General features: G+C 44.5%; 1 protein-coding gene across 4 annotated transcripts; it reads left to right on the forward strand.

The window, feature by feature from the left end:
• The first annotated feature begins 570 nt into the window (after nucleotides 1–570).
• Nucleotides 571–113472, forward strand: LOC148539009 (cytochrome P450 2K1-like). 4 transcript variants are annotated; one of them, XM_088451989.1, is made up of 11 exons: nucleotides 571–667; nucleotides 1831–2025; nucleotides 32874–33038; nucleotides 51409–51571; nucleotides 64707–64856; nucleotides 77087–77247; nucleotides 77886–78059; nucleotides 95036–95177; nucleotides 100305–100492; nucleotides 102096–102237; nucleotides 110951–113472. In XM_088451989.1, exons 2-11 carry the CDS (start codon nucleotides 1939–1941, stop codon nucleotides 111136–111138), a joined length of 1560 nt encoding a protein of 519 aa, XP_088308115.1. In that variant the 5' UTR covers nucleotides 571–667; nucleotides 1831–1938; the 3' UTR covers nucleotides 111139–113472. The 4 variants fall into 4 exon arrangements, with proteins under 4 accessions (XP_088308115.1, XP_088308118.1, XP_088308117.1 ...); XM_088451992.1 differs by lacking the exon at nucleotides 1831–2025 and adding an exon at nucleotides 30766–30896 and having other exon boundaries at nucleotides 573–667; XM_088451991.1 differs by lacking the exon at nucleotides 571–667 and adding an exon at nucleotides 30766–30896 and having other exon boundaries at nucleotides 1963–2025.
• The last annotated feature ends 30707 nt before the right edge of the window (nucleotides 113473–144179 follow it).

Genomic DNA, 144179 nt, shown 5'->3' on the forward strand with positions numbered 1-144179 from the left:
TGGTGTTATAGGGTTAACACAGCTATTTAGTTCTAGAAACCAAAGTGACTTGTTGGACATTTTTTTTTAGTTTAAACCCTAAACGTAAGTGATTTTTCTGCCATTTTTGTAGTTCAAACACTAACTGGAAGTGACTATTCGACCATTTTTGTAGTTCAAATACTAACCAGAAGTGCCTTATCGGCCATTTTTGTAGTTCAAACACTAACTGGAAGTTACTTTTCTGCCATTTCTGTAGTTCAAATACTAACTGGAAGTGACTATTCTCCCATTTTTGTAGTTCGATTACTAACTGGAAGTGACTATTATCCCATTTTTGTAGTTCGATTACTAACTGGAAGTGACTACTCTGCCATTTTTGTAGTTCGATTACTAACTGGAAGTGACTTTTCGGACATTTTTGTAGTCCAAACTGAATTAGCAATCCAATTAATTTTAGAAGCGATTTAAAGTTTATTTAACAACTGTTAGAAATGTGTAAGTAGGTCTTCTGACTCTCTAGCTTATGCACTCTATTTTTGTATAAGTTTGGACATTGTAACATGTTTCACATTTAGATAGCTCAGATCTGGGTGGAGTCTCCTACATATATAAGGAGTACCCATTTTGAGAATACTCGTTCTCTCTGCAGTTTAGCTGGAGTTCACATCACTCACCAGTGGTTTATGTAAGTAATTATCAGGATTCCTCATATTCACTTTAGTCTATTAACTTTTTTACCTGTGTATATTTGTATTAGACCTTATATTTATCTAGGATGAATTTTTGTGATTACATTATAGTTCTGCACTTTTACTATGTAAATCCTCATAGCAATGTATCATATTAAATGTTTGTTAAATTTCAGGCTAAGAATTTTGGTAATTGTATATGCTTCTCATATAAATCTCAAAGCCATATAACAGCATTGTCTTTTAGACGGGATGTAGTGCATATCGCGGCGGACAAGATGCCGGCCATCCATATACCGTCGCCGGCATCACGCCTCCGGGCAAAATGCTTATGCCGCTATCCCCTTACGGATCAGGATACCGGCGTTGGAATCCCAACAGCCGGCCTCCCGATCATAAGACACCGGAGCCAGGTAAGTTTTAGCCATGGGCGGGGGCAGGTTTTGGCACCCCCTGGGGGGACTTGGATTAGGCACCCCCAGGAAGGGTTAGGGTTAGGCTGCGGGTAGGGAGGGTTAGACACCACCGGGGAGGTTAGGACTAGGCACCCACCCGGGAGTGTTAAGTTAGGTTTAGGGTACGGGAATGGTTAGGCACCACCAAGAGAGGGTTAGGGGGGGAGAGGGGAGGGATTGGGTACTTACCAGCCTCCATCGGGATCTTCAGCTGTCGGGCTTCTGGGGTTGGGATTTTCATATTTCATATACAACCCCTTTTAGACAAGTATTGGTATTACATTTGTTAAGCAGTGTATAATAAAACTGCCATTAAGATAATTATATCTGACTAGAATTTATTTGTATAATTAAGGTACGATTCCCTGGCTGAACTACCAACTGAGTTATGATCGAAAGGAATTTTGTTCCATGTGCATTGCCTATTATGGCTTGCTATGTATATATTTGTTTTGAATATAACTACTGTATAAAAATTGGATTGTGCACTTGTAAGACACCCATTTGTATTTTAAAGCTATACCCCTAATGAAGTCCAATGGACGAGACGGGTAGAGTGATTTTATATGGAACCGCCATACTGGTCTTCCAACAGCCAAGAATCTTTACTCCAATAACAGGGCCAGATAAAGGAATATTGTTGCTGTTCTATTATTAATTGAAGTAAGCTTTTTATGTATATGTTTTGTCTGTTAATCTTACAGCAAAATAAATATGTAATACTTCACACAAAAAGCAGCTGTACTACTCTCTGGGTGATTCTGGTACAAGGATCTTATTATAGGACTTGACTGTATAAAGACTTATCATCTATGGTCACCTCCTCATTGGAGATACCTTCTTCTACGTTACACTACCCCAACAGGAGAACTCTAAAGTGTGGGAAACATACAAAAAAGGTATCGGTATTGGACTCTTTAAGGATTAAATATTCTGTATTATACATTGGTGGTGTCTTCCAGACATTTTTTGTGAACATCTTTACTTGGGTTCTTCCTAATGAAAGAAAGTAAATATGTTCTAAAAGGTTGAAAGCACCTTGGGGTCTTGTGTGATATTTCATCGTCGCCAGAGTGCCGCCTTCACTGGAAAGTATATAGTGATACTAATCCATTTTAGGACATGGTAATCAAGGAGGGCACCAGCTCAAGGTATACTTTAAAGAGCATGGGAGTGCTGGCTGCAATAAAGAGTGTATATGTGTGTGTGTGTATATATATATGCTTGTGTATATATATACACAAGAATATATATATATATATATTCCAATATAGCCTGGCACTCTGGACAACGTGGGCATCAGCAGGTGTGCCTTCCTACATAAAGATACACTGTCCATAGTTACCATTAAAAAGAACAAGGCGGCACTCCAAATGGTAATATGACAAACAGCGTATTCAGATCATCAGTGTGACATCAAAAACATCAATGTTTCAAAGTCCTAAGACTTTTTCTTCAGCATGAGTCCAAACACAATAGTGCAAGAGTCTTACTTTATATGCAATAAACGTCATGTCTCCACTCCATGCAGCGCTGCCTCCGGAGGGGTAGGCGGGACCTCCGTGTACCCGGTAACTGGAAGGGACACTGGTGATGACACACGAGGTTGCTAGGCAACCCATAATGCCCTGTTTCCATCCTCTCGGCAAGGCAGCGCAGCGCTAAGGGAGAAACAGCACAGTGACAATAACAACATTATCAAAAGACCATGTAAAATCTACATGGAACAAATGTGAACCACATGTACAAAAATGCTTTATGTGAAAAATCTAAAAGCTTTAAGCACTTAACTGATGTTTTTTTTTTCTAAAAACCGCTCCAAAATTGTCGTTTTTTTGGGGGGTTTTATTAGTGAATTCGGTGAGGAACATCTATTTTAACTTATTTAAAATGGTTTCATCAAAAAAAAAATTATTTTTTTTTTTAAAGATTTGTTTTAAAAAAATTGTTTTTTCAAATACTGGAACATCGAAACCTCCATCGGAACATCACAACCATCGCGACGTTCAATTTGAGACCGTATCCAGGCACCAGGTACGGGGTGTAAGGGGGGAAGTTTACTTACTTTTCCAAAGTGGCTGTTCGGTTCTGCAGGCGCTGGGTAGGGGGTCCTGCTTTGCTGACTGGTCAGCAGGGATCGGTGCACAGCAGACAGAGGGGGAAAGGGTGCTGACAGGCAGAGGGACCGGAAGGTCCCTCTGAGAGCAGCAGCTGCGGGAAGATTCTCTTCCTGCAGCCGCCCTCGTGTTTATCTGTCTCGACGAAACTTTACGTCCAGTACAGATAAAGAACTGCCTGGTGTGGACAGAAGCTTATGTCCATGCCAGGCAAGTGGTTAAAAAGACGGGGATAAATACAATACAAAATGTTTCAATATATCGTATATGTTAAAAAATAAGTACTTTACATACAAAACACTCTGGGGCAGATGTATGTAAGCTCTGGGAAGTGATAAAGTGGAGAGTGATAAACGACCAGCCACTCAGCTCCCAACTGTCATGTTACAGGCTGTGTTTAAAAAATGACAGTTGGGAGCTGATTGGTTGGTCTTTTATCACTCTCCACTTATTATTAAATTATATATACTTTGATACAATTTTCGGCAAAAAAACATGCATATTTAAAACAAGAAATACCACAATGATATTTTGATTACTCTAACACTGAAAATGACATTATATATATATATATATACATCCAAATCGGGTGAATGGTGTAGGAATTACAACAGTTTCAATATGTGCCTCCCACTTTTTAAGGGACCAAAAGTAATGGGACTATCAACTCAAAAGCTATTTCATCGACAGGTATGAGCTATTCCCTCATTATTTCATTATCAATTAAGCAGGTAAAAGGTCTGGAGTTGATTCTAGGTGTGACATTTGCATTTGGAATCAGTTGCTATCAACTCTCAATATGAGATCCAAAGAGCTGTCACTATCAGTGAAGCAAGCCATCATTAGGCTGAAAAATCAAAACAAACCCATCAGAGAGATAGCAAAAACATTAGGTGTGGCCAAATCAACTGTTTGGAACATTCTTAAAAAGAAAGAACGCACCGGAGAGCTCAGCAACACCAAAAGACCTGGAAGACAACGGAAAACAACTGTGGTGGATGACAAAAGAATTATTTCGCTGGTGAAGAAAAACCCCTTCACAACAGTTGGCCAAATCAAGAACACTCTCCAGGAGGTAGATGTATATGTGTCAAAGTCAACAATCAAGAGAAGACTTCACAAGAGTGAATATAGAGGGTTCACCACAAGATGCAAACCATTGGTGAGCCACAAAAACAGGAAGACCAGATTAGAGTTTGCCAAACAACATCTAAAAAAGCCATTACAGTTCTGGAACAACATCCTATGGACAGATGAGACAAAGATCAACTTGTACCAGAGTGATGAGAAGAGAAGGAAAGGAACTGCTCATGATCCATAACATACCACCTCATCAGTGAAGCCTGGTGGTGGTAGTGAAATGGCGTGGGCATGTATGGCTGCCGATGGAACTGGTTCCCTTGTATTTATTGATGATGTGACTGCTGACAAAAACAGCAGAATGAATTCTGAAGTGTTTCGGGCAATATATGCTCATATTCAGTCAAATGCTTCAGAACTCTTTGGACGGCGCTTCACAGTGCAGATGGACAATGACCCGAAGCATACTGCAAAAGCAACCAAAGAGTTTTTTAAGGCTAAAAAGTGGAATGTTATGCAATGGCCAAGTCAATCCCCTGACCTGAATCCGATTGAGCATGCATTTCACTTGATGAAGACAAAACTGAAGGGAAAATGCCCCAAGAACAAGCAGGAACTGAAGACATTTGCAGTAGAGGCCTGGCAGAGCATCACCCGGTCATTAATCCGGTCATTAATTAATGACCAGCTTTTTTTATCATTAAGAGGGTTTTATTCCTTATCAATTCAGTAGTTATAGCTGGGTGTGCACCACAGGAAAAGTACTTGTATGTGGGGTGTTGGATCATATAGAGATGATTCAAACAAAAGGTAAAGAATTTTCCTCTTTGGGTGCACTCATTACATGTAACAATATTGTAGAAAAATTAGCTTTTAATTATATCTTTAAAAACAAATTATTAAAAATTAAATATAGATACAAGACATATCTGCTAGCAATTGAAACATATATACTGCAGCAGTATTCATTCTCCTTAATTGGAGAATAAAGGTTGGTACTTAACAAAATTATGGCTCAATTAGTATATGAAGTCTGTTAATTTAGCAACATGCTTATCTCTATTTAACTGTAATTAGTCATTGTACATCTCATGTTGCCAAATTATACAGATCAATCTTTGAACAAAAAGGTGAAATACAACATTTGAACCACTTCAAATTAACAGTCCTATCTTAGATTCTCTAAATCACAATCAATATAGAGGGCTCTATTTACTACAATCCGCATATTGAATGCGGATTGTAGTGTGATATTACCGAGTGAATTCGCATTGCGAATTCAGGCAATATCACAGGGATTTACTATAAATCCCTTGCAGGGACAGAGCTTGCGATAAAGCTCTGTCCCTGCGGATCCCATCCGCACTCTAGTCACTGTATTTTCGGAAAAAATACCGCGACTAAGAGCCCGCGCATGCGCCGACCCACTGTCGCTGCTACCCCCCACTGACGCTAAGCCCCGCCCCCCGGCGCTAAGCCCCACCCCCGCAACCGCGGACCCCCCCCCGCGACCCCCCCCTCCCTTCATTACACTTACCTGTATCCTCCTGGCCTCTGGTGATCTTCTCCGGGCTTCCCGATCAGGTGATCTCCCATACTGCACTGGGGCCCGATCACCTGATGACCGGGCCCCAGTGCACTGTGGGAGACCAGCTGACCGGAGAGGAGCCATCACCGAAGGCCCGATCACCGGTCCCTGGAGTCAGGTAAGTAATAAAAAAAAATGTTTCATTTTTTTTTTCTTTTTTTTACAGCAATCAGCTTGCGGCCTGCTTAGACCACATAGCTGATTACTGGTACCGGCTCCCGGCTCCGCTCTCCCCGTGAATAATATCTTTTTGTGCTTTGGAATCACAATCCAAGTCTGGAAAGCAATTATTTCTTGTGTGACCTATAACGCTAAATAGCGACATTTAGAGTGTATAAGAACAGCAATACAACAAACCACCTGCGCATCAGGACTGCAGCTCCGTACACACCCAGGAGCACCAGATCCCCAAATGTTACAAACAAAAAATATGGCGGTCCGAGGGTAGCGCTGTCCTCGATAATGATACGTGTAACTCCCTTCCGTCAGAAGTAATATCCTCAACAGGGAAAGAGAAATGAACATACAATGGAGAGTATTATGTGCACCAGGATTATGGGAAATGTTCTCAAAATGGATGATCACGAAGTGTAACCAACTCACCCCAAAGTAGTGAGATGCATTCACAAAAAGGTATCTTTCATAAAGCTTCTTTTTGCAGTCATATACCCCTCATCGCCCCCTGCTGGGTCTGAACTCACCTGTAAACAGATGTAGACATTCCCCAAAAGGTTTCTTTTTGCGTAGGGTGGTGTCCGGGCTATGGATAAAATATCCAACACCAATATCTTGGGGTAGCCAAAACACCAGAGAGGATGATTTTCCGAAGAATATTTATTCCAAACAAGATAAAAAATACAATAAAACAGTATAGTGCTGGGAAACCCTCCAAGTGACCTGGATATGTGGATATATCAAAAATGTCAACCTCACCCAGACTCTGATAGACTAGGTACAGCCACCAGATGTGAGTAGATGGAAAAAACGAAGGTAAGTCCACAGTGGTCAGGGTCCCCAAAAAAACATCAACGCGTTTCAGACTTGAGCAGTCCTTCCTCAGGATGTATACTAACACTCTTTTAGACTCGGTTTATATACCCCTCATCCCCTCAAGTGGGAGGGGTTCATCATGGAGGTATACAAAACATGGAAATATACAAACATAAAACAATCGTTATACAAATCCCTAAAGTACAACCATGCAGTTATCCCCCTTATAAAAAACACTGGTATACTTCCGTGCTGAACGTGTGTAATCACTCCACTTTATAAATCAATAGAACCAGAGTGTAAGACATGAGGGAATAAACAAAAGTCCATGGAAAAACCTCTTATTAATGTAATCCAGTCCACTTTTTCATTCAACCAAGAAATGATTCATCAGGTGTTTCCATGTTTCTTTGCACTCACGTCCCGGAAGTACTGTGCGCGTCTGCATCCGGCTCATCGCTATTGTGGCTTTTAGTAGCTGTTTATTATGGATAGCGCAACGCCGGAAGTGATGATCATGGACTTCCGTCCTATGAGCCGCAAACCACGAAGCTGACATCACGTGGTCCTATGTGCTCTAGTGTTGCATGGGACGCCATTTTGCGGGTTTTTTCGTAAGAACACAATGATTGTAGAAATGGCCAGAATTGTAATCCAATGATCCCACATAATTTAAAAAGAAAAACAACATGTTACTGATGCAGAACAGTCAGACATCCCAAAAAACACTAATAAGATTAAAAAATAATGACATTAGAATTTATAAAGACTCATAGGAACCATTTCATTTCGAAATCAGCGTTTAGGCCTCTAGGGACTAAACATTTCAATAGGTGTATCATTCTCATTTCTTCTCGTGCCAATCTCTGGTCCCTATCATTAATTCTCCAGTTAGGCTTCACAATTTTTATACCACAAAATGATATTAGGTGTTTAATCTCACATGCATGTACTTGTTTAAAATGTGACGAAACATGGTGCGTATCCAAACCTTTTTTAATGTTTCGCACATGCTTTGCCAATCTTTCTTTCAAAAGGCGGGTGGTTTTCCCCACATATTGGCTCCCGCATGTGCATTCTAATAAGTAGACACAATATTTGCTATTGCATGTTATAAAATCATTTATTGAGAACAATTTCCCCGTTTGTGTAGATTTAAAATGCGTAATTTTGGTAATCTCAAATCTACAAATTTTACACATGCTGCAAGTACCGCACCAAAAAAACCCCTTAGATCTAATGTTACCCCCTAATATGGGGGGGGGTTCTGCAGCGGTTCATTAGACGCTTAACATTAAAAATATTTTTTGCTGAAATCCCAGCGAATGCTAATTATCCTGAAAATGATACCTCTTATTATGTTTTTTAAAAAAAGTCCACCTTCTACCCAGCACATAAAAAAGGCTGCTTTATTGAATCTTTTGAACGTTTAGTTAGGGATGATCTAGAGAGGATTACCTTTAAACCCATTAGACATACCAATTTATCTAAAGAAGAAAGGTTGGCTATAAAAACACTTAAGGAGAATAAACAAATTGTGATTAAGCCAGCCGACAAAGGTGGCAGTGTGGTGGTATTAGACGTTGGAGATTACAATGAGGAGATCATTAGACAGCTGTCCGATGTTACAACCTATAAAATATTGAGAGGTAATCCCACGATGATGATTACAAATAAACTTGAGACTTTTTTAATGTTATATGTTTCAAAGGGTATTATCACGGAAACTGTACAAAAATATATGAAAATAGATGTACCTGCTATACCAGTTATCTATGTTTTACCTAAAATGCATAAAAACAAAGAAAAGCCCCCTGGTCGGCCAATTGTGGCAGGGACCAATTTGGTTCTGTCTAACTTATCCCATTATTTGGACCACCAACTTCAGCCCTTAGTACAGGAAACAAGATCTTACTTAAAAGATACCATATCAGTGATCAAAATGGTCTCAAATATAAAGTGGCAAACGGATTATTGGATGATAACAGCTGATGTTACATCCTTGTACACCATCATTAGACACCAATTAGGTATTGATGCGGTTAAGTATTTTTTGGATAAAAAAGAAACATCAGATGATTATAAAAATTTTGTATTAGAGGGTATAAACATGATATTACAAAATAATTTTTTCTGGTTTGAAAATACTTTTTTTCTCCAGCTCACGGGTACCGCCATGGGCACCAGACTGGCACCGAGCTACGCCAACCTTTTCATGGCGTGGTGGGAGGATCACTCGATTTGGAGTGGCCACCACTTCAGGTCCAGTCTGGTGACATGGCGGCGTTACATAGACGATATTTTATTTATTTGGAGTGGAGATCATACCAGTTTGGATTTGTTCTGTCAATACCTTAATAGTAATACTTCCAATATTACATTAACCTTTAATATTAACCCCAATACGGTTGATTTTTTGAATTTAACCTTATATGTTGAGGGTGACCAAATTAAAACAAGGAATTTTGTAAAACAAACGGATTGCAACTCATTTATAAATTATGATAGCAATCATCACCAAAATTGGCTAAGTAGTATTCCCTGTAGCCAATTTCAGCGCATTAGACGCAATTGTACGGATATATCGACCTATGATGTGCATGCGGAAATTCTAGAGGAACAATTCATTACTAAAGGCTATGCAGCTGATATAGTAAGGAAAGCTAGAGTAAGGGGGGCAAATCTTGACAGAATAGAAGCAATATCTACCACCAAACAAAAAAGAATTAGTGACAGAAAACCGTTAGTCCCTTTCATTACACGGTTTAATAACCAGTATAAACAATTGGAAAGTGTCATAGCCAAACACTGGGGAATATTGAGGAATGATCCCTTATTAAAAACACATATAGAGACCAAACCCACCTTTGTGTATAGAAGAGCTCACAATATTAAAGATAATTTAGTGAGAAGTGTAATAACCCCCCCCATATTAGGGGGTAACATTAGATCTAAGGGTTTTTTCGGTGCGGTACTTGCAGCATGTGTAAAATTTGTAGATCTGAGATTACCAAAATTACGCATTTTAAATCTACACAAACGGGGAAATTGTTCTCAATAAATGATTTTATAACATGCAATAGCAAATATTGTGTCTACTTATTAGAATGCACATGCGGGAGCCAATATGTGGGGAAAACCACCCGCCTTTTGAAAGAAAGATTGGCAGAGCATGTGCGAAACATTAAAAAAGGTTTGGATACGCACCATGTCTCGTCACATTTTAAACAAGTACATGCATGTGAGATTAAACACCTAATATCATTTTGTGGTATAAAAATTGTGAAGCCTAACTGGAGAATTAATGATAGGGACCAGAGATTGGCATGAGAAGAAATGAGAATGATACACCTATTGAAATGTTTAGTCCCTAGAAGCCTAAACGCTGATTTCGAAATGAAATGGTTCCTATGAGTCTTTATAAATTCTAATGTCATTATTTTTTAATCTTATAAGTGTTTTTTGGGATGTCTGACTGTTCTGCATCAGTAACATGTTGTTTTTCTTTTTAAATTCTGTGGGATCATTGGATTACAATTCTGGCCATTTCTACAATCATTGTGTTCTTACGAAAAAACCCGCAAAATGGCGTCCCATGCAACACTAGAGCACATAGGACCACGATGTCAGCTTCGTGGTTTGCGGCTCATAGGATGGAAGTCCATCACTTCCGGCGTTGCGCTATCCATAATAAACAGCTACTAAAAGCCACAATAGCGATGAGCCGGATGCAGACGCGCACAGTACTTCCGGGACGTGAGTGCAGAGAAACATGGAAACACCTGATGAATCATTTCTTGGTTGAATGAAAAAGTGGACTGGATTACATTAATAAGAGGTTTTTCCATGGACTTTTGTTTATTCCCTCATGTCTTACACTCTGGTTCTATTGATTTATAAAGTGGAGTGATTACACACGTTCAGCACGGAAGTATACCAGTGTTTTTTATAAGGGGGATAACTGCATGGTTGTACTTTAGGGATTTGTATAACGATTGTTTTATGTTTGTATATTTCCATGTTTTGTATACCTCCATGATGAACCCCTCCCACTTGAGGGGATGAGGGGTATATAAACCAAGTCTAAAAGAGTGTTAGTATACATCCTGAGGAAGGACTGCTCAAGTCTGAAACGCGTTGATGTTTTTTTGGGGACCCTGACCACTGTGGACTTACCTTCGTTTTTTCCATCTACTCACATCTGGTGGCTGTACCTAGTCTATCAGAGTCTGGGTGAGGTTGACATTTTTGATATATCCACATATCCAGGTCACTTGGTGGGTTTCCCAGCACTATACTGTTTTATTGTATTTTTTATTGTATTTTTATCTTGTTTGGAATAAATATTCTTCGGAAAATCATCCTCTCTGGTGTTTTGGCTACCCCAAGATATTGGTGTTGGATATTTTATCCATAGCCCGGACACCACCCTACGCAAAAAGAAACCTTTTGGGGAATGTCTACATCTGTTTACAGGTGAGTTCAGACCCAGCAGGGGGCGATGAGGGGTATATGACTGCAAAAAGAAGCTTTATGAAAGATACCTTTTTGTGAATGCATCTCACTACTTTGGGGTGAGTTGGTTACACTTCGTGATCATCCATTTTGAGAACATTTCCCATAATCCTGGTGCACATAATACTCTCCATTGTATGTTCATTCCTCTTTCCCTGTTGAGAATATTACTTCTGACGGAAGGGAGTTACACATATCATTATCGAGGACAGCGCTACCCTCGGACCGCCATATTTTTTGTTTGTAACATTTAGAGTGTATAGATAAGTAGGAATTCACAGTTGGGGGCTCGTAGAGTGAGTTCGCGCTGCCAATTTGCATGGTAACGCATTGTGCCTTCGAATACCTGCTACCATTTGATGCTGAGAGACCGCTATCCGTTATTGTGTGAGTTCAAGGTGCGCTGATTAGAATCCAGGGACAAGGAAGGAAAAAGTTTGTTTTCCTTCGTTGATAAAGGTTTGGGTTAAAAAGGGGAAGTCGCACAATAACGTACGCATATTTCCTGTATTGCTGCCACGTGTTCAAATGGTCATTGTGTTCATAGAGTGATTGCTTGTTAATCCTCTGAATTACACTACTATATTTAAGGTAAGGGTATATTCTTCTGTACAGAAAAGGTGTATGAAACTGAAACGTGTGATTGAAAGTGGAGGCTACTGTCTGTTAAACCTGCAGGTTACTGTCTGTTAAACCTCGGTGAAACTTGGTAGCTGCCCGACGGGGCAGCGCAAACTACTGGGCCAGTGTACAAAGCAGGTACATTGTGGTTTAGGTTATCGAGAAACAAGGGTTTTTCTCGGTCCGAACACCCATTAATCGCAAAGTCCATTGATCAGTTAGGTTCCTTGGGCAGCGCGATCAGACCGCACAATTATTTAAATTGTGAAGTAGGTGTCGTGGGAGTGAAACTGCTGGCAAGGTTAGTTGTAGTAACTTCTAAATGCTACCAGTTGGGAGTAAACTCGAAGCAGGAAGCCAGTAAAGCTTGAGTCGATTGCCACGGGAAAAGTAAGTCACTAAGCGATTATTTTACTCCTCGTGAAGAACACGGTCCCTAAGGGTGGGAAATTGGTGCAAGACGGGAAGGAGTGCGTGAACGTTTCGCGCTAGGGAAAAAAAATCGTTCACCAGTCGAAAATCACTAGAGATTGCTAATCGTTTTCCCAGATGGGTGCAAAGCCATCTCTAGTAATGGTTGATGATGCACTGCAGATGGAAGGGCCGTTAGGATTGGCCAGGTATGTTATGTTTAAAAAGTATGGTGCGTACGCTACAGTGTACTGCGATATATGGGTCAAAATGACCAAGAAATGTAGAACACCTTTTCCTAAGATTGGTAGATCAGAGGCTCTGAACAATCTCAGAGACAGTATATGTTTAGTGAAGTCTCTGAAGAAAAGAGTAAAGTTTAATGATTGCTTGAAGTTGTGGCAGCACGAGGGGGATATGTGGCGTAGCGGTGTGCATGCGACGCAAACTAGCGTCTCGTGCACGACGCAAGGGAGCACGCACACAAATAGCGTTGCATGCGCACTTCAAAGTAGTACGCACACACAGCAAGGTAGCGTTGCGGAAGGTAATGTCAGTAGTTCATGCATACCACCACTGCCCTATGCAGATAGGGGTGAAGGTACACTCGATTTAAAAATTCATAAAAATGTAACAAGTAATTTGTACCCTCTTCTAAGTAACCATAAGGAACATGTTTATGATGTAGATGATGAACCTGTTGTGATGTCTGCTCTCTCCCATGTTGCACAAATGTTAAATGTACCACCAAAGCAAGCACAGGTAGCTGCCCCGCTAGTACCAGAAATGGATGTAGCCCCACCCCTACAGGAAGTACTAACCCCCACTTTAATAGTAGCAGAGATTACTAATACCATACGTAGTAGCAGTAGGCTGAACCCTCAATTAGGTAATCAGGCCAAGGTAGCATTATGGCAGGCATCCATCCCATCTGGGCAATAACTGTTCCCAACGGGAATCCGGACGCGCATGGTGTAGTAGCCACAAGGGATGTAGCGATGCATTGTCCATGGACAAGAGCAGAACTACGTTCCATAATGACAGATTTCCCTGACCCTAGGAAAGAACTAGCTAAGTGTCAGAGATTTGTAAAGGATTTAGGTAATGCTCATGAGCCAACCAATAAAGATTGGCGAGTGGTATTACGGGCATGTCTTACACACAATATTGATGTGAACAAGTTTATCATGGCCTGTGTATTGGATGGAGATAGTCCCATAACTGATGCAAGTAATCAGGACAATATAACCCACATTATTACCGAATTGGCTGTATTTTTCCCATTGTTAACTGGAGTAAAATCTTCCCGATTAAACAGAAGGAGAGTGAGTCTGCAGCAGATTATTTTAACAGCGCTGCAGACTATTACCCAATACACAGGTATAATGGACATAAAAGATAACACCCATCACAGGGAAATGACAATCACAGTGCTTATGGATGGTCTTAAGGACACTCTAAAAGCCAGGGTTCAGACCTCACTTCCTGGGTGTAGGGGAGTTACAGTGGACACATTCAGGGAATTACAATTGAACTTGATAAAAACATCTTGAGGAAGAGAGAAATGCAGAGCGAGAAACTAATGTCTGTTAGTATCCAAGCTCTGGAAGGAATGCAAATAACACCGCAGCTTTTTTACCACACTCAGCCACAATAGACTCATCCCATACAACCTCCAAACCCTTATCCCTGTACACAACCACGATCTTTCCTCATTCCCCAACCTACACAACAACAACCTTTCACAATACGTCAACTACGGAGGTGTTATGGGTGTAACCAGGAGGGCCATATAAGTAAGTTCTGTAAGGCTAAGAAATGGGAAACGCCAAACCAGGTAACACCGACATACAACCAACAGAAAGGACAATTCCAGCCGACACCTGCTCACGTCGCAGCAGTGAATGCTTTGCTGGAAGAAGATAGTCAGCTCTAGGGATCAGGTCACACCTGTAGTCTACAGTCAGGTTAACTAGGGATGTTAAAGAAGAACCTGTAATGTTAATTGATGTAGCTGGTACTAAACATTCTTTTCTTGTAGACACAGGGGTGACCAGATCAGTGATAAAATCTCCCATCTAATTTACAGGTGACCAGCGAAACAGTACCAGCAATGAGTGTAACGGGTAAAGTGAAACATCCTTTAACCAAATCTGCAGAGGTTACTATCGGACCATTGCATACCAGGCACGCCTTTCTCCTGGCAGCAGCGGCCCCTACTAACTTACTGGGAAGGGATTTGTTATGTAAAATGGGATGTGTCATTTATTGTACCCCTGATGGTATATTTTTAGATATCCCAGAGAGAGTTGCGCACAAGGTGAGGGATATATTGGACACTCCCCAAAGGTTAATGTTTCACTCTACTGTTTCAGATAAAAATCCATCTCAAGTAGAACAAATGTTATCTCAGATACCGGGGTCCCTCTGGACCAAAGATGGACAGGACACTGGTTTGATGGCAAATGTAGCTCCCGTAATGGTAAATTTAAAAAGCGGTAGGCAAGCTCCAAAAATTCCCCAGTACCTGTTAAAACAGGAGGTAGAGATAGGGGTTTATCCCATAATTGAGCGATTATTACAACAGGGAATTTTAGTCCGTACAGCGAGTGTAGCCAACAGTCCCGTCTTTCCTGTGAAAAAGTGGTGGGAGGGGTTATAGGACCTTAGAGGGGTTAATAAGGTAGTAGCGAGCCAATTTCCTGTAGTGCCGAATCCAGCTGTCATTCTCATGCAGATCCCATCAAATGCAACCCATTTTACTGTCATTGACCTCTGTTCTGCTTTCTTCTCTGTCCCTATCCATCCTGACTGTCAGTACCTATTTGCCTTTACATACAGGGGTGTACAATACACATGGACACGATTTCCCCAGGGCTTCATAGACAGCTCCAGTATCTTCTCCCAGGTCTTACATGACTGTTTACAATCTTTTCAACCTGCCAATGGATCTGTTCTAATACAATATGTGGACGATTCATTGTTGTGTTCTGATTCATTTATGTCATGTTTAAATGATACTAAACTTTTATTGCTTCGTCTCTCGCAAACAGGACACAAGGTTGGTAAGGACAAACTACAGCCATGCCAGTCCAGGGTTAACTACTTGGGACATTGCCTAACCCAGTGGTTACGACATCTGACCACTGATAGAATCCAAGCCATACAGACCATGACACTGCCGCAGAACCAACAGCAAATCCATACCTTCTTGGGAATGTGTGGATTCTGCAGAATGTGGATCCCAGGTTTTTCTATTTTGGCCTTGCCATTACAGGATTTAGGGTTTCATTCAGACCCGCAACCGGGTCGATGTTAAGGCCCTGCACATGCGCAGCGGCTGCACTGCGCAAGCCCCGGAGTGAGAGAGAAATTCTCTCGCTCCGGAGTTCACTACAAAAGGGGCGGCTGTCGATGTTGATCGACAGCTTGCCCCGTTTTGTAGGCGGGGCTGTGGCTACACAAACAGAGGCGTTCCTAACAGAGCGCCTGCTGTTTTGTGGGCGGCCGCACTGACATCAGCAGTGATGTCAGTGGGAAGCTTCCTGCTCTCAACCTTAGGGTCTCGTCGCAAGCCCCGATGGTCGCGATGGTCTTGACCATCGTGACTATCACCCTGGTCAGTCGCAGAAGCTGTGGGTGGTAACCCACAGCTTAGCTAGCGACCAGTAGGCCGCACTAAAAAGAAAAATGCGGCCGCCCTCAATCTCAACAGCAGAAACTGAAATTGTTGTCACATGATATGCCTGAAACAAACTGTCATGATGTTGAACCTGGAGAATTTGTTATGATCAGAAATTTCTTGCATTCGGGTTGTTTGACAGATTGGTGGGAAGGTCCGTATCAGGTGTTGCTGACGAGTACAACTTCATTGAAGGTGGCAGAGAGAGATACCTGGGTCCATTCCACTCACTGTAAGAAGGTCAACCAACCGGTGGAGAGACAAGTCAGAATCATGGCAGATAACATAGACCTGTCAATTGCGAGTCTCTTCCAGAAAGGTTACAGTGAGATACCTGAGCTAAAGAAATTTGTAGATCATTGTTTCAGCAATTGAGTTGTCTGCTGTGGTTATCTATTATCCTGGGTTGTTTCGGGATCTCTGGTTTCTGTGACGGAGGACAGAGGACGGAGAGGGGAGCTGATGGTGATATCAATGGAGTGGAGTTGGGAGAAGGAGCAATACAGTGACAAGGGCGGTATCTGACCAAACCCAGTACAGTAATTGTTAAAAGATCTGCTATGTTGGAAACTCGGAGACAGTGCGAAGATCTATCGCCTGAGGATTATTGCATTTGTGAGTTTTATGGGTCCTTAGTTGATGAGATGTGCATCCAGCAGTGCCAACCTAAGTATAACCAGTATTGGGGTGGGTATCCTTTAGAGGATTATCATACTATGGTGGGCAAAGTTTTAAACCAGACTGACTTTTGGGTGTGTTCTCATGTGCCTCGGGGACAGCCTAATGTAGGGTTAGTGCCATTTCCATTAAATGTTTCTGAGGTTTTAGAATTACAACAAGGGAAGATGCTGGATGGAAAATTTCTAAACACCAAACCACCTCATTTTAAGCTCCACCAGTACCAAGTAGATAAATCACTTTTATGTTTGAACATCACCAACTCCAATAAACCAGGAAGTTGGGAGGTGACTGGGAATAACCAGACGATGACCTTCTCACTAAGAGCTGATAATGAGCCTATAAATTTTGAACTGTTACGCACAATTAGGTTAAATGGGAGACACTTTCGTTATCGGTACACACTAAGTAACATCAAAGAAATGGTTGGCAGAGTACCTGAAGGATACTTACCAGGGTTATACAACCAGAAACGTGTATTAGCCAGATGGGAGAACCTGAGATAGGATCATTTGTTAGGGAAATGTGTTGGATGATCATGATGCATTCTATTCCTTATGTTCTCCCCGATGATGTATATTTTATATGTGATAGGTAAGCGTATAAGTGGCTCTCTCCGATTTCCGAAGGTTTGTGTTATCTGGGAAGAGTACTCCCAGAGGTTATGACCCTTACACATGGTGAAATGCTTGGTATTCATAAAAAACACACCATCACCATATCTTCACACACAGTGTTAACATAGATACAAAAGAAATATGATACCTGGTGATGTACATAAAGCCACACAGTTAATTAGTGAAACAACTGGCTTTCACGTTTTAGTCGCATTTGATCCCACCAGGATCGCTCGGGGTACACTACATTTCAGATATATTCAAGATCTTGCAAAATTAATAGATAATATCACCGAGATGTTTGAAAAAATAACTATGAAGTATGGTGCGCAAAACCTGCTGCCCCCGGCCTGACACAAAAATGGAGGCTCACTCACCCTCAATAAATACAACGTGGCAAAAAAAGGTATTGTGCTGCTGGGTGGCGCTGGATTTACAAATATAGAGATACAAATCAAATGATATAGATATAATACTTAATCCTTTTCATAAATAGGAGATTCTGACGTACGTCACTTTATATGTAGAGTTATCAGGATCTCCAAAGGTTATCCATATGGTGCATGTAAAAAAATAAATGCAGGAAAGAGACTGTCTTACAGATCTGATATAATGTTCCTGGTAATGTCTATATAATAAAGTTGAAGAGAAATGATGTAATTCTGTCAGTTGATCAGGTATAATGAATGCGTACCCCAACTCACATTCAAATGAGTGGTTATATTCCCAGAAAGGTTTCTTTAGCCCTACAGCCCACTCAGTATTCCAAATTGATCTCTTTATAGACACACGCTAATCACGAGGAGGGTAAAATAATGCGTACCCTACTCACGTGATGTGGATGCTGTGATCTGCATACAAAGGTTTCTTTCAATCGTCCCCTGGAATGTTCTTGTAATTTACCTCCATATGATAGATCCTCAAAAAAGAGAGGAGAAGTGGTGTGTATGGCTAGATACTTTTTAATAATATAAAATACATACACAAACAGAACAAAAACATACAGTCCAAGTAATATAGGAGGTGATGACCTGATAATTAGAAGGTAGTACCAGATCCACCATCTCATAGAAGAAGCAGCAAGATGTAATCAATCACAGAATGACTTTCAACCGGATTTCCTCCGGAAGTGACGAATCTCGTTCCCCATATAATGGCTTCCGCCCTCCCTGCTCCAGCCACCCACATGTGCATCACCTGCGTCACCTCCTTGGCGGCACGTGACGTTCGCACACGTCCTCCGGCAAACTGTGTAGGACGGACCCCATCGGGTCTAATGCAAAGCCGGAAGATACGTCACCGAACCATGACGTACTTCTGGTAGCGGGCGAAGCTGAATGGGACATATAGGGGAAATATCGTCTCCTAATTCCGGAGCATCCATGTTGTAGCCCAAACATTGTAAACACCAATATTAATACATAGATATCTTATCATGTATAACAGCAACACTTAAATAAATTATGCGTATTGACTATGTAAAAATGCAAAGGGTGTGTATATCTACTCCTCCCATATGCATACATAGACAAAATGTGATGTGGTTTATGTTTAGGATGTACGAACATAAAAAAACCTGGAAAGGAAAAAAAAATTATAACTGTTAACATAAATGGACGAACGTCACCTGCCACCAAAGAGGTGATGCGGGCGACGCACACGTGGGTGGCTGGAGCAGGGAGGGCGGAAGCCAGTGTATGGGGATTGAGATTCGTCACTTCCAGAGGAAATCTGGTTGAAAGTCATTCTGTGATTGATTACATCTGGATATACCCCACCAGGGAACATGGATTGTAATATTTTTTGGATTTAGATTCTTATATGTATGCTTATTTAATACATCAGTTAAGTCCCTATTTTGATTAATTGGTTGCACAGGGTATTTAAGGTACCAAAGTGTGCATTATTCCTCATACCTTGAAAAAGACCTGCGGTGACAGGTCAAAACGCGCTGGTTTTAGGAATTGTTTTATTGCTGGACGTTACCGATTGTTGCTTCTTCTATGAGACGGTGGATCTGGACGGTGGATCTGTATGTTTTTGTTCTATGTTTGTGTATGTATTTTATATTATTGAAAAGTATCTAGCCATACACACCACTCCTCCTCTCTTTTTTCAGGCTCTATCATTTGGAGATAAATTACAAGAACATTCCGGGGGGACGATTGAAAGAAACCTTTGTATGCAGCTCACAGCATTCACATCACGTGAGTAGGGTACGCATTATTTTACCTTCCTCGTGATTAGCGTGTATCTATAAAGAGATCAATTTGGAATACTGAGTGGGCTGGAGGGATAAAGAAACCTTTCTGGGAATATAACCACTCATTTGAATGTGAGTTGGGGTACGCATTCGTTATACCTGGTCAACTGATAGAATTACATCATTTCTCTTCAACTTTATTATATAGACATTACCAGGAACATTGTATCAGATCTGTAAGATAGTCTCTTTCCTGCATTTATTTTTTTACATGTACCATATGGATAACCTGTGGAGATCCTGAGAACTCTACATATAAAGTGCCGTATGTCCCAGAATCTCCTATTTATGAAAAGGATTATATCTATATCATTTGATTTGTATCTCTATATTTGTATATCCAGCGCCACCCAGCAGCACAATACCTTTTTTTGCCACAATATCACCGAGATGTATGATGACACATTTAGGTATACAGGTAAGGAGTTACAGGCCTACAAGAAAGAACTGGTGCAACACAGATTAGTGTTAAATTATTTAACAGCTGTCACTGGAGGGTACTGTGTGACCTTAGCCACCCAATTTGGTGTAAAGTGTTGCACATACATCACAAACGATACTAGTGACCCAAAGGAGGTAATAGACCGGAAGATGGATGAAATTCTGCAGTTAAAATGGGAATTTCGGAAGAACCATAATGCTTCAGTGGCTGAAGTAAAGGAGAAGGTAGAGGAATGGGTTTTTTGGTTGAACCCAGTGAAATGGTTCTCTGGTCTAGGAGAGTGGGTCCAGGAAATGGTTGCTAGCATAGGTAAACTCCTGATCCTCATATTGGTTGTCATCATAGTAATTGGCTCATGTGTCAAATGTGTTCCTGTATTGAAATGTGGAAAATTTAAAGATAAGGTAAATCAAAGGAATGTGATTATGATGGTGGTTAGTAGTAACAATATGAATACTGAGGTATATGTAGGACTGCATTACAACCCTGAACTAGAATGTACCATCAGATGATGTATAGATTTAGACATGCATGAAATGTATTATGAAATGTTATTTTTAAACATCTTAAATAATATAAGTCCCTATCCCCTCCAAGACTTCCTTTATAGGATAGGTGCATCCCCACATCTTTCCCATGATCTCCCAAGATCCGCGGTGTGCGTATAAGGGTAGTTTTATGTCCCTCCTAGAGACCCATTATTGATGGTTTAAGAACCACCTTGTGCCATCCCATAATATAACATTAAATAATATGTCATAGTGTAAGCCTAAATGAAATGTTTAAAATCAGAGTGTGATAGCATGTTGTTTGCTATCAAAGGGTGGACTGTCGAAGCCAGATAATTGGCTGAGACAGAATCTGTTACAATTAAAATCTGCACGCCATTTTGTGAATGGCAACAAGACGCCATTTTACGAATGGCCGCCCGACGCCATTTTAGCGAATCTCACACAATATCAGTACATATGGCGATGCTATTATTTAGCGTCGTGCGATTCCCACGCAATAGAACAATGTTAAAAGTCCTCATTATATAAATACATACATTTACTAAAACATTTAATATGAATAACCCTGCAAAACACGTACCACGGTGTACTTCACAAACACTTAGACGCACAACGCTAACTAGCGTTTTTTCTTAAATATCCTTACACTTACACACTGCACACTTACATAAAAAGGTTCCCTAGCATTAAGGTTAATATTCAAGGTTTTATTTATTATTAAGTATGTAATAAAGCGACTGTATTTAAGATCTCAGGTTTAGTACATGATAAACGAGTAATGGGTCCCTTGCGCACTGGATAACTGACACTAGTTGTTGCGGGGTGTGCTGCGAGTAGAACAGAGGTGCCTCGTCCTCTTAGGTTTGCAAATAGAAGGGAGTGGTTACCGCGCTCAAACCCAGGATGGTGTATTTGATGCTTGTGTGTCTATAGATCAAACTGGTATGTGGGTTATAATGTAATTTATTAATACAATACGATATGGACTTTTATGTGTCAAAGAATAAAGTCACAGTGTTACACACAAATATACAAACATACAAGTGAATACATTCTGAATGGTACAGTTGCAGTAGGTCAGAATAAAGTATTGACACAAGAATATAAATGCCTGACCGGCAGTAGACGGCAGAGTGCGGCGTTCCGCAGTGCTTTTATAGTTAGTTGGCATGCGTATAGAATAATGAAGTCAGTGGTTAGTGGTAAAAAACAAGGGATATGCACGATCCAATAAGGTGCACAGATCGGATATAGAAAAAAATTGTTAAAAGGTTGAAGAAACGTGGCCAGGAATAGTTACTGTAGATGATGGTAGTGGCTGTTAATGCACAATAATTTGGAGAGTGAGGTAGAAACAGAACGGGGGAGGACAGAGTGTGAATCAGTCTCGGCAGAAGTGGATCAAGTACCTTTGCAGATAGCCTCAGTTCCGATATGCCTTATTCGGATGGGGCGCTGGATGGTTGTCAGCTGGGGTGGTATGCCGGCTTCCCTGCAGTGTGGGTTGCAAACGACGTGCCTGATGCAGCCCGGATCGTTGGGCACACTGGGCTGCCTGGATGTCGGCTGGTTCAGTCTGGCCACGGCTTTCCTTCTGTGGGTTAGTTGCGGGGGGACCGTTCCTTCCTCCTAGCTGGTGGTGCTGGGGACCGCTGGCCTGCGTTCCTCCTTCGCTTCCAGGTAGGCATCCGGAAATCCCGGTCACGTGACGCCGGGAGCTGGGGCTGCTGGATGGTACTAGTCGTATCCTGCTCATATGATCAGAGATTGTGGGTGTGTCCCAATGCGTTTCGGCCAGGTTGGCCTTCCCTCCAGTGGAAGGTACTTGATCCACTCTTGCCGAGACTGATTCACACTCTGTCCTCCCCCCCCGTTTTGTTTCTACCTCACTCTCCAAGCTATCCAAATTATTGTGCATTAACAGCCACTACCATCATCTACAGTAACTATTCCTGGCCACGTTTCTTCAACCTTTTAACAATTTTTTTCTATATCCGATCTGTGCACCTTATTGGATCGTGCATATCCCTTGTTTTTTACCACTAACCACTGACTTCATTATTTTATACGCATGCCAACTAACTATAACAGCACTGCGGGACGCCGCACTCTGCCGTCTACTGCCGGTCAGGCATTTATATTCTTGTGTTAATACTTTATTCTGACCTACTGCAACTGTACCATTCAGAATGTATTCACTTGTATGTTTGTATATTTGTGTGTAACACTGTGACTTTATTCTTTGACACATAAAAGTCCATATCGTATTGTATTAATAAATTACATTATAACCCACATACCAGTTTGATCTATAGACACACAAGCATCAAATACACCATCCAGGGGTTGAGCGTGGTAACCACTCCCTTCTCTTAGTACATGATAAGCAGACCGTGTTTGGTGCTATTCTGAGCCACTGGTTATTTGCAGATCTCCGGTTCCATTGGCAGGGAGATCGCAACATGTGTCTACAAGTTATGGATCATAGAGAGTTAGGCATTGAAATGTACTCTGATGTTATGTTTATTAGCCAGTTTAGACTTGTTCTTCAGCGGAAAAATGGACACAAAGAGCTGTTGGAGGCTGGACTGTGACAATACAAATTGACCTATGAACTGTATCGTAACAGAAGAACCAGGAAGAAGAACCAATGGGATTATGCAAACTTGTTTTATTGTATTGCCTATCTCTGCAAAGGTATATATGCAAGCACCCTGAATCTAGTGGTTAGTCATCTATCTTTTCTATTGACGGAGGTTTCATAGTTGATGCCGGGGATCTGGATCCAGAGCGCATGCGTATCTATTCGACTGTACCTTGTGATGTATAATTGGTTTGCGCTAATTGTATTTAGATCACAGCGTGTAACTATCTGCTTTTTGGTGCATAATATATTTTTGTGCTTTGGAACCACAATCCAAGTCTGGAAAACAATTATTTCTTGTGCGACCTATAACGCTTAATAGCGACATTTAGGGTGTATAGATAGGTAGGAATTCACAGTATGATATAGTATTAGGAGAGAAAGAGAAAACCCTGCCCTAATGAAGGAAGACCTCTCACAAGGGTTACATTTTGAGATTGGATATCAGCACCTGAACAGACTTGTACAATGTATGTGAGGAATTTTTTCCTCCTATTGACAAGGAATATTTAAGGAAATGTGATTTGTGTTGCAGTACTTTAAAACCACTTCTCTATATATTGATTGTGATTTAGAGAATCCGAGATAGGACTGTTAATTTGAAGTGGTTCAAAGGTTGTATTTCACCTTTTTGTTCAAAGATTGATCCGTATAATTTGGCAACATGAGATGTACAATGACTAATTACAGTTAAATAGAGATAAGCATGTTGCTAAATTAACAGATTTCATATACTAATTGAGCCATCATTTTGTTAAGTACCAACCTTTATTCTCCAATTAAGGAGAATGAATACTGCAGCAGTATATATGTTTCAATTGCTAGCAGATATGTCTTGTATCTATATTTAATTTTTAATATTTTTTTTTAAAGATATAATTAAAAGCTAATTTTTCTACAATATTGTTACATGTAATGAGTGCACCCAAAGAGGAAAATTCTTTACCTTTTGTTTGAATCATCTCTATATGATCCAACACCCCACATACAAGTACTTTTCCTGTGGTGCACACCCAGCTATAACTACTGAATTGATAAGGAATAAAACCCTCTTAATGATAAAAAAAGCTGGTCATTAATTAATGACCGGATTAATGACCGGGTGATGCTCTGCCAGGCCTCTACTGCAAATGTCTTCAGTTCCTGCTTGTTCTTGGGGCATTTTCCCTTTTTTACCTTTTGTTTGAATCATCTCTTTATGATCCAACACCCCACATACAAGAATCCATAGGGTACCTGAAAAAAACAAAACCTCCTATGCGTGGATCGATCCTCTTTGGTGCAAAGTAGGCAAACTTCGGGCTTGGCAAAAAAAAAAAAAAATGAATAGCGTGGAGCCACGAACATTAGTACTGTCCTACAAGGGCAGTACTAAGCGTATGAGAGCTTAGTGGTGGGATTTCACTATGGAAATCCTGCCGCCAAGCGCTCATTGGCTGAGAGAGGTGAGCCTTCCGCCTCTCAGCCAATGAAATGAGCGGTTCTCACCATTGACTTCAATGGTGAGAACATCGATGCCCATTTCAAAAACGGCGCCTTAACGCCATTTTGGAAATTTAAAGATGGCCACCGCGAGCCAATCACAGCTCACGACATCATCGCCCCGCCCCCTCGGCTGGCTTATATAAGCCAGTGCGAGCACACGACATGACAGTCCATCGGTGGAGGGACAGCATAGTAGACCTGCAGAAGAAAGAAGACACCGTGGAAGTCCTGGATAGGCAGCGGCCATGAAAAAGAGCTTAAAGGCTGCCGCCCTCCAGGTGGATGTGCAGAAAAATAAAATATTAAAACAAACGTCTTTTATTTTAATATTTATTTTACAGGGGTACTATAGGTACCAGCGTGCCCTTAACACCCGATTGCTGGTACTTGTGGTTCGCAAAGTACCAGTATGTGGTCGAGGCCTGCTGGGACCTGTAGTTCTACTGAAAAAGACAATATTTACACTTTCATATGCACCACACTACACTATCAACCCGGCGCCCACTGAATGCATGTGTATATTCCAATGAGCACACAATTCTGCGATTTAGCAGCTCCACCATTTTGTGAGAGACAGCAATCTCACTCTGTGAGAGTGCTGAATCTGCAGTTAACCACATGGTGTCATGGCATAACATATCTGTATTAGGCAAGGCACACGTCCATTAAGGCGTCAGCCATAATGATCGTAATTTCATTGCTTTTTGAAGTTTGAGTGTGAGAAATTCAATAGGTTTTGTGAAATTTCAGTTCATGTCTAAGAAGCCTTAATGGGACATATGAAACCATAAGGTTTTTTGTCTATGGAATTATAATTAGGTCATTATTAAATATTTGCCCTTTTGATATGCTGAGTGGTTCACATTTCCATGTAGATTTGACATGGTCTTTTGATAATGTTGTTTGTGTCACTGTGCTGTCTCTCCCGCTGCGCTGCCTTGCCGAGAGGATCGGAACAGGGCATCACTGGTTGCCTAGCAACCTCGTGTGTCATCACCCACGTCACTTCCCGTTTCCAGGTACACGGAGATCCCGCCTCCCCCTCCGGTGGCAGCGCTGCGTGGAGTGGAGAAATGGCGTTTATTGCATATAAGGTAAGACACTTGCACCATTTTGTTTGAGTGTTTGGTTACACTTGTACACGTATCCTGAAGAAAAAGTCTTAGGAATTTGAAACGTTGATGTTTTTGATGTCACGCTGATGGTTTGAATACACTTTTTGTCATATTACCATTTGGAGTGCCGCCTTGCTCTTTTTTATGGGAACTATGGACAGTGTATGTGTGTATATATATACAGTCAGGTCCATAAATATTGGGACATTGACAGAATTTTCAGATTTTGGCCTCTATTCACCACCACAATGGTTTTGAAATGAAACAAACAAGATGTGCTTTAACTGCAGACTTTCAGATTTAATTTGAGGGTAATTACATCCAAATCGGGTGAACGGTGTAGGAATTACAACGGTTTCAATATGTGCCTCCCTCTTTTTAAGGGGCCAAAAGTAATGGGACTATCAACTCAAAAGCTATTTCATGGACAGGTGTGGGCTATTCCCTCGTTATTTCATTATCAATTAAGCAGGTAAAAGGTCTGGAGTTGATTCTAGGTGTGAAATTTGCATTTGGAATCAGTTGCTGTCGACTCTCAATATGAGATCCAAAGAGCTGTCACTATAAGTGAAGCAAGCCATCATTAGGCTGAAAAATCAAAACAAACCCATCAGAGAGATAGCAAAAACATTAGGTGTGGCCAAATCAACTGTTTGGAACATTCTTAAAAAGAAAGAATGCACCGGAGAGCTCAGCAGCACCAAAAGACCGGAAGACCACGGAAAACAACTGTGGTGGATGACAAAATAATTATTTCCCTGGTGAAGAAAGACCCCTTCACAACAGTTGGCCAAATCAAGAACACTCTCCAGGAGGTAGATGTATATGTGTCAACAATCAAGAGAAGACTTCACAAGAGTGAATATAGAGGGTTCACCACAAGATGCAAACCATTGGTGTGTATAAAAAGGAAATAGATGGAGCAATTGCACTTGGTCTCTCCAACAGATGAATTGATGAGCCTACTGCACAATTCTTGACGCAGTCTCATCCAAAAGTTCCTTTCATCTATGTGTTACCTAAGGTACACAAGATGAGACCGCCCGGTATGCCCATCATTTCCTCTAGTGGCTCTTTGTGTCAGCCCCTTGCTCAATTCATAGATTTTTGGCTCCAACCCATAGTCCAGAATACGCAATATTATTTGAAAGACACAACTGATTTTTTGTGTAAACTTGGTAAATTGGGTACTCTACCGTCGGGCAGCTTACGGGTCACGTTGGACATAACCAGCTTATACACTAATATTAATCATGAGAACGGTGTTGAATCTGTGAGGAGTTTGGCTTCCGGCAGTCCACACTACAAGGGTCCGAGTATTGAATTTTTGTTACTTTTGTTGGATATAGTTTTGGAGAAAAATTATTTTTTGTTTGAAAATTCGTTTTATTTGCAGCTTAGGGGGACTGCGATGGGGTCCTGTATGGTCCCATCATATGCTAACCTTGTCATGCATATGTACGAAAATCAACACATGTCACATCCATTTTTCTCCACTTTTATTTTCTTTTATGTTCGCTACATTGATGACGTTTTTGTGGTGTGGATGGGGGAGCCGAACTCACACAGTTAATTGATGCTCTCAATCGTTTGGACACCAATATTAGATTCACGTGTCATATAGTAGTGTCATTATTAATTTTCTTGATGTTAGTGTGGTTAATAATACCGGCACACTGTCTACTAAGATCTATCGCAAAGAAACGGATAAAAACACCCTACTCTCGGCTGACAGTTTCCATCCAGATCCACTGATGCGAGGGCTTCCTTTTTCGCACCTCTTACGGGTGGTGTGTATTACATCTAACTTGGAGGAATTACCTCAGGCTTTACATGAGATGGGCCAGAGATTCATTGACAGGGGCTACCCTAGGCATGAAATTGAGGAAGCCATTAACAAATGTATGCACATCAACCGTGATGATATTTTAGATGTGGCTAGGATGGTTTTCACGTCCACTGTCTTCATTGCCTCTAAACACATTCGGCAAGCCGTATTACAACATTGCCATATATTGCAGTCTGATGAGAACATTGGGCACTTTTGCAAAGAAAGACCTCTTTTCTGCTGTAAGAGTAGTAGCAATATTAAAGACTTAATCTCAAAATTTAGGTCCGATCAAGAACAAGAGCTGGCTACAATCCAGGAATGGTGTTTTTAAATGCCATGGGTGTCAATTGTAATTTTTTACTACTTGGAGATCATTTTGTGGACCCCAAGACCGATACCAGATATGCCATAAGACATCATTTGGAGTGTAACAGCCGGTTTGTCGTTTATTTGATAAAATGTCCCTGCAATTTATTTTATGAAGGCAAGACCATCCATGCCTTAAAAGAGAGAATTGCCCTTCACCATTAAAAAAGCCCTTTCCTTGGTTGAAGTGAACACACCACCAGTAGCAAGACACTTTGCAGCTGCTAAACATCTTATAAAGGACTTTAAATGTATGCCGATAGATCATATCTTACCACTGAGACGCAGTGGGGACAGGAATAAACTTTTACTACAGAAAGAAAGCTTTTGGATTGACCGGCTAAACACTGTTGTGCCCAACGGGCTTAATGAGGGACAATTTTTTGTGATATGGTTCCCCGTCTTGCTTTAGATTAATTTTATAGTTTTTCTACACCAGTGCTTCATTAGATCTATTTTATATGTTATCTAGGTATGTTTTGTTATTTATGTTTTATTTTCTATGTTATCTAGGTATTTGTTGTTATTTTTTTTGGTGTATTGTGGTTCTATAGCACTTTGTCTTTTATGTGTATATATATATGCTGTGCAATGCATCAGCACCATTTGTACCCATGCAGGCAGAACAATGTGCATCACCTAGTGATTTAATGCCTTTTTTCTAGGTATGCTTTTTAAACGGCATGATTCCCACATTTCTGTGGGTTTATTTACTTTGAGTGCCGTTGTTGTCACTGTTACCTAGACTACCATTTCCGGCTCGAGGGCAGTTTTTCAGTTTGTTTGTTGTCCCTGTTGGCGTGACTACAGATACGTCACTTCCGGTTTCTCACAGGGAACGTCACTCTGCCGATGCGCTCTGCTACTTCCGGTTTCGCCGTGGCTGGCGTCCGGTCCTGGAGTCTGCCCAGGTGAGTTGCATTGTGTTTGTCTGTTGGGTATAAATGTGTGCTCGTTGCTTCAGTCATTGTGTCCATGAGGAAGGCGTAAGACATGCCGAAACAGCTGTCGGACCTCAGATTGTATGTGTGCACGGGGATGACAGATTGGCTTCTGCTATGACCACCCTGGCATTTGCTAAGTATCTCCTCTATGTGTTCTGTCATGCCTCCTGTCAAAGACATGGTGCACGCATTTCCTATTTGCACTGCGTAATGTTGCGGTTATAAAATTGTTTTTTGCATTTATCTTTGGATGTGCTGGTTCCTTTTTTGCATTACATTATTCTTTATGTACCTGGCTCTCCCACAAGTGTGCTACTGGGACCTGGACTTATATTTTTTTATATATATATATATATATATATATATGTATGTATGTACAGGGGAATATATATAATATAGCAAACGGACGGCACTCACGGTGCTATTAAATGCAAGATAGATTTAAATTGATCCCAAAGTTTCAAGACTTTTTATTATGTCCTTTCCTCAGGGCAGATCAGGATTTAACCCATAGGGAGACGGTGCTTGGAACGCTCCCCAATATCTACAGTGCCACCTATAAAGTGAGTGTTGGTTCTCCAGTATCACCGCTGGGTTGGGTACAGGGTGCCGACGCTGAGGATTTTAACGGTCAAAATCCCAATGCTGGCATCCGGACAGAGTTAGGATACAGACACTTGTCGGTCAGTACCCTAACCCTCCCCCCTAGTGCCTAAACCTAACCTCCCCGTACCCTAAACCTAACATTCCCCCTTTAGTGCCTAACCTTTCCTCTTGTCCTTAACCCTCCCCCTAACCCCTGTACTTACCTTTAGGAAGCCATCGCAGAGATTCTGCACCGGCATCCCCTGCATCGGGATACTGAACGTATCCCGTAACCGCTAGTGGCATCTTAGATATCTGTGGTTGGCACCCAAATGGTATGATTTCTGTTTAGAAGATTTGATAAACTACACCTTTATTTTAACGAGTGGATAAGTGGTGAAAATAATAGGTAGAAGCTGATTGGTTGCTATTTATTTATTGCCAGCTGTGGGCTATTTCTCCACTCTTTAGAAGGTTCAATACATTTCCATCATTAACTCAGTCCCCAAACACCAGACTTGTGTAAGAGCATTGGAGACCTGGAGTAATAATACTTAGGTATTAGCAATGTTTGAGTGATCCTGTGCATGGATATCATTGTATCATCAATGGAGAGATTTGATAGTTTGATTCTCCTTGTGTACTGGATATTTTCTTCCAAATTCTTCCCCTAAAACAGAAACCTGGTGCAAGACTACAGATGGCTCAAAATTCCGCCCAGACAAATTAAATAAATGATGCACAATTAAGGGTAAAATCCACTTTGTTCTGAACATTTATATACTGTAAATGCAGAAAGTTAACCTGCAGCATATAAGCTGTTCTAGCTAATAAGGGGCATTCCCCTTTCTGCCGATGTCTAGGTTGGGTCATCAGTATAATCCATCATGTTGGAAATACTCGATTTGACAATTCCGACCCAAAAATGATCAGAATCGGCGAGTCGGAGATTTTTAACATACTGTATATTGCCAATCCTCCAACAAATTGATTATCATCAAAGTCTGCCGATCGGCATTGGGGATTTGCCGGGTAGATGTATGGCCTGCATTACTCATAGGTGCTTTGTTTGATATGGAAATCTGGCATCTTCCCAGCCTATTCAATTCATGGTCTACTGTAACATCCTCATCTGTCATTAACTTAATTTCAGGTATATTATTTAGTGTGTGAGGAGGGTCACACTGTCAGCGCTTCGAGACTTTGAAAGGGGCAAGAAAACAGTTGAAGTGAAAACTCAAGATTAATTAATCCCTCTCATAGAAAACATCAAATCTCACAATGGTAAGATTGTTTTACAACCCGACACTTTGTAAATAACAAACCATTAGACTGGCTTGCTTTTATCCCTACCACTTTCCAAGCCTACAGCCAATATTTGGGCAGTATAATACTTGAGGGGGGGGGAGTTTAATTAGCAGTGGTAAATAACTGCAACTAATTGATCCCCTAGGGGTTATTCGATTGTCAATGATAGCCGGCACTACAGGATTTCTTTTGACCCTGAAACACCCCCCCCCATTATATTATTGTAACATGGTACTGTTTCCCATGGGACTACATTAACCAGCCACACTTTTGGCTTGGAGCTGAACAGTAACGGCTGCACATAGCAGAGGAATCCCTTATTCAGGAATAAGGAATGCTAACTACCTCTCTTGTAACTAAGCTGGATGATAACTAACCAGTGTGACTTGTAGTTTTCAACATACAAAGGGGTTGATTAGATTACCTGTGATGGGAGTGAGTTGTCATTGCACTGGCATAGAAATGTTGTCAACAGCAGCTGAACTTGCCCCCCTCGCGGCCTGATCTCGCCCCAGACACATGAACTTTTGTATGCAGTGGCAGTGAGGATCGCTTCTACAAGTAGTTAATAAATATGTATAATAACTATTTGCTTCCTGAAATGTGCTAGTATCCAGCGAGTGATGTTATTTCCCATGAGAGAACTAATGACCCTTCTAATATGGGTTGTAGAGTGGGATAACTATGGCACTATATACAACGGTTCTAGCTATTCAGATAATTGTATGCGTGATAACTCTCGCAACCTAGTTATACTATGCATATACTCTTTGATAGGATAGGTATTTTACAGATATTCACACTATTGCTGTGCGGATTAAGTGTGAGTAGGCATAATGGGCAGGTTATACACTGGAAGATACTTTCCAACCAGGTGTAAATGAATTGCCTATTATAATATCCAATGTATTGTTAATGTAAATATGTTCACACAGGCATGCTACACGTCTATATTCAGGGGAATCGTGCGTGACTGTTAGTAATCAGGACAGGATGTCCCAACCTGTTAGCTCCATACAACCCCTTGCTTTATTTATCAAAAGGAAATCAAGAACAGCTGAAACTCCAGAGACATTTAAAATGAGGAGGTTCTGTTCATCTAGGAAAGGGAACCCCCTTTGTTATCATGATGACTGAGCCATTGTTTTAGGAGTTCTTCATCAGGCTGTTGGCCACAAAATTAGTAGCGGGGAAGAGCACAAACTCAGTAAATGTACTCTAACAGCCCCTTTTTCTGGTGGAATCTCTGCAGCAGGTGGCTGGCATATTTTATCCCGGGGCAAGTACTGTACAAAGCACTCACCCATGAGTAGCAGTTTATGCTTCAAGAGTGGTTTAAGGTATAGAACATGGAGGCCTGTCATTTAAGGATGGGTTAGTATGGGGGGTTTGGGATGGGGGGGTTTGGAACAGGGGGGAGGGGGGTTAGCACAAGGGTGTTACCTTTAACAGGACTATCAGGAAAAGGAAACAGTTTTGCATTTATGCTGTAAAATAGAGAAGTTATCTGTGTGCAAATGTCCAGTTATATCAGAATAGGCATCCTAGTATAGCCAAACATTGATTATTTTACTGTATAATCACACAACATTATGTGTGAATTGGAAATAATGACAGAAGACTATTATCCACGTTAGCTGATAATATCATATAATTGTCTCTCCAGCACACTTTTTTTCTTATTTGCATTGGCACATGGTGCGTTACATTACATAACATTGGGCAATGCAGTATATGAAAGCAGCTTTGTGCAAACACAAGTAAGTTCATCTGGGCATGTTGAGTTGCAACAAGCCAACCAGGTATTAGGTGTGTCCTAGTAAAGATTAACATGTTTTAGAAGAAGTCCATGTGTACAGTATAAATGTTAGTACATGTCCTGACAATAGCACACTCAGCACAGCTTTATAACCGAGCTACGGGATGACTTTTATAACGTACTTTGTGTCTAAGGTTGACGTGCTACTGTGCCTTACTGCTTGCCTTGCATTCCTCATCTACTGGATCAATGGATCTAAGAAGAACACGAAAAATATGCCTCCTGGACCTACCCCTCTCCCCCTCATTGGTAACTTCCACCAGCTGGACCTTAAAAAACCTTACAAGTCGTTGATGGAGGTAGGACACTGATCATGTGAATATATACAGCATTATCTATCTATCTATCTATCTATCTATCTATCTATCTATCTATCTATCTATCTATCCATCCGTCTCCTTATTTATATATTGATATGCTGCTGTGGTCTATATGCTGAATTAAACAGGGCTGAAAGTGTATCTTTGATGCTCTGTATATATCACAGGTTTTTATTGGGGTGATGCTGTATATTACCTGGGATGATTTTCAGTCACTGATATTTTCATCTGATTACAAACATGTTGGTAATAACAATATATGTTTCTGCGCTTCCTGCATGTAATAATCTTCTGCTATCCCATAACCTCATCTGACTTATATCTATGTAATTATTACCAGACATGCTCTGTGTCAGCAGCTTTTCAGCAATTATTATTACAGTACTTGCGGTAAACTCTTGATTAGTGATGTAACTTCTAGGATGCCATACTACCCAGATTGTTGCAAAGTCTGACTGGGTGACAGACTGACTGGGTGCGACGCAATGCAAGTGCCAATATGCCACCGGAGTGGGTGTGGCTATCACTTTAGACACCCTCCAATTCCTACACTTCAAACACACTGTCGGTGCCCTACACACCACTGTTAAATGCACGCATCTGCCCCCTATTACGTACAAAGCAACATGAAGTGGAACATATGTCCCAACAACATACTGCACTTTCTATTAATATGGGGACTGCCTCACCAGAAACAGGACAATTGGCAGACAGTCTCTCTCATAGCTGTCCTAATGTGAATATTCTAGACCTTTCCTCCCAACCAGTCATTATGGTAAATTCACATATAGCAAATAGGCACTATTACCCTCAACCAGATCTACATTAAATTAAGAGCAATTGCAGGAAGTTATTGGAGGTCACTTATGTTAAATTCATTGAACCTGAACACAGGGCTCTATTGTCCAACCTGTTTACTGCCGTCTACTAGCATTAAAACCCCTAGTAATGCATTTTAGTGGGTATTAAGGTCTAAGGGCCTAATTCAGAGCTGTACACTAATGCAAGCGCATTTGCGCATTTTGCCACTTAGCAATAGCTAAAATATGCTAATGCATCAGCCAGGGAAATTTGTATTGAGACACCCACCGGAGCCCTCGCAGATGCCCGCAACTGTGTACACATACGCAGCATCGGACGCAGATCCTGAAAACATCGACTCCTCAAGTGAGTCTATGGTCACTCAAAATCGCAGCGGTAACTGAGACGCTAGAGGTTTGCTCTCTGTTTATGCGATTGCAGATGCTGGCTAGTACAAGCCCAGGAAACTGCTCCAACGCGCCTGACTTTTGGCCGGAACTCCCCATAACCACCCACAAAATGATCTCTTTCTGTCAATCAATTGCAAATGAATCCTCACAGTGAGTGCAATCGTAAATCATTCGCCGCGCACGCGCAATGCGACTGACGCATGCGCAGACCACCAATAATCGTTTAACTGCATGAAAATCAGCATAGCAAGCAACTTTTAATCAGGCCCTAAATTAAGACAGTCCATTATCATTCTGCCCTGGAGGAGCAGCAATTTACTGTATGCTGTAAAGTTTGATCACCCGTTACACGATTAGTGAAAATCATGCAGAATAAAGGGTGAATAGGGAACAAAACAAGAATGCTACTCAGCTGTATTTTCATTTTTACTAAAATTGTTTGAACTCTACAAAAGAAAGTTCTAGACAAGTTTTAGAGAATATGCTGAACAATGTCTAATTTGCTTGTTATAAATCTTATTATATTTGAATAAAATGTTTTTGTAAAGCTTTTCTTTCATGCAAACATTACATTTTTCATACAAGAATTCCCCTCTTCTTGTAATAGCTAGTCACTAGTTTATTTTGCTCCACAAGCATCATTCCTGTGATTTTCAGTAGCATACTGTTTATATTTTCATTGTGCTCATATATATGTTACATTTATGTTAAATACTGTACATAATATTGGATACATCTCAGTTAAAGTGAAGTAATATTGGTGCCAGACTAGAATGAAAAGCAACATGAAACAAGCAGAAACAATCCAGTTTAAAGACCTAAAACATAAAAAAACACTGCATTTAGGGGGCGGCCAGCTGCTGTTTGTCAGGGGCTAGAATATGAACAGAATGAAGAAATAGAAGAGGTGCCCGATAGCGTAATATACTGTATTAACATAAGGGGGTCAATCCTATTCCATGCAAAGGGTGCGATGTGCCGTTGCAACGGCGTTAAAACGCCAGCAACAGACCGGCACATCGCACCCTTCACAGTCCGACTCGACCCTGAATTCGCCAAACTTTGCTTGCTGCCCTATGGGGCTGCGAGCAAAATTTGGCGAATCCGGGCTGCCGTAAAGTGCGGCCACAGCACGGAATAGGATTGACCACAGAGTGTACTGTATGTAGTGCACTAAAAAACGGACAAATATAAACAACCATATATAGTACATCAGTATACAGATGCTTTTGTAAGCATTTAGTTTTTAATAAGGAATGAACAAATACACATAAGTAAATTATCAATCAGTTTATCTGGATGACATAGTCCAAAGGTTCTGTCCTTGATTAAAAGCCAAAGGTCCTCAAGTTCCTGTTATTTGTTTGGGAATTTCATGAAGTAAATTGTATCCTAAAGTCAGATAAGTGTTCACGGGCTTCTGAGAATCAGGTATAGTGTCCTAGTAGATGGTCTCTATGCATTTAATTCATTTTTGGGATTGCTTAATTATTCATATGTGTACTAACGATACTGGATCAGAACCTCTATACACACCTTCCTATACCTTCTAATGACCTTCCTATACCTTCTAATGTCCTGCCTATACCTTCTAAGGATGACGCTAATTTGCGTACGCAGTCATACCGTAAATAAAGACTTAGACGTGGAATCTGTGGTTCCAAAGCACAAGTGTTATGCAATTAAAAGTTCAGACAGTTACACGCAATTGATCAAGACACAATTTAGGCGCAAAAGGAAATTATACAGACCCAAGTACAGTATACATACGCAGCGCTTCCGGACCTGGAGATAGGCATCAGCAAGAGACCCCTAGTCATACAGCGTTCAGCACGAAGACTAAGAATCAGCGTTCGAGCACACATATTTATACCCCCCCAGAATAAACAGGACAATAGGGAAGTTTGTTGCTGATGTCATTGGTTCCCAGGGGAGAAGCATCTGTTACAGCACATTTAACAGGCTGGTTCAAATAGACTCTCCCTTCCTCTAACAGCTGGGGATCTTTCTCTTCACCCCCCCTGCAACATCGTAACAGTTGTTCATAAAATATACATTTTGTTGCTTGTAGGCTCTGCGATTCATAACTTGAGTTTGCATGATGCGACCTCCCCACCGATAACACCAGAATACTGTAAAAAGAATACGCATCAGTACAAATCCAAACACGACTTGTTTAGCATGTATAATACCTTAGTTATCAAATATCTTTATTTCTCAGCATTTAAACTAACTGAACCAACTTAAAAGCTTATTGAACCTTATGTGTGAATAAGTAATGTGTGGGTATTCAGGGTTTGATATAAGGACGCTAGTTAACTTGGGGCAGATGCGTGCGCATAAAGCTAATAAAACAGCGGTTTCATACAAAGTCCTATGCATTCGCTAATTTGCGACTAGTTAACAGCGCAATTGTGCGTATCAATGTGTGTATGAGAAATGGTGAAAAATACTATTAGCACCATGTGATTGCATCATCGCCACATGTACTAAAATGTGAGTTTATCTAAAATGGCGCTTAGGCGGCCATTCGCAAAATGGCGTCTTGCGATCTCATTTTCAAGATGGTGTCTTGCGGCCAGTCGCAAGATGGCGTCGCCGCGATTAAATTTGAAACTGAACTTGTCTCAGCCAATTATTCAGCTTCGACAGTCCACCCTTTGATAGCAAACAACATGCTATCACAATCTGCTTATTAGAATTTAATTTAGGCTTACATTTACATATTATTTGGTGTTATTATGGGATGGCACAAGGTGGTTCTTAATCCATCAATAATGTGTCCCTGGGTGGGGACATAAAACTACTATTATATGCACACCGCGGATCTTGGAAGATCATGTGAAAGGTGTAGGAATGCACCAGTCTTATAATAGCAGTCTTGAAGGGGAATTGAGACTTTACATTATCTGAGGTGTTCTATGAATAACATTTCAATAATACATTCTATGCATGTCTAAATATAATACATCAAACGATTGTGTTTCCTAGTTCAGGGTTGTAATGCAGTTCTATATTTACCTCGGTATACATATTGTCATTACTGACCACCATCATAGTTTCATTCTTTCGTTTCACTCTGTTTTTACATTTTCCACACTTCAACACAATAGGAACACACCGGACGCATATGCCAATTATTATGATGACAATCAGTATAAGGATTAGGAATTTGCCTATGCTGGTGATCACTTCCTGGACCCATTCCCCTAGGCCTGCGAACCATTTCACTGGGTTCAGCCATGACACCCATCCTTCTATCTTCTCCCCTACTTCAGCCACTGAAGCGTTATGGTTCTTGCGAAATTCCCACTTTAGCTGCAGAATTTCATCTATCTTCCGGTCTATCACTTCCTTAGGGTCGCTGGTATCATTGGTGACATAGGTGCAACATTTTGCTCCAAATTGGGTGGCCAATGTTACGCAATACCCTCCAGTAACAGCAGTTAAATAATTCAACACTAGCCTGTGTTGCACCAGTTCTTTCTTGTACGCTTGCAATTCTCTCCCTGTATACCTGAATGTGTCATCGTACATCTCGGTGATATTATCTATTAATTTAGCAAGTTCCTGGATATATCTAAAATTTAATGTACCCCGAGCGATCCTGGTGGGGTGCAATGCGACTAGAACTTGAAAGCCAGTTGTCTCACTGATTAACTGAGTGGCTTTATGTACATCACCAGGTACCATATTTCTTTTGCCTCTGTGTTCATATTGTGTGTGAAGAGAGGGTGATGGTGTGTTTTTATGTATACCCAGCATTTCAACATGTGTAAGGGTCATAACTTCTGGGACTACTCTTCCCAGGTAACACAAACCTTCGGAACTCGGGGAGATCCATTTATACGCTTTTCTTCCACAGATGAAATATACATTATCAGGGAGAACATAAGGAATGGTATGCATCATTATCATTAAGCACATTTCCCTTGCAAACAATCCTATTTCTGCTTCTTACATCTGGTACATGCAAGTTTCTGGCTGTATTATTTTAGCACAATAACCATTTGGCACCTTACCAATAATTTCTTTGGTGGAACTCAATGTATACCGATACCTAAAATGTTTCCCACCAGACTTAATGGAGCGCAGCAGATCATGGTTTATGGACTCATTATCAGCTCTTTGTGAGAAGGTCATCGTCTGATTATTCCCTGTCACTTCCCAACTCCTGGGTTTATTGGGGTTGGTTATGTTTAAACACAAAAGTGATCTATCTACTTGGAATTGATAGAGTTTGAAATTAGGTGGTTTGGATGAGAGGAATTTTCCATCCAATGTTTTCCCTTTTTGCAATTCTAAAATTTCCGTGATATTCAGCGGAAATGGCACCAACCCTACGTTATGCTGTCCCTGTGGCACATGTGAACACACCCAGCAATCAGTTTGATTTAACACTTTGCCTACCATGCTATGATAATCCTCTAGAGGATACCCACCCCAGTACGGATTATATTTAGGTTGGCACCGTTGGATACAGTTCTCATCAACTAGGGACCCACAAAGCTCACAAATACAGGAATCTTCAGACGATAAACCTCCACACCTTCCCAGAGTATCCGGAATGACAGCTCTCTTAACAATAACAGTACTAAGATTGGTCAGACACTCCCCTGAATGGCATTGCACTCCTCCTGATTACACTCCATCAGCACTGCCATCAGCTCCCGTTTCCTCAGTCGGTCCCCCATCACAGACACTGGATATCCCCGGACTGACCAGGATGGTGAACACTCTAAAAGAGAATATGAAAATGAACACAGCAGGCCATTGTCACAACAAGACCTGCAAATTTCTCTCAGTTCAGGTATATTACTACGACCTTTTCAATCCTCCCGGAACAAGCTCTCGAGCGACAGGTCCACGCTATCAGCTTTGTCTCCGACTTGTTTCTCCACTGGTTGATTGACCTTTTTGCAGTGAGTGGAGTGGACCCAGGTATCTCTCTCGGCCACCTTCAAAGATGTAGTACTTGTCAGTAGCACCTGGTACGGACCTTCCCACCGATCAGTCAAACAACATGAACGCAAGAAATTTCTGATCATTACATATTCTCCTGGTTCAACATCATGACAGTTCGTTTCAGGCACATCATTAGACAACAATTTCAGTTTCTGCTGCTTTTGCTTTAACTGCTTACTCATTGATATAAGATACTTCACAGTTACCTCGTTGTTACCCTTTAGATCTTCCTGTGGACTTATAATGAAATGAGGTTGTCTACCGAACAATATTTCAAATGGGGACAGATTCAGAGGAGGTCTAGGAGTGGTCCTTATGCTATGTAGGACCAAAGGTAACGCTTCTGGCCATCCTAGTCCAGTCTCTGTCATGATTTTACTTAGCTTATTTTTAATAGTCCCGTTCATCCTCTCTACCTTGGCACTGGCTTGCGGTCTGTAGGGGGTGTGAAGTCGGCCATTAATACCCATCAGCTTACACATATTTTGAAAAACGTCACCTGTGAAATGGGTACCCCTATCACTCTCGATGATTTTAGGTATCGTACCTGCATACAAATTCCTGAACTATTTTCTTGGCAGTAAATGCAGCAGTATTAGTGGCCGCTGGGTAGGCCTCAACCCAGTTAGAAAATACATCTGTGCAGGGTGGTAATTGGATGAAATCAATTTGTATCACCTGGAAAGGTCCATCAGTCGGTGGAATGTGGGATGGTTCGGTAGGGATCGCTTTCCCTATGTTCTTTCTCAAGCAGGTCAGACAGGACATTGCTATCTTCTCTGCTTGTGAAGAAAAACCTGGTGCGCACCAGTATGCCCTCTTCAACTTGCACATACCCTGTTTACCCAGATGAGTCAGACCGTGTGCTGCCTCAGCCAGGCTGGGGTAATATGCCTTGGGGGCTACTGGTTTACCATGTCTGTCCCTCCACAGCCCAGAGGACTCTTGCCCACATCCCTTGGACTTCCAAATGGATTTTTCCTGAATTGAACACAAATTTTGCATCTCAATTAATTTCAGCATATCAATAGTTTGAAATGACATAATTGTTTCAGTTGGAGAAAACATTTTTAACCCTGCTGCCCATTTTGCAGCTTCATCAGCTCTGTTGTTGCCCAGTGACACCGGGTCATCCTCACATGTGTGGGCTTTGCATTTAATTACTGCCACTGCTTTGGGCAGTTGGATTGCTTCTAAAAGATGTTTTATGTGTCGGGAATGTGCAACTGGTGTGCCTGCTGCTGTCATAAAATTTCTCAGACGCCATAGAGCCCCAAAATCATGCACCACCCTGAACGTGTACCTCGAGTCAGTGTAAATGTTAGCAGATTTGCCTGCTGCCAGTTCACATGCTCTAGTCAGTGCTACTAACTCTGCCACCTGGGCTGAGTGAGGAGGACCGAGAGGTTTAGCTTCTATGATGTCTGTGTCATTTACAACAGCATAACCTGTACATAATTCACCTGTGTCTGTTTGTCTATGACAACTCCCATCCGTATAAAAAGTTACATCTACATTCTCTAAAGGGGTGTTATGTATGTCAGGTCTAGCAGTAAAGGTCTGATTCAGATGTCATACAATCGTGCGTATCATTATGTCTGCCGAACTCAACTCCCGCCAGCAACTCCTCTCCTTCCACCCTTTGTACATCATGTTGTACATATGGTAGGTATGTTGCTGGATTCAGCGTACTGCAACGTTTAACAGTAATATTTGCAGGAGCGATTAGAGCTAGTTCCCATTTGGTGAACCTAGCCGAGGAGACGTGTCTGGTTTGAGCTGAGTTCAACAGAGCAGATACAGCATGGGGAGTGTAGACAATCATATCATGGCCCAATACTACGTCCTCACTTTTACTCACCAATAGAGCGGTAGCTGCTACACTTCCCAAACAGGTGGGGAGTGATCTTGCTACTTTGTCCAATTGGGCACTGTAGTATGCTACGGGCCTACTGGCATCACCATGTTTTTGTGTAAGGACACCTGCAGCACAACCATCGGCTTCCGTACAATACAAATCAAAAGGTTTTTCATAATCGTGTATTCCCAATGCAGGAGCTCTTGTCAGACTATCCTTAAGATTAAGGAAAGCCTGTTCTGATTCCTCTGTGTGTATGACACAATCGGGCTTTGAGGAAGAGACTAATTCCTGTAAAGGTAAGGCCAAAATAGAAAAACCTGGTAGCCACATTCTACAGTATCCACACATTCCCAAGAAGGTACGAATTTGCTGTTGATTCTGCGGCAGTGTCATGTTTTGTATGGCCTGGATTCTATCTGTTGTAAGGTGTCGTAACCCCTGGGTTAGGCAGTGTCCCAAATATTTTACTCTGGATTGGCACGGCTGTAGTTTGTCCTTAGCCACCTTGTGTCCTGTTTGTGAGAGATGAAGTAACAAAAGTTTAGTATCATTCAAACATGACATAAATGAGTCAGAACATAGCAATAAATCGTCCACATATTGAATTAGAACAGATCCATTGGCAGATTGAAAAGATTGTAAACAGTCGTGCAATGCCTGGGAGAAGATACTGGGGCTGTCTATGAAACCCTGGGGTAATCGTGTCCATGTATATTGTAAACCTCTGTATGTAAAGGCGAATAGATACTGACAGTCAGGATGGAGAGGCACAGAGAAGAAAGCTGAACAGAGGTCAATGACAGTGAAATGGGTTGCATTTGGTGGGATTTGCATCAAAATGACAGCTGGATTCGGCACTACAGGGAATTAGCTCTCTACTACCTTATTAACACCTCTAAGGTCTTGTACCAGCCTATAACCCCTCCCACCACTCTTCTTCACTGGAAAGATGGGACTGTTGGCTACACTAGCTGTACGAACTAAAATTCCCTGTTGCAATAATCGCTCAATTATTGGAAAAACCCCTAATTCTACCTCCTGCTTTAGTGGGTACTGGGGAATTTTTGGAGCTTGCCTTCCACTTTTTAAATTTACCATTACTGGGCTTATGTTTGCCATTAATCCAGTGTCCTGTCCATCTTCAGTCCAAAGGGAATCTGGAATTCGGGACAACATTTTATCTACCTGTGATGGAGTTTCATTTAAAACGGTAGAGTGATACATTATCCTTTGAGGAGTGTCTAGCATATCCCGCACCTCGTATACCATTCTCTCTGGGATATCTAAAAATACACCATCAGGGGTGCAATATATAACACAACCCATCTTACATAACAAGTCTCTGCCCAGTAGGTTAGTAGGAGCCGCAGCAGCCAGGAGATATTTTCTATTTTATTATGCCAATATATCTCATTATTGACAATTTTTAATAACTTTCTGAACTTATCGATATTATTAAATCATAATTTTTTTACTGTACTGTGATTAGTTTCAACTCATTCTTCATATGTTGCGCTATTAAATAGACACTAACTTTCTTATTACATACCTATACACCGGTGATTAAGGGAAAAACCACCTGTGTCTATAGCTGCAACATCACCCTTATCCCACTCCCCTTACCATCCTAGTCCCAAGTAGCGCACTACACCATCCACAACACCCACAGGAGAAAAGAATGCCTGGTATGCAACGGCCCAATAGTAACCTCTGTGGAATTTGTTAAAGGATAATGGGGGTCATTCAGACCCGCTCGTGAGCGCCAGGACGCTCGCACGCGGGTCGATGTTCCCCACTGCGCATGCGCACGACGGAGGGAGCTCCGTCGTGCGCATGCGCGAGACCCGTGGAGCGACGGGCTTTCCATCGCTCCGGGTCTCGCACCAAAGGGGGCGTGCTGTCGATATTGATTGAGCGCACGCCCCCTTTGGTGGGTCTCGCACCAAAGGGGGCGTGCTATCGATGTTGATTGACCGCACGCCCCCAGATGGTAGGGTTCCCATGGGAACGCCTACCGTCTGAAGCCGGCCCCACTGACATCACTAGTGATGTCAGTGGGAGTGATTTTGGCTCTGATAAGAGCCAAAATCACTCCAGGGCTTGTGGCAGGGAGACCCTACCGCAGGGTCTCCGTCGCAAGTCCGATGGTCAAGACCATCGCGACCATCTTTTTGGCCGCTCGAACATGCTGTGGGTGGTCACCCACAGCTATACGAGCGGCCAGGAGGCCGCTCCATTTTCATGGAGGAGGGCCCTGATTCAGAGCGAGCGCTCTGGTCAGAGCGTTCAGCTCTGAATCAGGCCCAATGTTCCACTTTACCTGTTACACCCATTGTTGGTACTGTCTCGTTGGTCACCTGCAAATTAATGGGAGATTTTATCACCGACCTGGTCGCCCCTGTTTCTACAAGAAAAGGATATTCAGTACCAGCTACATCAACCATCATGACCGGTTCTTCCCTAGTACTTCCCGTTAACCTGACTATCTGTAGACTACAGGTATGACCTGACTCCTAGCGTTGGCTACCATTCTCCAATAAAGCATTTACGGCTACAATTGGAGCTGGTGCCTGCTGAACATTTGCAGGCCTCTGTGCATATCCCTTATGGGGATATCTAGGTCTTCCCTGATGTGGGATCCCTACTCCTTTTACTGTACAGTTTCTACTTAAGTGTCCTGTTTGCTTACAGTTAAAACATGTTCGTGTTTCGGGTGAAGACATGTGGTGTTGTGAGGTTTGCGCAGAGGGTAAAGGTGGTGGATATGGGTAAGGATAGGGAGGGTAAGGGTATTGTGGGGGATAAGAAGTTGGTGGATAGCCTGGGACCTGTGGTTGCATCGGGTTAGTGGGATAGAGTTGTTTGTTGTTGAGTGGGGTTAGTGAGAGCACATACTTGTTCAGACGTGAGTGTGTGTGCAAATGCAAGTGTGTCTGTTGGCTGTGATGTTACCGTCATTCCCTCCAGAGCTTGTATACTGACAGTGGCGTCACAAGGGGGGTGCGGTGGGTGCGGGCCGCACCGGGTGTCACCCTCCAAGGGGGTGACACCAAAATCCGACTCATCCCCACCCCCCCGCTCAGCAGGTCCTGCACTGCAGGGAGACGCCAGGCTGGAAAGGCGCTCTCCCTGCATCAGCTGCTGAGACAGTTTTTGCTTCTGCCGGCTGCCGCTGCGCCTGTCACAGTGAGACAGCCAGCGGCAGCCTTCTATACAGTAAGTGCGGCTGAGCTCCTCATGCAGTCCCCTCCATGTGGGGCGGGTGTGCAAGCGCTAGAGGACAGGGGGCTGATTACTGATCAGCCTGGCTGAAGCCGCTGGGGTGGATGGATGGCAGCTGAGCTTCTGCTCCTCGCTGCTGCCTGATAGATCGTCACGCTGGGAACAAGCAGGGACAGTCTACAAAACATTTTTCCAGTGTTCAAGTGTATTCAGACACTGTTGATTACACTTGAATACTGACAAGTAGTTTGTACACGATCCCTGCTTCTTCCCAGCGTGACCCTCTGACTTCTCAGTCAGCGAGGATGAGAAGGAGCTGGGAGACAGCAGCAGCCAGCACAGCGTATACAGTAGGTGTAATGGGATGTAAATAATTCAATGAGGGAGGAGGGGGGGCATTACCTGTCAGTGTGTGTGTGTGTTTGTTATGTTAGACCTGTGCCTGCAGGGGCTGTGTTGTCCCTGTCCTTTATTTCCTACGCCATACCCCTAACCATAACCCCTAACCCTCCCTCCCCAATGCCTAAACCTAACCTCCCCCTCCCCGCACCCTAAACCTCCCCCCTAGTGCCTATCCCAAACCCCCCCAGTGCCTAACCCTCCCCCTCTCCATACCCCTAACCATAACCCCTAACCCTCCCTCCCCAGTGCCTAAACCTAACCTCCTCCTCCCTGCACCCTAACCCTCCCCTCCTAGTGCCTAACCCTCCCCTCCTTGTGCCTAACACTAACCTCGCCCTCCCCGCACCCCCTAACACTCTCTCCTAGCGCCTAACCCTCTCACCTCTAGTGCATAACCCTAACCCTCCCCTCCTAGTGTCTAACCCTAACCTCCCCCTCCCCACACCTTAATACTCTCCCCTAGTGCCTATCCCTAATCCTCTCCCCTAGTGCCTAACCCTCTCGTCTAGTGCCTAACCCTTTCACCTCTAGTGCCTAACCCTCCCCCCTGGTGCCTAAACCTAACCTCCCCTCCCTAAACCTAATGCCAGGTACACACTAGAAGATATGTACATATCAGGCATATCGGCCAGTGTGTACCCGCTATGTCACTGACGAGGGTTGCTCCCACGTTTCGTCAGCGACATTGCCCATCAGACCTAGGGGGATGATATACTTATTCAATGGGGGAGGGTGTATTTGTTTTTAACTTGGGGAGGTAATACGGTCTATGCTGGGGATGGTGATTAATGTATGTGCGTGGGTATAATTATTGTGTTTCTGTGTGTATAAGGGGTGTATTCATATTATGTGTTATATGTGGGTCAATGATGGTCTCTGCATTATCTGGCATTCACTGTGACTCTCTACATTATTTGGCGGTTACTACGACGCTCTCTGTATTATCTGGCGGTCACTGCAATCTACGGGGCACCACTATTGGGGGCATTGTGTAAGTGTGATTGCTGGACTGGTATTTGGGGAGAGTTCGTGGAGCTGCATATCAATTTTTTTTTTTTGGAGGGGGGGTGTCACCATGAGTTATAGCACCGGGTGACACCAGCCCTAGTGACGCCTCTGTATACTGACAGCCATTAGTTTTTCGCTCTGGGCTTCTCTCTTTTTGGAGATGTTTTTATCATGTTCAATGGCGGTTTCTATGAGGGTATCTATTGTGAGTCCCCGCCAGCCAGGCTGTGAGGTCTGAACCCGAGTTTTTAAATTCTCTTTCAGACCGTCCACAAGTACCGTAACTATCATTCCCCTGTGGTGAGTGCTATCTTTTATATCTTCTATCCCAGTGTACTGGGTGATAGCCTGCAGAGCCCGATCGCAATAATCTTCTGCAGTTTCACTCTCTTTCTGTTTAATGGGGAAAATTTTGTTCCAGTTAACTACTACTGGAAAATATATACCCAATTGAGTTACAATGCGGGAAATGTTACTTTGGTTTACTTGGTCTGTTAAGGGAACGTCACTATCCAATACACAATCTGTGATAAATTTTGTCACATCGGTATTGCGTGGCAGACAGGCCCTTAACACCACACGCCAATCTTTATTAGTGGGTTCATGTGAACTACCCAAATTTCTCAAAACTCTTTGACATTTGGCTAATTCCTTTTTGGGATCAGGGAAATCATTTATGATGGAATTTAGTTCTGGTCTTGTCCAAGGACAATGCATTACTACTTCCCTCGTGGGCACTATACCGTTTGCGTCTCCATTTGGAACAGTTATTGTCCGAATGGGATGCAGACCGGTAGCGCTGCTACCTTTGACCTGGTTACCTGGCTGGGGGTTTAGTCTGCTGCTGCTGCGTATGGTATGAACAACTTCCTCTACGGGTGCAGAGGACACTAACACTTCCCTTGCTGTTACCGATGGAGATGGCGGCACCACTCGTGATTGTGGTGATGCAGCATCTATCATCTGCACAGCATGGGAAATGGCAGACATTACAATAGGCTCATCATCCGCATCATGAACATTTTCTTTATAGTTGCTTAAGAGAGGGTACAAGTTGCTTGTTAAATTTTTATGGGTATTTTTGGTAACTGTACTTGCACCTCCATCCACATAAGGTGGGGGAGGTGAGCGTGAACTGCTGGCAATACTCTCCCCGACGCTACCCTGCCGCACGTGCGCGCCATTTTGAGGCTGGCCCGTATTGTAATTCAGCGTCACGGATGTATTTTCTGGCAATGTGCTCACAATGCTAGTTTGCGTAGTTTGCACATTGTTAAGCCACGCATCGCCTTCATGCTGCCACAGTTTCAAAATATTTAACCTTTTTCTCTCGGGAGCGCATCAAACTGATGTGATCCCGGACATTGTCTAACACATTTTTATCAAAACTATTAATTCTGGGAAACGGTCTAACACTCTTCCTCGTCATATTAAACCATAAATCACAATACCTTATTGCATAAGTACCGCACTTGGTATGCATGATACGACGGGCCGATCCGATCAGCGCATCCATTAGCATCACATCATTGCCTAACATCTCTACTGTTTGCGTGGCTCCCATTCTGAGACAACTCCTACGCTTTTCAATAAAGATTTAAACCGGTGAAAGACAATCAAGACACTTTCACTTACCTGTGGACGCTAATTTGCGTATGCAGTCATACCGTAAATAAAGACTTAGACGTGGAATCTGTGGTTCCAAAGCACAAGTGTTATGCAATTAAAAGTTCAGACAGTTACACGCAATTGATCAAGACACAATTTAGGCGCAAAAGGAAATTATACAGACCCAAGTACAGTATACATACGCAGCGCTTCCGGACCTGGAGATAGGCATCAGCAAGAGACCCCTAGTCATACAGCGTTCAGCACGAAGACTAAGAATCAGCGTTCGAGCACACATATTTATACCCCCCCAGAATAAACAGGACAATAGGGAAGTTTGTTGCTGATGTCATTGGTTCCCAGGGGAGAAGCATCTGTTACAGCACATTTAACAGGCTGTTTCAAATAGACTCTCCCTGCCTCTAACAGCTGGGAATCTTTCTCTTCACGCCCCCTGCAACATCCTAACAGTTGTTCATAAATATACATTTTGTTGCGTGTAGGCTCTGCGATCCATAACTTGAGTTTGCATGATGCGACCTCCCCACCGATAACACCAGAATACTGTAAAAGAATACGCATCAGTACAAATCCAAACACGACTTGTTTAGCATGTATAATACCTTAGTTATCAAATATCTTTATTTCTCAGCATTTAAACTAACTGAACCAACTTAAATCATACACTTTAAAGCTTATTGAACCTTATGTGTGAATATGTAATGTGTGGGTATTCAGGGTTTGATATAAGGACGCTAGTTAACTTGGGGCAGATGCGTGCGCATAAAGCTAATAAAACAGCGGTTTCATACAAAGTCCTATGCATTCGCTAATTTGCGACTAGTTAACAGTGCAATTGTGCGTATCAATGTGTGTATGAGAAATAGTGAAAAATGCAATCGCAGGGTGCTAATAGTATCATCGCCACATGTACTAAAATGTGAGTTTATCTAAAATGGCGCTTAGGCGGCCATTCGCAAAATGGCGTCTTGCGATCTCATTTTCAAGATGGCGTCTTGCGGCCAGTCGCAAGATGGCGTCGCCGTGATTACATTTTAAACTGAACTTGTCTCAGCCAATTATTCAGCTTCGACAGTACCAAGGGTCTGATTCAGCAAAGATCGCTATTCTGCTAGAACGCACGCACAGCAGTTGCTAATATTAGCGGTGAGATGCAAATGTTTGCATTGCGATCACAGCCTAACATAAGGACGCCCACTTCCCCTTGCACACGTCTGTATACTTGGGCAACATAGCAAAATAATCAGTAACATCGAGTAACATCAGACCCATACGCACATGTAAGGCAGATCAGACCTCACTCAGGAACTGCTAACTTCAGCGCACGCTATGAGCCCTCAGGCTGCGTATGGTATCACAGTGGATAATTTATGCATGCCCCTGCAACGCCGTCCCAACGCACTGGCACGCCTGCGTTCACCCAACCACCCCTCCATCACCACCCACAAACGGCACTTCCTGTCAATCAATGTGCTCTTGGTCTGCGTAGCCTCTGCAAACGCATTTCCCATCGCAATTGCTAGTTCGCACACAGCGATGCATACACATGCGTAATGCGAATTAATCGACTGATTACGTGCGTCTTTGCTACTGCGTTCCTTGCTGAATTATGCCACAAGTCCATAGAAAGGTAGAATAATAATATTGCATGCAAGTCATCTGACCCTCTTATTATTTATATGGTGACACCGGGCTAGTTTAACTGCTACATGGGCTTGGAGCTAAAATATTAGCAAGGGCCTATTGTTAGAAAAGTGGTGGGTCTGGCTAGTGCTTTGTGGGCATTAACAGTGCCATGTATAATCAATTCCGCAGACCATCAGCTTTCCAGGCCACCATTGGTCACAGCACAGAACTGCAAGTGTGACTTATCTCTGCACACTGCATATCCCACAATGCACAGCAACTCCAGTTCCTCCATCTCTATACCTAGTAACACCTCAGTTCTTAGCAAAATGTAGGGAATTGCCAGTGGTGACCAGAGACGTCTAAAACTGCACTGCAGAAATAAACAGACAGGCAAGTTACTACAGCGGCCGGCTGTCTGGAGGACCATGCAACTGGTTATTACCATTCTGATGCACAGAGGCGTCGCATGGTGTCATGGAGCCTAACAGAAAATGCATGTTATGGACCTACCCCTTCCGCTTCAGTAATGAAGTGTGACTGGGGTAGGTTGTGTACGTTATGTCGACACTATGGGCCTGATTCACTATGGAACGCAACTGCGAATGCAATAGCGATTATGCACGCAGTTCAACTGCGATAGTATGCTAATTCATTGTGATCGCAATGCCATCTCTGCACTACATAAGTACGCCCACTTTACCTTACACACATCCGTAATGTTTGGCAGGACTGTGAAAACGTCGGTACAAGACATGACATTACTCAGAAATTGCTAACTTCCATGCACGCTATCAGGCCTCAGGCTGCGTAGGCCATTGCAGTGGCTAATTTATGCTCACCCCTGCAACGGTGTTCAAACACTCTAGCACGCCTGTGTTCGGCTGACCACTGCCCCCCGTTAACACCCACAAATGGCACTTACTGTTAATCAATCTGCGATGGGTCTGCGCAGTAACTGCGATCGCTGTCCCGATTGTAATGGCTAGTTCGAGCACACTCATTGCGATGCATACACATGCGCAGTGCACAACAGTCGGCCAATTGATTGCATATTAGCAACTGCGTTCCTTGCTGAATCAGGCCCTATGTTCATAGTAAACATCTCAACGTGACAATGCCAGCACCGAGAACCCGCCACAGGTGTAATGGGTAAGCTGCATGTTTCAAGTTGTAAGACTATCACAGATAAAATGAGCATCACATCTCTGTCAGAATCCCGGCTCTGGAATTGTCATGTCGACATTCTCACAGTGGACATAGTGACTGTCGATATGGCGAGCGCATCCCCCTGGGGCAAGACCAGCATGTAGGCTCAAGCTGAAGTGAAAAAAAAGAAAAACAAGTGCATTGGGAAGTTTGCATGGAAGCCCCACTGGGAATATGGCAGGGGTTAGTTCTTACCTGCCTCCTATGGAGGGGCTACCCAGGCTGCAGCAGCTGCCACAGTCCGGCCCCTATCCTTTGCTAGGGGCTGCAACAGTTGCATCTGCCCCTAAAACATAAAAAGCAGCTTACTGCATGAGGCTCATTCTATGGGAACTCACGTTACAAAGTGACATAGCAAACAATCAGCAACTCCTGTATACAGTCTTCCACAGCATGACCCGTCTCATTACTTTGTCAGTACACAAAACCAACCTCACACAAACTCCTTTTGCTGTTGACAACCATGCACACACTCGCCACGTCACCCTGTAACGTGAGTTACCATGGAATGACCCAAGAGCGTATGGGCTCAGACCTTTATAATACATTTTCTGTAAAGCAATAATATTATCTGGCTGTGATTTTGTTGCATGTGGGCACAATTTATGGAGCACATATGGACAGACTGACAGACCGGCCAAAATGTCTGTATCTTAATAGTCAAGTTAAAACATACTTCGAAAACTGATTTGCTCTCTAGGGGGCCTATTTATCATTAAATATTTGCTGCAAATTCCCCCAAAACACCCATTCCCCAGGTATATTATTGAGGGTTCCTCTATTTCCGACAGCAGCTGCAACCACCAAAGCGTTCCGGAGTTTGGCTGCGCAGTTTGCGCCATCTAAAGACTGTGTTGTGCTGCTGTAGCCTATGGGCTACACTTAGTAAAATTCACAATGGCCAGCACACATGTAGGGTGTGTCGACCGCGCCTGTGCAGGAATCCCGAGCACAACGCAGGGGCGGGCTCCTTTCGGAGAACGTGTCCCTGTGGGTGCTGCTTGATAAATTCAGGTGGCATTATTGCATACTACAATGCGATTATGGGAGCTAATATCATGCCCAGATCACATTGAGTATGTGATTCGTGATAGATGGACCCCTAGGGAGGAAATAGGAGTTTCTCCAGAACAAAAGTTTTGAACTGCTATGATGTGTAAGAATGTGTTTGGCAAACTTAATTTGATTTAGTTGAAAATGATACAATGTGTTTCAGCTTTCTGAAAAATATGGAGAAGTCTTTACTGTACAGTTTGGACCCAAGAAGGTGGTGATCATTGCTGGATACAGAGCTGTGAAGGACGCTCTCATGACCCAAGCTGATGATTTTGGATATAGGGCGGAACTACCAGTCTTCAAGCTAGTCACAGAAGAAATGGGTAATTAGAGCACAATTATAAGGTGCATGCTACTCATGTTTAATTCATCTATGGAGATGGCCATGTAATGCCTGAGACCGTTGTGTAAAATAGTTTAGTGTAAATCTGTCTTGTAGATATTCTGTTGATAATGACTGTCTACTTTTCTTAAATTAATGACGCAACCTCCTATCTTCTACTGTCCAATATAATGTATTACTACGGCTGACATAGTAACAGCAACTCACAGTTATACAACGTGTTTCTCTCTACTAAGGCAACAACTCTCATTTACAGATACACTGCAATGTAAAGTGCATCAACATCTGTCCACTAATACTAAATAAAAAAAGATTAGGACTCCGTGGCACAAGAGGGTGTTGTGAGAAATCACAGTTAATTAAATAAAAACGCAGATCATTCAAATCAAAACACTGTAAATAGAAAGAAAGAGACTTGCGCTAGGCAAAATCACATTTCTAAATATGAATATTAGATAGTCAGGTGACGTAATAACCTATAGCATTTTATAATACAACCACATATATGTATACATACACATACAGTCAGGTGCATAAATATTGGGACATTGACAGAATTTTCATATTTTGGCCTCTATTCACCACCACAATGGCTTTGAAATTAAACAAACAAGATGTGCTTTAACTGCAGACTTTCAGATTTAATTTGAGGGTAATTACATCCAAATCAGGTGAACGGTGTAGGAATTACAACGGTTTCTATATGTGCCTCCCACTTTTTAAGGGGCCAAAAGTAATGGGACTATCAACTCAAAAGCTATTTCATGGACAGGTGTGGGTTATTCCCTCGTTATTTCATTATCAATTAAGTAGGTAAAAGGTCTGGAGTTGATTCTAGGTGTGACATTTGCATTTGGAATCAGTTGCTGTCGACTCTCAATATGAAATCCAAAGAGCTGTCACTATCAGTGAAGCAAGCCATCATTAGGCTGAAAAATCATAACAAACTCATCAGAGAGATAGCAAAAACATTAGGTGTGGCCAAATCAACTGTTTGGGACATTCTTAAAAAGAAAGAACGCACCGGAGAGCTCAGCAACACCAAAAGACCCGGAAGACCACGGAAAACAACTGTGGTGGCTGACAGAAGAATTATTTCCCTGGTGAAGAAAAACCCCTTCACAACAGTTGGCCAAATCAAGAACACTCTCCAGGAGGTAGGTGTATATGTGTCAAAGTCAACAATCAAGAGAAGACTTCACAAGAGTGAATATAGAGGGTTCACCACAAGATGTAAACCATTGGTGAGCCACAAAAACAGGAAGACCAGATTAGAGTTTGCCAAACAACATCTAAAAAAGCCATTACAGTTCTGGAACAACATCCCATGGACAGATGAGACAAAGATCAATTTGTACCAGAGTGATGGGAAGAGAAGAGTATGGAGAAGGAAAGGAACTGCTCATGATCCAAAACATACCACCTCATCAGTGAAGCATGGTGGTGGTAGTGTCATGGCGTGGGCATGTATGGCTGCCAATGGAACTGGTTCCCTTGTATTTATTGATGATGTGACTGCTGACAAAAGCAGCAGAATGAATTCTGAAGTGTTTCGTGCAATATTATATGCTCATATTCAGTCAAATGCTTCAGAACTCATTGGACGGCGCATCGCAGTGCAGATGGACAATGACCCGAAGCATACTGCAAAAGCAACCAAAGAGTTTTTTTAAGGCTAAAAAGTGGAATGTTATGCAATGGCCAAGTCAATCCCCTGACCTGAATCCGATTGAGCATGCATTTCACTTGATGAAGACAAAACTGAAGGGAAAATGCCCCAAGAACAAGCAGGAACTGAAGACATTTGCAGTAGAGGCCTGGCAGAGCATCACCAGGGATGAAACCCAGCGTCTAAACATGTCTATGCGTTCCAGACTTCAGGCTGTCATTGCCTGCAAAGGATTTGCAACAAAGTATTCAAAAGTGAAAGTTAGATTTAGGATTGTTTAGTTTGTCCCATTACTTTTGGCCGCTTAAAAAGTGGGAGGCACATATAGAAACCGTTGTAATTCCTACACCTTTCACCTGATTTGGATGTAATTACCCTCAAATTAAATCTGTAAGTCTGCAGTTAAAGCACATCTTGTTTGTTTCATTCCTAAGCCATTGTGGTGGTGAATAGAGGCCAAAATATGAAAATTCTGTCAATGTCCCAATATTTATGCACCTGACTGTATACAAAGTATTAGTAACGTTAATACAGCAAGTATAGAAAACACATAAAAACAGCACAGACGGTGTAATGGTTAGCGTTACTGCCTCACAGCAATAAGGTCATTGGTTCAATTCCCACCATGGCCCTAAACTGTGTGGAGTTTGTATATTCTCCCTGTGCTTGCGTGGGTTTCCTCCGGGTACTCCGGTTTCCTCCCACACACCAAAAATATACTGGTAGGTTAATTGGTTCCCAACAAAATTTAACCCTAGTTTGTATGTGTGAGAGTATGTCATAGGGAATATAGATTGTAAGCTCCACTGGGGCAGGGACTGTGAATGGGCAAATATTCTCTCTGTAAAGCGCTGCGGAATATGTGTGCGCTATATAAATAACTGGTAATAATAATAATAATAAAAACGTATGAAGATATCACAGCATAAGAATCAAGTTACTAATCTCAACAATTAAATCTAATACAAATTTAGAAACTAAATTAATTGAAACAGACGATAGAGAGATTCTCATTAATTCCAAATGGTCGTACTGAATTCAGGGTATGTATCCAGTGTGCTTCACACCTCAATAAGGTCTTTGCCCTATTGCCTCCTCTAAGGCTGTCATGCACAAAATCAATCATGTTATATTGCAGCGCTGAAAGAGAGTGTCTGTGCTCCTTTAAATGTCTTGCCACAGGTTGTCCATTATCTTTACCCCCAAGGGCCTGTCTTCTGGACGACTTGTGGAGAGCCATCCGTTCCCTGAGTTAATTCATAATATGAAATAAGGGTACTTTGTGGCATGTGTACTGGGCTAGCAGCAGGAGAAAGTGGCAGCGAGTCCGAAGGGAGACAGAGATGGGTCACATGGGTGGTGGGGGGGAGGGAGGCATTTGTAGGAAAAGGTACCAGGAAAGAGGACATTGAGGAAAAGCATCAAAATTAACCCTTTCATTATTATGGTCTGCAGTGATTATGCACTCCCAACCACTGTCACCATTTAATGATGATATTTTCTTGGCATCATTTTAGATATTGTTGCTTTTTTTTTTTTTAGTCATATATAATTCACATATACAAAGATGGGTATATGAGAGACAAAAGAAAAATAACAATATTAGCAGAAGTGCAGCAACAATGGGATCAAAAGAAAATAAAAATGTAACAAATTCAGCAATAAAGAGACAGAATTATACAGGAGAGTATAACGAGCTACGTATCTCATATTACAATGTGATAGGAGGGCCTTAAGAATAGACACGTGTTTCCTTTCAGAGGGTTGAGTGGAAGCAACGCCAAATATGTATTTTTTTTAATGGGAATTGGCTGTATATCTATGAAGTGGGTGTGGTATATTAAGTTGATATTCACAATGTCACCACCAATTTTAACATGGTCAGAATGCTGGAATGTACAGAATGTCAACAATCTCAGTGTCGACAATGATATAATGTCGACAGTCGGTATGTCTAAAAAGCGATTATACATTCACATTGGATGTAAACGTAATCATTACCTTAACCACAGCCTAACCCTAACCGTAAACCTAAAACTAATATGGGATGTCAACATGCTCACTGTCGACATGTTGAAAATGTCGACATGGGCAATGTCGACATTCTCCATATCAGACCATGTTGACATTTTGCTGTTGACACTGTGAATGTCGACATTCTGACTGCATACCCTAGAATGCATTAATCACTCATTTTTTTGTATACCCCTGAGGTCTCCCTTTGCAGCAATGCTAGCCATAATCATAGGCAGCCAGGGCAATCCTCCATTTTTACACTTGAACTGGGCCATGGTGGGATGATATTTGCCTAATTACACGTGTCGCGCATACCTGGAAGACTGTTTTCAGTATGCCTGTTGTTTCTCATATACATAGGCATTTCAAAGGTTATCTCCACTACCTGTACATACAAACTATTTCACACTTAGGGCCTGATTCAGACCCACTCGAGAGCGGCTGTCCGCTCGCAAGTGGGTCGATGTTATGCACTGAGCATGCGCACGACGGAGGGAGCTCCGTCGTGCGCATGTGCCAGGCGCGACGAGCGAAGGAAAGTCCTTCGCTCGTTGTGTCTGATCAAAGGGGGCGTGCTGTCGATGTTGATTGACAGCACGCCCCCTTTGGTGGGCGTGCCGGGGGTGTGCCTCCCTGACGGGGGTGTTCCCACGGGAACGCCTCCCGTCAGAAGCCGGCCCACTGACATCACTAGTGATGTCAGTGGGAGTGATTTTGGCTCTGATAGAGCCAAAATCACTCCGGAGCTTGCAGTTGAAAACCTCAACCGCAGGCTCCGGCTCGCAGTTTCGATGGTCGCGATGGTCACGACCATCGCGGCCATCAAAATGCACGCTCGTATAGGCTGTGGGTGGGGACCCACAGCTATACGAGCGTCCAGGAGGACGCTCCATTTTCATGGAGGGCGGCCCTCATTCAGAGCGTGCGCTCTGCTCAGAGCGTACAGCTCTGAATGAGGGCCTTATTTCATACTTGGTTTATCAACTTAGCAGTTTATTTATTGTTGTATCTCTAATGGGTGCAGAGTGTGCTCATATTATATTATACTTACTGTCTGGAGTCTCGGGTCAGCCAGTGCTGCAGATAGAAATCACCGGGAAAATGGCGCAGCAGCCATTTTCTCAAAGATTTGCGTATGTGCAATTGGGAATCCTCCAGGTACAGAGAGCGGATGCCATGTTCCCGGAGACCAGAATCTGGCACAAAACCACTACTGCGCTGACAGAGAGGAGGGGGTCTGCACGGAAGCCGCACAAGGGCCTCGTAGTCTCTTACAGCACCCTGAGTTAATGTTAGGAATTGATATTGCTACAGTTTGATAGACTAGTTCTGCATATACTGTAGGTGTGCCCACAGAGTTGCATGTATGTTTACTGTATAGTCTGACATTTGCCTGGACTGGTAAGACTGTTTTCAACTAACCTACCTGTAGGGCCTGATTTTAGATGTGAACGCAATACCGATATTTACACAGATCGAGCGATTGCCATTGCACATGCATGTAAGCCGTACTGCTCATGCGCAGCGATTGAATTGCAATTACTCACAAAGTGGGCGACAGGTAGTCAGCATTTGGGAGATGTAACAGGGTGCTGGTTAAAAAAATGCTAGCAGTAGGAAAGCCCTCTCCGTGTCTGGATACGCACTGTGTCAGCGGCAGCTTACACTTAATCAGAAGGCTGATGGCTGCCTGACATACGTTGGATGTTTTCGATGTTTCCGTTTTTTCTGCGTGAGCATTGGATGTGAGATGCTGTCTGTGGGCGTCTGTAAGCACTGGACGGTGTGTGTCCATTAGCATATTATGCAACTGCGAATTTGTAAGAGATCGGAGCTGCGATAGCATTTGCATCAGGCACCTAGTTTCTATAACTTTAATTTTAAAGTTCTCTGCTCTCATTTATCTGACAGTGTGCATTTTTAATCTGGAATCCTGACACTTACTGTATATTATAATTATTTGTCTAAACAAGGCTGGTTTTAAATGTATACTTAATTTGGCCCTGGGAAAACATCAAGGTGGTGTCACCTATAAAGTACATGCAGGTCTTCCAGTGTCACTGTAGTGTTGTAGACATTGTAGGCTGGCAGCCAAATGCTCTAAGTCACCCATAGTTTTATTATTTTCACCATACTTAACTTAAACTTAACATCTAAAATAACGACACTGACAACTGAATAGATTTGCAATAAAGAGGTCGCAGCCAAATGTATTTAATTGGATTGTAATTGATCTGTAATAGCATCGAGCATGGTGGCGAAAAAGCAGTGCTAACTCGGCTACAGCCCATAAGCGGAATGTATTACTAATATGGGGGTGGAGATTCCACCCCCAAGTGCGAGCTATCTCGAGTAGTACCATCTCCCCTTAATCTAGCAAAGTGCTGATCCCTCCATAAGATGGAGACCTGGTCCTCCCCTAAGGCAGTGACTGACTCGCCTCCTCAAAGGGGGGATGCTAGCCAAGTTCAGCTGCACTAAATTGAGCCGCCGAGGAGCACTGCTTTCCGCCAGCTGCGCCTCACCTGTTGGAAGAAAACAAAGAATAACACTCCAACGAATAACATCGGCCCAAGCCGATTTAAATTGCAGGGTGGGTGGGTGGGATCACAACTGGAAAAGAGGAAGCTGACTCCTCCCAGTGCACTGATAACTCTAAACAGAGCCCGCCTAAACAGGTCCCTGATAGGCTGTCAAACTCTGATTGACTCAATACAAATACCAATAACATGACTGCGACCAAAAACCCAGTTCTAACCAGTACTGCTACAATAAAAAACAGGGTGCTTATCTCCTCTCATGCTTATGCTAGCATTCGCGTGCTTTAAGTCACCCATAGTTTTATTATTTTCACCATACTTAACTTAAACTTAACATCTAAAATAACGACACTGACAACTGAATAGATTTGCAATAAAGAGGTCGCAGCCAAATTTATTTAATTGGATTGTAATTGATCTGTAATAGCATCGAGCATGGTGGCGAAAAAGCAGTGCTAACTCGGCTACAGCCCATAAGCGGAATGTATTACTAAGATGGGGGTGGAGATTCCACCCCCAAGTGCGAGCTATCTCGAGTAGTACCATCTCCCCTTAATCTAGCAAAGTGCTGATCCCTCCATAAGATGGAGACCTGGTCCTCCCCTAAGGCAGTGACCGACTCGCCTCCTCAAAGGGGGGATGCTAGCCAAGTTCAGTTGCACTAAATTGAGCCGCCGAGGAGCACTGCTTTCCGCCAAATACGGGGTCCACTGACGACGTACCGCCACCAGCTAACTAGGACCGCTAAATGCTTCCAATACCAGACAAAAGAACTGATACAAACCAGATCAAACCTTTCCCAACCAAATGCACTCCATTTGATCTATAGAAGTCAACCTCTTCATAGCGGAGACGGGGGTGTTTGATAGCACGCCCCGAGACTCTCCACGGAACAAGACACCGCAGCATTCAGTTGTCTCCTCACTCTCTCTCAAGCTGAAGCTCCTTGCTCTCCTCTCCAAAATCTACGGGGAATGACTTCAGACCAAACCAACTGAACCTGTGACCAATGCTGAGCAATTATTTGCAAGTCTCTCTTATAGCAATGATGAACTCTACACCTTTACACGTGCCCAAATCATTGCCTCCCAGATGGATGACCAAGCAGTCTGGGGCACCCCATTTTTTCTCTGAATCCCAGAGAAGAGTCAAAAAGCCATTCCATCTGACACCGCGCACCCCAATCCAGCGGACATTACAGGGGGTCTCTCGAGCAAGGAGTGCCTGCCAGCCCAATACACATATGAATGACACACAATCCACACCCTATCAAGTACCCTGCCACGACCTGTAAGGAAAAAGTTTTTAAAGGAACAGTATTGCTCATACACCATAGCATTTTCACCACCAACCAGGGAGGGAAAACTGTGTTGTTTGAGTGACCCAGATGGAGGTGAACAACACCAAAACCTCATTGAGGGCAAAAGGTGAAAAGAGCTCCAATCCCCCCTAGTGGCGGGTAGCTTAAGGCACTGGGTTTCCCAAAAAACAAACTCGCATTGAAGCGCTATCTAATTAGGCAGCTTGTCACCTCAGCATAACCTTTATAAGCGGAAGACTTCCACCGACCCAATCGCTTGATTGCCTTGCTGGAAGAACCCGCTGCTGCTGCACAAGTGGCCGCACCAAATCTGAATGAGTGTGCGCCATAATGCCCACCGGCAAATCAAGGGCTATCAAATAACGCTTAAAATTCGCTGTGAACTAAAAAACGCGAGAGTGGTGAAAGGTCCCCATGCTCTAGCCATTGCAACCCCCTTCGCAGACGCCGCTGGTTGTAAAGCTTAGCTATGGCCACGGGGCATATGCTCGGGTCCGGATGCTCAGTAATTGACTACCAATGTCCCCCACCTAATTGGTCGGTCTTTGATCTCAGAATTTTCAGCAAAATCGAGTCCGATATCATAACCACATTCTCCAACAAAGTTCCTGTGCGCACTGACTTCTTACTAGCAGTTGCCAGTTCACCTACACGCAGCGCCCCGAAAAATGCCAAAACAAATGCCAAACTGACAACATCGCCTCATAATCTCTAAAGGCCGCACATGCCGCTGCCAGGCTGCTATTCCTTAACAAACTGGTACCTACTGGCCTACGAGAATCATCTCAATGCGCCTGGTCTTACGCCCAACCCTTCAGAGCTTTGAAAAGAATAAATTACTAGTTGGGTCTACCAAGACACGCAATTGTGAAAAATATGAAGTGCCTGCCAAAGCACCGGACATTGCTGCTTTTGACCGTCCTTGTTCATGCCAAAACCAAATGAACTGCAACATGTTACCTTCAACACTCTTACCCTGATCTATTTTGTTAATGAAAGCCAGCGAAGGGTTCCACGCTTCCGTATAGGACCTTAGGGTACCCGTCGCCAACGCTTTCAGAGCGAGTCTGCCGATGCCGACCTGATGCTCTGCCAGACATGAGCATGGCAGGGTAAACCATGATCGCTAGCTGTGGGCGCCAATGCTCTAAACCTTGACCATTGGACACGAGATAAAGCATCCGCTAACTCGTTTTCAACTTCCGGAACGCGTTAATGGCCTGAACCACCCCCAGGTTGTCGCACCAGAAAATTATGCTACGATTACTAAGCTGCGCCATCTAGAACTCTATGGCCACTACAATTGGGAACCAATAGAGGAGGAGCATATTGCTTGTAAAACCGGCAGCTCGCCAATCCTGTGGCCAAGCTTCTGCGCAATACTGACCCTCGAAAAAGGCCCCAAAATCCAAAGCCCACTGGCTTGGGCAACCAAAAACCGAACCCCGTTAAAATCCTGCAAAAAGCGCCCCATAAGCGCATGTCGACCTTGAGTTCACTATTCAAACTAGTTCACTATTTTTATTTTTTTAATTGTTTACGCCTGCTGTGGCCCTCTCTACCAATAAGAATTCATCTAAATAATGGGCTATACTTGACTGCCCTGAACCTGGCTGAATGCACCACTGTAGGAAAGAGCTGAAACACTCGAAAAAGGAGCATGAAATGGAGAATACCATTGGCAAACACTTATCCACGCAATATGACACATCAATTTTGAAACCCAAATATCTGAAAGAATCAGCCTGAAAAACGGACTCTGTCACTCTTCGCCAATGGGGCTCCCTAACCGAATTTGTGCACCCACCGTAGAGGCATCCTCAAAAGATTGATAAATGACGCTGCACTCGCCTGGATCTAGAGCGTCGTGAACGGACTCTCCCTCTGGATAGAACAGGTGTTGGATCAACCGGAATTTACCGGCCTCCTTTTTAGGAACAACACCCAAAGGGGAAACGCCAATAGACTAAGGGAGGAGATGGGAAACAGGCCTGCATCCACTTTCGCCGCTATTTTTTCCCCACAACAACTGGGTAATCCCTAGCTGACTTAAAGTTCCTTTGGCTTTCACCGCTATTTTACAAAAAATTGGCCGAACAACGGGCAAACGAAACCCTTTTTCTTTTTTTTTCTTTTTTTTTTTATCTCTTAACAAACCTATCTAACCCCCGCAAAAACGCAGTATTAGAGCAATGAACTGCATCGCCTGATGCATCCGGAACCGAGCTGCCTGCATAACTGCGGAATCTATTTGTGCTCTTACGCTTCCCTTTTTTCTTCTAAAAGAAAAAAATAACGCGTGAGCCTGTGCGGTTTTTCGCTTGAGCCAGATGAATCGTATGAGACTTCAGAGTGTGATGACGTGGCAGTGTTATGTGGCGAAGTGATCTCACCTGCTCCAGACGTCGATGGGGTAGCGGCCCCGACCGTGGAAACTGATTCCTGTCCCGCGCTGTGAGATGTGCCCACCACGACTTGAATCGATAAAGCCGGAACATCCTCCATGACATTGGCAGCAGGAGCCAAAGACGCTGGTGACACGTTGCTCTGCGAACTGGGGACATCAACATTAGTAATGTACAAAGTTGAAGCTGAAAAAGCAACAGGGATGGGAGTTCCGGCTCGGGCAGACAGAGGGGGATGTGGATGAATTTGGGTGGGGTACGGAGGGGTGGGAGACCTGACAGGTGGCGGGACCAGAGGCAAGGGGGGTTATAGGGTGGGATTCGGCTGTAAAAATGTCCCTGGGCACCTGCTAGATAAATTACGGGTAAGGGTTATGTACGGTCGAAGTGGAAAGAAACTGCTGATCACACGAAGGGTGTAGCACCTGGGGTACATAATGGCCCAGAGCATGGGGCAATTGAGGGTTAATAAATTGCTGGGAAAAGACAGGAAGGGCAGCCGGAAGTGTCCGCTGGCTAAAACCCTGACCAAAATATGCAGCGGGCGGCGCAATACCTATTGAAAATTCATGGTGGGCCAAACCGCTGATGGGAACGCTGGTAACAGGTGGTAAAGGGGCTAAACCTGGGTATGAGAACTGCTGAATTAATGGGGTATTGCGGTTTGAATCACCATGATGGCTGTCCACGGCAATGTGGCTCATTGGTGAATAGTTCAACCCAGCTGTGCTGGCAAGTAGCTGACCCCTGGAAAGGGGGTGCCCATTGGCAGGTGTCAGAAGCAAAAACCCTCCCCGCTCCTGGAGCAGTGGAGGGTGACATTTGAGTGCTATGGGGGCTCAGGCAATCTAAAATGGCGCCCGCTACTTGTGGGGGCGGGGCTTAGCGCAGTGTCTGAGGACACCGCGCTGCCCGGCCTCATGGAAGCGGCTGGTGAGCGGGGGGGGGGCCCAATGCAGCACGCGCTCGCCCCAGCCATGCCTGCAGGCTGGATGGGGAAGGAGCGGGTGCACTAACCAACGCTCCGGGCGCGGCGGGTGTCACCGGCCCGGAGGCAACGCGTGGGTGCGGTGCACGCGCCCCGCGGAGACATTTGTGGCTATGGGGGCTCAGGGCACCTAAAATGGCACCCGCTACTTGTGGGGGTGGAGCTTAGCACAGTGTCTGAGGACACCGCGCTGCCCGGCCTCATTGAAGCGGTTGGTGAGCGGGGGGGGGGTCCCGATGCAGCACCCGCTCGCACCAGCCATGCCTGCCGGCTGGATGGGGGAGGAGCGGGTGCACTAACAAACACTCCGGGCGTGGCGGGTGCCGCCGGGCCGGAGGACACATGCGGGTGCAGTGCACGCGCCCCGCGCGTGTGAGGAGAGATGGCCGCCAAAGCTAGAGGCCAGGCCGCCTACAGCAATCGACGGGGAGGGGGGCATCTCAGCGGAGATGGGGCATGGCAGCAGTATGAATGTGCCCAGTGGGGAGAAGCAGGATGGAGGGGGGGTTGAATAAAATGGGGCTGCACACAAAAAAGGACAGTGGGAAGAGAGGAGGGGGGACTGTAAAAGAGCAGGGGGGGAATGTAAAATAGAGAAAGGAGAGGAGGGGGAAAATTAATAAAGATATGAGGATGGGATGAAAAGACAGAGTAAAAGGGATATACTGCTGAATAAGCAAGGAAATATGATAGGAAGACAAAATATATGGCTTCAGTGACACTGAAGTACTTATCCAGACGATCACAACTGGAAAAGAGGAAGCTGACTCCTCCCAGCGCACTGATAACTCTAAACAGAGCCCACCTAAACAGGTCCCTGATAGGCTGTCAAACTCTGATTGACTCAATACAAATACCAATAACATGACTGCGACCAAAAACCCAGTTCTAACCAGTACTGCTACAATAAAAAACAGGGTGCTTATCTCCTCTCATGCTTATGCTAGCATTCGCGTGCTTTAATCTTGCCTGTGCACCAGACCCCTCTTGCCCAGGTGGCCCTGCTGCACAGGAATTGTCTGGGCAAATGAAGTATTGATACTCAAGCATTAGCAGTGTTTGGCTCATCCCATGCTGATATTTAATTTTAAAATAAGTGAGAAGACTAGTTACTTTTATTCTTGCATATTTCTCAAAACGGCATTAGTGAGGTTTTATTATCCATAAAATTAATGGTATAATATCCCCTAAAGATAATGAAGACTTTTTATGTATGTTTTTTAATTTTATGAGGTGTGGCTATTAAATAATGAGACTGTAGTTGTAAAAAATAAACTGTGCTGCGTGAATTAATAGGGGGTGGGGGGAACATTAACCTTGGACTATCCCAAACCGTCCAATTTAGTTAATTTGCTGTCACACAGCAGTGGAAGAAGTTGCGATTTTCCCGTGCATCCTAAAAATTCTTAGTTCAAAAGTAATACAACGTGCTAAATATTTAGTTCAATTAAACAAGACTCCCACCGAATATTTCCGTATGCTAACCGAGGCTTACGGGGCAGATTGTATGTCACGTGCTCCTATGCTTGAGTATTAACCTGTGGCGAATGAAATTAGCCCGCGAGGGTACAAATTTCTACTATTGGTGGCCAGTTACTACAGCTGACACAAAATAACAGCTCTGTCAGGGCATGGAAACGCACTTCTGCCCTCACTTAATATCATGTCTGGGTCCTATAAATGAAGTTCTGAGGTAAAGAAGAAAATGGTGGAGCTGCAGAGACAACTGACAGATAATAAGTTGGCTTTGACCAAGAGAAAATAAGAATGCAGTGGTGTGTGGATACAGAAGGGGAGTACATAGAAGGGGAACAGAGTTAGAATGTACTTAATATAATTAAACATAAATTATAGCATCAGTCTCGTTATTTAATAGCCACACCTCGTATAACTGGAATTTTTGACAAGGTGATTTGTCAAAGGAGAAAATAACTTATTCTGTTGGCAAAATAGGATATTTGCCTCCCAGGTCTTATTCTACTGGGACATGAATTTGGAGCAAGACTACAGCATACTCCGCTCTCATTCCAGTAAATTAAACAAATGATGACAACTCAAGAATAACTTTTACCCATAGGTGCTTTGTTTGACATTCATACCTGACTTCTTCCCAGCTTATGCAATGTATGGCCTACTGTATCTATAGCCACCTCACTTGCCATTAACTGTATTTCAGGAATAGTAGGTAGTCATGGAGAGTTATGGAAGTCGATGAGGAGGTTCGCGCTGTCAACGCTTCGAGACTTTGGAATGGGGAAAAAAACAGTTCAAGAGAAAATTCAAGAAGAATTATTCCCTCTCATAGAAAACATCAAATCTCATAATGGTAAGATAACTTGTCATATGCAGAGATATGATTATACCCAATTCTATTCTACTTTCTATTTCCTACCCCTGTAGCCTCATTATAGTTAGTGATCCACATTATGCACTGTACAACCCATCCACCCATTGGACCAGTGATGTGATCTAAGCAAAGGAAAACACCAGTTACACCTTACACAAATAATAGTGAAAGCTGCACGTCTAGATCAGACCACATAGGGATACCCCTAAATTTATTATAGTGCGAGTTATTAGAAGTGGAGATGTTGCCCATAGCAACCAATCAGATTCTACTTAATATTTATTTAACACCTACTAGAAGATAATAGATAGAATCTGAGTGGTTGCTATGGGCAAGATATCCACTTCTAAAAACCAGCACTAGAGTAAATATACCCCTTAGTGTTGATATGCGATGTTCAAGTATAAAAAGTGACTGTGACGAAGGAGCTTATAAAGGTGACATCTCATAAGTGAACATGAGAAGTGATGTGGGATGAGTGAGCACAATGACTTGTTACCATTTTCTCATGCGTTCTTTTTGGAACAAATCCCAATATGAGTAAATACTTCAGGCATAACACTAAGAAATCATACATTTGTAATTTTTCTTGGCATTTTGCTTTGCTTGGGAAGAGTAGACCTGTGCACCTGTGCAGGTTCATGAAGCAAGTAAACCTGTGCCTGCAGTATCTCTGAGCCCCTTTCTCATACCGTGTTCCAATCAGAAATCAAAGTGACACACGGGCCCAGAGAGCCAACCTGGGTACTGGGGGGCATGGTCAAATCACTAGGGAGGCATGGTCACATGGGGGGGAGGTCCCTCTTAGCAGCTGGCCCTGAACCTGGCCCTGTGTAATTAGTGCCCGTTCTGCCCCCTCTCAGCACCCCTGGTAACAATATACCCACAAAGGGGCTCACGCTGAGTTGGATTTGCATCTACTCTACTGTAACTCCCAAATGCAAAATGCATTTAAAAAAAAGGCGCATCTTGCTAGGTTTGCTGAGCAGGTCATTAACACAAAATGTGGCCAGTTTGGTAAACCTAGCATAGCCACCTCCTTTACTCCTGCATACAACATAAGCTAATGGGCGAAGGCATGGTACAAGGTGCTTCACAGTAATAGTAACATAAAGGAAAAAAACGCAAAACAAATCAGTACACAGTTCATATACATTACTCTACATGGCCAGACAGTGTAACTAATAAAATTGCAGGGAGCAGGTATAATGAAATGTGTACAAAATGCAAGCCTAATATGTAAGGTTCTTTAAGGACACATTAATAAACATATAAGTCGCCTTTCCCATTAAAAGCTGACTCGGAAATAAGTTTTATTACTCTGGGCGGATCGCTCATTTTTCTGTAGTCCTGCAAATACAGTGTTTAGCTGCAGTAATATTATTCTGATATTAACATAAATGCATACTTCCCTATTCTCCAGGGACATCTGGGGGACTCCCAAATTTTCTGGGAAGTCCCGTAGACACCCTGAAGAGTCAGTCACCCTCCGGCATCCCGCCTACTTCCCAATGAAATGGGCAGTACCTGTGGTGAGATGACACGATTCACAGAGAATAGCGCCATCTTGGCTCCATTTCCCCTTCACAGACCTTCAGTTCACAGCACTATGCCGTGAGCGGGCAGTGCCTAATGACCAGAAGCTCTGGACCTCACCCCCACAATCACTCATCTGTGTCTCTCCTCCAGGATCTGTCCCAGAGGGGAAATGTATAGCAATAAAACTATATCACCAATTCAGTCCTGCAGCCCTGAAAGGGTTTCACAAATAGCTTGATGTTCCTTCCAAATCGACGCAAACAAGATTCTTGATCTAATGTGGGCTCAGACAGGCGAGAACATTTTCATAGTGTAATTCAGTGATTCACATATATCAGCTTTTCTGATCTTCTTTCGTGCCTTTTTCTTACCACCCCTTTCACTATTACCCCTCTTTTTAAAGGTCAATTCCGGGGAAGGTTTCTCCCCCTTCTGTCTAAAAAAGGGGAGGGAAGATCACTTTGTCCAAGTATAGAGAAGCGATTTTGTTTTCTATCTGGGGACTGTCTCGGTTCCCAGAATCTACATCTCCCAAATTTTCGACCTTCCTCCAGTCATGTGTAAAGGATTCCTTCCCTGGGGAAATGGTCCTTCTCTCATATTGAGCTCTATAATAAGATCTCTCATCGTTGCCCCTAAATTCCTCTATTGAGCGGTCCTCTCTCATTTAGCCTTTCTTAGGTAAGTGTCTCCTGTTTGGAGGTTTATTATAGATAGTCCTTTTATGATGGTAAAAAATTATATCTTGATTGTTTTGTTCCACTTGACTTCTATGGGTATCAATAACTAAATTTCTGGGGTCCTCATAACCTCTCCTGTCCTGATTAAACTAACTGGTTTTCTTACTTATCAGATCCCTTTCTAACCTCTCTATTTTCCTTTCTATCACTTCTTCGTACTCCTTAAAGTCAGTTAAATCTGAAAAGGGAGTAACGAGGCACTTATACTCATTGATCTCCCAATCTAAATTAATTAAATCTCTTTTACTTTTCTTCTCTAATCATCTGCCATCTCTCTTTTTTTTATTGAAACACCATGAAATCAACACGTACATAATGTAACTGATACAATAACATCTGATCATTGAATAAAATGAACAGTTACAGCAATTTACATTTTGTGTTTGTGTATATTTATACAATTTGCGTATAATAGAAGAGAAAAAACGAATAGATAAATACACACAGATTTTCCAGTAGTACAAATGTCTCCATTTAGACCAGAAATTTACCAGATATAAAGCAACAATACCTGTTGTACTCTTATCTATCGGTCTAAGGATACATATAACAATGCAACCATCTATGCTTGAGAGGAAAGCGGCTGCGGGGACAAGACGCCAAGGATGGAAGGACAAGGGGAGATAGGGAAAGGGGAGGCTTAAGTGAACAAAGCATAATTCCCTAAAATTCGAACCTGATTGGAGGATCCCCAGATATTATTCGTTGACAATGATTCATAAATTCTATGTCTCTGTGTTGAGGTGAGAATTTCTATAAACTCTCCCAAGTTAAGAAAAATTTTCCCACTTGAGCCTCCTTTTCTACTAATGTCTCAATCCAGTCCATGTTAAATACATGGAAGAGCTTTTCTTTAAAAAGACTCAGTGTAGGTGGAGAAGTTTCAATCCATGTCTGGAGTATTGTCTTACGCGCCACTGCACTAACAATGAGCAGAAGTCTCTTACAACCCTTTGCCACTCGCTGACCTTCCAGAAGTATCCTAAACAGGGCCCACACATCAGTGAATGGTACATAATTCACCAGGTGCTCAAGGGCATATTTCTTTACTTGAAGCCAAAAAGTTCTCAAAAGAGGACAAGACCAAAAATAATGATACAAGTTGGCTATGGTGGACTGACAGCGAGGACAAGAGGCCGAAGAGGTTATACCCGTCAAATATTGTCTATGTGAGGAGAAGTATGCTTTGTGAAAAATATTCAGGAACAATTCCTGATATTGAATAGCTGGGAGTAAATTACGTGATAAGAATTTCGCATGATACTGAGGGAATCACCTGCACCCACCTACTCATCCCAGTACGCGCCACCTCATGTTGTATGGGTTGTCTTAAAAAGAAATAGTGTATTGATAATGCCTTTTTTGTGGCCAGTTCCGAGTGAAGCATAGTATTAAATGTGTTTTCCCAATCCGAATCCGAGAAACATTTAATGAATCCACATAATGCTTAGCCTGCATAAAAGCAAGGAGATGGATATGAAATGAGGGAAACCTTTCTGACGCCTCTCCATAATTAAGTGAGCGTTTCAATGGTATGTTAAGAAAAATACCTATATTAGTCAGCCCTTCTTTATGAAGTTTAGTGAAAGGAAATGCTGCCCTACCCCCCTGGAATTCTGGATTCCCTATAAAAGGCAAAAATATAGATTTGTAAGGATTTAACTGGCCACGATGACGAATGATATGCCACACTTTTCGAGTGGACCATAAGAGGGGGTTCTCTCGTATATGTTGGAATTTCTGCATCATGCATGGGCAGGAAGCTCACCAAATTACAGTCTTCTAAAAATTGACCCTCAATCGAGGAGTTTGCCTAAAGGTCTTGATCATGGATCCAAACACAGAGATATCTTAATATTGCGGAGTGGTTATAATTTAGGATATGAGGAAAATTAATACCCCAGTTTGCTTTTGTTTGCTGTAACTTAATCAGCCCAATTCTTGGGCGTTTAGATTTCCAGATAAAATTTCTAAAAAGAGAATTCAATAAGCGTAAGTCTTTTTGCGCTAGAAGATGGGGAAGCGCCTGAAACAAATATAACAGCCTCGGGAACGTTACCATCTTAATAAAATTGGCCCTACCCATGTAGGACAAACAAAGGTGTTTCCAACCCTCTAATTCTTTAGTTATTTGTATAATTGCTTTGAGAAATTAAGTCTATACAGCTCAGCTGGGAATTTGGGAAGTTGAATTCCCAAGTAATCAATACTAGTTTTGGCCCAACGCAATGGTAATTGAGAACCCCAACGAGGAACTTGTATGTTGAGATGGAGATAGAGGCCCACCGACCAATATTTTTCCAAAGTCAGAGAGTTTAGACAATATTTTCCCCAGAGAGTATACAGGATCATTTATGTAAAGTAATAGGTCGTCCGCAAAAGAAGATAGTTTAATCTCTGTTGCCCCCACTTTGATTCCTCGGAACTCCGACCAATTTTGGAGCATTCGAAACAAAGGGTCAATACATAAATTGAACAATAACGGGGAGAGGGGACACCCCTGACGTGTTCCTCTGTGCATTATAATCGGATCCCCTCGAACCCCGTTAACTAGCAAGGTTGTAGTAGGATGAGAATAAAAGGTTCGTATTAATCCAACAAACAAAGAATCAAAGCCTTTTCTTTCTAGTGTTGCAAATAAATGCGGCCAAGCTACCAAATCAAAGTGAGTGTTAAGACTGAGTAACATGCCCCCTGGCCGCTCCCGACTCTTATTTGCCAGAACCGCCGCCAATGTCATACGGATAGCCCTAACCGAATGTCTGCCTTGGACAAATCCTGTTTGATGTGGGGTTAGCAAGTCAGGCATCATAGTTTGCAGCCTGTTGGCCATTATCTTGGCCAGCAGTTTGAAATCCGAATTTAAAAGCGAAGTCGGGCGATATGATTCCGCTAGTAGTGGGTCGTTGCCCGGTTTTGGGAGGAGTATCGTATAGGCCTCCGTGAATGAAGAAAAGGCCGGCTTGTCATGCAATATTTCATTAAATAATTCTACCAAAGTGGGTACTAAGCTGTCTTTTAAGAGCTTATAATAAGAACCTGAAAAACCATCCGGTCCAGGCGATTTATGTGGGAGTAAACCAGTTATAACGCTGCCTAATTCTACCTCCAAAATATCCTTTGATAACATATCCCGTTGGTCCTGAGTTAATACAGGTAATCGAGCTTCTGAAAGAAGTTGTTCTTATAAATCTCCCTCCTCCTCGATTGGTTGATAAAGATTTGAAAAATATGAGTGGAAATGAGATAGATGGCCTCATTCAGAGGCGGTCGGAGGATGCAAGCGGTCGCTCAGAAACTGGGCGGCCGCTTGCATCCTGACCGCCCGCCTCTGTTGCGGTCATTAGGCTGTGGGTTAACACCCACAGCTCTAACGACCGCTCCTGTGATGGTCGTGATGGTCAGAGACCATCGCGACCGTCGAGGCTTACGACGAGACCCTAGGGTAGGGTCTCCCTTGTCGTAAGCCCCAGAGAGCTTCTGGCTCTGTCTGAGGCGGTAGCTCTCCACTGACATCACTAGTGATGTCAGTGGGACCTCCCCCAAATGGTAGGCGTTCCCATGGGAAAGCCTCCGTTTGGGCTGCCACCCCACCGGCCCGCCTTCCAAACAGGGCGAGCTGTCAATCAACATCGGATCGAGACCCACTACGACCGGCACTGTCGGTCGTAGCGGGTCTCATGCATGCGCACGACGGCGCCGGCGCAGTCGTGCGCATGCTCTGTGGGGGGCCATCGACCCGGTCCGAGCGCATCGGCGCTAACGACCGGGTCTGAATGACCCCCAGAATCTCTTTGGTGTTCAAATGTGTATTATTAGATAAAGGGTCTTTGATTGCTGTAATAAAAGATTTTTTTGTCTGTGATTTAGACATAAGTGCTAGTAGTTTGCCGGGTTTGTTACCCCATTTATAGTACATTTGTTTAGAGTACTCTAAGCGGGTTCTAGCCTGAGCAGATAGGAAAGACTTCAACAGTTTTTTATTTTTAAGATATTCTTCCAAGTTATGGCCAGACTGATTGGCCTGATACTGTCTAAATGTTAACGCCACTGCAGCATGTAAATCAAAGTATTGTTTTTTCGATTCTCTTCTAAGTTTAGATACATATTGTAAAACATGACCTCGCATCACTGCTTTAGAAGCGCTCCAAAACAAGACAATATCCTGCCAATGATCTATATTATCATCTTGGTAGTTAGACCAAGAAGTAGTTAAAAATTGTTTCAATTGTTCCGATTTAACGAAATAATCTGGAAAGCGCTATAGGCCATTGGCAGAGGTCAATGAAGCGCGCCATAAATCCAACGACACTGGGGCGTGGTCCAAAATTAAAATCTCGTGAATCTCCGATGTACGTACCTGGGACATTAAAGAATTTGAAATTAAGAAAAAATCAATCCTAGATAAAGATTGATGAGCCAGAGAAAGATGTGTGTAGGTACGTTCCGAACCATGTATAAGTCTCCATGGATCAGACAGCTGGTGGAGTGTCTTCAGAGATTGAATATAGTACCATGAGGGTGTATTAGACCTATTTACTAAGGGGGACCTATCGATGCTGGGATCATCCACTGAATTATAATCACCTGCTAAAATAAATTCATATACTGTTCTGTGTGCTAATATCCGAGAGATTTTAGCCAAAAATTGATGTGGGGATATATTTGGAGCGTAGATATTAACTATAGTATACTGACGTCCTTCAATGGACAAATCTACCAACAAAAAGCGACCCTCTGGGTCTATCATCTTATCCAAAATAGAATATTTAAAATTTCTATTCTGCCGTCTCTCTTTAAAATGTTCAGTGGCTGTGGTGAAACTTGCCGTCTTATGTATCTTAAGACCTTTTGGGATCATATCATTTGCAACATATTTTTCTAATGTCGCCACCTCCCACCAAATTTTATTTTCTCGCATTAAGGCATTTAGGCATTAAGGCAACTTGTACATGAGATTTTCCAAATTTTCATCCACCACATTAATGGGAATGGGATTGAAATATCGGCGGCTCAAGAGCCGCTGGTTCAAAACCCGACAGTGACAGACCGACAGGTGAAGATCCCGACGCCCATTGGCAAGTATGCTACCCCTCCCCTCTCTCCCCCCAACTCTCCCGGGGGAGTGCCTACCTCTAACCTCCCCCCCTAGTGCCTAACACTAACCCCCCCTTCCCCTAGCCTAACCCTAGCCTTCCCCTGCAGGGGGCTTAAACCTAGGTCCCCCCGGGGGTCCCTAAACCTAACCCCCCCATCCCTGGGCTCAGTGTATACTTAACCGGCAGAGAGGACGAATGGTCGATAGGCATCGGTGTTTCAACGCCTATGCTAAATCCCTTGCCGGGATTACGCTGTTGGAATTGAGACCGTCGGCCGCATAACTACATCCCCTACTGTGTTTTAATGTGAACTACAATGTTCACATTAGAGTCAAATAAATCACTTAACGTTTTAGCTCTTTCTTCCCTTAATCTAAACATAAGAGCAGCAACTATCAAATCCACCAGGTGGAGTACTTTTCCTTATTTGCTCTATTTGATTACTTTTTCATCCGGTAGACAATTCTATTCGGTGAGAGGCAATCTTTTTCTCTTTCTTTTTGTTAACATTGTTCTGTTCTGTGTGGAATGTGATTTATATTAATAAATGCAGTATTATGTAATGGGAGCTACTCTCTGAATTTATCTTCTATATATACTGGATGGATGAAGGAATGGAGGAGTAAAAGAGAAAATATTAACGTATCATGATATTATACTCTCCCATATGTACTCACTTGTCTACAGTACATATAGGTTAGACAGTATATATATTCTGAAAGCTGATATATGTGAACAGTGGCGGGCTGGGCCGGGGGGCAGGGTGCCATGTGCCCCCCGGGCCGCAGCGTCATGCAGGCCGCGGGCCGGTGCAGTCTGTGTCACTGTGACACAGACTGCACCGCGTGTAGCGCTGACCGGACGGAGTTCGGTCAGCGCTACACTGACAAACACACAGCCGCCGGCTCCGGCAGCTGTGTGTTTGTTGTAAGCAGCAGCCAATGAGAGTCTTCAGACTCTCATTAGCTGCTGCTGCTGCGCCACTGCGGGAGCCGCTCCATCTTCCGGCTCCCGCAGTGGGTAATGGGAGAGACGTCATGATGTCATATGACGTCTCTCCCATAATGCAGAGCGGCCCGGCCCGGGAGGACAGACAGAGGAGCAGATGGCGGCGGCGTGAGCGGGGATTCGGGTAAGTGTGTTTTTTTTTTTTTTTAATATTACGTGTGTCTATTGGGGGGGGGGGTGTCTGGCACTACTGGGGGCACTACAAAGGGGGGGACTACTACTACTGGGGGCATTACAAGGGGGGTGGGGGACTACAACTACTGGGGGCACTACAAGGGGGGGACTACGACTACTGGGGGCACTATAAGGGGTCTACTACTGGGGGCACTACAAGGGGGGTGGGGGACTACTACTACTGGGGACACTACAAGGGGGGGACTACTACTACTGGGGACACTACAGGGAGGGACTGCTACTACTGGGGGCACAAGGGGGGACTACTACTAATGGGGGTACTACAAAGGGGGGGACTACTACTATGGGGGCACTGCAAATGGGGGGACTACTACTACTACTGGGGCACTACAAAGGGGGGGGACTACTACTACTGGGGGCACTACAAAGGGGGGGACTACTACTACTGGGGGCACTGCAAATGGGGGGACTACTACTACTACTGGGGGGACTACTACTGGGGGCACTACTGGAGGCCTGCATAAGGTGTGTTCTCTCCTGTGGCACACGGGGGCACTGCATATGGGCACTACGACGGGGCTGCCCTAATCTTTATTTTTACCTTACATTAATCCCATATGGACCCGCCTCCCTGGAACACTGGAGGGGGGGGCGCCGTAGCACGCATATTCTTCGGACACACACGCTACTCCTCTGCCAGGGCCGTCTGCATGCATTTGCCCCCCAGGCTAAAAGTTGCCAGCCTGCCCCTGTATGTGAATCACTGAATTACACTATGAAAATGTACTCGCTTGTCTGAGCCCACATTAGATCAGGAATCTTGTTTGGGTCAATTTGGAAGTAACGTCAAGCTATTTGTGAAACCCTGTCAGCGCCGCAGGACTGAAGTGGTGATATTGTTTTATTGTTTTACTTATTTTGGTGTGTAAGGTAGCACTACTGCACCAAGGGGTCCTATTGGCAGCATATGAAGAGAGCACACGTCAGATTCACATGTTGCTATTTTGGGAATAAGTTGGCAAGTGTGCATAAATGGGACAGACTGCATTCAGTTAAACAGACGCCGCTGCCGGTCGTCATCCTCATCAGTTCACATTTTGCATTACGGGTTGAGCAGCAACATGTGATCCACTTCCAAATAGGTGCATACGCAGTTGTTTAGTGGTCAGGATGGAATGCATATTGCATGACCATGCCTTTACAGTACCTTGGCCGCATCGCCTCACCTCCTCCCATCTCAAATTTAGAGATAAGTGATGTATTTTGCTCTAGTTTGGAGGATAACCCTGTTTGGAAGTATTATATTGAATTTGGTAAAACACAGGCAGACAATTTAAGGACAGACAGAGGGCCCGATTCAGACCCGCTCGCGAGCGCATAGTGCTCGCAAGCGGTTCTATGGCCTGCAGTGCGCACGCGCGAGCCCCGTAGCGAGTTAATTTTCACTCGCTGAGGGACTCACTACAAAACGGGGCGGCTGTCGATTGTGATTGACAGCTCGCCCCATTTTGTAGGCATGCAGAGGGGTGGCTGGACAATCAAAGGCATTCCTGACGGAACGCCTGCGGTTTGTGGGCGGCCCTACTGACATCACCAGTGATGTCAGTAGTGAACTTCCTGGTCTATTAGAGCAAGAAGTTCACTGGGGCTTGCGGTTGACGAGACCCTACCACAAGGATCTCGTCGCAAGCCCGATGGTTGCGATAATCGCACAGCTGGAGGCCGGAGAAAAGAAAACCCATTCCGCCCTGATTCAGAGCGAGCGCTCGCATATAGCGAGTGCCTCTGAATCAGGGCCAGAGTCCACTACATTGTATCCAATGATGTAACCGCAAGGTTCACCTCAAGTAACCTTCCGGTTACATCATTGGATACAATGCAGCGGTTCCCACCATAGACTTCAATAGAGATTTCACACCATTGAAGTCTATGGAGGAGACAGGCTGACCGCGCATAGCCAATCAGGGGCCAGCTCCGATGGAGACGCCCGCTGATTGGCTAGCGGCTCCTGCAATGACTGGGCACACGTGGGCCCCAGTCATTCACGCAGAGGAAAGGTATGTGTTTTTTTGTTTTAACCCCTTGGATGCCTACAGAGGCCGAAGAGGGCAGGATAATCGCGTAGGAGAGGTGAGTATGTTTTTTTTTTTATTACAGGTACCCTATGGATTCCTACTGGAGAAGGGGACATGATGGCTTCAGGAATACTAGGTGAGTATGTGTTTCAGTGAGTGTGCATGTGTGTTTAAATAAAATTGTACTTTCACGGTGTGTCTTGTCTTTATTTTAATATTTCTTTTGCAGTGGAACTACAGGTACCAGCGGGCCCGTAATCCCGTGCATGCTGGCACTTATGGTTCGCCAAGTAGCAGCATGGGGAGGCTTGCTGGGACCTGTAGTTCCACAGCAAAAGACAATACTTACACTTTTATTTTACACAACACATTTACACTATAAACCCGGCACCCACCGGCGAGGGGTGCCGGGGATAGCCCCGGACTATCAGCCCAGGCCTGGGGTGCCGTGAAGAGTGGGACCCCTTTATTGGGGGGTCTCCACCTCCCCAGGGATTGCTGTCCTGGGCTGACTAGATATCAGGGGTAATGCTTCGGCTGGGGAACCCGGTGTAAGGGTTTCCCTGGCTGTGGCATTACTCCCCCGCTAGAAAGAGTCCACAGTGATGGTTATGAAAATTACAGGGGACCCCTACTCATTTTGTCCCGTGTTTTTCACAACAAGGACCAGATCAGAAAAGCCCTGTAAAGTACAGTGCCCCCCTACACATTTTGGCCCCTGTATTTTAAAAACCAGCACAGGCTGTACAGAGCCCGGTGCTGGTTATGTTTCTGGGGAGGGGGTGCACGTCATTATTTTTATATAAAAAAAGTATTTTCATATGTACACACAGAAACATGCATGTATCTCATAGATATGTGCTTGTTTCTGTGTTACTGTGACCTGTTCAGAATAAACTCGCTATCCTGAAGCTGGTCTGTTGTTTTTGCGAGTTCTCAGGCAGTAATATGTACGAGTGAAGCACTCGCTCTCTATTACATTGCCCGAGTTCTATCTAGAGAATAGGAAAATTATTACATTGCCTGAGTTCTATCTAAAGAATAGGAAAGCATCTGAATGCGAGATGTTTTTTGCAAGCTATAGTAAAGGCCGAAAAATGCGAGTTTTACTATATACGCACCCTATTACATTTGCGAATTAGTAAAAAATGCGAGTTTTACTATATACGCACCCTATTACATTTGCGAATTAGTAAAAAATGCGAGTTTTACTATATACGCACCCTATTACATTTGCGAATGAGTAAAAAATGCGAGTTCAGTGGGAAGGAAATGAGCAGGTCGCTGGCTCAGGAAGAGCCTTCCACTACATGTCGGATCTTATCAACCTTGTCTTTGAAGTAGGATGCAAGATCTTGGGGTACTGTTAGTAGCCGATGGGTTTGGTGTGGGAGGTTGTGAGAAGAGATTTGAATGTATAAAAAAGGCGCTTGGAGTTAGAAGCTCGAGCAGAGATGAGAGATTGGAAATATGTTTGTTTGGCATTGTCCTAAACCCTTGGATAGGAGTGGTAAATACTGTATCTCTTGTTCTAATGCACTAATAGATTATATTATACTTACTAATTTCCCCGCAGTAAATGGCTCCCCTTTCTGTCTGTTTGCTTGTTGCAGGTAAACCATTTGATAGCCACATTATACTGAACAGTGCAGTGTCCAATGTAATCTGCTCTATTATTTTTGGGAAAAGATTTGAGTATGATGACACAAAATTTAAAAAACTAAGCAGTGTGATGGAAGAAAACACTCGCCTGATTGTCGCACCAAAATTGATGGTAAGGACTATTTTTATAAATTCACTGTTATACTGTACTGTATGGAGGATTTCTAGAATTCATAAATTAGTCCAGATTTACTGTATGATTATTTGATCATTAATACATAATTTATTTAATGTAGTAGCATTTCCATTTAACAATGAATATATTAGAGCTTTTAAAATATTAAGTATAATATTGTAATATATACTTAATGGTACTCCCAATATATTAGAGCTGAAAATTTGCTTTTATTTGCTATTAACAGTTAAACATATGGGGTCCCAAACAATTAATAAATACATTTACAGTATGGGGCCTAAATGTTTAATTTATCATTGAGGTTAAGTAATAATAATAGAAAAATTTTACATTTTAATTATGTGGACAATATATTATCTAGTAACATTATGCGGTCAATATTATTTTTAAACTAAATAACGGGGCAAGTAATATTTTTATTTTAACTGGTGCCATTTACTTAATTAATTATGGTGACTCGGGCATGCTGCCACAAATGTGTAATATAATTGGTGCCTCTCTCATTAACTAATGTAGCCCCAATTATTATAAAAATATTATTGGTGCTTTAATGTCCGAGAATTAAATGAATTTCCCATTAATATTCAAAATAAAAAAAATATTTGTTTCAACAGGTGTATAATTACTACCCTCTTATTGGAACTCTTCTTGGTCTACATAAGCAAGTAGCGAAAAACATCCAAGAACAAAGTAATTTTGCTTTAGAGTGTATCAAGATGCGAAGATGCGAGTTTGATGAAAATGACATCACCGGATTCATTGATGCGTATCTTTTGAAGCAAAAGCAGGTAACTCTTATTCATGTTTTCCAACATTTTTACAAATCATTATCCCCCTAGAAATAGGAACAATCATTTACAACTGTGTACAAAGCACATATAGGGCCTGATTCAGAACCGCACGCAAATGACAATGTGTACGCAGATTGAGCGATTGTTAGTCACTGCGCACGTGCAGCGAGTGAAGATGGATTCACTTAAAAACTGAGTGACAGGTAGTCAGCGTTTGGGAGAGGTACTGGGGGATGGCTAGAGAAACGCAGGTGCGTCTGAAGCGTATAAACACTGTTTTCTGGGCGTGCATAAATTAGCTACTGCGTCCTTGCTTGCTGCAGGAGAGTCCTCTGCGTGTATGGAGGCCCGCTATGTCTGCGGCAGCTTAGACTTACTCAGAAGGCTGACGGCCGCCTGATATGCGTTCAGTTTTCCGATGCATCCGGTTTTGGGCGTCCATTAGAACTGGATGGCGGGTGAGTCATTAGCATATTTTCATAAATCCGATTAGTGATAGTTCGCAGCTGCAATGGCATTTTTTTCTGCGCATCTGAATCAGGCCCACACTGCAGTTCTGTACACAAGTAAAAGCATAAATAGGTATTACAGGACAAAGGGGTTCAGATTGTCACTTACATATTCTGAGTGGGGTAAGCAACGTTTTTGTCTATGCTATGCTATATAGGACTATAGAAAGTAACAGATCACCGTGCAAATAATAAATGAGACAGAGATATTAAGGATAGAGACGTATAACGTATGGACGTTTCCCATACAGTTCTTGGAAGTGGGACATTATAAAGTCATGTTGGGTTACTGTAAGGCATAAAGTCATGGTTAGAATTTAGGCAGAAGGTATATTTATATATTCTAAGACACAAGGGGTGATGTACTAAGCCTTGGAGAGAAAGTGGAAAGGAATAAAGTACCAACCAATCAGCTTCTAACTGTCATTTATCAGACACAGCCTGTAACATTACAGTTAGGAGCTGATTGGTTGGTACTTTTATCTCCCTCCACTTTATCTCTCTCCAAGGCTTTTCTGCCTCACAAACTGCATGTTCCTGTAAGTAGTAACACCAGAACGGTACCACCAACTACTTCATTCCTAACTGCATAACTAAACATATTGAAATCATTCATTGTTCTATTATATCCAGTAACCACCACCTGTATTTGCAGTAATTCTTCCAAGCAGGGTTGTACATAACATAACAGAGGCCCTATGGCAACACCTTGAGGGCTCCTACCACTGTAATCTACTCACACTAATTATAGCTTAGCCAATATGATTCAGATGTCTCAGTAATACAAACAGTGCTGCCTAAGAACTCAATATGCATCCAGACTTACCCACAAGATACATATTTTCATGTTTTGGGGTAACTATGGCTCCTGTCCAGTGGTGCTATTTACCTAGTGACTGCAGGGATGAATCCCCCCCCCCCCAGTAAAAATCCACCACAACCCTCAGTCTTCTACTCTGGGACTGCCAGTCTGGACTGCTGTTAGCAGAAAGCACATCCACTGGGAACCCACGTCTGTGTTGAGTATGCCAGTGCCTCCTGGCTTCTAGGGGCTGCAGCCGCTGCTGTGCCCAGAAGCCAGGATTTGTGCGTATTTCAGTTTTTCCCTTCCCGTTCCGTTAGATTGTTTGTGCATGCGCAATGGACCCCTCCACCCGAAATGAATAGCAGCTGGTCGGGCAGCCCCTGCTCCTCTCCCATAGAAGTAGCTTCTGTCATAGCTAGATTCACTCCACTAATGATGGAAATAGTGGTCAAGGGCTTCATCAGTGGTGCCTGCAGTATATAAATATTGTGGCTTATTTTACTCATATAGAGATGGGCATAGTAGTAAATGAATGTTGGGTTTTTGTTTTTGCTAATTATTTTTATTGAATACCAAGACAAAATACAGTTAGTACAGTGTATCACCTCAGTAAAACAGAAAGCATATACACTGAACCACAAACAGATCATCACAATCAATTAGTATTAAAAAAAAATAAATACACAAAACCAAAATATAAAATAAAATAGTACACGGAAAAGAAAAAAGGGGGTAAGAGAGGAAAAAAGAGAAAAACCTCCATACCAGGGAAATGAATAATAGGAAGAAAGAAAAATTCTAACATATAATAGTAGGGAGAAAGGTCTAAAACTGAAACTGTTTCTCATACTGATACAGGGAAGCGGCCTAGGTGGCAACCATTCTGGTATCTCATTTCTACACAGTGACTTATAGTGGTCAGATTCCTTATAAGTCATCCATGGTACCATATAGTCGTATCGTACAATCTTGGCAAGAGTTTGATAAGGGCAGTATAAGGTCATCCATAGACGGAATCGGTATGATTTAACGCCAGACGCATGGAATCCCGACACCAGCATCCCCGCAGCAGTGGAAATCCCGATCGTCCTCAGGTAAGTATTAGCTAACCTAATTCTACCCCCTAACCCTAACCTCCCCCCCAGTACCTAACCTTAATCCCCCCTCTAAGTGCCTAAACCTAACCCCCCCTTCCCCTCTGCCTAAACCTAAGTCCCCCGGGGCGGTGCCTAACCCTAACCTCCCCCCGGGGGTTCCTAACCCTAACCCCTCTTCCCCTACGCTAAACCTAACCTCCTGGGGAGGTGCCTAACCCTAAGTCCCCCCCGGGAACCCTAAACCTAACCCTCCCCCCCTGCGGCTATCCGCGCTCGGCGCCCGGCGTCCCTTCAGTCGGGATGCCGGGCGTCGGCATATCGACACCTGTCTTTAGACCCTTGCCGGGATATGACAGTCGGGAAGCTGGCAGTCGGAATTAGGTCCGTTGGCATCCCGACTGCATACCTCCATAGACATATAGTGATCTAAACAAGCACACCATTCAGTCATAGTGGGTATAGAAACAGATCTCCAGTGCACAAGGATAACCACCTTTGAGGCACTTAAGATATGTCTAAGTAGTGTCTATTTATACTGTGCCTGAGGTCTCCGAAGGAGATTTAGCAACCAAAAACTTAGGCATGTGGGCAAATCTTCCTGGAGAATAAGACTGGCTGTTTCTATCAACCTACTCCAGAAGGGCCGAAGCAGGGGACAATCCCACTTCTTTGATTCATGAAAAAAATGATAAAAAAATAGATAAATAAATAAAATTAGATTAAATTTGTACTGTTGCTAGACAAGAGATGTATATGATGTGATCAGAGATAATCTTTCGGAGAACGTACTCTGGAGGATAGCCCGGAGTCCCAGAGATACCGGAAGTTAGGTGCCTTCTAGACAATGACAAGGGCTGATAGAGAGTAATTATATCATGGTTTGTGTGTAGATACTTCTGCAAGAGATCTCAGGAACCATTATAAGCGAAGTCATCACTTGGGTGTTCAAGTAATAGTTGCAGCAATATAGGTAAATGTATCAGTTGTCTTAGTCGTCAATCCCCATAGAGGCTTTAGGAAGTCATCATGGGAGCCAAAATCCCAAGGGAAGCAATCGGGAAGCCGACTGCCTAAATACCGGCAGCCGGCTTCCCGACTGTCATATCCCGGCAAGGGTGAAATGCCGGGCGTCTAGATGTAGACGCCCGCATTTCCCCGACGCCGGGAGACCGGCGACCAGCATCCCGATCGTAGGGATGCTGGGCACTGCGAGTGGACAGCCGCGGGGGGGGGGGGAGGGTTAGGTTTAGGCTAGGGGGAGGGAGGGTTAGGGTTAGGCACCCTCGGGGGGGACTTAGGGTTAGGCACCCCCCCGGGGGACTTAGGTTTAGGCAGCGGGGAAGGGGGTGGTTAGGGTTAGGCACTTAGAGGGGGGATTAGGGTTAGGCACTTGGGGGGGAAGTTAGGGTTAGGCACCCCTAAGGAGGGTTAGGGGGGGTAGGTTAGGTTAGCACATACTTACCTATCCACGATTGGGATTCCAGCGCTGTTGGGCTTCCACTGCTTCTAACTCTGCTCTTGTCGGGCTGCCGCTGATGGGAATCATACCCATTCCAATCCCAACAGCATACTCATACTGTAAAGGGAATCACAATAGCATAAAGCACATAAATTTCCTGAAGGTGTGCAGTCCCGCATTGCTGCATTGTTTGATGTATGTGGGACTACACCGCTTCTGGAAATGTATGTGCTATTGTAATTCCCTTTACAGTACATCAATGAGTTGCAAAGTGTAGATCATGACATATTGCTTTGCAAGATCTCAATAAGATGTAATTAATGAAACGTACCACAGGAGGGAGCGCTTGCACTGTAAATATATTTAGTAATTGGAGTCAGGGCCGGACTGGCCATCTGGCACTTCTGGCAAATGCCAGAAGGGCCGATGGCCTGATGGGCCGGTCTAGCAGAGGCAGAGCGCGGGCTTACCGAGCTGGCAGCACCGCTTCCTGTGCGGTGCAAAGCACAGCGGGTTTGGTATGCGGCTGCGTTATGGCGTACTGACGTCATGACGCAGCTACGTCATGACATCACGAAGTGGCCAGCCCGGCAGCTGTATATGAAGTACGGTGGTGGCGTGGGGAACATGGGCGAGCAGCAGGATGCCATTAAGCTCCTGTGGGCTGGAGTGCCTGGACGGCACTACGCTGAGGTACAGTAGGAAAGTTATATGTGGCCGCGTCATGAAGTGATGACGCGGCCAGGTCAGAAGCGCGGAGGGGGTAATCTGGGAAAAATGGCAGAAGCTATTCTAAGAGACAACTCCTCTGTGCTGGTGTGCAGGGCAGCCCGGTATCGCCTCCCGAACAGCACTGTGTTTACATGGCCGCATGTGACGTCATGATGCTGCTGGCCCCGGAATGAAATGTGCGGCAGGGCGGGCGGAAAGAATCTGAGTAGATTTTTTGCTACCTTTTGACTTGCTGGCAGACGCCAGACATAGTGTGTGGCTGTGTGCATTAGTTCTAATCCCCTTGGTGTGGTGGGCTGCTCTGTGTAAAGTAGCAGTGAAGGTAATTAAAGATTATACACGAACATAAAATAATTTCATTGGAAATCAAAACACCCATTTTGGAGGGGCAACATAAAATCATTCTGACACCCTGTTCCCACCCGCCATCTCTCTGGTCGCGCAAGATCTGTGGCCGAAGACGGTCAGGGGCTGTGCAGCTTTATAGCAACAGACTGCTCGGCCCGTGTACCACGTGGAGGAGGAGGTGTAATGTGCATTGTTTTATCTTAAAGACCACACATTACACCTCCTCCTCCATGTGGTACAGCTATAAAGCACAGTCCCTGACTGTACGTGGCTGCTGCGCCAATTAAAGGTTTTGGGGGGGGGGGTGATCTATCTTCTTGCGCCCCATGTCCCGTCACCCATGTACCTATATAATAATTAATGTGCAAAAAGCATTGTTTCATAAATAGAGAATAATTTTATTTAAAGTGTACAGCATGTCTCTTTGAGGGCTGAGCAGCCTTTAAATCTGTCATTCTATGTTAAAATTAGGGGTGTGCACCGGCCACTTTTCGTGTTTTGGTTTTGGATCTGGATCTTTCTTCGTGTTTTGGATCTGGATTGGTTTTGCCAAAACCACCCTTCCGTGTTTTGGGTTCTGGGTTTTGTGTTTTGGATCTGTATTTTTTTGAAAAAAAGCATAAAAACAGCTAAAATCACAGAATGTGTGGGTTTTTCTGCTCCTATGCTATTATTAACCTCAATAACCTTAATTTCCACTCATTTCCAGTCTATTCTGAACACCTCACACCTCACAATAGTGTTTTTATGTCCAAAAGGTTGCACCGAGGTAGCTGGATGACTATGCTAAGAGATACGAGTGGGCGGCACAAACACGTGGTCCATCTAGGAGTGGCACTGCAGTGGCAGACAGGATGGCAGTTTGAAAAACTAGGCCCCAAACTATACATAATGCAAAGAAAAAAAAGAGGTGCAAGATGGAATTGTCCTTGGGCCCTCCCACCCACCCTTATGTTGTATAAACAGGACATGCACACTTTAACAAACCAAACATTTCAGCGCCAGGGTCTGCCACACGACTGTGGCTGAAATGATTGGTTCGTTTGGGCCCCCACAAAACAAGCTGGCAATTAATCTGTCCCTGCACAAACTGGCTCTATGGAGGCAAGATGTCGTCCTCATCCTCCTCATCCACCGATTCCTCACCCTCTTCAGTGTTGTGTACATCCTCATCCTCACAGAGTATTAATTCGTCCCCGCTGGAATCCACAACCACAGGTCCCTCTGTACGTTGTGGAGGCTGGTCTCCCTGGAAGAGTTGATAATTCATTTTATGAACATCATCTTCTCCACATTTTGTGGAAGCAACCTCCTACGCCTTTCGCTGACAAGGTTCCCGGCTGCACTAAACACTCTTTCGGAGTACACACTGGAGGGGGGGCAACTCAGGTAAAATAGAGCCAGTTTGTACAGGGACCTCCAAATTGCTTCTTTTTCCTGCCAGTACAGGTACGGACTGTCTGACATGCCTACTTGGATGCTGTCACCGATGTAATCCTTTAACAGACAGACGCACGCGTGTCGCTGCTGCTTTGAGGATGCAAGTGCGGCTACAGCCCACACAATTCACATAGACAGAAAAAAGAAGAAGAATATTTTTATTGTTTGTGTAGCACACTTTGAGGGTGTCACCACCCTTTAACAGACAGATGCACGCTTGTCGCTGCTGCTTTGAGGATGCAAGTGCAGCTACAGCCCACACAATTCACAAAGACAGAAAAAAAAGAAGAATATTTTTATTGTTTGTGTAGCACACTTTGAGGGTGTCACCACCCTTTAACAGACAGACGCACGCTTGTCGCTGCTGCTTTGAGGATGCAAGTGCGGCTACTTTGGGGGTTACAGCACCCTTTAACGGTCAAGCCAGCCGGACCTTTACTTATGACACAGGCGCACGCTTGGCACTACTTTGTTGATGCACGTGCGGCTACTGCGCACACACAATTCACAAACACAGAAAATTTTTTTTTTTTTGGTTTGGACTGGAGTGTACTTTGGGGGTTACAGCACCCTTTAATGGTCAAGCCAGCCGGCCCTTTACTTCTGACACAGGCGCACGCTTGACACTACTTTGTTGATGCACGTGCGGCTACTGCGCACACAATTCACAAACACAGAAAATAATTTTTTTTTTGATTTGGACTGGAGTGTACTTTGGGGGTTACAGCACCCTTTAGCAGTCAAGCCAGCCGGCCCTTTACTTATGACACAGGCGCACGCTTGGCACTACTTTGTTGATGCACGTGCGGCTACTGCGCACACAATTCACAAACACAGAAAATAATTTTGTTTTTGGTTTGGACTGGAGTGTACTGTGGGGGTTACAGCACCCTTTAACGGTCAAGCCAGCCGGCCCTTTACTTATGACACAGGCGCACGCTTGGCACTACTTTGTTGATGCACGTGCGGCTACTGCGCACACAATTCACAAACACAGAAAATTATTTTTTTTTTGGTTTGGACTGGAGTGTACTTTGGGGGTTACAGCACCCTTTAACGGTCAAGCCAGCCGGCCCTTTACTTATGACACAGGCGCACGCTTGGCACTACTTTGTTGATGCACGTGCGGCTACTGCGCACACAATTCACAAACACAGAAAATATTTTTTTTTATTATTTGGACTGGAGTGTACTTTGGGGGTTACAGCACCCTTTAACGGTCAAGCCAGCCGGCCCTTTACTTATGACACAGGCGCAGGCGTGGCACTACTTTGTTGATGCACGTGCGGCTACTGCGCACACAATTCACAAACACAGAAAATAATTTTTTTTTGGTTTGGACTGGAGTGTACTTTGGGGGTTACAGCACCCTTTAACGGTCAAGCCAGCCGGCCCTTTACTTATGACACAGGCGCACGCTTGGCACTACTTTGTTGATGCACGTGCGGCTACTGCGCACACAATTCACAAACACAGAAAATATATATTTTTTTGATTTGGACTGGAGTGTACTTTGGGGGTTACAGCACCCTTTAACGGTCAAGCCAGCCGGCCCTTTACTTATGACACAGGCGCACGCTTGGCACTACTTTGTTGATGCACGTGCGGCTACTGCGCATACAATTCACAAACACAGAAAAATAATTTTTTTTTTGGTTTGGACTGGAGTGTACTTTGGGGGTTACAGCACCCTTTAATGGTCAAGCCAGCCGGCCCTTTACTTATGACACAGGCGCACGCTTGGCACTACTTTGTTGATGCACGTGCGGCTACTGTGCACACAATTCACAAACACACAAAAAATATAATTTTTTTAGCACTTGGGGGGAGCACCCCTGATGGACAGAGCACCCCCTGGACAACACTACAGCACCCCTTTAGGACTGGGACACTGCACAGGACTTTGGAGTGGACACAGCCCCTATGGAGAACTGACTGCACAACACAGTCCAGCCAGCCCCTATGGACTTTGAAGTAGTGGACACAGCCCCTATTAACAACAGCAGCACAGCACAACACAGCCAGCCCCTATGGACTTTGAAGTAGTGGACAACAGCAGCACAGCGCAGCACAGCACAGCACAACACTACTCTGCACTACACTACACTACACAGCCCAGCCAGCCCTAACTCCCACCCTCCCTCTTCACTGTCCACAGCCGAGTGAGAAAATGGCGCCGACGCGGGTACCTTATATAGGATCCAAAACCCGCGAGACTCGGAAGGCGGGATGATGACGTTTTGCCTCGATTTCAGATCCGAGTAAGGTGGGAAAAGTCGAGCCTGACTCGGATCTGCCTCGGATCGGGGGGGCTCGGATTTCAGAAATCCGAACCCGCTCACCCCTAGTTAAAATAAGTTGAATTAGTAACTCGCTAACTAAGGGGCCCATTTATCATTAAATATTTATGGCTTATTCCCTGAAAACGCCTGTTCTTTAGGAGAAAGCACAAATGTTTACCATTTGCTGAATGTATCAGAAGTACTGCATTAGATATCCCGGGTACCTGCTGCGATCCCTCTACTCCCATCTACGGCCCCAACCCCCTATGGGCTACACTTCACACACATGCCTGTGGTTCACTGCTTGCAAGACTTCATTTAGTGTTATAGCTTAGCTCTCCTATCAACACAATGTATTGTCTGGTGGACTCATAAAATCTTAATCTTCATATATAGGGAACGATTCAATCCATTGCGATGTGAATAGCGCCTGGATGATGGTCCTGGAGCTATTCAATTCTCTGTGATTCTTAAGTTGACTAAAGGATTTCTTCTCACACTCCCCTGTGGGTTCGAGAAGAATTCTGACCAAAGTGCCGGCCGCAAAGCTGTTTTCCAGCTTAGCGCTGTGCTAACAGTTTGGCAGCAAGCACTTTAGTAAGAGAATTCTGGTTCTCTCAGCTAAACGCACTGCTTAAGTTGCGAGAAACAGCATTCTATGATTTAAGTGCTTCTAGTCGGACTTAACATCGTGGTGAATTGAATAGTTCCAAGACCGACATTCCAGCGATATTCACATCGCAGTTAATTGAATCACCCCTGTTGTGTTGTTGTGCCCCTTGACAGCGAGACCACACTTGTTTTTTTGGCGCGTGCCTACGCCGCGTGCTTTATGTGCTTCCGTTGTGGATGGGGGCACCAAGGCTCTTTATGTACACAGGGAACCAACAGGTATAATTACGGCTCTGCTTTGGTGTGCACAAATGTGTCATCCTCTGCGTTTAGCACCCCTGCCTTAAAAAATTCCTACAGTGATCATTATATAATCCTCTACATTTGCTAAGCCAGGGCTTGGTCAATTGGGAAAATGCCTTTCCTTGTCCTTGTGTGTAACCTACACCAGTGAAGTGCCAGCACACAGGGGCGCCGAGAGGGGGGGGGAGCGGGTACAGTTTACCCGGGCCCGGGCTTCCAGAGGGGCCCGGCAGGGGCCCTGGTCTGGCGCCGCCCCCCCCCCTCACTTCCTCCCTCCCTCGGCAGCAGCCCAGCACACAGCGTGTGCTGGACTGCAGCGGGAGATTGCTTGCGGCTGCTAAGCAGCAGCCACAGCAATCTCCTATGCCTGAAGGGGGGAGCGATCACACTGATCGCGCCCCCCACTGGCTTTGCGCCGGGCTGAGGAGCTCACAGCGCCCCCTCCCCGGCGCAAAGCGCCGCTTCCCGGCGCTGCAAAAAACTTTTTGTTTTTTCCAAGGGGGCGTGGCCACGCCTCCTGAAATTAGGCCACGCCCCCTCTTTACCGGGGCCCGATGTGGCTCTCTACGCCCCTGCCAGCACATGTTTGAATCCCCTGCAGATGAGCTCTGTTGTGTTCATTTTAATACAGAGAATGATGTACACTTGTATGGTGTTTTGATATTAATTATATTTGTGAAAGTATAGACTAAGGAGTGGCAGGAGTCAGGAATAGTAAGGGGAGGAGTCTGTCAGGAGCCAGGTGCGGATGCAAGGTGGGCCTGTGTGCTGTAAATGCCAGGGCCTATTTTTAGTCCCAGTCCAGCCCTGATTGGAGTTTATAGTAGAATAGTGAAAGCAATGTAGAAAAGTTACTGATATAGTGTAGGCACCTCCTGTCTCACTCTGGAGGGTCCCCACCTCAAGCAAACCTGGTGGGTTCAAGGGGTGAATAGATATATACTGCTTACAGCAGATGAGTTCTCACCAACAGTCCCACAGCACTCAGTGTTTCTTCACCGACCTGATGGCCGACGCCGGGGAGTCACAGCCCGGGGCACAGAGAGTCTTTTGCCAGCGGTTTCAGCCCAGCTTTTTCTCACCAGCGGCCACAACAAGATGTCACCTCAACAAACAGAAGATCAGCAGCCGCGGCCGGTAGATGACGTCACTAACACGCCTCGCGGCTCTGAAGGAGCTACGGAGATGTGCCGAGCAGCCTCTGAGGACCCAGGGCTCAGATCGGAGCACAGCTGAGACAGCCTGGACACAGGAGAGCTCGCAGGGAACAGCCGACAGGGCCAGTCAGCTGAGGTGAGTAGGCCGCAAGGTGAATGCCACTCCAGGCACCAGACAGCAGTGGGAGGTTGGACTGGAGTGTCTCCCCGTCATCAATAGGGCTCCGGGAGCTGGTAGGGAGAGTGTGGGGAGACGAGGAAACAGAGCCAATACTGCAGGGCAGACACGTAGCTCCATGGAACCACGTCTGTCAACAATGGCTGCAAAGCCACGCCACGTTGGGTTTTATTTGATATATTTTTAATGGGGGGGATGAGCCAGTGAAAGATTGAGAGAGACAGGCAGTAATAAATAACTGATGACTTAATGAATGTGTCTGGAGTTAGTATATTACTACAGAAATATTTGTAGAGGAGTGATTGGGAAATTCTTATCTGACACATGTTGAGGCTCTCATGCATTTTTTTTTTCGACCACTAAAATCTTTTACCCGAAATGTTTATTTTACCATAATCTAAACTCTTGATGACCCTAAAATAACAGGATAGTTTAAATTGAGACCTATAACTGTTATACCTCATTGCGGGCTTGAAAAGCAGTATAGGGTATATTTTATAACTTGAACAAACAAGACATACTTTGTACTGTATTAAATTAGAGAACATCACACAATTATGCACAACCCTTCGTGTTTGATTCCATCATATGAGGGACCTGACCTATAATAAAGGTTACAGTGAGGAGTTCCTCTTCATTGGCTATGGCAGGAAACCATGCATCAGTAGTTGGTGTTGCTGTGATGTCTCCAACCACATCCATTTGTGGACCAGACTATTTTGACAGGGGTTAATGTCTTTAGCTGGAAACTTTTTTTTTGTAGAAGAGGATTGAAATGTCAATCACAAATCACATCATAGTCTCTAGTTTGCAAACACATTTTATTTTTACAAATGTAATTTAGTAAGTCGTACTATATTGCTCTAATATCATATATAATGGAATGGCTGAATCTTGCCGGTGTAACTGCTGCAGTTTGATTTAAGGCATGGTGTAAATTGTGTATACAGCACATGCACAGTGATGCCTGATGCCATTACTGATGATGTTCTTGATACTGTTTCTGATACTGCTCCATGGAGGTATCATCCATGATCGAGTGTGACCATCCCAACAATCCTGCTGGAAAAGGTCTGGAGTATAGGTCACATGGAGGCAGGAGTCAGATAAAGAGATGTGGCAGGAGGAGATCATGATGCCTGGTGGAATGTTGCTGGGAGAAGCAGAAGCGCTGATCTTGATCCTTTGTTGTTGGAGCTAGCAGATGGAATTGAACTGTTTTACTAGATTAATAGTGTTATAATCTGCAAACCCCACAAAAGGTGAACCATTCTCACATTGGTCAGATTGGGACAATCATAGATAGCTTTTGTCTTGGCATCTTAATTAAGTTGGATAAGTGTTCTTTGGAGACCACCATGCTGGAATATGTTTCCTCATTTTGAAGGTCCAGATATAATTGCTGCTCAGAACTGTTCTTGTAATGTATGCACCCTGAATAGAGAAGATATCAAATGGCCCCAAAACTGGTGCTACAGTATTTGGATGACGGCCTATTCCCAGCAACTGCTCAGATCTCCTTTGTAAGGAGAACGTTTGTAAAAAGTGTTTTGGCCTCTAACATTATAGGGACATATTTTTTGCTTTGGTTTCACTTACGAGTGGTTGATAAACCTGCCTGTTTGTATAGACCACGAGTCATCTGAGAATACTGACTCTATTTAAGGAATTCTGGCAGGAGTGGAGCAGGTACAAGTTCAGCGACGAGTCTACTGGGCTATTTGTCTCTCCTTCTGCTGCTCTATTGGACAGGAAACGACAGGTATAGAGTAGGATATAAATGCTTCCCAATCTCCTTGGCGATCCATCTAGGCTAGCTAATTTTTTATATTGTTATTCAGCCCTTTTTAAAAATGGTGACATTCTATTCATTTTTGTCACTGGCCAAATTCAATAGTTTAGGGCAATTAACCATGATGCAGGTTAGACAGGGCTGTTACAGCCGCAGCTTGTCTACGACGGCCATCAAAGGCCGAAACCAAAGTGTGATACATTTTCAATGAAGAAGTTGCTCATGGTCTTTGACAAATATAGCAGAATCAGATGATATTGATACTGTACAGTAGGTGAAGAGTTGTTAGTAGGTTCAGAAGTGTGAATGTGACAGGTCGACACAGCAGTCACCTGTGTGTATCTTGGAGATTACTAACTTCACTGAACCTAACGTCTTATTTAATAAAAATGCAGAGAGGTATAGAGAAATGTTATAGGCATATAAAAGCAAACATGCAACAGTGACAATAACACAGGGGTGTGATTTGAGACAAACTAATGTAAAGATCATGTTACCTAAAACTTCAATGTAATAGGAAATAAGAGATACTAAAAAATGAAAGCTCGTGGTTTGATAACCAGAACAGCAATGTATGACAGTATATGGGCGTAACTTTCTCAAATACTATGTGTGATACCCAGATAAATGGTGTCAGAGTAATTTCATACAGTAATGTTCTCACTTTACCTGGTACTTGAATTTCTCCACCCGACACAGGTTCTAATGTGCGATTTAGAGAGGTAAGGAAGATGGGACTATACGAAGGGGATTTTTAACAGATGCCTTCATTGAAGCAGGTTTATTTGAAGATGTTTTTCTGTAAGAATCAGCAACTGTATATTCTATTTTGTTAATATGCAGATTTCAACATTATTCAATTATACTCTGTTAGTTTCGGAAAAAACATGTACATACATCCTTGCATCAAAGATCAGTAGTGCAATTCAGATTCAGGGGTAAACAAATATCTTCTCATTCAAGAATAAGGCACTTTAGTAAATCACAGTAGCAATCACTTTTCAGACATTAGAAAATGTACATAAGAGTTCAAATAAGTGAAGCAAATAACCTCAGTTAAATATTTCCTACAAACATCACAACACATTAAATGATTACAGTATACTTTATAGTATAAGTGCATTTATAACCAGCTTTGCATAACTCAAAGAAACCTATATCAAGAAGCAGGGGCAGAACTATGGGAGACAATGGAGGCGCTTGCCGCCGGGCTCCAGCTCTGAAGGGGCACCTCCTCCATTGTCCACAACATATTCACCCCACTTAGGGCTGTAACTATGTACTCGGAGAGTACCACCACGGCCGCCCAATACATGGCACCCCTTCCCGGCACCTGAGAAGTCACCATACACTAGTGGAGAACTCCATGTCACACCATCAGCTGCTGCTGGGGGGGCACCAAATTATAACTTGCCTCCGGGCGTCTGGGATGAACTTACGCCACTGTCAAGAAGCTGAATGTTCCCATAAATTGAGTCCATTAGTAATAAGATGTCTCTTGAACCTTCACTGTTCAGCACACAAAAACAAAGGAAGTTGAGGATCCATTAATAAGCGTTTTTAATGAAAGTCAATTGCACTTTCCAGAACACTATGGATTCCAATATATAATATATATATATATATATATATAGATTATTCTTGTATTTGGTCAGTCACTGCTGTTGTATTACAAATAAAACTAGATACCTTGCTGTAATATTTAATCAGAGTCACTACTGCAGTAATGGATTACTAGCCTTTAATCCTGTGTAAGGTTGCTTGGTAATTATCAGGCTGTAATGTAAGGTCACTGCTGCTTCTCCCAGCCCAGTGTTTTACAACTATGGGGGATGTCCCTTGGCATCAGGGGTGATCACAAGCAGAGGGGTGATTGCCTTACCCGAGTCAACAGACGGTCGCTGTATGGCTCTTGTTTGCAGCTTCACGGCAGGGGCGTATCTACCCATTGGCCAGGATGGCACTTGCCAGGGGTGCCGCCCAAATGGGGGGGCGCCACCCAGCGGTGCCACCAGCAGCCATGGGGTAGATTTGCCACAGTCCAGCATTTTAGCTTGTGTTGTGTACTGTCCCTTTGATCTCCCTTCCGCCTGCCAGCGTTTGCCGGGTACCCGCCCCCCACCTGCAGGTGCCGGGATCCATCCCCCGCTGAAAGGTCTCTGCACTCTGCAGCATCAAAGCTGCAGAGACCAGCATTGATGCTCGTGTGCCTCCAAAACTAATGACAGGTCACCTGACTCCTTCCTTGAATAACTGGCTCTGGCTGAAAGATACAACTTCACCAGGCAGCCCCGCCCCCTGGCCACAGCAGCGTCATCCACATAGCAGGCAGCCGGCCTGCTTTCTCTTCTGGGCACCCGGCTCCCTGCACTGCCATATCATGATAATAATAGCTGGCAGTGGGCTGTCACTGACATCGGAGCCAGCAAGCAGCACTGGACGAAAATTACAAGAGACGGCCCTGGAGCTCCTTTCCAGAATGAAAAGTTACTTAAAGTAACTACTGCTGAGGGGGCATCTGGTCCTGGGGAGCACACATTGTGGGATCAATGTGGAGGGGGGGCACATAATATAGTGGGGGATGTGTAAGGGAAACAAGGGAGCATACAGTGGTATAGGGGTAGGGGAGCAGAGTGTGTGGGGGGGAGGGGAACAGAGGGCCTGATTCAGAGCCGAACGCTCTGACAGAGCTCTCGCTCTGAATCAGGGCCGTCCTTCTTGTTTTTTAGAGCGGCCTCCTGGCCGCATAGCTGTGGGTGACCACCCACAGCTATAGCGGGTGGCCAGGAAGATGGTCACGATGGTCAAGACCATCACGACCATCGGGTTTGCAACGAGACACTTGTGGTAGGGTCTCGTTTCCGCAAGCCCTAGAGTGCTTTCGGCTCTACCAGAGCCGAAAGCACTCCCACTGACATCACTTGTGATGTCAGTGGGGCCGGCCCCAGACGGTAGGTGTTCCCATGGGAATGCCTCCGTCTAGGAAGCCACACCCCTGGCCCGGCCACCAAAGGGGGTGTGCTGTCACTCAACATCGACAGCATGCCCCCTTTTGTACGAAACCAGTACCAAAGGGGCACTGGGCCACCATCGACCCGCTTGCGAGCACATAGCGCTCGTGAGCAGGTCTGAATCAGGCCCGGAGTGTGGGATATGGATATGGGAAGAGGAGCACAGTGTGGGATGTAGATGGGGAACAGAGTGTGGGGTGTGGATGGGGTAAGGGGAGAGAATGTGGGGTGTGGATGGGGGAAGGGGTGCAGTGTGGGGTGTGGAGGGAGAAGGGAAGCACAGTGTGGGTTGTGGAGGGAGAAGGGGAGCACAGTGTGGGATTAGGAACCCTAAGTGTGTTTTACTAAAAAGTTGCGCAACTCGAACTGTGGTGATCCTGGCAGAAGCTGTTACGGTCTCTGACACCGTCTACCAGGATCACAAGTTTTGAGTGACACACACTGACAGCGAGACAGACTGGGCAGCTAAGTGTGCGGTTTGTGACGACTATGGGGTGACTTGCGTGCACAGATCATCACAGCAGACAGGGGCATCCTGGGCAGGGCAGCTAAACTGATGAGTGATGGTGGGTACTTTTTTTTATATTTAATCGCTCATTGCTCCAATATTTAAACTAAAATATTACATTTTTTTTAGTTTTCAAGGTCCCTAGATACACCCCTGCTTTACGGGATGGACGGATGCTGGTCTTCCCAGCAGTTGCCTGGACCACCGTTACCCAGCGGGTCTCAGGGCTGCTTCGGCCACTTCCGCAGGTCTCCCGCCGCAGGGATAGTGCTGCTGTGCTGTTGTTCTGGGTGCAAGCGGCTGATGCTCTGTCTCCCAAGTCCTTGGTTCGGCTGCATACACTCGCATACAACGTCACTCGCTGCTGATGTGGAAAGTACAGGCTTCACACTGAGCTGCTGCCGTGGTTGCACACACTGGCCAATGCTTCACACAAACTCTCCTTCCCAGCACTCCTCGCTATTACACTCCATGCTGGATCTGCACACCACCCAGCCTATGCAGCAGCTGTATATATCCCTTCTGCAGATCCAGGGTAATATTCCAAATCTGGGCTTCCCACCCTTAGGGCACCCAATCAGCTGAAGGCAACTGGCAACATTGTATTGCCTGGAAGCCACATTAACCCTTGGTATTCCTGAGAAAACCTGTTATCCCCTTTGCAGTCTTGGGGTTATTCCTGGGGGGTTACATATGTATAGGTAAATTACATACTTACTGTTTAACGTTTGTGTTTTCAGGAATCAACAGAATCTGCAACATATTTTACAGATAAAAACTTGGTCTACACAGTTCTGGATTTATTTTCAGCTGGAAGTGAAACGACGTCCGCAACGCTACGCTGGTCCCTTTTATTGATGGCAAAGTATCCAGAAATACAAAGTAATTATACTACTGTATGAGAGTCATGACTAGGGGAGGAAAGAAGTTACCTGCCGACATGTGTGCCATAGTGCATAGTGCAGCAAGGCCAAGCAGAAGATATCGGATACGACCCGCGGCAGCGCGCAATTGAGGGTACACACTGAGCAACATGCACGATATGTCATTCCAATTTGCCCAGAAACGACAGAGATCCACCGGCAGGGGCGTCTGTAGAGAGGAGGGGGCCCGTGTGCATTCCCAGTCCGGGGCCCCCTCCTCTCTTCACGGCAGCTGGCAGTCGACTGGTGCGGCTGGCAGGCTACCGGAGCATTTTTCCGGCTTTTTGTACAGCGCTGACACCCGGCGTGGGACCTCGGAGATATAAGTTTTAAATAATATGAGTACCGGTGTGCACCCTGCACCTATTATAGATACACCCCTGTCCACCGGATTTCTCTTGCACCAAGGAAATAGCTGGTGCAAATACTGGCTGATAGTGATGATGGCTACTTTCACATGCAGATGGATAGTGGCGTTGCGGCCATATAGATGCAGCAAACTCCTAATATAGATGAAGATCTGCATTTATTTCCAGCAGGGCCGGATTATAGGGAGGGTGACAGGGGCAGTCGTCCCGGGGTCCCCATGCAGTGTCCCCGGCCCCAGTCCCCAAGATTAACTTTTTTTTTTTTTCTTCTTTAACCGGAGCCGCCTGCCGCGGCCTGCGATTAAGCCCCACCCCTGATATTTGCTTCTGCCCCCTTCTGCTGCTGGCCAATATGCCTTTCCCTGCCTCTGAAGTGGTAAGTAATGTATATATGTATATGTCTACTGTGTCTATGTCTCTGTGTGTATATATGTGTACTGTGTCTGTCTCTGTGTGTGTATATATGTTTATATATGTGTGTGTGTGTATATATATATATATATATATATATATATATTGTGGCAGTGTCATCAGAGATGGCACTGGTGAGCAGCTGATATGTGGCAGTGGTGAGCAGCAGATTCTGTGTGGGGCAGGTGAGGTCCGCCCACACAGACTAGAAAAGCATTTTGGAAAGATGGCTAATGGCTGCCTGGTGGAGAGAGCTCAGGTGTGGGCTGATGAGAAGGCAGACCAGTCAGGCTGCTGGGGACAGTCTAGGTGAGACTGTAGCAGCCAGTAGAGCCCAGTGAAGCTAAGCGAGCCATTGGGGGCCAGAAGGCCTGGGTCCGGATCTTGCAGGAGGCAAGGGGGGACCATCAAACTCTCAGACTGTGGTACTATAAAGCAGCGAGGCTGCAGGCTAAGGAAGCTATATAAGGCCAGGAGGCCAGGGTCCAATTCTGCACGGTGCAGGAAGGACCCCCATTTACAGAGACTGTGTTGGCAGACTAGCTGCACCCTTATAGAGAGGGCTTAAGAAGTGAGCTAGTGCCCTAAGAGAGGGTTAGGTTGTTTATTATTTTGTTGTTGTTTCCTGACTACCATGCTGAAGTAAAGCACCATGTTCATTTGTATGCTGGAAACCTGTGTGGACCCTCATTAAGCACCTAAACACTGCAAGAATCCACCCTCTACTGTGCTAATTAACCCCAAGTCATCACAATATGTACATATGTGTGTGTGTGTGTATATATAAATATATATATATATATATATATATATAATTATATAGGCCCCCACACGTTTGTTGCCCAGGGGCCCCCACAGACCTTAATCCGGCCCTGATTTCCAGACACGCAAAATGTTTAAACTAAATGGATGTTGCTATTCAATGTGTAAGGACTTCTGCTTTAAAGGTAGAACATTTGCTGGATATAGCTGAAGTTTTGGTGAAAGCTGTAGGGTAAATTACCAGGGAATACAGTTAAAACTTAAGAGTTTTAATGTAGTGGCAAACGAATGTGAAGTGAATGAAAGTAAATATTAAACCTACAGGGAAGATACATATGGATTAATGTATCATGCAGTGAAAAAATTGGAGAAGTTACCCAGAGCAACCAATCAGCTTCTACTTATCATTTTATAGAATGTACTTGGTAAATGCTAACCCGAAGATGACTGGTTTCTATGGGCAACTTCTCTACACTTTTCACTTCTTAATAAATCAACCACAGAGAACTACGTCACAACTTAAATTCTTTGGGGGAGATGTATCAAACCTTAGAGAAAGAGAGAGAAAATGGAGTAGTTGCCCAAAGCAATCAAACAGCCTGTGTCATTCATCTAGCACAGTCTATGAAATGATAGTTACAAGCTGATTGGTTGCTTTGGCCAACTAAGCTCCTCCTGAGCACTGGCTCAGTTAGGGGCCTATTCATCATAACTAAAATTTCTCTGGAGGTAATTAGGTTTAGAACTCGCATGAAGTTGTACCTAATTACCGGAGGAATTCATCATTCCTGAGAGGTAAGAGGGAGGGGAGCGGCAGCAGACCCAGTCCCCACGGGTCCCTCTAACAAGCCCGGGCTCGGGCAATTAGTGCCCACTCCCCCCCTCTGTGTGGGGAAGTGTTTTTTCAATAAAGTACTACAATACATAGGGGCCTATTCATTAACACATACAATTCTCTGGAGGTAATTAGTTTTAGAACTCACATGGAGTTCTACCTAATTACAGGTGGAATTCATCATTCCTCCTCCCCATAACTATCTATTCCAAAAAGCTGTCATTTTTGCAATGACAGCTTTTCTGGAAATAGATACTTTTCTCTCTCTACACTAACTTACTGCAGCTGTAATCAGTGCTGCGCATGCGTCATTACATCCGTAAAAGCAGCACATGCGCAGCTCTGCCAATAGCTACGGTAATTCTGTGTGCCCCCCCCCAACCCCCCCTTCCCCCTCTGCTCACCTCAAACCCGTCCCCGATTTACCTGCTCGCTGCAGCCGCCTCCGGATCCATCTGCTGCTCTGACACTGTGTTCTCCGGGCAGAACACAGTAAAGTTTACAAAAAGAAAAATTTTTTTTTTTTTTTCGAAACTTTACCGTGTACTGCCTGGAGAACACAGTGTCAGAGCAGCCACCGGAACCAGAGGAATGACCAGGGAACGCTGGAGGGAGCGGAGGAGGACCTGCCCACGCTGACACAGGTAAGAGTCACCTACTATACGCCACCTCACAGTGGCGGATAGTAACTCCATCAAATTCTGAAAATACATAATTTTCGGAATTTGATGAATAGAATAATTTCCATATCCCCATACTAATGTACTAATGTATGGGGAGTGTGGAAATTAATGCAGGTGGACTTAACCAGGAGATATCAGTGATATCTCCTGTGTTAAGTGTCTTCATGAATACTAAAATAACGGTAATTAAGAAAAATGTCCTTAAAACCGTGATTTTAGTGTTGATGAATAGGCCCCTTAATCTGGCCAACTGATCATTGGATCCAATACCTCAATCTGTTTGTCAGTCCATGTCTTCAGCCTTTCTGGACACACCTATGTCTCCTGCAGAGCTCCACACTGAGCTTCAGGTCAGTGTGGTTTCACATCTTCTCAGTCTTATAAATAGGATTCATGCAAGTCCTGGAAGTCCCTGAAATCCCAACAGAACTGCACATCAGGGTGAATTCCCATCATAGCTTAGCTGACAACTGTCACACTAGGCCTGATACGGAGGGACACGGGAAATCCCACCATGATGGAGATTCTGTACGCGGTGGTTCTGCAAAAACATGATTATGCCGCAGCAGCTAGGATTAGTACTGAGGTGCCTACCGGCTGTGTCTCTAATACGCTGCTTGCGTGCAAAGTCACACATTGGTTACACTATCGATCCTTTGCATCCAAATCCTCACTGCGATCGCCGTCAGTAATCAAACTTGGCGCATGCATATTTCAACTGATACGCACGCACAGTACAAAAAATATTGCTCAACTCTGCTAACATCGGCATTGCGCCCACCTCTGCATCAGGCCCACTGGGTACAGCTCATATAGAGCCTGATTCAGAGTTGATGCTGATGCATCCTGATGCTAATGTATACGCAGTTGAGCGAAACGCAGAGGAAAGTCTCATTGCACACGTGCAAGCTGTCGTTTAAGACCGCATTCAGGATGTCTCTGAGTTCACAAGGTCCTGAGGAGGCCTCTGGGATCTATGGGCATTCCTGGGTGGAGTCAGGAAAGTGGCTAAAAGTGTTTGCTAAAAGAGGCCAGTCCGTAAGCGTTATGGGAGTTCCAGGGGTGTGTCTGCACTCGCAGCTGCGTTCCCAATCACAGAACCACAGTCTCAGAGGCCATTTTTAGAGAGAAAGATGACCTGGAATTTGTGCAGCCCAGGACTTAATCGAGGAGTCGATCTGCGTCCGATGGTGGTGTGTTCTCAGTGCCTGATTCACTATGGATCGCAATATAGCGTACACACGCAGTTCAACTGTGATTGTATGCTAAACCATAGCAATCGCAATGCCGCCGCACCACTACATAAGGACGCCCACTTCACCTACACGTACATCCGTAATGGTTAGCAAGACTGCGAAAACAATGGTACAATCGAGTACCATCGAAGCCTCACGCACAGGTAAGGCAGGTCAGACCTTACTCAGGAATTCAACGCACGCTATGAGGCTTCAAGCTACATATGGTATCGCAGTGGCTAATATATGCACGCCCCTGCAACGCCGTTGAAATGCACCGGCAGGCTAGCGTTCCCTGCCCCCGTCACCACTCACAAATGGCACTTCCTGTCAATCACTCTGCGATGGTTCTGCGTAGCCAATGCAATCGCATTCCCGATCACAATAGCTAGTACGCGCACTATGATGCTTACGCATGCACAGAAGGCAACAATCGGCCGATTGTGTGCGTTTAAGTAAAAGCGTTCCTTACTGAATCAGGCCCTCAACCCCCTGTGGATCTGCACACAATACAGATAGGGGAAGTGGGTGTAGCAACATGGGCACAGTCCGTCGCACCCTATATCAGGAGGGGAGCCTGTTGGCAGGCATTAGCATATTTTCGCACATAAATTGCGAACACGATCGCAGCTGTGAATGCACTAGTGTACAACTCTGAATCAGGCCCATAGAAAGGGAGCTAATATGACATTGGGGCTTTTCACCTACTGTAGTCTATACCCTAATTATAAATCCATCTCTGTATAATATATATCGTATTGTGTTAACATGTAATTGTTTACTGCTTTGTAGAGAGGGTGCAGGAGGAAATCCGATCCCATATTAAACCAGGACAGATGCCTACAGTAGATGATCGGAGGAGTATGCCGTATACTGATGCAGTGATACATGAAATACAGAGGTTCGCTAATATTGTTCCACTGAATGTGTCTCACAGAACTGAGAATGACGCGTATTTCCGAGGTTACTGCATCCCAAAGGTAAGTTTGGGGAACTTTCTTTCATTAGACCAATGTAGCAATGTCTTCATTTATTCATTTCTCTATTGCTCCTAAACAATTAAGGACCTGATCCGCACGCTGCAGCTCCTGTGTGCGCATCTTTTGTCGGTATTGCTTTTGCGACTTTATGCAAATACCGGTACAAGCCCTTCCCTGGTGTACAAGTGTGTGCGTGTGTGTGTTAATGTGCACGGGTCGAGACCATCGGAACATGCTCCAGCCCCATGCCTGGTGCAGATGGTCCGTCAGAGTGTGGCCTCTAATATGAGCGATTATGCGCCAAAGTGCGCAACCACTTCAGTGACATGATGGCTACCATACCATAAGACAGATCATCCCATCTGCATAGCCACCTCCACAGAACGCCCAATACATTCTCAGGACATTTATTAGACCATGTGTCTCAATCACAAATTCGGAGTCGGGTGGAGATGCAGTAGCGGCTGCGACTTTTGTTGCAGCCGCTACTACGTCTTTATGATAATGTCTGACATGATTGGCGTCCTACTGAGACACACATATAAAGGGCCTTTATGATAATGTCTGACATGATTGGCATCCTACTGAGACACACATATAAAGGGCCCTCTCTAGTCTCTACATATAAAGGGCCTTATTCAGAGCAGCACGCAATCCTCACGTAATGCCGATGTTTTTGCAGTTGAGCAATTACACATGCGGGAAAAGGTTTGAAGACACCTACAATGCATGCACACAAAGGTGCTTTTGCAGTCGGGGCACACAATATAAAAAAGATGGCAGCAAAGTGATGGGCGTTCCTTGGCGGTGACTGGAAGGTGGCTTGTAGTGCTTGCAAAAAGGTCCGGTATTACTGCGTGTACGGGCGCTAAAAGCAGGCATCTCAGTCGTTTTACATTTGGCAGAACGGATGCACACGAAGGTGGGAGTTTGTAGGCCATTTGCATAAACTCGAATACGGGCGACCACCAATAGACGCAGCTGTCCGCGCTTTTGTGTCAGGCCCAAAATTATGTACAGTATCTAATTTATCATAAGATTTATGTCGTCGATAATGTTTTGTTCAAATAGATCTGAAGTGCAATGTTCTCATCACACAGAAATCCCATGCCAGGGGGGGGCCTATATATACCCCCAAAGGTAAATGGCCATGTTCTCTTCAATAGGCAGTGCATAGTTTCTGCAGAGCTCCCAGGCATTTAAAACAGTAGGTACTATGCTCCCAAATATATAACCACACACTAGATCCTGGTGTGCTTATATACTAGTCTCTAGAATAAGTGTAGTGAATGGCACGGAGAGGAATTTAGTAAAATGTAAATGAGGTTGGAGGCACAAAATGTGCACTGCGGCACTATAGAGGTCATTGAGCTTACAGCATGTTTTCCATTTAATGCAACAGAATTTCAATTCGTATGAGCATTGTGGTTACCATAGAGATCATGGAGACATTCTAGCTGGGCCATACATACATACATACATACATACATACATACATTCATACAGCAGACCCAACTACTTGCACCGTTGGCCTTATGCATGATTTACCACAAGCTATTAGTTTGAATAATAAGTTTACACAATGTTGGTTTATGATCCGCAGGGAACAGAGGTCATTCCATTCCTCACATCGGTTCTGTATGACAAGTCTCAATGGAAAACTCCGTATGAATTTAACCCAAACCATTTTCTGGATGCAACTGGCAAATTTGTACGACCCGAGGCATTTATGCCCTTCTCTGCAGGTTGGTGCTTAAAACTGTTACTATATAATATCTATCTATCTATCTATCTATCTATCTCTACCTGTTGTGCTTGCGGCTGTGCGTCTGGGAAAGCAGACATGCCCACGACACTCCCATATCACTACTAGTCACCAGGGCCGGCTCCAGGGGTCAGGGCACCCTGTGCCGGCTCTCTCCCATATATGCACCCATATATTGCGCACGACCAAAAATTGAGGCTCTCTACAGTGCCGCGCTGGACTGAAAATAGGGGTGTGGCCTAATTCCCATAGGCCACGCCTCCTATGTGATGTTATTTGGAGGCATGCCCGCATGGCACGCCTCCAAACAACGTCAGGCTGGGGGGGAGCCTCACTAGCTGGGCTTTCCCCAGCCCTCTCCCGTCACTGAATGGATGCCGCACGCATTTGCGCAGAATCCATTCAGACTCTGGGGTCTGCACAGCTGTGGCGGTCCCCAACCTCCCGATTTGACCACCCACGGGTGGAACAGTGGGACAGTACTGTCCCCGCTGAAATTGGGATGTTGGGGAGGGGTGCCCCCTCTATGGGTGGCGCCCCTGTTCGACCGCACTGGTCGAACACCTCTAGAGCCGGCCCTACTAGTCACCACCCAGTCACTGTCCCATCACAGCAGCACCTTTGTGTGTATGCTCTGTGTAACGCATGCACCGTTGGAGCTTTTAGAAATTTTGGCGCATCTGTAGTTGCAAAAAATCACTCAACCAGGGGCATATCTATAATGGATGCAGGGTGTGCGGGGAACACGGGCCCCTGGGTCCAGGGGGGCCCCGCATCGCACACCCTGCACCCATAATCTTACTTACCTCTCCGGAGTCCCACGTCGGCGCAGGGGTCCGGCGTTGTTGAACGACTGGAAAATGACTGCGGTGGCCATTTTCATTTGCGCACTATAGACTCTGGGCACACTCTAGTACCCAGAGTCTATAACTTCGGCGCTGGCCGCGCACAGCTCAGTGCGCTGCCGGCAGCCGGGCAGAGAGGAGGGGGCCCGTGTCGGAGACTGCACACGGGCCCCCTTCTCTCTAGAAACGCCCCTGCACTCAACTATATGAACATCAGCATTACGTGCGGATTGCACGGCGCTCTGAAATAGGCGCATACTCGGTAGCTGATTCTGATATCTAATTAACCAATAATGTGGCAGCAACTTGATTCAAAGAAGCATGCAGGCCTGGTAAAGAGCTTTAGATCAGAATGGGGAAGAAATGGTATCAAAGTGACTTTAACTGAGGAATCATTGTTATTACCAGATTGGGTGGTTTGTGTATTTCAAAAACTGTGGGATTTTCACAAAGAACAGTCTCTATAGTTTAGAGACATTAATTATCAAACAAAAGCAACCAGCGAGCTATAGTTGTGTGGGTGACAATGCCTTGTTATGGTCAGAGGCAGGGCCTGACTACCCATCTGGCACTTTTGGCAAATGTCAGAAGGGCCAGTGGCATAAAACCCCAGGCCAAGCAGCTCTGCCCCCAGGAGCTCTGCTCGTTGGGGGATTCTGAAAGACAGGGGCGTGCCGTGAGGCCAGGCTCCTGAGACTCGAGGCATGTCTCCGAAAGACGAGGCCACACCACTTTTGAGGTGAGGCCATGCCCCATTTGCGTGTGCATGCGCACAGGGGGACTGCCAGTGCTGCTCAGCAGCCCCAGTCCGTCCCTGGTCAGAGGAGAGTATAATAATCATGCGTGACAACAGTGGCATACAGAACAGTATACAGACAGTGGCGTAAGTTCACCCCAGACGCCCGGAGGCAAGTTATAATTTGGTGCCCCCTCCCCCCGTCACAGCCGCTGACACTGTAATGTAGCAATTCGCATGCAGACAGGCTATAGATAGACGAAGGCAGCAGCTGAGGGTCTGACATGGAGCTCTCCACTAGTGTATGGTGGCTTCTCAGGTGACGGGAAGGGGTGCCATGTATTGGGCAGCCGTGACGGTACACTCCGGGTACATAGTTACAGCCCTAAGTGGGGTGAATATGTTGTGGATAATGGACGAGGTGCCCCTTCAGTGCTGGAGCCCGGCGGCAGGCGCCTCCATTGTCTCCCATAGTTCTGCCCCTGTATACAGATGTGTATGAGCGGGCCATGAGAACTGGGGTTGGGAAACACTGGGTCAATCAATGTATAGGAATTGTGTATTCAGCAGGGAATGGGTTTATTTAATGTATGGGGATGATCTGAGTACACAGCACGGAAGGGGATAATGAATGTACAGATGTGTCCTTATACATATTTGCTGCAGCCCCTCTTAGCGCGCCAGATCCTGTGAAACTCTGCTAACGCCTGGTGTTTTTTTGCGTCTTTTAGTGACGAAAATGCGATGCGACTAGTGCGCACCAGCAGACTGTGCTGGTTAATTTATTATGCAACACTTGTATATCTGTGTGCGTCTCTGAATCTGCATACGAAGCGCTACAATGTAGCGGCCGCAGCTTTTTTCATTCCAAGTTTCGTTGTGGTTCATATACAGACTCAGGGGCACACACATATACAAGAGCAGCATATCAAATGAATCAGCACAGTCACCTGGTGCATTCTATTTGCATCGCATTGTGACTTAGACTCATTTTCGACAAAAAAGGACGCCCAACATTAGCAGAGTAGCACGGGACCTGGTGGCTCACTCACGCCAGGCAGGTCGCGATACGTGACGTGTTGAGGCTAGATGCATGAGGACACATCTGTATGGAAATTATCTGAGTACACAGCACGGAAGGGAATAATTAATGTATGGGGATGGTCTGGGTAAACAGCAGGGAAATGGATAATGAATGTATGGGAATGATCTGAGGGCTTGATTCAGAGCCGGACGCTCTTTCAGAGCGCTCGCTCTGAATCAGGGCGGCATTTTTTTTTTTGGAGAGCCGGCCTCCTGGCCGCTCTCTAAGCTGTGGGTGACAACCCACAGCTTTTGCGAGCGGCCAGGTGATGGCTTGCGACGAGACCCTTGTGGTAGGGTCTCATCTGTCGCAAGCCCCAGTGAGCTTCCGGCTCTAACAGAGCCAGAAGCTCACTACTGAGGCCGCCCCCAAACGGTAGGTGTTCCTTCGGGAATGCCTCAGTTTGGCCAGCCACCCCCCCTGCTCGCACACAAAACGGGGCAGGCTGTCAATCACAATCGACAGTCTCCCCGTTTTGGTGCGAGACCCGCAGCGACGGAGCGCCCGTCGCTGGCCGGGTCTCACGCACGCCGGAGCCAGCTCCGCCGTGCGCATGCGCAGTGGGGGACCATCGACCCGCTTGCGATCGGGTCTGAATCAGGCCCTCAGTACACAGCACGGAAGGGAATAATTAATGTATGGGGATGATCTGGGTACACAGCAGGGAAATGGATAATAAATGTATGGGAATGATCTGGGTACACAGCAGGGAAATGGATAATGAATGTATGGGAATGATCTGGGTACACAGCAGAGAAATGGATAATGAATGTATGGGAATGATCTGGGTACACAGCAGGGCAATGGATAATAAATGTATGGGAATGATCTGGGTACGCAGCAGGGAAATGGATAATGAATGATCTGGATACACAGCAGGGAAATGGATAATGAATGTATGGGAATGATCTGGCTACACAGCTGGGAATGGGGATAATAAATGTTTGGGAATGATCTGGGTACACAGCAGGGAAATGGATAATAAATGTATGGGAATGATCTGGGTACACAGCAGGGAAATGGATAATGAATGTATGGGAATGATCTGGCTACACAGCTGGGAATGGGGATAATAAATGTTTGGGAATGATCTGGGTACACAGCAGGGAAATGGATAATAAATGTATGGGAATGATCTGGGTATACAGCAGGGAAATGGATAATAAATGTATGGGAATGATCTGGGTACACAGCAGGGAAATGGATAATAAATGTATGGGAATGATCTGGGTATACAGCAGGGAAATGTATAATAAGTGTTTGGGAATGATCTGAGTAGACAACAGGGAAATGGATAATGAATGTATGGGAATGATCTGGGTACGCAGCTGGGAATGGAGATAATGAATGATCTGGCTACACAGCAGGGAAATGGATAATGAATGTATGGGAATGATCTGGCTACACAGCTGGGAATGGGGATAATGAATGTATGGGAATGATCTGGGTACGCAGCACGACCATATCACATAATTTTTAATTGGTTCCAAGAACATGTCAATGAGTTCAGGATCCAGCAATGGCCCCCACAGTCAGAAGATCTCATTCCAATAGAGCACGTTTGGGATGTGTTGGAAAAGGAGATTAGCAGCATGAATGAGTAGCTGACAAATCTACAGCACCTTTATGATGCTATCATATTAACATGGTACAGAATCTCTAAGGAATATGCACAACACTCAGTTTAATACATGCCAATTTGTTGAGGCTGTAGAATTTAAACAATTCTCAACTGGTATTGGGAGGGATTTATGTGTGCCAAGAGAACATTCCCAAAACCTGCCAGATCCATATATACAAGACAGGGCAAATCCATGGATTCATGTTGTTTACATTCATTTCTGACCCTACCATCTGCATGTTGCAGCAGAAAATTAGACTTGTCTCACCGGGCAATGTTTTTACAATATGAATAGATATTACACTCACTCTGTCACATAAAAACAACATAGGAGAGTGTTTCAGAGGGCAAAGTAAAACAAGTGAAAAGTGGCAGCACGGTGGCGCAATGATTAGCTTACTGCCTCACAGCACATAGGTCCTGTGTTCAATTACAACCAAAGCCCAAGCTATGTGTAGTTTGTATGTTCTGCCTCCCTCTCACAATCCAAAAACATAGTATGTTTATTGGCTTCTGACAAAAAAAGTGTGTGTGACAAAAATGTGCCTTTTTCAAATGTATTCTTTATGTACTAGAACCTCCCCAGTTGTTTCAGTTATTTAGGGGATTAACACATATTTGTCCAAGGAACAATTACAAATATTCAGTAACTCTGGCCATTTATGTATTACCAAGGTTCCACAAGAAATCTGTCACCTGGGTCACCCAATTATAAAAGATGTGAATAGTGCAGCCACCAACCTACCCCCATTCATAAACTACCATTTACAACTCTTGGATATGTATAATAGCACAAAAGTCACTTTAGGAAATTCATAGTCCCGAATATAGTACACGAGGAAAAGACAGGTTTTGTTTGGGGCCGTCACTCCATGACAAATGTACGTAAGGTATTAACACTTATGTAGCATTATCAGGCGTCTCGGGCTTTGTCTTCAGGGGTTGTACTGTCACTTGACGCAGAAAAAGCCTTTGATATTGACACATGGGATCATCTTTTGAAACCCTGGAGAGATTTGGATTTCCAGATGCCTATATCTCGTTACTTCGCTCCCTATATCTAAACCTGTACACCCACGGTCATTTGTCTCCGCCTTTTGCTATACAGAGAGGGATGAGACAGTGTTGTCCCCTGTCCCCTTTACTGTTTGCCCTGGCTCTTGAACTTCTGGCTGTAGCTCTGCTCTATTGCCCTGACTTTACCGAGTTACGCATAGGATCTGTGGAGTGCATATTAGCACTCTTTGCAGATGACATTTTATTCCTGATCTCTAACCCAGAAGTTTCTATTCCAATTATTTTGAGTGTAATAAATTAGTATTTGCAGGGTATAATATCAACTATGATAAATCAGAAGCTCTGCCTATAGGGAACATACCTCTACTGTCTTCATGCAGTTATATTACATCTAACTTTAGATTTATGCCTGATAAAATTAAATATTTGGGCATCTATGTTACTAGTTCCCTTTATAAACTGTATACAGCTAATTACACCACAGTTTTGGCTTCTATCGAGAAACTGATATCAAACTGGCTACATCTCCCCTCATCTATGTTAGGCAGGAACACGTTGATTAAATCTGTACTGTTCCCGAAATGAATTTACGCAATGCTGATGCTCCCAATTAAAATGACAGCAACTGATACTGTACACGCAAATGTATGAGGTGTTTTCTTGGGATTTTGTGTCTGGGCAGGAAACCTCGTAAAGGCTACAGAAAGTTGATTAAAAGTAAAGCACTGGGTGGCATCGATTTCCCAGACATAATGGCATATCCACATGCAATTCTGTTTCGCTACATTAACAGATGGCTGCTAGATAGCCTTACACTTAATAACCTTGCTTTAGAGGAGGAGCTTTTCATCCCTTACTCTCAAGGCACTCTGCTCCATGTGCTTAGCTCTAAATGACCTCCGACCATTTTTCATAACATTATCTTCCACAATGCCTACCAATCTTGGTCTGCCATCAATAAGAAAATAGCACTTCCATGTATTGCAACAAAATATACCACTAAATATGTCACCATTTTGGGTAACTTGGATTTCGAGCCGGGTTTGCACAATGCAATTTTTCTGCGTTGGAGAGAGACAGGAAAAGCTAAAATATGTGATGTCTTTTATCGTGGATGTGTCCTCTATTCATTACAACAATTATAGGATAAATATGATATACTTTTATCGCAATTCTTTATGTATTAACAACTCCGCCATTATGCTATATCATTTGCCGCTACAAACCTCACTCTACCCCTCTGATACACTGGAGCTTTTACTCCATTTTCTTAAGATGAACTCCTATACTTGGATCTGGTAGCTGCGGTTCCTTTGGACCTGTGGCTTCCCACCTATAAGGTCTGTGATGATTTACACCTAGGGTGTCCCTCGTGTGATTTTTTACTTAAATATTACACCAATACTTTAAAATATTTATTTATCTGTATGTTACAAGAAGTATACAAAGTTACTTCATAGGGCTTATATCTCCCCTGCTCATAGGAAGCATATTGTTCCTGAGGAGTCGGGGGGCTGTAATAAAATGTGCACAGCCAGGAGCAACATTCCAACATTTCTTTTGGGAATTTAGGAAAATTAATCATTTTTGGAACAAACTATTACAATTCCTTAAACCCCTTAGGCTGTGTACACACCTATGGTTATATCTGTCCAATCTGTCTGGTGGGAAGGAAAATCTGGTAATGTTTAGGAGCAAATAAGAATAGAAATTTGCTCCCAAACACTGAAAAACGGACCAGAGTTTCCTTCCCACCAGACAGATTGGACAGATCTATATGTGTGTATGCAGCCTTACTGGTTTGCCTTTAACCTTTCATTTTATTCCTATGCTCATCTGCAACTTTGATAATTGGGTCCCTGTGCTTCAGAGGCGAGATGCCTCATCTTCATTTCCACTCCTGACAGTTACATTAACTATGGCAAAAAAAGTTATCCTTCATAACTGGACTATATCTGTGGCCCCCTCTTTAGCTGAAGTTCAATCCACTTTACTAGAACTTCTTTACTTTGAGAGACGCTCTTATTCCAGACATAACAAAGGGAGTTTCAACATTTAATGGTAAATGGGGTCTTTAAATTTGGCTGCACCTCAAGCGGCTATTATAAAAGATTTTGATAGCAAATTGTCTGATGACAACTCTATGATGTCCTAATCATCACTGTGGTCTCATAGATAGTGGTTTATTGTTGTGTAAAACCTTCGGCCCCACTCATTCCTCATTTTATGCTGAATGTCACTTTCTATGGACTCTTAAGGCTAAATCTTTTTATAGATTTTTTTATTCAGATCATCATCGACCGTGCAGGGTGTCCTCCCTCCCCCTCCCCCCTGTCCATCCCTCCCTCTTTGTCCCCCCCACCTGTAATTGCTGCAATTCGGTGAACGTGTTATTTGCTCCTGTATAATGTATGAAAATCATGCTTTATTTTGTATTAGAGACTGTGTATTATTGCTCTGCATATTGATGTGAATTATCTCTCTCTTGTATTTGCCTTATTTTAAAATCCTAATAAAAAGATTTTTAAAAGACACTTCAGATATCCTCAATAAACTAGAAAGATATGTTCCTGTTCTTTGGAAATATGACATCTTTATATACTATAATAGTGTGTGAAAGAGACAAGGAAGCTGTCTCATGGTTCCTGTCACAAACCGATTTATCAATAGACAAGATTGAATTGTTTAAAGATGGAATTGAATTTATCTTGAATAATTTTTTTCCTTTGATATTTCAAATTGTCAGGACTGCCGTGGGTACCAAGTTCACCCCTAGTTCTATTTACAGCTCTTTCTGAAAATAAAACTGTTTGGAACAACTTAGCACATAGGGCGAACTTGGTAACATGGAACTAGTGTATAGACAACATTTATTTAGAAGAGTTTATTTGGAAGAATTAGAATGCTTCCGCATCCTTTGCAGCTCTAATAATCTATACATTAAGTTAAAATTTAGTAAGAGATGACAAACTTTCTTGTTATAAACAATTTATATTCAAAATTGTATACATACTATGGGATTTAAGAAACCCACAGATTAGAACAATTATATAGGAATTAAAAGTGAGCACCATGGTAACTGTCTTATGGGAGTGGTAAGGGGCCAGTTCCTTAGCTTAAGGATATGGTTTACTGCAATTACAAATTGCATCATCATGACTTTGCTGAGTGATGCTGCAATGCATTGCATTGCACAGTGGGGGTGGGCATGATGATGTGAATTGCAGTATCCCACCCCCCCTGAATTTGCCCCTTGAATGTTTTCCAGCAAATAATTTCAACATATTTTATATAGTTATATTTACCAATAATACGAAATACACTCTCAGGACACAATAGGCTTATGTCAGCACTTGTATGTGATATACATGTTTCTTTGCATGTCTACAGGAAGAAGAGTTTGTGTTGGAGAAAGCTTGGCCAAGATGGAACTTTTCCTGTTCTTTACCGGACTTCTTCAAGCATTTACTTTCCACCCACCAGCAGGAGTCTCCAGGGAAGATCTAAATCTTGATCCAGATGTTGGATTTCTGTTAATCCCTAAACCACATCTGATATGCGCAAAGCTCAACAACTAGTGCGCTGCCACCACAAATACCCAATAGCAAGACAAATGTTTTTCTTGATTCATTTTTGGTGATTACAAATATCAATAATACTTTCCCTGTGTTATTCTCATTTTCTAGAATAAAACCGTAAAGTTCAGCCTGGGGTTAAGTAGTCTCGTGTTCCCTGACAAGTGGATAGATGGTTTCTTTACCAACAGAGCAGAATAAAGAAGTGGTCTATGGCTATAGTTCATTATACGCAGCACAATATAATTGGTCAGTACTATCTTTCATTCTTATGTTCATAAATACTCACATTAAATGGTGGATTACCCAGCTCTGTAGTAGCATGCAGAAAACACCTCTTGATTTACACAGAAAGGGCCAACATTGTATTTCCATTGGCAGATTAAGATGGGATTGTGGGGTTGGGTGAACACAATACTCATCTATTATATGTTCCCCTTTGAATGCATTAGCTATACATTTGTGCTGCTTCAGTGGTAGAAAATATCTGATATGACGTCTTAGATTATTTAAAAAAGTATTTGTCCAAATCTTATATTTAAAATTAATTGGACTGTTTGCCTGTTTGTCTGTCTTTTGGGTTATGCATTCGGACACCCCTGCACCGATTGGAATGAAACCAACTTGAAGTGGTCCAGTTAGATCCTGGCCAGGTTTTAGGGGGACAGGGGAAGTGTATCTGCACAGGCTTTGTTAACACACAAACACATATCCTATTGCCAGAGTATAGTAAGATTATATATATATATATATATATATATATATATATATAATCACAGGTATTCAAATGTCAATCTTATTTAACCAACAAATCATAGAACTCAATAACCTTCTGGTGGTGCTCCCCTAGAGTTTGAAATAATACTGCTAGGACAAAAAGAGATAAGACAACTCTTTTTTTTTTTTTCTGGGGGCACAGCTTGACTTAATCAGTTAAAAACAATTGTATTATTATGTTCCATTATAATTTCAACCAATAGACACCATTATTTAATCCTGATGAGTCATATGAGATATAAATGGAGCTTTTTTGGCCCCAATTTAAAATGTTCTTTGTAGCACAAAGCTAACATTATGTCCTCATTAACCATCATTCCAACAGTGAAGTTTTGGAGTGGCAGTATCATGTTTTGGGAATGCTTTTCCTCCGCATGGACTGGGCATTTTGTTAAAATTGAATGACGTTTGGATGGTGGAAAATGCATAATGGGTGCCATAACTGATAACATGGAAACATTTTTTTTTATGTGGTTAAATACCAATGCTAGGGCTGGCCATGGAGTCCAAGGCCTGCCACAATAAACGTGGTACTAGCCTTGCCTGCACAACTATGGTTGCAAGGTGGGGCCATTGCTCACAGGCCTGGGTATACTCTGCATTCATGGAGGGATCATGAAGTCCCAACTTTACACATGAAAAAAGCATGCCTAAAAAAGTGCATTTACATACATATGTTCTGTCCAGCTGCATTTGCGCTTAGGGCACAAAGGAGCTCATTCAGAATTGGTCGTGCACAACGGAGCCGGCTCCGTCATGCGCATGCCCGAGACCTGGCTAACGACGGGCTCTCCATCGTTAGAGGTCTCGTAGCAGACGGGGTGAGCTGTCGATGTTGAGTGACAGCTCGCCCCGTTTGCTGGGCGGGCCAGGGGCGTGCCCGGCCAAACGGAGGCATTCCAGACATCATTGCTGATGTCAGTGGGGAACTTCCTGCTCGAACTGAGCAGGAAGCTCCCTGGGGCTTACGAGTGCCCAGACCCTACCCTAGGGTCTGGTCGTAAGCCCCGATGGTCGCGGTGGTCTTGACCATCGCAACCATCACCCATGTTGGTCGTTGGAGCTGTGGGTGTTAACCCACAGCTTAACGATCGACAAGGAGGCGGCAGTTCAGGATGCAAGCGGCCGCCCTGATTCAGAGCGACTGCTTGCATCTAACGACCGCCTCTGAATGAGGCCTATAATGAGTAATAAGAGTATATCCTTAGCCTGATCAGTAGCGTAGAGAAAGTGCTGCGAAAGCATAGAGTGTAAAGTGTAGGTACAGCATATATAGAGATGCAGATTTATTACATATAAAAGTTGTATTACACTATCTATGCACAATGTAATATTGTAGTAAAATGTATTATTCACAAGGTAGAATAGTGTCTATGTGGCCCACACTGACATCACTGATTTTGATATATGGAAAGAACATGGTGTTAGGAATAAAGCAGGGTGCTACAGGTTACTTGATATATTGTAACAAAATATATTGTAACGAAATGTATTTTACATGGAATTATGACTTTATATACTTCTTGCTGTACCAATGTATCATGCCTTTTGGTACTTATATTTGCTGTAATCTTGTATCTTTTTGCATTTAATAAAAAAGATTAAAAAGAAAATGAGATTCAACTTGGTGTCGCCCCAGATCACCTAGAATGTAGGAGCACTGATTCTGTTTCCCTTCTCTTGCACCTATAATATAATGCACACAGACACCAAATAGAAAAATTGATAGCCCATGATTCTTTATTAAATAAATATTATTTAGAATAAATAACAGTATCTACCAACAGTTCCCTAAGTTTGTATTTCAAGTACCTTAAAAACACTTATAAATAATAGGAAACATCTTATGCAATGTAACTTAATGGTGCATTCACACGGTCAGATTTGTCAGATCATTGAACGATAACGAACGATTTCATCAACGATTTGAATGATTTTATCAATGATGAACGATTTCTGACATTAATTAAAATGAATGAAATCATCCAAATCTTACTGCAAACACAGTCGATGTCAGATATCGTTATCTGACATGCGGCAACGCGCATCGTTGGTTGATGCATGCCCAACATGCCAACGAACGATTGAACGATTTTTACAATCGTTATCATTCACATCTTTAAGAAAATCTGACCGTGTGTATGCAGAATTAGTGTGAAAAAAAACCTAAAATTACATTGCTCTATCTGCTCTAATCACCAGCACTTGGTAATATCTATCCCCAGTCTTTACTACCTCTCCCACTGCTACTAATACCATGAGGTGGTTAAATACTTTGGGGCAAATTTACTAAAGTGCAGGTTTTTAGAAGTGGAGTTGTTGCCCATAGCAACCAATCAGATTCTATTTATCTTTTATCTAGCACCTTCTAGAATCTAGAAGATAGTAGCAAGAATCTTATTAGTTGCTATGGGCAACAACTCCACTTCTAAAAACCCGTACTTTAATAAATATGCCACTTTGAATCCGTTAGTCTAATAAACCTAAAAAACCCTTAACTTATAATACTCAACTTATCCAGCCACCCACTCTACCCGGCCTATCTACTGGACCCGGGACTTTAAGAAACTAAATTACGAGAACTATACTTTATTAAGTGTTTCCACAGAACGTGATCTCTATTTCGCTTATATATCCTTAACTGTAGGATAATTTCCCATATATACATTCTCTAAACTTCTGAGTTTTACCAACTGAATATTTAGTACCATTGCCCCAACTGGTGAAACTGTATTTAGGTAAGTGGTATCCGCTGTACGCCACCTCACTGTGTTGTTTGGTAACACCATCAGATTCCGAAAATACATAATTTTCGGAATTTGATGAATAGGATAACTTCCATATCCCCATACTAATGAGTGTGGAAGCAGACTTAACCGAGATATCAGTGATATCTCCTGTGTTAAGTGTCTTCATGAATACTAAAATAACGGTAATTAAGAAAACTGTCCTTAAAAACATTATTTTAGTGTTGATGAATAGGCCTCTATATCATTTAAAAACCTTCTGTATGTGAAAAACTCATTTCTACACTATTGCCGTTGGATTAAGCAAACACCTTTCGAACTATAGAAAGGACACTACTCCTTGTTTATCACGGTATGAACATGGTATAAAGGTATTTAAATCGATATACTTTAACTCTTCCAGTTTTTTCCAATTATTGAAGACTTGTCTGACTTGTGATAGAGACTTACCTGAGTGCTAGACCTGCTTGTATTTGTATCACGAGTAGCCTATCACAGGCCGCAGAGACAGCACCACTAAAGCCTATTGTCTGTTTGCAGCCAGCCTTGCCCCAACAAACAACAGTATAATAATGGCAAAGTAACACTGTGCCAGTGTAACTAACTACACTGACAACTATATATACAGTATCTACCCCAAAGTAGGCAGGTAAAGGTAAACAAATGCGTTGGAGCGACCCTCTCGGACATTTAGCGCTTCTCCCATTGAAGTCAGTAGGAATGACCAGCAGTGACCCAGTGTCCACCTTGGTTCGGGATGTTGTTTTTTTGTTTTATGAAGACCATGGACTAATACAAGGACCCAAGAGAATCCAATCCATGGGTTGGTAAGTATGGACATTTTTTTTTATTTTAATAAAGGACTTCCACAATCAAGAGTGTGTGTCCTGTCATTTTTTTTATATTTTTTTTTATTTACAGTGGGACTACAGTTGACAGCAGGCCCTGAATGTCGGGCATGGTGGCACTTGTTGTTCCACAAGTGCCGGTATGCCAGAGCAGGCTTACTGGGACCTGCAATATTATTTTCTATATTTGACACAATTACACCCGCACCCACCACATCCAGAGGTTTAGGGAAGAACCGTGGGCTTTTCAGCTGGTTGATTCTCGGGAGGGGCTGAGGATTTCCAGTCCTGGGAGGCTTTGGGGTCGGTTTAACATTATAGCAGAGGGACCCCATGCTGTATGTCTACCAGCTATAGTGTAAGCAGCCATGGCTAGTTTTACCCAGTGCTGGTTACTGGAAAAATGGGGGGACCCCATGCCGGTTTTCCAGTACCAGACCGGGCTCAGAGGTCTGGGGCTGGTTATGTCTTTGGGGGACACCACACAATTTTTTTTATAATATTAACCCTTTCTTTATACTTTAACACAACAAAGCCAGCACAGATCATACTGATCCGTGCAGTGCTTTGGACAAACCCACCACTCACAGACAGGTCTATTTTTTTCTATTCTGATGCAATTTTGGTGTGATTTTGATTGTGTTTGACAAAATGATACTCAGTAAATTCATGATTTATATTCTTGTCTATATAAAACACACAATTTTGTACCAATGGTCTAATTAAGTCTCCTGCCTTCTAAAGTTGAGTTTCACATACAAATTCAATTTGAGTTTGCATTCAGTAAATCTCCAATTTTCCAAATCGGGGGGATATTGCAAAACCTGTATAGAGTAGACCAAAAACAATTCTTAGTAAATTTTTCTCACAGTCTGACTCATTATAGTACCTCATGCTTTAGAACTAGAGGTCTCAGTATGGTAGCACCTCTTATTGAGTTTAAGTTTACTATGTGCAGCCAAGCCCGCCCTTTCTTCCTCTATGTATATGTCTATTTAAGGTACATTTCAAGGGGAGACCCCTTCTCTTGAGCTATCACTCCTCCCACCTGCCCCAGGTGATTTTAATCGGTATGGGTCCTTTACACTGCAGTACGCATATTTAAATGGACTCTATTAAAGGTAAGTCTTAGATAAATGTATTTAATGTGTCAGTATTAGGGATTTTAGGGACCCACCTTATGAGATTCAATGTGACTTAATAGGTGGGCAAATATATTTGGCCAAACATGTACAATGAACCTTACTTAAAAAACCATGTTAATTGTTGGAGTTTATTTTTAAATATTTTGATCATGCACCTGCATTTTCCTTTTTTTCTGCATTAGAACTACAGGTCTCAGTATGGTAGCACCTCTCATTAAGTTTAAGATAAGGATGTGCAGCCCAGCCCCCTCCCATTTTATCCTCCATTATAGTAACTGGCTGGCCTGCCGATGATGCAGGGGACAAAGGCCCTGATTCAGAGCCGGACGCTCTGACAGAGCGCTCGCTCTGAATCAGGGTCGGTCTTTTTTTTTTTTTAAGAACGGCCTCCTGGCCGCTCGCATAGCTGTGGGTGACCACCCACAGCTATAGCGAGCGGCCATGATGATGGTCGCGATGGTCACGACCATCGCGACCATCGGGCTTGCGACAAGACTATTGTGGTAGGGTCTCGTTGCCGCAAGCCCCAGAGAGATTTCTAACAGAGCCGGAATCTCTCCACATGGGAACGCCTCCGTCTGGGTAGCCACCCCCCCGACCCACCCACCAAAGGGGGCATGCTGTCACTCAACATCGACAGCACACCCCCTTTGGTGCAAGACCTGGAGCGATCCGGGTCTCGCACATGCGCACGACGGTGCCTGCTCCGTCGTGCGCATGCACTCTGGGCCACCATCAACCCAGTTGCGAGCGCTCAGCGCTTGCGACCGGGTCTGAATCAGGCCCAGAGAACACAGGTGCACACTCTGAGTACTAAGAACAATGATGGTCAAAATAATTCTGATAAACTCTACAATCAAAATGGAGTGTTAGTGAGGTGCTTAGTACATGTTTGGCCAAAAATGTTTGCCCGTCCACCACATCAAAGTGAACCCCATAAGATGGATCCCTAACATCCCTAATACTAACACATTATGTCAATTTTTCCAGGACTTATCTCTCATAGTGCCCATATCTCTCATAGGCCCTGATTCAGAGCTGGACGCTCTGACCAGAGCGCTCGCTCTGAATCAGGGCCCTCCTCCATTAAAATGGAGCGTCCTCCTGGACGCTCGTATAGCTGTGGGTGACCACCCACAGCATATACGAGCGTCCAAAAAGATGGTCGCGATGGTCTTGACCATCGCGACCATCAGACTTGCGACGGAAACCCTGCGGTAGGGTTTCCCAGCCACAAGCCCTGGAGTGATTTTGGCTCTATCAGAGCCAAAATCACTCCCACTGACATCACTAGTGATGTCAGTGGGGCTGGCTTCAGACGGTAGGCGTTCCCACCAAAGGGGGCGTGCTGTCAGTCACCATCGACAGCACGCCCCCTTTGGTGCGAGACCCGGAGCGACAGCTTGGCTGTCGCAGTCTGGGTCTCGCGTATGCGCACGACGGAGCTCCCTCCGTCGTGCGCATGCGCAGTGGGGAACATCGACCCACTTGCGAGCGTACTGCCGCTTGTGAGTGGGTCTGAATGACACCCATAGACAGTAATGTAGGAACCTGTGCAGATGATTAAAAGCACCTAAGGGCAGATGGGTGGGGTGCAAGTACCAAGCAGAAGGAGTCTCAGCCTGCTGATAATGCCGCAAGCTTTGTGCCCCATTATTGCGACAGTCACCAGCTCCACCACCGTTAGTTCCTCCTCTTCCTGCGAGATTCAGACATTGGCTTGATTCCAGCAAGTGTGTCAGTTATATGCACAAAATAAAGCTGCAGCCTGGTTTTTAGGATGTCAACCACAACAGTGCACTTGTGACAACCAAGAAGAACAGCAAACTGTTTTGCATTATAATATTGTAACTAATTTCGTTTGAAACATTGTTTGTTTTTAATAAGAGCTTGATCAGCTCTGTTTTAGCAATACAATATAGGATAATTGATTTTTGAAAATAAGTTTATTGTATACCCCAATGTTTACATGTGGGTTTGAACCTGGAATCGTCCTCTACATTATATATAGCAATATAAAATGATGTTGTTTATATGAGGATTTATTTTTGATTATTTGCTTTCGCTTTATGCATTTTTATGACTGTTTCATTAATTGATGAATTTAATAAATATAATTTATACACAACTACAGTATAAGCATGATTTAATATCCCAACAAAGGTACATCAGCACAGTAGATTGGTCTTTGATTTATTTGAGTGACGTCGACAAATACCTCTTTTTTTTTTTTCTGCAGCGATAATACCTGTTTCTCCTAAGTGTTTAGCACTATGTGTTTTCTTTACTCTTTGTGATTCCAGCAAGTGTGTCCATTTTCTTAAAGCGACAATAATTTAAAAGGCTAAACCAGGTTGATTCGCCTTTTCAATTATTGGCGCTTTCAAAAAATGGTCAGACTTGCCAGAATCACATGATGCCTGCATATTGCAGGCTATTACATTTGCCTCACAGTCTTTTTCTTTTTTTGGGGGGAGGGAGGGTGTGATAGGGTTAAATACTTGTTTTTGTCAAGTTTATTTTTTTTTTTAATTCTGGCAGTCAGTTAAGCTTATCTTTCATTGTGCAGCATTTTGCCATGAATATACATATGACTATTGGAACATGTACGGTATTCTTTATGAACAAACTCATGGTATAAATCCAAAATACACATAAGGAATTAGTAAAAACTTATGCAACAAATGATGGATGTAGGAAATTGTACACCCAGAGCTAGTGTATGAAAGTGTTGATACACACAGGTTCTCCCCGTTCTTGCCAAATAAATATTGGCATCTTACATTTGTTTTATTCATTTGTATATAAATGTAATTCAACCTCATTTAAATATTGGATTATATCCAGGCTTAAATAAACATCTTATGGAAAACATAACATAATGGGTCATAATTTGTACGCTTTTTGGTTTGTGTAGTAGGCACTAGAATATTCTCTATATTGTATATTAGCCTCTATTTATTGTGTATATAAGGAACACAAATAAACTATGTATTGTTTAGGGGTCATTAGAAGATTCTCTGTAGTGTATATTAATCACTATAATACTCTCTGTATTGTAGATTGATCTCTAGAATGCTCTCTGTATTGTATATCAGTCACCAGAACGCTCTCTGTATTAAATAGTGATCTATGGGCCTGATTCAGAGCCGCTCGTAAGCGGCCGCTCGTTCGCTCCGAGCGATGTTCGCACATCTGCACATGCGCATGGGTTGTAATGCACATGCGCCAACCAGTCAATGCGGTCGGAAATCACGTGCTCACAAAATCGCGAATGCCTGCTAATTTGAGTGACAGAATGAGGCGCTTGTGGGTGGTAACAGGGGAAGGTGCTTGAAATCGGGGAGTGGAGATCCGAACGCAGGCGTGCCAAATGGTCAAAACGGGCGTTTAATGGGTGTGCATAATTAACAAAGCAGCGTCATCGACCACGTCAGCTGCTTGTCTTTCAGCCTGAACTGCTCGCATGATTGCGGTAGGAAAATGCTACCACAAGAATAACGAGTAGTTCATACGCCTTTCGATGTAATCGATTAATCTAATAAATAGCGGAGATGACGTGTGATGCGAGCGGCCAAGGGGCGTTTTTAGAAAATAGCGAGCGCATGAGCGCTCGCAAAGAGCGAGCGCTCAATTTAAATAGCCAGCCCCTTTTTCTGAACGAGCGTCCGCAAATAGCGTCCGGCTCTGAATCAGGCCCAATGTGTTGTATAGTGATACTGGAATGGGATACGGTCAATATCCTGGCACATGGGATGCTGGCGCTTAGAACACCGGCGCTGGAATCCCAACACCTGCCAGAAGCCCAACGCCAGCATCCCGAAGGTAAGTAGCGGGGTTAGGGAGAGGGTTGGCGTTAGAGTTATGCATTAGGGGGAGGGTTAGGCACTAAGGAGGGAGTGTTAGGTTTAGGGTGCAGGTAGGTTAGGTTTAGGCACTAGAAGGGAGGTTAGGTTTAGGCACTAGAAGGGAGGTTAGGTTTAGGCACTGGGGAGGGAAGGCTAGGAGTAGGAAGAGGGGGAGGGTTAGGATACCTACCGACAAGCATCGGTATCCTAACTCTGTAGGGATGCCGGCATCAGGATTTTGATGGCCAGGATCCCAAGCGCTGGCATCCCATACCCAACCCTGGAAAGCTCTCTGCATTGTATAGTGATCACTAAAATAATCTCTGGCTTGAGCACAGGTAAAATCACACCCACATTAGACAAACAGCATTAACATGTTTTTTGGCCATTTGTGACACTCCCAAACACTGACAATCTATCACTCACTTTGCGAGTGGTTCCTCTGTACGGGCCTAATCGCATTGCAACCGCTACGTTTGCGCATGCACAAAATATTGGCATTGCGTCCGTCTCTGAATCAGGCCCTTAAACTATAACTGTCTGTCATCATTTATTCTAACTGAACCTTCATCCTCTTCTGGTTCTAGAAAATGCTTTTACTTTTTTAGCTGCCTGTGCACCTTTGTGCTTTTCCGTCATAATGGTGCAACTGTGCGCAAGGTGGTGTTCTGTAATGTTATGCTCACTGCTGGAAACAGAGACAAGACAGGTTATCCCCATGTTCAACGGCAGCTGCTCTCACCAAGGAGGCAGAAGGCGTCACAATAGTTAATAACAGCAATTATCAATTGGAAATATAAATTTTCAGTCCCTTTTAAATTGAGGCCTTTGATATTGCCATGGTTGATGAACTAGTGATTAATACAGTTCAATGAAGATCAAACCCATATTTGACTTTCATGTTCATTACACAATTTTAATCTGTTGAAGTAGTAAAATGTTTAATGCAGATCCAGCATTTTTTAATCAATCTAAAACTCAGTTCCTAAAAAGCACAGGCTGAAATAAAGTGCGGTAAGTAACTGTGCAAATCTGAGTTTAAATTAGTTTCATTCTGGGCCGTAATAGGTGTGCGCGCCTTGTGTGGTCTGCGCAGGGCCCTGGGGGCAGGGGTGTAGGGAGGGCGGTTCCGGGCGAAGCATGAGCTCCAGGCGCCGAACAGGTTAGAAGGCTGCAGCTGGAGTCAGTCTGTCTGACTGACATCGGCAGCTTCTGTGATTGCCGGGTTGCTGGCTCTAGGGTCCAGGCGCAGTGTGCACTGCTTCTGGCAGCGTGGTGCGTGTGATGAGCGTAAGATGTCACAAGCCCAAGTAGAGGAACCCAGACCCAGCTACTCCCTTGCATCAGATTCCCAGCAGTGCCAGTGCCGGATTAAGGGGGGGGGGCACAGCCAGGCCAGCACTGCTGCAGTGTGCTGCTGAACTTTACTCTATGTAGGCTGCCTGCAGAGAGGAAGTCTTTACGCTCTACCCTCCTGGGCAAGACTCCGCCTGTTTCTTATGTAATGCCCTGCCCCCTTTCCCCATGAAGCCACACCCTCTTTCCTCCATTAAGCCCCACCCCTTCTCCTCTACCCTATGCCTGGACTTTTCTTTTCCTAATCTCCTCTCCACCCAGTTCTCCTCTCCTCTGTCTGTGTCACTCAGCCAATCTCTCCCCTCCTCTGTCTGTGTCACTCAGCCAATCTCTCCTCTCCTCTGTCTGTGTCACTCAGCCAATCTCTCCCCTCCTCTGGAGATCTACAGTCGGCCGAGACCAAAAGCTACTTAGGGAGGTACAGGGGGCATATTAATGCAGTCTGGGGTGTAATAAAGTTTCCTGTGGGGGTAATGTTAATGGGATGGGAGATGTAGTAAAGTTATGGGGGGGTGGGGGGTATTTTACTGCTATCTGGGTGCGGGGTTGCAGTAATACTGGCCTGATTCAGAGGTGGATGGATTTGCAGTAGCAGCTGTGACAAAGTTGCAGCTACTACTGCGTCTTTATGCTAATGCTGCAGTTGATAGGCATCCTATTGAGACACCCACTGGCCAGGACGCAAATCCGCCTATGTTGCACCATTGATTGAACACCATAATTACTCAGAATGTCTGTTGGATCATGGCTGCCAGTGCCAGTGAAACCGCGCCTTTTGGCGCAATCCCTGACATTGACATGCCCATTGTCATTAAAGTCACCTCCCAAAAATACCTATCAAAATTGCATAGATCTCCATGCAATTCCGACATAAGCAGATAAGGCAGAATAATGTTCTGCAGAAAAAGCTTTAAACAAGAATTTAACCAATGACGCTGCAAAAAGAACCTCAATCAATATACAAAAGTAAAAATAAAATAATAAAATTGTATCTGTGAAAAGTATTAATGAGATATATATATACACAAAATATTAATTGTATATATATATATATATATATATATATATATATATATATATATATAATATATATATGTGTGTGTGTGTGAAGCAGGTGTTCCACACTGCTGCTGTGGTAGCTAGCCTTAAGAAGAATCAAAAAAGAAGAAATAACAGCACTGTGGGACACCTGCAACTAAATTGATAATAAATGGATACAATAATAATCAGCTGTGTCAGATAAAAATATTATCTTTTATTTACTAAAATGTATATTACACATGTAAACAACACACATCATTGGCCAATGAGACACAGTATCATTTATTGTGGATTATTAATATGTATATTTTATAGTAGTGTCTCATTGGCCAATGATGTGTGTTGTTTACATGTGTAATATACATTTTAGTAAATAAAAGATAATATTTTTATCTGACATAGCTGATTATTATTGTATCCATTTATTATCAATTTAGTTGCAGGTGTCCCACAGTGCTGTTATTTCTTCTTTTTAGAATAATGTTCTGCAAATAAATTAAATGAAGTCCTGCCATAGCTTTGGCTGACGAAACGAGTTGAGGGTTATGTGGTGATGTTGATCCAGACTCTACCGATAAGCTGACCTCCTTGAATTTTGATGTAAGTTTTAGATGCTTTTAATTTTATTAAATGTACTTGCCATAATACTCATTGATATTATATCGATTTGTCCAAACCATATGTTCCATATGAGTGACAGTGTGGATGGCAGGACGACATTGTGAAAGTCCACTGGTGTGAGCACTAGCACCTTATTTTTGGTTTAAAAGGACTATTGGAATAGTGAATTTTTGCACCGGCACGGTGCACTTGGAATTTATTGTTTGCAGTTTTTTCTTTGCTAAGCACGGTACACTTTGAATAGATTGCTGATATTTTTGAAATAATTTTTTTTCATTTGTTGCACATAGCACTTTTTTGTAGAACGAGTGACACGAGTGCATATTATATATAAAGCTGGCTATACACGGGATGATTTTTAACACGATTTTGGCAGTTTCTACAGGTTGGACAGACCAATCGTTTGCAAATAGTTGTATTTTGAGTCTTCTGCGACTCTGATGCGCATCCCCGCCGTCGCCTAGTTGGATCGCAGATCAGATGGTTTTGCAGAGAGGTATCAACTGATCGTGTATGATGTGATACACTTCTATGCATCTTATTGTATGATCTTAATGATCAATTGTACACCATTTGACCACATCTTATGAAGAATTTCAAGGGAAATCGTACAACTGATCTTACCAACTTTGAATCTCACACTGTATGGGGGCCTTAAGTTTACACAGCAGAGTGAGCTGCTGGATGAAGACTATATCACATGTGGGTGATGGTTTTTACATGTGAATAAGAATTTTAAGTCTTTCATTAATACACGTTTATTATCTTTTTATTATTTATTGTGGTTGCTGCTACATGGGAGTTTTCCCTGTAAAGAGAAAAAGTTTCCAACTACAATACAGTGGTATATTGGATTTTGCACACTAGAGGGCGCCAAAGTCTCACAAACTATGAATATGAATATATATATATATATATATATATATATATATATATATACATATATATATATACACACACACACACAGCCTATGGTGCTTTTAATTACTTCGGCCCCACTTGCCATGGTGCTAGAGTTCACACCTTTAGATCTCTGCAGATCTGGATGCTCAGACTAGAATACCGACTGTCCAGAAGAAAGGATGGAGGGACACCAAATAAGAACTTGCCTCCGGGCATCTGGGATGAACTTACGCCACTGGTCATTTATTTTATATCCTATTTTGCGTTTAAGTTAATAGTTCTAATTTGCATTTATCAAAGAATGCCACCAGAAAATGTCGGGTAACTGATAGATTGCATGCTGACTTAACTGTGTTATGCTAAAAGTGCAGTGCTGTGTTTCCAATTGGCCATGGTGGGAGGTCTGACATTACAGATTATATTAAAACAAAGATTTCAGGTTTGATTACTGAAGTGCTGAACAAAAAGCTGAGAGGGGCTGGGTACGGGGTTCTGGCGGTCGGGATGCCAATGGTCAGAATACTGGCAGCGTCATCCCAAAAGTCAGAATCCCAATGACCAAAGGTAAATTTCCTAACCCTCCCCCTCACCCTAACCCAGCTTTCCCGGGGCCTAAACTTAACCCTCCCCTCCCGCAGCTTATTCCTATCCTTCCCCCCCGCAGCCTAAACGTAACCCTCCCCTCCAAAAGCCTAACCCTAAACCTCCCCCTCAGCAGCCTATCCCTAACCCTCCTCCTAGATCCTAACCCCTAAACCTAACCCTCCCCCTAAACCTGAAACTTACCGTCAGGATGCTGGTGGTCGGGTTTCTGGTGCAGGGGTTCAGACTGCTGTCAGGATTCCAGCACCGGTATTCTGAGCACCGGCATCCCGACCACCAGGATGCCAACTACTGTACATCCCGCTGACAGATAAAATAATAGCATTATTTGCAGATAATACAAGAACCAACTTTGGAGGATTCAACCGTGGAGGAAAAGGCAATGTTTTTGTAAAACTAAAATCACATTTAAAAAGGAACTTTTGGAATGGGGTGTGTTGCTCACATTTTACATAGCAGTATTCAATGTGCAGTGATGTGTTACAAGTTGATGTACAGTAGAAACAATTGTATGTAAGATATTTTCAGCACTTCCATGTTGTGGCTTCCATTGCTACAGTGCCAACTCAAAGTGTTCTACAACTGCATTAAACAATGAGAGAACCAGAAAATGACAGCTATAGAACAATTAGCCATTCTTAAAGGGATGTTAGTTATAATACTGGCGGCTGGGATGCCGTCTGTTTAAATCCCGGTATCAGTATCCCGACCCGGGACTAAACATAGGCGGCTAAATCCCGACACAAGCCTAAATACTGATGCCGGAATCCAGACAGACAGCATCCCGATCAAAAGTAAGCTGGGCCATCTTAGCTGTTATCCGCAGGGGGGGAGGGTTAGGTTTAGGCACCACAGGGGGGTTAGGGTTAGGATTTGGGGGGGAGGTTAGGGTAAGGCACCAGAGATTGGGTTAGGTACTAAGGGGGGAGGGTTAGGTTTAGGCACTAATGGGGAGGTTAGGTTTAGGCACTAATGTGGAGGGTTAGGGTGCGAGCAGGGCCGGCCCTAGCCCAAATTTTTTGGTAAGCGAGTATATTTTTTGGCGCCCCCAGGCATATTGTTGCGCGTACCCAAAACAAATTAAGGGGCCGTAGTCTCACGGAGAAAGCCATAACCATGACACACACCCCTTTCTCGTCACTCTGGGAACAGTCCTTTCCATTCCATATGCAGTCCCCCCAGTAGTGCCCCTTAAACAGTACCCCCAGTATGCAATGCCCCCAGTAGCGGTCCCTCTTATGCAGGCCCCAAGTAGTACTCCTTATACATTGCCCCCTATAGTGGTTGCCCTTATGCAGGCCCCCAGTAGTGATCCCCCTATGCAGTGCCCCTTATACAGTGCCACCAGTAGTTGTTCCCCCTGTGCAGTACCCCTGTAGTGCCCCTTATATAGTGCCCCCAGTAGTAGTCCATCTTATGCAGTGCCCCCTGTAGTGGCCCCCCTACGCAGTGCCCCTTGTGCCCCAGGAGAGGTCCCCCTTATGCAGGACTCCAGTAGTGCACCCAGTAGTGATCCCCCCTATGCAGTGCCCCTTTTACAGTGCCCCCAGTAGTGGTCCCCCCTCTGCAGCACCCCTTGTGCCCCCAGTAGTAAGCCCCTTATATAGTGCCCCCAGTAGTAGTCCCTCCATGCAGTGCCCCCAATAGTAGTACCCCTTATGCAGTGCCCTTTAAATAGGGGCCCCACTTGTAGTTCCCCCCCTATGCAGTACTCGCAGTATTGACCTTTATACAGTGCCTCAAGTAGTGGTCCTCCGATACAGTGCCCCCAGTGGTAGTCCCCCCTCTTGTGGTGCCCCTAGTAATAGTCCCCCCCTTGTAGTGCCCCTAGTAGTAGTCCCAAAGTAGTAGTCTCCCCCTTGTAGTGCCCCTAGTAGTAGTCCCCCCTTGTAGTAGTCCCCCCCTTGTTGTGCCCTCAGTGGAGGTCCCCCCCTATGCAGTGCACCCAGTAGTAGTCCCCCTTTGTAGTGCCCCTAGTAGTAGTCCCCCCTTGTAGTGCCCCCGCCTTCAAGTAGACACACACATAATAAAAATAATTTAAAAAAAAACACTGTACCTGAATCCCTGCTCCGGCTCCTGCTCCCGCCGCCGCCATCCGCTCCTCCATCCGTCCTCCCAGACCGGCCCGCTCTGCATTATGGGAGAAACTTCATGACGTCTCTCCCATTACCCAGTACGGGAGCTGGATGGAGCTCATGAGTGAGCTCCAGCCTGGCTCTGGCAGTGGGTGCAGCAGCCAATGAGAGTCTGACAGTCTGACAGAGTCTGGCTGCTAATTAAAACAAACACACTGCTGCTGGCACTGGTGGCTGTGTGTTTGTCACTGTGTAGTGCTGACCAAACTCCATCCGGTCAGCACTACACGAGCGGTGCGGCTGTGTCACAGAGACACAGTCTGCCCGCGGCCCGCATGGTTGCACATGTGGCGCTCTACTCAGCTGCGTACCATGCGTATGCGTAGAACCGGCCCTGGGTGCGAGGATGGTTAGGCATAGGCACCAAGAATGGAGAGTTAGGGTTAGGGGGAAAAGGGCTGCAGGTTAGTATACTTACCCGACCTCTGACGGCAGGGCAACGGGGGATTTTTTTGGGGTCTCCACTTTCTGAGGAATTCCAGCCCTGGGCTGACCAGTTTGGGGCTGGTTAATGTGATGGCAGGGGATGTAGTCGACATTCCGGCATGTGGGATGCCAACGGTCTAATTACCGGTGCTGAAATCCAGACAGCTTCAGGATTCTGGCACGAGTTTCCCCACCGCTGGCATCTCGAAGCTAAGTTTCGGCAGTTAGGGGAGGGTTAGGGTGCGGGGTTAGGCACTAGGGAGAGGGTTAGGCACCAGGGAGGGAGGGTTAGGTTTAGGGTGTGAAGAGGGGGAGGTTAGGTTTAGGCACTAGGGAGAGAATGTTAGGTTTAGGGTGCGGGGAGGGGGAGGTTAGGCTTAGGCATTAGGGAGTGAGTGTTAGGTTTAGGGTGCGGGGAGGGGGAGGTTAGGCTTAGGCACTAGGGGGGAGGTTAGGTTTATGCACCTAGAGAAAGGGTTAGGGTAGGGGTTAGTGCTAGCATACTTACCTATGGGTGTTGGGATATTAATTGTCGGGATGCCGCCATTAGTATTTTTACCAGCGGCATCCCGGTCGCCGGCAATCCATACCCAACCCGATATCAGGGTGACCCCATGCTATGTATTCCCCCTGCTGTGCCATTATCCCCCCGTCTGGTTCAGCTTGGTGGTGGTTATTGGAAAATAGCGGGAATCCCACACCGTTTTTCCCCCATTTTCCAATACCACACCAGGCTCAGTACTGATTTTAGAGGGAACCTTATGCATTTTTTTTTTAAATCATCCTTTTCTTTAGCCTGCTCCTTATTATGTCAATTTCTGTGTGAGTGACAGCTGCTATCAGCAGATTCAGATTGGAGGTCTGTTGAAAAATTAGACAATTATGTACGCTGACATTGGATGGAGGATCTGAGGTCTGAAGTAGGCTTATATAAACAGTCTGCAGTCTGATCTGCTGAGGATTGGACAAGTGTGTACCCAGCTAGTATTGTTAACTACCACCAATCTATCACTTTAGTAACCAGTAATAGTGGCCATGACTTGTGTACCCGGTGTGTGTTCCTGTAATTGTGACCTGAGGCAGACGCGTATGGAGAGTCATATTGTTACTAAAGATGTGCGCCGACCCCCATGTTTTGGTTTTGGATCTGGAATAACTTTCGTGTTTTGGTTCTGGTTTTGCAAAACCACCCTCAAGTGTTTTGGCTTTGGATCTGTATTTTTTTTAAACAAAATGATAAAAACAGCTACAATCACATAATGTGGGCCTGTTTATGTTCCTACAGTATTATTAACCTTAATAACAATAATTTCCAGTCAATTTTAACCACCTCACAGCTCACAATATTGTTTTCACTTCTTTTCAAACAAATATAGGCCAAAGGCTGCAGCGAACTAGCTGGCTAAAGTAAGCAACAGAGCAGCGGCACAAACGCACGGCAGTTTAAAAAATATATACTGTAGGACATCTATGAAACATTGCCACAGAGCAGTGGCAGACAGGATGGCAGTGTAATAACTATAAAAATGTCAGTCGGCAATGCCCCAAATAATGCAAAATGCAAAGAAAAGAGGTCCAAGATGGAATTGTCCCTCCTATCCACTCTTATGTGCAATATTAAATAAGACATGCACAGTTTAAAAAACCAAGCACTTTAGTGACAAGGACTTGGTTTGTTTGGGCCCCCCACAAAATAATTTTTTGGAAGGACTACCTCCAATCATTAAGGAGTAAGTTAATGATGAGGGTGTTGGCGATGGAGATTGCATGTGCTGGTCCAAACTGCTGGTAGCTGATACTGGACAGCTTGTTTTTAATTTTCAAATTAAAATAATTTTGTGAAATAAATTGCATGAACTTGCTGCAAATGATATAACAGGAAGGAGGTGCCTAGATGGTTAATGTCCCTACCTCTACTAACTTTGGCCTCACAAATGGTACAGATGCCTTCACAAATGTTGTCAGGATTTGGGTTAAAATAATTCCACACCCAAGATGTGGTTTTTCTGGTCTTATCCCCAGGCATGACAATAGTTTTCTTTTTATCATGAGCAAGAACTGCTGCCACTGGTGGCTGATTTACACAAACAACATCCTCATTAGCTTCAGATAGTACACAAATATTCCCCTTATCCTCCTGTTGCACTTCCTCCACACTATCATCCTCAATTTCTATTATTTCACCATTTAATACTAGCACAGCCATCATGGCATTAGTGATCTGCTGTGCAACTGGTTGACAGCTGTCATACTTGCTTCCTCTATCAAAGGATTGTCTAACAGTCAATTGTTTTTTTTTAACTTGTAGTCTTCTTGGTCCCTTCTGGGATGAAGATCCACCCAGCAGCAGGGCTTAAGGATTTTTCTGAGGAATCCTGAATAGGGGAGAACTCACTTAGCCTTATCAAATCGGATGCAGGACTATTTCCAGTCATGGTTGAGGATATTGATGATAAAGGTGTTGGTGGTGGAGATTGCAGGTGCTTGGATATAGCAGAGAGAAGGTAGCTAGCTGATGCTGGACTGCTTGTTGGTACTTTTTTAGCAAAAGATTCTGTCTTTGCCAAAAACTATGCATGCGCTGCAAATGACGTAACAGGGAGGAGGTTCCTAGATGGTTTAACTCCCTACCTCTGCTTACTGTGGCTTTACAAATGCTACAGAAATTGTTGTCTAGCTCTGGGTAAAAATAATTCCACACATAAGAGGTGGATTTTTTTCATTTTCTACCAGGCATGACAATGGCCTTCTTCTTATCACGGGCAAGAATTGCTTCCACTGGTGCTACACTTACTCAAAGAACATCCTCATCATCAACATCATTAGCGCCTGCATCAGATACACAAATATCCCCCTCATCCTGTTGCACTTCTACGGTAGCATCGTCAATGTCTAGGCCAGCAACTTCTTGACTTGTGCTACTCATCCCCACATTAGCTGAGGGTGCAGATATGGAGGGAGGAGGCTTCTCTATGAGTTCAAAGGTCAAGCTTACACATAGCACTCACAGACACCCTTGTCTCTCCTCAGGAATTTGTGACATTTCTGAACACACAGTTTGTTCTGCTGCTTAGTGGTTTGACTTTACTTTTGGACTGAATTTCCGGTTTTCAAATTTTTGACACCTCTTCTACGCTCTGAGCGAGAAGGGCTTGCATCGTCATCATGAGAGACATAAGATGCCTCACTGACAGTTGCAGAACCACCACTCATAAATAAAGGCCTTAGCCTTTCCTTGCCACTTCATGTGGTGAATGGCATGTTGGCAATTTTATGTTTTTCTGCAGCAATCTTTCCCTTCATTAGAGATGTTTTTTTCTTTACCACTGTAAAATATTGATTCTTTGAGTTTAGATGCCCTGACTTAAAACCTTCTATACCCTTGGGCATCGGCTTTACTAGATGACATTGAAGGACTAGTATCATCATGACTGGTGGCAGCTAGTACTTGGTTGCTGCTCCAGCTGTTCTATCGATTGATCGTCGTGATCCATATCGATGCACTGCCCAAATATTATTGCAGTGGCCACTGACTGTTAGACAAGGTAGAATAGCCATCTTGTGTTGGCTGAATGCACACACACACAGTACTTTCTAATAAAAAGAAAAAATATATTTTTAGTTTTTTGGGGGGTGCAATAGACAACATTGTTGCACTGCACAAATATTACGGGAGTGGCCCTTGACTCCGTTAGACAAGGTAGCACAGACTTTACAGACAGTGTGCCCACTGCATTCATATAATGATGCCTTTAACCACCAGTATAAAAGGCACAGATCACTGTATACAAATTGTAGGCTGAATAAAACACAGTTTATTTGGATTAAAAGACAATGATATAAGATATTACCCTTATGAAAGGGCCTAGCATGTTCCAAAATAAAGTGGTATTAGTATGCAATCAAGATACACTTAATATGGTGCAAAAAAAGAATAAAAATATGGTGCAAAAAAGAATAAAAACAGTTCATACCATAGACACCCGGACCGTGATAGTATCCGGATATATATCAAGGGGATGTAGATGGAACAAGGAACCCAATGCTTTATTAGGTCCACACATTCTTTTTACTTATTTATTAGTGTGCCCACTGCCCTGAACATAAGAGGCTCCCTTAGTCCACGTCACACAGACACAGTGCCCATCCCTGCCATATACAGACTTGTAAGGACCTGCGACTATGCACTGCTGTATTCAGTGTCACACACACAATGAAATGCTCCCTATTCCACACAGACAGTGCCCCTGCCTATACAGACTTGAAGGGACACTGACTACATTACAGTAGCTGCTGCTATCTAACTAACTTTTTCACTTTATGTTTTCGGAGTTTGCTGAATATGAGGTGGTCCTATCGGACCCCTGATGATGAATGGCTTGTTAATATAAATATGTGGAATAGTGTTCCCTCATGGTTAACGGGCCATTTTAGTTATGATGAATAGTATTTAATAGGTGTAATAGCCACTAGCCTGTGGGCAAAAAAATTATTAAGCATTACTAGTAGTAATATTTATTCTGATAAACAAATCAAGATCAATTCAATTGTATGAAATTCCCCTCCTGTATTTGTGACTGTTGCAGACATGGACTGCTGTTCAGTGCTAGTCCCATACTATGGGAAGCAGCCGGGAAGCCGACGGACGGAATCCAGACCGACGGCTTCCCGACTGTCTAATCCCACCAAGTGTCTAATGACAGGCGTCAAAATCCCGTTGCCTTTCATTAGACCTACGCTGGGGGGAGCCTGACACCCGGCTTACCGATCGAAGGTAAGCCGGGCGCCGGGCGCGGACAGCTGCCGGGGGGGAGGGTTAAGTTTAGGCCTCCCGGGGGGGGGACTTAGGGTTAGGCACCTCCCCGGGAGGTTAGGGTTAGGCTAGGGGAAGGGGGGGGGTTAGGCACCCCCGGTGGGAGGTTAGGGTTAGGCACCCCCCCAGGGGACTTAGGTTTAAGCGGCGGGGAAGGGGGGGTTAGGTTTAGGCATTTAGAGGGGGGATTAGGGTTAGGCACTTGGGGGGAGGTTAGGGTTAGGCACCCCTAGGGGAGGGTTAGGGGGGAATTAGGTTAGCATACTTACCTTAATGGACGATCAGTATTTCCACCTCTATCGGGCTGTCACTGGCGGGATATGAATCGCCGGCCATGTGGTAAATCATACCGATCCCCATACCATAGTCAGTCCTAGTCCTACCACAATAACCGTTCAAAGCAGATTAAATTGATGTGGGGTAACTCTTTAGACTATATATTCTGGGAAATGCAAATTTACAAATACTATTCCACAAAATAGTGATGCAAAGGTATACGTCAAAAATTATATTACCAGCACTTTTGTGGAATATCCTCTTTTTGCTGCACAACTCTCAGAAATGCCAGTTGCCCTCCCCCTACATTTTGGGGTGAGGGTCCAAGCACTGCTCGTGCACACAGAACCACTAATTTCATAAAACACCCCTGCACATAAGGCGTTTGGTTGGTCACAATAGGGCAGCAAAGGAAATTTTATTGCACTGTATTGAATCGTCACGTGCTGTTACAACGTGCCTTGTGTGGTAGACCCAAACATTGTGCAACTCTGTCAATAATTACTATGGCACAGCTTCTAAGAGAATCTCCGGTTTCACCAATGCCATTTCATTTTACTTAACTTTTCCTCTATTGATGTTAGTACAGTATTAGTAGTTATTTATTGCAGAGAACAGCAAACAGCCTTTGTCTATTTACCAGTAATGCACAGCCAAGGAGTAAGCGCGATGGTTACCTGGCAACGTTTATTAGTGTTTATTTATTCAGTGCTTATCATACATTCTATGCTTTAGAACAAGTTATTTTGGTGATAATTATGTATACTAGTAGATTTTAGCCTTGTTAAAGGAAAACTATTGTATTATTGTGATACCCATTTCAATATACTAATTTGAAGGGATCCAATCACATTGTCGACATTCATGTGGTCGACACCATAATGTTGACATTAGAATGTCAACATGGTTCAGCATGTTGACAAGGCACCATGTTGACAGCCTCAGGATGTGACATGTTCACAAAGTCGATATCTAAAATGTTGCCATGTGAAATGTTGACATTCTCAGAATGCCGATGGTTAGGGTCAGATGCTGCTGGGTGGGTTAGGGTTAGGCTGCTTAGGCTATGGGGGGGAGGGTTAGGGTATTGCACTAGGGGGAGGGTTGGAGGTAGGGATTTAGCCACTGGATATGCAGAAAATATTTACTGACACCGCTGCTACGTCACACTTCTGCGCTGGAAGTGACAGTCACTGGACAGCTGGAAGCAGTGCTGGAGCTGCTGCAGCTGTCAGGACAATGTAAGTGACTGCTGTGCCACCAAGGACTTTATATCAACATCCTATCTTGTCATCTGTGTAGACATGGTCACTGTCAACCTAACATACTGCATCCAAATTGAAAATAAACTGAATTACATATTATATTGTTTTATTACTTTGTGCTTCTATAATTTACTTTGTCAGTTAATCTGTTGCTGTGGTTTTGTTTGCAATCTCTACTTATTAAGAGAAAACACACAAATTTAAGGCCCCCATACATCAGCGACGGATCGCCGTGAAGTGGCGATCCAGAGATGCTGGGTCAGATTTCACAGATTTGCTGATCACGATCAAAAAATAATCGTGATTGGCAGATCGGTGAAATTGATATGTCCGCTGGTTGGTGTTTCCGATCCGATCGCCAGATCACAGCGATCCATCGCTGAAGTATGGGTCCCTTTACCCTGATAACAGAAATACAGAAAAGGATAAAAGCATACCATTGAAATCGTTGCACACTGTTATGCCAATCAATACTGAATCTCTCAGTGTCTTCTTATACTAGTAGGAACTTTTGCTTTCTATAATAGAATATAAATGTATAAACACTTATCAACTATAACATTAAAACCACTGACAGGTATAGTGAATAACATTGATTATCTCATTACAATGACACCTGTCAAATGATCGGATATATTAGGCAGCAAGTGAACACTCAGGGCCTGATTCGGGAGTACACACAAGTGCACTGCTTAACGCAGAATCCCGATTATCGTGAATCTGCGCATGTGCAGGACCCGTTCTGTGAGTGTGCAGAAAGGGTCTTGCGTACTCGCATGCAAACCCTTGAATGCCTCTGCCTGATTGACAGGCAGAGGCATTTAAGGGGCAGTGCAGGGGCGGTCGGCGTTGCCAAAAACTAGGGCGTGTCCGTATAGTTTCCGGAAGTGGCCAGCCCAGGATCTGCGTTGATCAACACAGTGTCCTGGGCTCCCAAGCCGGCCAGTCTGAGTAAGCTGAGGCTTACTCAGCTAGCCAGAGGCCTGGCGCCGTCCACCATCACGACCATCGATGGTCACAATAGTGATACCAGCCTGCGTCCTCCGTCTTAGTGGAATCACAAATGCAGTAGGGGGTGACATACACCTCCTGCTGCATTTGCATAATAGCAAGGATCGCATCCTGCCTGCCTGCAGCTTTCCAACTGCGATCCTTGCTGAATCAAACCCTCAACTCTTGAAGTTGATGTGCAGGGCTGCCATCAGAAATTGTGGGGCCCGGGACTGACAAAATAGTCAGGGTCCCCCCCCGCTACCTTATTTGTACCCCCCCTTGCTACATTATTCCCCCCCCCACCACGTTTATGAAATCCAGTCTCTGCCCAGCCATTTTCTTTTTTACCACCTCACTCCCCCTCCTCGGTTATTAAATCCAGTCTGTGGGCTTCATTCAGAGCCGCTCGTAAGCGGCCACTCGTTCATTCCGAGCGATGTTCGCACATCTGCGCATGCGTACGGATTGTAATACGCATGCGCGAACCAGTCAGTGCGGCCGAAAATCGTGTGCTCGCTGAATAGCGAATGCCTGCTATTTTGAGTGACAGGAGGAGGCGTTTGTGGGTGGTAACAGGGGAAGGTGCTTGAAAACGGGGAGTGGAGATCAGAACGCAGGCGTGCCTAAAGATCAAAACGGGCGTTTTAAGGGTGTGCATAATTAATAAAGCAGCGTCATCGACCACGTCACTTGGTTGTTTTATAGTCAGAACTGCTCGCATTATTGCGGTAGGAAAAACCAACCACAAGAATAGCGAGCAGTTCAGACGCCGTTCGATGTACTCGATTAATCTAATAAATAGCGGACATGACGTATGATGCGAGCGGTCAGGGGGCGTTTTTTTCCAAATAACGACTGCATGTTTTGTTTGCTCGTTCAGACATAGAGGGTGAACAGACCGCAAACAGCGAATGGTTAATTTAAATAGCCACCCCCTTTTTCTGACCGAGCGAGCGCAAATAGCGTCCGGCTCTGAATCAGACCCTCTGCCCAGACTTTTTTTTTTTACCACCTCAGTCCTCCCCCACCCCGGTTATTAGATCCAGCCTACGATGGGCATGTGAGCAATGGAAGAAGATGGCCTGGTCTGATGAATCATGATTTATTTTACATCATATCAATGGCTGGGTGCATGTGTGTAATTTACCTGGGGAAGAGATGGCACCAGGATGCACTATAGGATGAAGGCAAGCCGGTGGAGTCAGTGTGATGCTCTGGGCAATGTTCTGCTGGGAAGCATTGGATCCTGGAATTCATGTGGATGTTACTTTGACACGTGCTATCTACCTACACATTGTTACAGGATACCCTGATGTCAGTGGCCACTTTCAGCAGGATAATGTGGCCTACAAGACTGCAAAAATTGTTCAGGAATGGTTTGGGGAACATGACAAAGAGTTCAAGGTGTTTACTTGGCCTCCAAGTTCCCCAGATCTCAATCTGATCGAACATCTGTGGGATGTGCTTGAAATATAAAAGTCCGAGCCATGGAGGCCCCACCTCTCAACTTACAGGACTGGATATTCCTCTAACGTCTTGGTGTAAGATACCACAGGACACCTTCAAAGGTCTTGTGGAGTTCATGCATTAATGGGTCAGAGCTGTTTGGCGGCATGAGGGGGGCCTCACAATATTAGGCAGGTGGTATTAATATTATGGCCTATGTGTGTATAGATGGAGGTATAGGTATTAGTCCACATGAGAGATAATGTGTAACAGTGGTTATACAATATCAGTATGCCAATTACAGTGGTAACTGGGACTTGTCAGCATCTCACTGGTCACAGGCTCTTACACACACACATATACACACACAGATCAAAGCACACGGGGTCATTCAGACCCAGTCGTTAGCGTCGATGCGCTCGGACCGGGTCGATGGCCCCCCACAGAGCATGCGCGCGACGGCGACGGCGCCGTCGTGCGCATGCGTGAGACCCGCTACGACCAACAGCGCCGGTCGTAGCGGATCTCGATCCAAAGGGGGCGAGCTGTCGATGTTGATTGACAGCTCGCCCCATTTGGAAGGCGGGCCGGGGGGGTGGCAGCCCAAATGGAGGCGTTCCCATGGGAACGCCTACCGTTTGGGGGAGGCCCCACTGACATCACTAGTGATGTCAGTGGAGAGCTTCCGGCTCAGACAGAGCCAGAAGCTCTCCGGGGCTTACGACAAGTGAGACCCTACCCTAGGGTCTCGTCGTAAGCCCCGATGGTCGCGATGGTCTCTGACCATTGCGACCATCACCCGAGCGGTCGTTAGAGCTGTGGGTGTTAACCCACAGCCTAACGACCGCAACAGAGGCGGGCAGTCAGGATGCAAGTGGCCACCCAGTTTCTGAGCGACCGCTTGCATCCTCCGACCGCCTCTGAATGAGGCCCACAGTCTCACACAGACCGAGGAACGGGAGACAACTGATGGCAGTAGAACAGATCAACAGGGTAGACCAGGAAAAAAAACAGGGAAATGGGAGTCCCAGGGGACTGATGTTTGTCTTCTGTTTGGGGTAAAAATAAGCCAAAAGGGCTTGGAAAGACCACAAGCTGCATTTATTCCAAGATTATTCAGCAGAAGTGACAATGTCACAACAGGAGTTTTCACTTTTCAGTGGTTTGCAGTCAGCTTATTAAAGATGGTCAAAAATGTGTGCTTCTTTACTCCGCAAAGCTGCGTTCCTGGAATCTTATGGCGGGGCATCGGGGGGCTTGCGTCTATGCGCAGTCTTACCTCTAGTCTCAGGAAATAGACTGGAGTTGCTGATGTAGACATCGGTTCGTCCGGGACTCCACTAGACCACCAGGGCATAAAATTATACTGCTGCAGGGTATAAACAGAGGCCAGGGACCCGGTGGTTGATGTCAGCATAGGGGACGTCAGCCAAAGTGATAACTACATATGGGTTACAAAGCACTCATAAGGTCGCTTAAGGCATTAGTCAGGTCCTGGTAAACAGTGTGGTGTACATCTCAGATTCTTTGAATTCTAGTCACCTGAACCAGCTAGCACAATCCATGCTCATGTTAAAGTCTATTCTGGAAAACCATTCCTTCAAGGAGGGAGTAAGGGGGACCTCCAGTGAACATCTCATGATGTGGTGTATGTCCATGAACCATTGCCATGGCATGGGGAAGTGTTTGTATGAGGGATAAGACTCTAGAGAGGATATTCATTTTAATTACATAACTTCTCCATGTCCAGGAACTGTTTTGTTTTTTTTCCAAACCTTTAACATATTACGCATTTTCTTTACAAGTGAAGGGCTGGGATACATGCCTACTAAATTATACTCCTTGGCACTTCATTTGTGTTGGATACCAGGAGAATACAAGAGAGTGTTACAGGTTCCCAAAAGCTGGGGAAGTGTTTAGAGTTCAACTGATTTTAGAATACCTGATCTTAAATTTGGAAATTTTTCAGACTTTTGGAACTGAGGGTCTCATTCAGACCCGCTCGCGAGTGCTGTACGCTCGCAAGCGGGTCGATGGTGCCCAAATGCGCATGCGCATGACGGAGGGAGCCAGGGCCGGATTAAGGTCTGTGGGGGCCCCTGGGCAACAAACTTGTGGGGGCCCCTTATGCAATGTCCCCAGTAGCAGTGCCCCTTATGCAGTGCCCCCAGTAATGGTCCCCCCCTATGCAGTGCACACTGTAGTAGTGCCCCCAGACCCAGTAGTGGTCCCCCCTATGCAGTGCCCCAAGTAATGGTCCCCCATATGCAGTGCCCACTGTAGTAATGCCCTTATGCAGTTCCCCCAGAAGTGGTCCCCCTATGCAGTACCCCTTATATAATGCCCCCAGTAGTGGTCCCCCTATACAGTGCCCCTTATAAAGTGCCCCCAGACACAGTAGTGGTCCCCCCCTATTGCCCCCAGTAGTAGCCCCCCCTATACAGCGGGGCCAGTAGTTGTCCCCACTATGCATTGACCCTAGAAAACGCCCCCCAGTGCCCCCATGAAGCGGCCCCCTATACAGTGCCTCCTATAGCGGCCCCCCTATGCAGTGCCCTCTGTAGCGGCCTCCTCCCCTATGCAGTCCCCTGTAGCTGCCCCCCCCATGCAGTGACCTCTGTAGCGGCCCCTACCCTATGCAGTGTCCCCTGTAGCTGCCCCCCCCACCATGCAGTGACCTCTATAGCAGCCCCTTCCCCTATGCAGTGACCTCTGTAGCAGCCTCCTCCCCTATGCAGTGTCCCCTGTAGCTGTCCCCCCATGCAGTGACCGCTGTAGCGGCCCCCTCCCCTATGCAGTGTCCCCTGTAGCTCTCCCCCCATGCAGTGACCACTGTAGTGGCCCCCTCCCCTATGCAGTGTCCCCTGTAGCTGCGCCCCCATGCAGTGACCGCTGTAGCGGCCCCCTCCCCTATGCAGTGTCCCCTGTAGCTGCCACCTCCCCTATGCAGTCTCCCCTGTAGCTGTCCCCCATGCAGTGACCACTGTAGTGGCCCCCTCCCCTATGCAGTGTCCCCTGTAGCTGCCCCCCCATGCGGTGACCGCTGTAGGGGCCCCCTCCCCTATGCAGTGTCCCCTGTAGCTGCCCCCTCCCCTATGCAGTCTCCCCTGTAGCTGCCCCCCCATGCAGGGACCGCTGTAGCGGCCCCCTCCCCTATGCAGGGACCTCTTTAGCGGCCCCCTCCCCTATGCAGTCTCCCCTCTAGCTGCCCCCCCATGCGGTGACCGCTGTAGGGGCCCCCTCCCCTATGCAGTGTCCCCTGTAGCTGCTCCCTCCCCTATGCACACACAAACAAAAAAAAAAATCACCACTTACCTGAATTCCCGCTCCTGACGCAGTCGGCGCTGCCCGCTCCGAGTCCCGGCTCTTCCACTGCACTATGGGAGAGACGTCAGCGTCATGACGTCTAGGCTATGGGGGGGTTAGGTTTAGGCTTTGGGGGGGTTAGGTTTAGGCTTTGGGGGGGTTAGGTTTAGGCTGCGGGGAGGGAGGGTTAGTGGAAAGGTTAGGATACTTACCTGCAGGTGTTGGCATCCTAACCCTGTCGGGATGCCAGCGTCAGGATTCTGAATGCCGGCATCCTGTACCCAAACTGACTGGGCCACATTGTGTTGTTACAATCTGTGCCACAGGACACATTAACAAAAAGAGTCAAAGGATATTATGATAAGGAGAGCACACTGAACACCATGTTCCTCTACAACGTGAGTTGTGTTTATGGGAAAGCAGAGAGATTATAAATCAGTACTAAGTCACATGGCAGAGATGACAAAAAAAATGCAGATTAACTAATTGTATATAATTTATGAGATTTACACAAATGTGTCCGTGTACTGCATGTTATTGTTCATTAGTTTTAATGCAGCATTATCACCCTTCAAACCATGTTCCATTATTGTGGTTTAAATGTAGTCATGGGCACTGGCACTGCCACAGTTGGGATAGATGGGCATACTTTACAAGGTAACTAAAAGTTACAGAATATACCTCGTACAATAGACAATGGGCCTGATTCAGCGTATATGCACGCTGTGGTCAGAACTGCATTTGCAGAGGCTACGCAACCAACAACAGAGTGATTGACCATTCATGGGTGGTGATGGGGGGGTGGCCGTGAAAACGCAGGCGTGCCAGTGCATTTCAACGCCGTTGCATGGGCGTGCATAAATTATCCACTGCGATACCAGACGCCTCCTGAGTACTCATAGCGTGTGCAGAAGTTAACAATTCCTGAGTGAGGTCTGGGCTTCTTAACTGTGCGTCTGGGTCCGATGTTACTCAATGTTACCGATTGTTTCGCTATGTTGGCTAAGTGTACAGATGTAAGGGGAAGTGGGCGACCTTATGTCAGGCTGCTATCGCAATGCAAATGCAAACATTTAAATATCACTGCTGATATTAGTGACGCAGTTGCGTGTGTATAAGCTGAATAGTGAGCCGTAGTGAATCACGCCCAATATATACAATGGAATGGGTATGAAGTCCAGACGCCGGCAGCCCGAAGGGAGAAGATCCCGACAGGGCAGATAAGTACCCTATCCCTCCATTAGAGGTGCTTAACCCTAACATCCCCCCCCCTTAGTGCATAACCCTAACTTGCCTCCAGGGATGCCTAACCCCAACCCCCCCTTACTGCACTCTAAACCTAACCCTTCCTGGGATGTGCCTAATCCCAACTCTCCTTGGTTGGTGCCTAACCCTAAGTCCCACAGGGAGTCCCTAAACCCAGGGCCGGATTAAGGGAGTGGTGACAGGGGCGGTCGTCCCTGGGCCCCCACACCCGGAGGGGCCCCCACTAGCAGTGGTGCGCTGTCTGCACCCACTGCTAGTGACCCATCCGCTAGTGTAGTGTAGACCGCGCAGTGAGCGCAGTCTACACTACACAGTGACATACACACAGCCGGCGGCAGCTGTGTGTATGTTACAGCAGCCGATGAGAGTCAGACTCTCATTGGCTGCTGCACAACGGAGGGAGCCAGCCGAAGCTCACTCATGAGCTCCGACTTCCGGCTCCCCCCGCATCTGCTGATTATGGGATAGACGTCATGACGCTGACGTCTCTCCCATAGTGCAGTGGAAGAGCCGGGACTCGGAGCGGGCAGCGCCGACTGCGTCAGGAGCGGGAATTCAGGTAAGTGGTGATTTTTTTTTTGTTTGTGTGTGCATAGGGGAGGGGGCCCCTACAGCGGTCACCGCATGGGGGGGAGCTAGAGGGGAGACTGCATAGGGGAGGGGGCCGCTAAAGAGGTCCATGCATAGGGGAGGGGGCCGCTACAGCGGTCACTGCATGGGGGGGCAGCTACAGGGGAGACTGCATAGGGGAGGGGGCAGCTACAGGGGACACTGCATAGGGGAGGGGGCCCCTACAGCGGTCACCGAATGGGGGGCAGCTACAGGGGAGACTGCATAGGGGAGGGGGCAGCTACAGGGGACACTGCATAGGGGAGGGGGCCCCTACAGCGGTCACCGCATGGGGGGGCAGCTACAGGGGAGACTGCATAGGGGAGGTGGCAGCTACAGGGGACACTGCATAGGGGAGGGGGCCGCTACAACGGTCACTGCATGGGGGGGCAGCTACAGGGGACACTGCATAGGGGAGGGGGCCACTACAGTGGTCACTGCATGGGGGGACAGCTACAGGGGACACTGCATAGGGGAGGGGGCCGCTACAGCGGTCACTGCATGGGGGGACAGCTACAGGGGACACTGCATAGGGGAGGGGGCTACTACAGAGGTCACTGCATAGGGGAAGGGGCTGCTATAGAGGTCACTGCATGGTGGGGGGGGCCGCTACAGGGGACACTGCATAGGGTAGGGGCCGCTACAGAGGTCACTGCATGGGGGGGGCAGCCACAGGGGACTGCATAGGGGAGGAGGCCACTACAGAGGGCACTGCATAGGGGGGCCGCTATAGGAGGCACTGTATAGGGGGCCGCTTCATGGGGGCACTGGGGGGCGTTTTCTAGGGTCAATGCATAGTGGGGACAACTACTGGCCCCGCTGTATAGGGGGGGCTACTACTGGGGGCATTAGGGGGGGACCACTACTGTGTCTGGGGGCACTTTATAAGGGGCACTGTATAGGGGGACCACTACTGGGGGCATTATATAAGGGGTACTGCATAGGGGGACCACTTCTGGGGGAACTGCATAAGGGCATTACTACAGTGGGCACTGCATATGGGGGACCATTACTTGGGGCACTGCATAGGGGGGACCACTACTGGGTCTGGGGGCACTACTACAGTGTGCACTGCATAGGGGGGGACCATTACTGGGGGCACTGCATAAGGGGCACTGCTACTGGGGACATTGCATAAGGGGCCCCCACAAGTTTGTTGCCCAGGGGCCCACACAGACCTTAATCCGGCCCTGCCTAAACCTAACCCCCCCCCCTTCCCCGTGGCTAAGTGCTAAGACGATCAGACTTACCTCGATCGGTCCGGCGTCCTTCTGTATTCCGGTGTCGGGATTAAGATAGGTGTCGGTATTTTAATGCCTATCTTAAGTCCCTCATCGGGCTTTGGTTGTCGGGAATTAGACCAGCGGCATGTAGTCCACCGGTCTATTAATTACATCCCTATACAATAACACAGAGGTTCTCAGACTAGGTCTTCATGACCCCACACAGGTCACATTTTCCAGGTCATCCAGCAGTTGCACAGGTGTACTCATTACTCACTGACACATTTTAAAACATCCACAGGTGGAGTTAATTATATCACTTGTGATTCTGTGAGGAGACCTGGAAAACATGCACTGTTTGGTTTCCTGAGGACCGAGTTTGAGAACCTGTGTAATAACACATAATTTATGTACCATTTAGGTAATACACACATATATCCTCATCTCATCTGACTTTCAGGGGCATATTTATCACAGTCTGCATCTCAGATGTGGATGGCGTTTGATAATATCGCCCGAAATCGCACAGCAATATTTGAATACATTGCAAGGATGTATCAAATATCACACACAGAGACAGAACTTGTGAGACAGCTCTGTCCCTGTGAGTCCTCTCCGCACAGTTCTCAGGATTTTTTTTTGCACAAAATAATAGAGTGTGACCATGCATGCACCACCACAGACTACAACTATCCCCACGACAGCCCAACCCGTCTCTCCGCTTGCACTTATCTCGGTGATCAGTGATTCGTGAGCTCCTTTGTGACTCTGGTCAGATGATCACCAGGCTCCTGCTCTGTGACCCCGGTCATCTGATGTGTGCTGTAAACTGAGATGCCAATTTACAGCACACATCCAGGGGCGTAGGGAGGGCGCCAGAGCGCAAGCTCCAGATGCCTTAGTTGCCAGGGGGCGCCCTGAAGTCGGACTCCGGAAGCAGCTGTCAAGCAGCTGACAGCCTGTGCCGGTTCTGTGTCCAGCCTGCCAGCTGTGTATATAGAGCAGCAGTAGCAGCGTCCTGTCCTGCCTTCCTGCTGCTCTAGTGAGAGACTCTGTGATCAGAGGAGCTTGTGCTGAGCCCTGATTGGTGGAGCTCAGCACTTGTTTATCTGACTCCAGCAGAGGGCGGGGCTACATCAGCATGTCAACAAGGAAGAAGCTGCAGGGTCCACATTAAGGTGAGAGAGGTACCCCAGTTATGTCTATCACCCTCCCTGCCTGTATGTGTAACTCTTCATGCCTCTATGTATGTATGTATGTATGTATGTGACATCGCCTGTATGTGTGTGTATGTATGTATGTGTACAGTATATGTATGTGTGACCCTGCCTGTATGTATGCATGTGTGATCCTGCCTGTATGTATGATCCTGCCTGTATGTATGTATGTGACATTGC

This window comes from Taudactylus pleione, unplaced genomic scaffold (genome assembly GCF_031769625.1).
Source record: "Taudactylus pleione unplaced genomic scaffold, aTauple2 ptg000032l, whole genome shotgun sequence".
NCBI lineage: Eukaryota > Metazoa > Chordata > Amphibia > Anura > Myobatrachidae > Taudactylus > Taudactylus pleione.

Bases quoted from the DNA above. Each gene is read 5' to 3' on its own strand.
- LOC148539009 (XM_088451989.1), top strand. From the start codon at position 1,939: ATGGTCACCTCCTCATTGGAGATACCTTCTTCTACGTTACACTACCCC. The intron at 77,248-77,885 runs GTAAGGACTATT...TTGTTTCAACAG, and splicing joins TTGTCGCACCAAAATTGATG to GTGTATAATTACTACCCTCT. The intron at 78,060-95,035 runs GTAACTCTTATT...TTGTGTTTTCAG, and splicing joins ATCTTTTGAAGCAAAAGCAG to GAATCAACAGAATCTGCAAC.